The following is a 144,179-nucleotide window of genomic DNA, read 5'->3' as shown; positions in this document are numbered from 1 at the left end:
CCTTCTCATCGAGGCAAGACTGACTTACTGAAGGGACTCTTACCTCAGTGCCAATGAAGATTAAACTCAGCACACTGACGTCTAGAAATCGCTTCTTTCTGTTTATATCAGGATTAACTTGCTTAATATCCATAATACCCTAAAAAGATCAGTTCTCCTCTAAGCCACACAGCCCTTCAAATAACTTGAAATATCAAGTTAAAACTGAAGGAGCCATGTAATCATCTTCCACCACTGCACTCTTCACCTTTGTATATCACAAGTGAAGAAAGGACATCTCTTTTTTGGCAGTGTTTTTTGTTGGTGAGAGTCACAGTCTAGCTACCCATACCACATCTGTCACACATGGAAAACAAAGCAATTACACCTATAAAGATACCACCCATGCTTTGCAAACCATACAAACATATTCATCAGTCACGTCCATCAAGGAAATGACAAGCACTGGAAACACTTTAAGGTAGATGTGATCTGTGGAAAACTGACCAAACAGTGGTCTTTCCCCATTTACTGAGCTTTGCTTTACATACTTTGCATGCCTGAAAAGTGATGCTGGCTGCTTTTAAGATGGTGTTTACTCTCACTTTGGACCAAATTGCTCTTTACAACTCAAAGAGTAGGAGCAGCTGCAGGCACCATATTAAAATCTAGATTTCATAAACTGGAAATGTTGAGCACATTAATTATATTTTCTAGAAGTAATTGGATTCCATAAAATAACAGGTCCCGCTCACTTTAACGCAAATCAAGAGTAAGTCGTCTCAGGACAGCCCAGTTGTACTGATTAACAACTAGCATGAAGAGGTAATAGAAGGAAGCTATTTGATTTCATCATGTTTTAATTTTGTGTGTGCCCACGACAACATCATATATGTTCCAGTTCAGCACAGAGTAACAATGTGTCATCATTACACCTGTCACCTCCAGCTGGACACCAACAATCTTTTTGAACTACAGGCAGGTTCAATACTGAAAAGGTATTGCTAGGTATTGTGAGGGCATACACATTGAATCAGTGCTTCTTACCAAAGAAAATGGTGAAGGTAAAATGGTCAGAAATGCTATTCATTTAGGTATTTAAGAACAGATACAATGCTGACTAGGTTCTCGTATGTGCAAAAGGCAAAGAAAATAAGCCATGTTCACTTGAGAACTTGCATTAAGCTGCATATTTGTGAAGAGGAGCTGAATGAGGACTGAACAAAAGCATTTTCTGGTTTCCACGGTCCAAAATCTGTAATACATCACTGATTTCATTGAAGGCAGGTAGTTTGTGGAATAGGGAATTTTCTTTGAAATGTGTCTTTCTGAAAGTATTTTGTTAGCATACTGAATGCCCCTCTTTCCTAGTACATGTTGAAGACTGAGCTGGTAGAGTGGGATTAGAGAAGGGAAAGAAACAATGCTCAGTGTCATAATGAAGTTTAGAAGCTTGGAAGGCAGGAGACAGACCATTAAAGGATCAAACTGTAGAAAAATCCTTACCTGTTACTTGAAAGTATACAGAAAAGAAATTTAAGATGGTTACTCTTTACATGGTCATTTGTTCTGTGAATTAGCGTAACAGCTACAGGCTCAACTTACTCTCGTAAAGCAGACTAATATCCAAATTAAACTTTATAGGGTAAGAAATAACAAAACAGACAGGATAAATACCATCAGAAGAAAGATGTAGTTAGTGGTGTTTCTATTCTATTCACATGGGAATTTGGGCATGGGTGGAAGGTGTTGCTTGCTATTCGTTTTTACAGCTTTACCCCTCTACCCATTTCAAAAACTCCCCTAAGATTACAGTAGCAGCCTCAGTCATATCTCCACAGAGAAAGTTTTAAAACCTTTGTTAAAGATTTTCATAAGAGCTCTGTGCTATTTAGGTTTCCTTAACATGTTTATTAAGTTAGATAAATCCATTCTTCTGAATTAAACAAAATAGTGAAGTGCGCAGGAGTCTCAACTTTCACTACAACTTATTTCAAGCTTGTGATTCAGTGCCTGAGGTTAATTCTCCAGTGGGCCCTGGGACCTAAGAAAAGGAAATGAGCACATCTCAGAGAAGGGGTAAAACTCAGGGCCAAGGCAACTACTTCAGGTAACATTATACGGGGGCGGGGGGGGAAAAATCCTCTGGAAGGTAGTTAGCATATTCCTTGCACTTTTCCTTTACGGTAACACTTTACTGGCATCAGTTACAGCCAACTGAAGTTACTGTTTTAAAACAACAAAACAAACAAATAGAACAAAAAACCACAACAATTCATTAGGTTCTAGCCTTTCCTTGACACTTCAAATATAAATGTCGAGATATTTTATTTTGTTGGTGTTTTGAGACACTCAACTTTTCAAGACTGGGCACTTTTCCAAAAGCTACACTCCAGCTTTTGCCTTGAATAATTTTGTGAATTGCTAAGGCCCATTTTATTCATAGGGTCAGAGCAGATGATTATAGTCATCTCTTCTGGTCTTAAAAGCTAAACAACCCTATGCTAGCCAAGAAATCATAATGTTTCAAGTGGTAGAATATTTTTTTAATAAAACTTCTCAGTAGTCTGTAATTTTCTTAACATGTCAATGACATTTAAAACCTAATGGAAGTTCCCTCTGTCTCTTCTTAAAGAACACTCCCTCTAATAATGTATTTTGTATCAAGGCAGACGTGTTTTCCCTCAGGATGGAGAGTTTCTCGTTGGAGTGCCATGAGTCATATAGATTTTCTTTCTTTTGTATAAATTAATTATTTTAGGGGATTTTTTTCTTCTTATTTAACTGTATGAATTTTTGCCATTTTCATTTCCATCTTCAAGATGTAAGCAATCCCACTCAAAAATTCAAATCAATTCATTCTATCCATTGATTGTGATTTTTATGATTGAATGTTCTTTATTAGCCATTTTTCAACTTACCATGTAAAACAGCACCTCTTCGCATAAACTTCTCGTTGTTTCTTATCTATAGATCTTTACATCTAAAATAAAACCAATATTTCTGGAGTTGATATTTTAAACCATGCAGAATATAACAAACAGGAATTGTATATTAACTGGTCAAAACCGAACCTTCTGGAGTGATGAAATGTTGTATGTTGTAATGGAACATAACATACAACGAGATATATTTTTCATGTTATTTCATACTGGAGAATTAAAATTCTGGATTCTGAAATACCAACTACAAAATGCATTTTTACTTTTCTTCTCCTTAAAACATACCATGAAGGGGGGGGGGGGGGGAACAACATGTATATGCAGTAAAATAAAATAGAAAAAGGTTTAATTGTGTAATCTAAATCCTCATTCTGTGAATAATTTTTGCAGCTAAGGGTTTAATTAAAAAACAATTCCTCCATGACACATTCAAAATACATTTCCCCTTTCTTCAGGTGAAATGAGGTAATTTTCATTGGCTACAATATCGGTGGAACTAAAAAACCTTATAAATGTAGAATAAAAAGAAGGCTGCTTTCACCAAAAAAAATGGACATGTACACACACACACATATATATATAAACATTGCATGCAAGAAGAGTTGGGATTGTACAGAGAAGCCAAAAACAAGTACAAATCCTGCTTGATAATGGCTCAAATACAGCTGATTAAATTCCTGTATTCCTTTTCTAGGGAAAATTGCAACATCTTGAAATTGTCTTTTATTCAAAACCAGAACTGCACCACAAATTTCAAAACGTACTCAGTACAGAAACTAAAAAATCTATGCTAGGCAGCAACAATACACATTTTGAAATTAAAACAGTATAATTAACGTAAAAGAAAGTGGAACATGAGCATTTTGAGTCTACTGATGTCAAAAATCTGGATCACTTCTTGTATTTGCCAAAATCAGTACACTACAGTGAAATCTTGCTAGGTTGATACATAATTATTTAATACATATAGATGTAGCCATATATTTGCACATGTAATTGAAAGCTAGAAAGATTTTTAATGGATTTACTTGAAAGGTAATGTTTACAGATCACACATCAGATCTCATAAAAGAATAATCTTTTACTGGGGCAATGGCGCAACTAAAACTATAGTTCTAAATACTGTATGAATGTAGAAGAACCCAAGGACCTAGGGACCCAGGCTTTGGCAGTATATGCATACCCTCCACCATCCAGACCTTTGGTTTAGGGACTTTGGAGCAAATGGAGGTCTCTTCTTGCATTTTCTCCCTGGAGTAACTGGGAAGGATTCAAAAGAGGTGGAGAAGAGACAGACCCTAATCATAAAAAACCCATCAGCCACTCGCTAGAGCAAGGGAACTCCAAGCAACTGAGCTAGTGATAATGAGTTTTAATTTGCTACTAATGTACAGCTGCAATGGGAGAAGCAGAGAAGTCATGTCTGGACTGCTTTCTCTGAGCCACAATAGCACATTTCCTGGACTAGTAGTGTAGTTTACACACTGTCACTCCTGTAGCATTGTGCCTTAACATATAAGCTTTGTAAAGTGAAATTTCATTCTGCTACAGCAGCATATTGCTGTAAATTAGGAGGCCACCAGTGAGCAATCAGAGCCGATCTTTTAACAGCCTTTTGTAACATCATTTATGCAGAAGCCAGATTTCTACTCTTCTATGTAGAAGCTACTAGAAATAAATTCACAATGAAGAAAATACTTTCACAATTTCTGATAGCTTTTCTTCCAGGACAATACAGAATATTTCTTAATTTGTTCTGAGATATGTAAGAGAGACTCTGGGTCTCACAGGTCTGTTAGCTGTTACAGTTTCTTGCTGCAGGTTTCCCCAATGCACTGCGGAGTTCTCATTCTTAGAGCATACTTTAAAACTGTGCTTTATTTAGCATGGTAGGCTCAGTCAGTTGGACCAGACGATCATCTGTTGGCTGGTCAACAGATGTGTCTCATAGCATCCAAGAGCGGGAAAGAAAGAAAAGTCTTTAGCACAGGACTTCATCAAAAGCCTTTTAGAAATACAAGTATAGCAACTAGCTCACCCTCCCTCACTCATTAGCGACCTCTTCAAAGAACTCCAATACATTTGTAAGGCGTGGTTTATAATTCATCACTCAGTAATAGTATAAACAGTTTTCATTCAAAATTTCCTTTTAATTTTAGTCAACATAATGAGACAACTGTTAATGAATCACAACCAGCCTAACTGTAAGTGGAAACATCTCTGCTTATTTAATGGATTGTACCCATTTCTCTCAGGACAAGACTGGGCCATTGATGTGCCAGCTGCTTATGGGTTTCTGATGAATCTGATTTGCTCCCTAGGAATCTGCAGGTATGTCTATAGGAACCCCGAGAGCTAGAGCTTGCTATGAGAGAGTAGCTACCATTGAAAATGAAAGCTAGAGTGCTCAAAAATGCCTAAAGAGGGTTAGAAGCTCATCAGTAAGCCCTAAGACACTTAGGTTCCCTGGGCATCTCAACCAGATTAGTTATAGATAGGAAGTGCTAAGATGGGATCACACCCTGCGATGTGCAGGGCGGGGAAAATGCTGGATTTCCTACATCCATCGCATCCTTGTTTCTGTCAGAGGTCATATCCTGCTGCTCACAACAAACGCAGCAGCAAGGGCAAAAATTACTGAACAAACTGTATTTTGTTATTCTAGAACATTTATCACAGTCCTCTCTGTATGTTCAGTAAACATGCAGCCATGACAGGGAAGAAACAGTAATCTACAGGCAACATAGCTAAAAGAGCTTCTGATCACAATTGGGAATTCCTGTACATCCCCTTCCCTACTGCGAAGTAAATGCCAAAGAGAAAAAATAGATTTTCCAGCCCCCATCTCACTCCAGCCATGCAATGATCTGTGTGTTAATTTGTAATAACATGGAAGAAAATGGATGCAAAGGTTTAAGTAAAAGGAATAAAAGTAAAAACAGGAGAACAGAGCTTGCAGAACAGGAGCTTAGTGAACAGGAATGTGGTATGGGTAATGAACTATTCTGAGAACATGAACGTTAAATGGAAAAATGTGTATATATATATATATTTTTTTTTTAAAAACTAAAAATGTCAGAGGTTGTGCAGGTATCCATCATGCCCCCTGGTTGTGGAATACAGGTACAGGCTCAGAGCAGTAAACAGAGGCTTCCACTCTATTGCAAAGTTTACTGAGAGTATTTGTACACTCACAGTATCAGAAAGGAGAAAGATCTTTTGCTCTATATTTTTTTTCCTCCAATGTAAATACCTTTTATAAAATGTGGGGTTATCTCTGTCTTTCTGTTTTTTGGGGGGGGGGGGGGGGGGGGGGGGGGGATGAATTGCAGATTATGAAAAGGGACAAACAAAAAGTATGAAAGCGAATGCAGCTAAGTACCCTGATTGTCTAAAATTTGATTATTATCAGCAAATAACTCCCTTGTAAGAGTAGCCCTAATTGGCTATTAGCAGGAGTAGCTAACAATTTCAAGGCAATTAATAAGATTTTAAAATAATTAGTTGGCTAATATATTACATTAGAGCATACGGTAAGCAGAACTCTCACTAATTATATATATTATTCTCCCTACTTTGCTTAATGAAGGTGTCTGGCTTTTAGATTAATTCATTCTCCCTTTTTTTAATCAGTGTAAGTAATCCTCCCACATACTATTGTAACATTAAAGCTGAAAGATGTGGATGAAGCAGTGAAAGAAACACAAAAAAGAGCATTAAAATGAAGATTTAGTTTCAAGTTGCAGAAGCAGTTGCACAAAGAATTAAAATGTGGGGAATTTGAGAGAAAATGCAGAAGCCTGAGTCAACATTTATTTGAACACCTTCTGCCTAATGCTGAAGGCATAAATCGCCACACACAAAAGTAATAACACCTAGATCATCCCAATTTTCAGAACAAAGCAATTTTTCTGACAAAGATATTACCACTCCAGACCTTAAATGGCTGGGTTTTTTTGTTGTTTGTTTTTTGTTTGTTTTTTCCTGTTTTCTCCAAAAGCAAAGGAGAGGTGTCTGCTGCTGTGACTGCACAAGTGAGTTACCTCCACTGGCATCCAGAACAGACAAGTTTTCCTGTCCTGGGTACCAGAAATGTACCATAACTTGCATTTTTTCCCCTAGCTCAAGAAAAAATAATGCCAAACTCCCCGCGAAAATGATCCCTGGTTTGGAGAGGGGGGGGGTGGAGGAAGCACTTCCTTGACATTCCCCAACAAGAGCGAGAACTGTCCCATGTCCTAGGCTCGGTCCATGATGTCGCCCACCACACGCACGTACGCACCCTGGGTACGCAGCCCTGCAGACACAGCACAGGGGCTCTCAGAAATCCCTTCCCCACCTCCTCAGTGAAGCCTGGGCAGCACCAACCATCTGAAATGTAACAGCTTCATGAAGAGATGTGAGGTCGACCTATCCATTTAATTTACCCCACTACATCTCCTAACACTGTCCTGCAGGTGTAATCCTCTTCAGGTTCCAGGAGGAGCTGCTGGATGTTATGGAAACTGACTGCTCCTTCAACAGGATAAAATCACAAAAGGAACTGTTTCAGTGGTGAATGTCTCTCAAATAAATATCAGACCAGGGCCAGATTTGAGCTGTGAGTTTGCTGTTAACTTACGTACGCGTGGTATGGTAAGTTGTCTGCACTATGAAATATAAAATAAAGCCTTTACACCAGCAGTGCCTTATTATATCTGCATTTTGAGACAAAAAGAGCACAGTAAATGACCATGCTATTAAATGAGTATGTTCATTTGAAAACATTCAGAAGACATGCATGCTCGTCCCCAAACCAGCAAGCCCCCCAATTCAAGCACACAGCCGTGGGTACAGATTCCCAGAAAAGCAGTTCTGCACACAGCAATACACACCTACAGATTACCACTTGCACACACTTGCTGGCTTTTTGTCTTTGATCCTGCCAAGCATACACAGAGAAACTTCTTGTCCTCAGTTTGCACTGTGGTTATGAGGAAGCAGCCTGTTTCCAAGACCGAGACTTCTCAAAATACTGTTCTACCATTGTTTATCACATTTTAACCATGATAAAGTAGGATGGCTCTTGGTTCCCAAGAACCAGGCAAGGCCACATGAGGCACGTTAATAATAAATGAAGACATAAATGCATCCTGACTCCCTGAACATTACTTCCTTTTATTCTATCCATAGTAACCAGTGCATGCACAAACACAATGTACTGAGGTTCTCCCACCTTTGTGAAAAATCTTTACGCTCAAGTTTTGAGTTGCTCAATTATTTTTCTTGTAGTCCTATAGAGCAGGTGACCAATTCCTTTTCTCATCAGAACTCCAACTAGTAGTAAATAATATTGTAAAAGACATCTAAAAAGTAAAAGGCTCATAGTAAATTCCTTTAATACTGCTGTAATACTTTCTCTTGGGTATTAATTTGTGTAAGACTTTTTTCTTCTGATTTTCATTGAAATAACTGGATGGCACAAGACAGGGGATATTTAACACGTGGAGTCTCTTATCAAAAAATAAACACACTATCCATTTGTTGGAATACATTGTACTACATACCATGCAGCAGAGATAAAGACTAACAGACTACAGGACAGCTCAACAAACTGGTGGTTTGCACCTATCTATCCTTGGTACCCGCACATGGTCCCTCGGCTTTAAGCCAGCTTCCAAGCTTTTCAACCATTAATGAAAAAAGAGCAGTACAAACTTGAGGCAAGTACTCAACGATCATTTGAGTGAATGACAGCTCTCTTCAGTCAAAAACACCTTTAATATCCAGTCTAATTATTGTCCTTTAAGGGCTCAGGTGGCAACAGTGATAAAAGTACTTAAATATATCTATATTATCTATTTATGGATAAATTTATATTCAGACATTGGTATGGTCTGTCTGTATATCCTACTCACAGAATGGACAGAATCCAGTAAAGATGCTAAAAGAAGAAAAAAATACCCTTCCTGGTGATTCCCATCACGTGGCGAACACTCATTACTGAGACACTGTCCCCACACTGACCTCAGAGGCTGACATGGGGCAGCGATGCTGCCAGCTTCCCTTCAAGTAAAACCCCAGAGATGCATGTTATGCCCCTCTCCCCTGGGAAAAAGGCACCAGGGCAGGAATACAGACTTCCTTGCAGGCACCAAAGCCCCTTTTTGAAACGTGCAGAGGAAATGCCAGGTTTGGGTTTGCCAAGTACCTGATTTCAGGGTTCATTCTGATACCTCATATAAATTTCTCTGGTGTGTGTTTGGCACTACATGTTATCCTAGACTGATCATATGTTCACAGATTGCAGAGTGTGTGTGAAAGTCTTTTTTGCTGTAGTTACTGGGCAAAGTCACGTCTGTTACCTGGTACTCATGCAGAGAAATCTGTAATCTGAGAACAGATGGTCTGAGAGAGAGAGACGCTGTCTGGAAGACTGCAGAGTTTTTTACTCAGAGGAGATGAAAGAGGAATGAACAAACCCACCACAGCATGACAAAAACATGAAAATATAGAAGAATGTCAGTCCTGAAGGTCATTCCTTAAGAATTCACCAACTGTCTATGCACCATATGCGCACATCAATACACCAAAAAGAGCCCACCATCCTGTTGCACAGAGCAGGAGGTAGCTTAGCCAAAAATTATAGGATTGTAGACTTACCATTTACAAAAGTGACACACTCTACAGTCTAAGCACACAGCCTGAAAAGAATCTGAAATATGTATATATATATATATATATATATATATATATATATAGCAGCTTCTGCTCAGGATTTATTTTTTAATAAAATTTGATACCAATAAACTGGAACTAAAAAATTCACATCCTAGTCTTCAAGTCTTTGCAGGATATGTTTAGATCCAAGATTTTTTTTTTTAAATTTATTTATTTTTTAACAGCTTGAGATGCAGACCAAGCCTAACTTTGGAGTCCAGGTGCTCTTGGAACCAGTGGCATCTGCCATCGGGACAAGCCCATCCTCCAAAAACAGTAACATGAAATGGGCTGCTGTTATCAAAATGCAGCACTTCGTTACTCCAGAATAAATTGGATTGGATCTAACCAGTCATAAAATTCTTATTCAGCCTCCTTGACGCTGGAAGTTGTAGTAATCAGCAGACCGAAGTTAGGTGGTGCTGCCCTGCTCATGGAAGCACCCGCCTCGCTGGCCTCAGAGCCCCCAGCTCCAGGTGGGAGCTCTGACGGCGGAGGGTGCTGCAGGTCTCCCAGGGGCAGGAGCACACCCCAATATACACCTCAATGAATCTAGGCACAGGTCACATTGTAGCTGTAACAACACAGAAGTCCATGACGTGCAGAAAAAAAAAAAGGACTGAAGGTCTAACTTAGTGTCCTAAGGCAGCAGAATCCTAGTGGGCCCTGTGTGGCCTTGAGTACGGCCCTGTCATCACCCACGCCTGGCAGTCTGATGCGGCTCTGTTCAGTCCCCACAGCAGCCATCACATCATTGGCAGCAGAGACACACCCTGAAAAATAAACTTGCCTCTTGCATTCAAGTAAAAACTTGTGACCATCCCAAGCCCCATGTTCCCCCAGGCATCGTTCTGTAGTTCAGCCAGAGTAAAAGCAAGCAAAACGCTGTGTGGGGAAGGCAGCACCCACAGCAAGTGGTCTGGAGCAAGGCACTGCCCGACACAGCCATTGGCCCCAGCAAGGTGAGGTGGTGTGGAGGGACAAGCCAAGGGAGCAGCACTTGGTCAACATTTTGCTCCCAGTACCAAAATGCCCGTGTGTGACAGGTATTTAGGGAAAGCTGGACCTCGTCGGAAAACCCCTCCAGCCCTGTGAATTACACACTGCAGGTACTCTTAGCATGGGCCCCTCTAAAAGCTTCTCGGATAAAACCTGCCTGCAGGAGCAGGGAAGGGAGGAAAACTGAGACATTGCCCCAGTGCAAATCACTGGATAAAATTGACAGTATTACCCTCACGTAAAACTGATTTCAAATGATAATTAAGCCCTAATCAAAGAGGATGAATTCAGTATAAAGGTGAGGTGTTGCACTATCACCAAATTATCTGAATGGTGCTGAATTTTTAGCTTTTTCAGCCTACAGCTGAACATTCTACTTGTAACACATCAGATGAAGCCAATTTTAAGAACACTTCAGTTTTAGGCCAGCACAAGATTTCACATTTGGGTGCTATCCAGTACTTCAAGCAATTTTTCACAAGAAATCTACATTGTCAGAAATAGACAAGCAACGATGTGTTTTACTTTCTCATTCTTCCAGCAATGTGTCAGTCAAGTCACAGAGTTAATTTCCAAATGGGACCAAACGTTTGTTTGCTTCTCAATAGAACTAAGTGATTCCACCATTAAAAGGCAGAATTCCTCTTCCCTCCCCTCTTTCTGTCCCAGTGAGCAGCAGCAGAGCAGAGTAACAAGATCCAGGATCAAACATGCTGCCAATGGAGTGAAAGAAATCCATCCTTTGACAATAATAAATTGATCTATCATACCTCACGGCTAAGCTACTGAAGAAGACAACGTCCTTTTGGTCAGTCTCAGTTATAAAAAGCAATTGCTCAGAGCCAAAAGCTGGCTAAGACACTTTGGAAAGATATAAAGCATCTTACGGGAGAAATTGAATACAGTATCATTGTGTTATATAAAACAAAGACTTCAACTGCAGCTTTATACATTTGTCTAGTAAGTTACACAGATAGTAATCCTGCGAGCATGCAGAAAGGGCAAACATCAACTTAAAAGCCCTGAACAAGCAACCTTGCTCTGCCTCTCACTGGAGTAGTTTTACTCCTCTCTGGGGCAGAAAGGATTCAGGTAACATGGGCACTACACTGGCTGTGATGCCCTTCTTTTCCAGTCCCCATGGCTGCGGAACACAGAGGGCTCTGCCTGTAAGGAACAGGCTTCTCAGCCTGCAGATGTCTAGGTAGGATGCAGGGAAGCTTTTGTTACACACAGCCAAGTGGGATTGGACACAGAATAAGAAAGCAAGGTGTTTAAAACACCACGCACTATTACCAAGCACAGCACACAGTACAGAGAGTAAAAACTACCTCTGTCTTCTGACTGGGAGAACAAAGCTTCTGAAGCTTCATAATAGCTACAGCTTTCAGAAGTTGACTGAGAAAATGACTATGAATTTTCACCTTGAGGGTATTCACATACCTCTGTAATGGCTCCCACTACCCCCAGGCACTTTAAGCCCTTAATTCAGACAAGTCTGCGTGAGCTTCTCACCCTGGATGTTCACATTCTACCTGCAAGCAGTGGGTGTCAGCAAACAGAAACCAGTCAGATGACAGATCTGTACAGGGAAATAGTTGATTTAGAAAGTACTGCAATGTTCTTCATAATTTGCTGTTAACTAGGCAGTGGGATTACAGACACCCTAGTATTGCATGCTGCACAAAAATAAAACATCAAAGAGCTCTGCTTTTAAATGAAAAGAACAAGGAAGCAGATGAGACATGTTCAGCTAAAGCCGAAGAGTGAGCTTCAGCACCTGGTAAGAGATCAGCTGGTGATGGAGATCTTGGGAAAGACAGACACTGAAACAGAAATAAAGGACTCCAAATTAACTCTTGATACTCTTGATTACACAATAGGTAATAGAAGATCACCTTCCACTATCCAAAGCAAACAGATCGGAGATACTGTGTATTTCCATACATTCGTCATGCTCCGTGTCAGCAGGCTTCTGACCCTTGGAAAACTGCAAAGACAAGGTCTCACGCAGGACTGGGAATTTCACCACTCTCTGCTGGAAGATGTATTAAAACTAGGAGCAAAGAAACCCAGTTTCATTAAAAAAAAAAAAAGGAAGATGCAAAAGGTTTCTAAAAATCTGTGTCAAAGTTTTGTTTGAAAGTGAAAATGCTAATGAGAGCTATTACCCACAAACAGCACTACTAACAAGCTATATCAAAGCTACTTACCTATTAAACTGTACAATTTACATGTGAGACTAAAGGGACAGTAGCAGTTTGGTTTGTGTCACACCTTGCAACAGTCTCTTCTAGCACAAATGCAGTGGAAGTAAACCTGAGAGACACTGGAAGAGGAAGAAATCGGAGTGGATACTGTGCCTGCTCTAATATCTGTTTCTGCAATGAAGCACAGCTCTTCTTATGATTGTGCCCTTGACTGTTGGAGCCAGACAATGCATGATGCTGCTGAAGCCATTTGGGCTATACTCAGCTATACTGAGTATAATATTTTACTTTTATTCCCACCACCATTCAGTACACAAATGACTCCTGTGGAGATGCAGCAAAGCCTGAGGCTCTTAGAAAATCATAGTTCTCTTCACTCACGTTTTCTGATATGCAACTAAAAGGAATGTGATTCTTCTAAGGGTACACAGTAGTACTGCAAAGCATGGTAAGCCCAGAGAGGCCCCAGTACAATAGTCATTAGCTTCCTAATGCTTCCACTCCCCTTTAACTAAAATATGGAATTCCTGTACTCTCTTTTTTTTTTTTTAAATAGATCACACCTGTGTAACCTCTTAGGAGCTGTATGGTTCTGTCTGGCAGTGCAATTTTGGTAGCTACTACGATCAATATAACTGAGGTTAACAGCAGGATTTAAAGCTCCTCACCTCTGGTGCCAGCCAGGCACATACACTGCAAGAACGTACACACTTGTTGAGCTCCGTACTCATTGTTTATAGTAAGTTACTTGGCTCAGAGTATAATGCCAGCTCTTGGCAAGGTCTTGGTGAGCTTGGAATCTGTAGAGGTTTCGTTTATTGGTGCTGATGATACGGATGAGTTAAATTACAGAAACTGGAATTGCTTTTAACATTATTCAAGGGGAATGTTTCCAAAGAGCCGACTGTTGCGAAAGCCGACAGCAATGTCTCTTCCAAAATGTTTGCCAGTTCAGAGAACTCCAAGCTGCCAATGTCTAAAGCACAACAGTTTTATTACGAGAACAAAAAACTGTGTTCAGTATTGAGCAACCTCTGCAGGTCCTAAATATGCTCATCACCTAGCAGGGTCGAGCCCTAGGCAGTTTGCCCTGCTACATTTGGAAATGAACAGCAAGACCAAAGAACCAAACTTGTGTCCAAGATTCACTTAGAGTATGTTTGCATTTAAGCACACTCTAAACCCATCACAGCAACCTTTTTCTTTCCTGCACTCCTTTATTTGTGTGGTAGGAGCTCCTCAGAAGTCCACTCATGAAACAATTAATTTAGGTACTATGCAAACACAGAACACAGAGATGATCCCATCCCAAAAAGCTATTTTGTACACATCTCCACGTGGAGTCAAAACAAAGAATGCCATAAGCAAATAGATAATCACAGACTCTGTTTCTCAGTTCCTCATTCTAGCGATTTAATGGGAAAGTCTCGTGACTAGATAGTGGATTTCATGGAGTGCTTCAAGGTATTTCAAACCTTTTTGGAAAAAAGGCAAAGTCTTTACTTAAATCCATTCCAGCTTTAATTCTGTATATCACTGTGGAAAAACTTCAAGTACAAATACGTGTTTCAGTGACAGAAATCATCTCCAACTTAGCAAAAGCTGCCATTTGTAACAGTATGGGAGAATTAGCATTTTTTAAGACTTCCAGATTTTACATATTCCCAAGAGGTGCCCAGAAGAATCTGTTACTCACACAAAATCCATGACTCCACAGATTACAATTGTTCTTATCAAGAGCACATGGTAACTGTTTTCTGAAACATGCCACACTGACCACAGTATTTCATTTAATATGTAGGATCAAGGAGATACAACAACCATAAATCCTCATTTAATTTTGTAGAATGACATATCTACATCTAGAATGAGAATTAAGACTCAAGGTGAAATCTTTGATGGTAAAACAGAAAAACAAGACAAAAATAAAATTATGACAATATGGAAAAGAGTAATTAAAGCTAAATTATTCAATAGAGCAAGTGTGAATGTGTTCCTAACAGACAGGATAGTACACTTTTCTGAGCTCATGGATAATCATTAAGGGGCCACAGCGCTACTTGCAGCTGGCAGGAACATGCACTGGGAAGTCAGCTCTCACTACATCACTACTAATTTGCAGCACGTTCCTGTCCTCAACCTCTCCCCATACCCAGGACCTGCTTCAGTGTTTGCCATCATCAAGGCCTTCCCAGGGCTCAAGTGAGAAAGGCAAGGATGATATTTTGCTGTCTTGTCAACCATACATTTAAACTCAGTGCGCTAAGATGAGGGAGACAGCTTTCAGCTTTTATTATTATTAAATTTTTCTTTTTTTTCCTCTTTTTTTTTTCCTGAATACCACGAGACAAGTGGCACTTGTGTGTTCCTTTGTGTCTTTCAGGACTTTCTCCCTAAGTGGGAGCCAAGGAGAACATCAAGATGATTTCCTACCATTGCATCTTTCAGAGGCATTTGCTACCAACACGAGTGTGGTACGTGCTACTTCCCCAGACTTTTTGTAGAAGTGGCCCATTTAAATCACCAAAACTGCACTATGGACAATCAGGATTTTTGCATCAGTGGGAAAAGCTGGAGCTATTGCATGCAAAGGACAATCACAGAACAGGCCATACAAAGCAGATTTTGCTCAACTCCATATGCATATTGTGCATATAGAGTGCTGTACTTCTGACACTTTACCAAGGTTCTTACTATTGCAAAAAGCCAGTTTTGAAAGTCCCAAAGACCACTTTTCTCTGCAGACAGACATCTGTGATGGACTCCATAGCAGTGCTGCGACTCGTGCACTAAGCTTGGATGTAAGAAACAAGAGGTCAAGTCCCAGCTGTGCCAGTATACAGGAAAAAAACACCAACACCCCTCCCTTGCCTAGCAGGCCTGCATGTTCTCCAGCATGGGTGAAATAACATTACACATAATAACACTACGCGTTCACGCAGCTCCTAACAGGCTCTTGTCAAAGCAGCAGTGCTGATTAACCTAAGAAAGCAGCAGACATGCTAGAGAAGAAGAGAACCTTTACTACAAACAAGATTTCACTTGACTCTTCAAGAAAAAAAGTTTAGAATATCTTATTCTTTGGGGGAATTAAATCTTCTGAAATCAGGTGATTTTTCTTACCTGCTAAACTGTTCCCTCCAGTTCTTTTCCTATTGCAGGGGTATTGTGAAATTTCTTCTTTTACAGCCAGCATAGCTTACCACTCACCTTTGCTGAAAAGTATGTTTCAATCTTTAAAGTTACTCCCTACAATCTTTTATTACTGAGTAGTGCTAGTTTTTCCTGACTTAAGGTTAGGTGGTGTTTTTTCCTTTTATTTGTTGAGGTTTATTCCCATCCCCTTTCTGAAATCCCTCAAAGATGTGCATTATAGTATAGTGTGGGTGAATATATCTGCTTGTCCACCACTCAGGACACAGAGCAATGCCTGCTTAGCGCAGCCCAAAAGATCAGCTCATGCTCTGTTATCACCCTGGATAGCAGCAGGGAGCCATGCACAAGTGACTCCCAGTGGGGCTGATTTCAGCCTCTGAAAGTAATCATCCACATGGCAATGTTTGACAAGATCAGAGGCATACTGAAAAAGTTATTTAGAGTGCCATTAAGAACATCAGAATTATAGTCTTTTTTAGGAATATTCCCCTGACTTTATTTGTATTCAGAAAATTCTCTGAAGCATTTTTTATCTCAAAAAATCTCATCAGGCTGCTCAATCAGCTACCTAATTCCCCCCATTGCATTCTCATCTAAAGGCAGTAGGACTTCTCTCCAGCTCAGAGTGGAGCTTGCATAACAGACTGGGTAATTCACTCTCCAAGCACATACAGCCTGTGACATCTCTGCTGAGCATGCCAACAAGCGTAGTGGTTGTGAAAAGAGGTGTTTAACCCAAGTGATGTAACCTGCTACAGTTCACTCGGTGTCTTGCAGAGACTGTGGCTTCAATTCAAAGCATTACAATCTCCATCCCCAAACCGATTCAGCCCAATGAAAGAAAGAGTTGTTACAACAACCCAAATGGTGCCAGCATTGCACAGAAGGCTCCAGCACATCCTTTGTTATGACTATTTTTATTTCTATAGCTCAATATCCACTGCAGGAATACACGGGGACCCACTCTGATTTCATCTGAACTGCTTACAGCCAACAAAACAAACAGTGCAACGTAAACTGGAATAACTCTACTAACATAATAATCATTTTATACCCAGGTAGCACCTCAAAGCTCCAGCCAAGACTGGAACCCCGCTAGCTTGGCATTATATGAACACCACATGGGACAATCCTTGTCTAGGCATGCTTACAAACTAAACAGACAAGACAGGCTATGTGTAAGAGGAAAACAAAAACACAAAGGAATTAAATGTCTGGCCCAGGGTCACGCCAGCCAGTCAGTGGCAAATCCGAGCATAGGATTCAAGTTTCTTAATTCTCTTTGCCACATCTAGTAGGCTATGTGGCCCATCAAGATCCTGATTAGTCCACAGTCTCTGGCAAGACCTACTTTATGTCCTTCATTAATATTTATGGACATTATTTATACTCCACTGTATTTTGTCTTCTTTCACCTCAGAATGTTTTTTTTTTTTTTTTCCTGCAGAAGAAACTGGAGGGAGTTCCTTCTGTAAAGGGGCTGGCTACCTTCTCCTGTTCACATGAATGGGGGGATGATGAATGGTACAGGAATAAACAAATGAATAAGTAACTCCCCCAGATCAATAAAGAATAACTCAAGTACATGCAAAATATTCTCCTCTCCAGTGTTCATAAGCGTAACTGTCAGTTGTCAAAATCAGGATGGAAGCTATCATATCTTTTAATTGTGTACTTAAAACACTTAGAGATAAATGAATCTGATTACTTACAGCAATATGAAGAGCAGTAGTCCACAAACACGAGGTTTTATGTAAGTCAATATATGGTTTAAAATATAGGAGACCAGACTTAGGGCCAAATTTGTTTTTAGGTACTTCCCTGATTCCCAGGTGGCAGCATGGAGCGGTGAGGACCACTGATAATGAGCATAGATTTATCAGCTTGACTTTAGGCTCCTAGTTTTGAGACCCCTCACATCCATACTACTTGCATTAGGGTTATGTACGTGAGATTTTAAAAAGCAATCACCGTCCATCCAACTCAACCTCTCTTGCCATTAGCTGTCTGTAACTTGAGGTAGAACGAGACCAGAACTGGGCCCTTCAGCCCAGCCACCTGAACTGAGAACGTCAACTGACACAGAAGCAGTAAGAAAAATCTCTATACACACTACTTAAGGACATACCACATCTCACAGTATCATTTCCAAGTATAACGTGTTATGCTAATTACTATCTGAGAACTATTTCCTTTAATTTCTTGAATAAGCCCATGTGCATTATATGGGAATTGAAAAATCAACCCTTTTTCCCCTATATTCTCACTAAAAAGTGTTTGAAAAAACAAAACAAAACAAAAAACCTTCTACATCCTCTGGTTGCCAGTCATTTACGGTAAATGAGATTTGAATTCCAGACTTTGGAGGGCAGCCATTTAGGATACGCAGCTTTGCAAAGTATTTTCCAGAATGAAATCTCCAGTGATTTGAAGGTACCTCACATTAACCTGAAGCAACTTATTAGCGCAAAACCCTCTAAACTAATGAAATGTCCGGTTGAAGAAAAATATGACAAAGCTGGGATTACATCCATTGTACTGTGGAAAGAACTGGATTTTGGACAAGCAGGTACTTTTTGGATCAACCAACAGGGTTCTTTTACAGACAAAAAAAACGAAATTATGAATGCTTTTGATAGAAGTAGGTGCCAGCTCAAGCACAGCTTCTATTCAGTAGAAGGTTGATTTGGAGTAAAATAGTTGTGTGTGTACAATACAGCCTGCAAGCAACATCAGTGAGCTATCTGGAAAAAGCCTTAATAGAGAATGATTTGCAGAATGAGGCCCTTTTAACCAGAAGGCATCAGCATTATTTCTACAGCTATATATTTATAAACAAAAACATCCATAAAACAATATTGCATCCTACCTTTTGCAGAGAGGGGCCCAGAAATACAATTAGACAGTCTGTGAAACTTCAGACATCTGAGATTTGTGCAGCAAGCAGTTCCCTCCCACCCAAAACAAAAGCTTAAGCATGCTCAGATGATGCAAGGAATTCAAGTTAGTGCAAATTAGCTGAGCCATGGTAACTGTCTGGATGAATTCACAGGCCCACTGCAAGTTTAATTCAATTTAACTAGCCTTCTATTAAAGAGAGTTATCCAAAATGCATTGCATTGCATTTGCTGTGACTTAAAAGCATATAGAAATAAATATCACAACTTGGATGATGCATATTATCTTGTGAAGTTGCATTACTTAAATGCATTTGTCTCTTTATTTAGGTGTCATGTTGACAACAAGATAATGGAAACCTGTAGACAAAAATTCTTTGGAATTTTGTTTGAAATCCAAATCCAGAAACAAATACAGATTCTATTATAGCTTCAGCTCATGTCTGATGTTTAATGGATCTTATATTTCCCACAGAGCTGAAAACACATCCCTTATCACTTGAGGGAAAAAACATCTCCCTTTCTCATAAGCTATTTATTTTCTGTCACTATTTCCGACAGTGCTCCCTGTGCTGGCTAATGCATTCTGTGATGGTTCTTTGGAAACGACTTATTTTACTCCTGTTTTATGGGTTTCACTCACCAGGAACAATCCTGTTTTCAGACGAGACTGTTTTCATTTACCTATAAATACCTTTGCATCCATATCAAAAAAGGGTCCATTTAGGGCAGAACTCAAATCGCAGTACACCCGCTATGGGATACACCTACAGGGGATGTAGGAATTTACCAGCCTCAGTGTGTCTAGCACGTGCTATGCTATCAGAGGCCCAAAAGAAATCAGCAGATGAAAACTGAGCCTTAGTTGCTAGCAATTCTCAACACAGCAGGGTAGGAGGTTCATAGGGTTTGTTGTATTAATAGAGACCGTGGGCATACACACTTGAACTTTTATAGTATTTTCTGTATCTTCCATAAGTCAGAAGCCATGGAACAACTTTCTTCCTTTCTGGCAAATCTGTTTACACAGATCTCTGCCAACCCTCTCAAGCCTGCATTGGCTTATTCGACAGCTGAGTGCACTCTTTAAGGACCTCCCACTGAGGTGCAAGAAGGGTGAAGTCATTTTCAGAATACATTGTTCTCGCTTGTGCTGTCTGTTCTTAAGTACATTAAACCCTACTTGTTAGGACTTTTTTCACGTCTATCAGAGCCTGATTCTCCTTGCAACATGCAGGTGATATTAGGGGAAACATCACAGAAATCAATAACATAGCCAGATAAATGAGAGTCAAAACTAAATCTTGCTGTACAAGAATACATTCCTGCATATTAAGCATAAGATGAACAGCTGTTTGGGTGTGGAGACGCTACAACCCTACTGTGGTCCAGCTTCCATGTGTGGTCGGAGAGAGGAGGTGTGCCTTCTTACTTCTTGCTAGTAACAGTTGCCAGAGGACAGGCTAAATCCTGACCCCAATGTCAGAATCAACAACGCCAACAAACTTCCGGCCCCTGAATCAAAATATTAATTCCTAAGAGCTGAGGTGGAAAAGCCTCAAGCACAATCTGTGGCCATAAACCACAGAAATCAACCTTTGGTGTGAACAGAACATAAAGCAAAACACTGTATGTTCACGTATTTTTTGTATGCAACTAACTTAACCCTCTGTAGTGATCTTCCCAATGCTCAGCCAAACTCTGCAGTCCTTCAGTTCATGAAAACTCTTCTGATACCAACTGAGTTCTGTCACTGATTTGTTGTTGTTTAATACTCAATTACTTAGCCCTGGTGTTTGAGGACAAAAAGGGCAAGGTTTCCTCAGAACAGAAGACAGCCATAAGAAAATGGCAACAGAACCTCTGAGGAAGGATCTGTGTCTTTAGGATAGATGTTCAAAAACGCTAGATGATGTCACTTCACTTCACTAGGTTTGTCTTTTCTCATGTATCTGGAGACCATTATAAGGAGGGAACAAAATGATTATTACTCTTTGTATATCAAGCTTGCCCTGATAAGGCAAATATTTTATGGGATGTACTATTGTAGAGCTCAACTGTGCTAAAATTAGTGGCTGCAAAGAATCAATTCCTAAGCTGTCAGCACATCCATCTCTATCTTCCAAAGGGCTTTGTGAAATGACTTGGAAAATATGGACAAGTAGGAATTCTGAATAGGTTATTGCATCTCAAAGAGAAATATTCATTTGATAGGAATACCACAGTTCAGACCTTTGTGTTACTTAGCCTCAGCAGTTGCCAGTTAAAGTAGTTAAATACTAATTCTAAAAAAATCCTTGTTGCAAAATGTATTTTGGAAAACTACATTAGCAGTAGTATTTGCAAATATTATTTCAATCACCCCCCAAAGCAAAGCATTTCTTCAGTATTGAAAACTAAGTCGCTGGCTGGCTGATGTAAAACCAGAGTCCGGAAGCTCTGGACTCCTCCTGCACTCAGGCAGTGCAATGGCCATGGCAGAACTTGGGACCACTGAGCCAGGGCTGGGGCTCCCCTGCAGCCATAAGCCCAGCAGGTGAGCAGGCTGAAGGCAGGTGGGGTTCCAGAAACCCTCCGCCTTTTGTCCATTTAGATAAAAATGGACTATATTTGTGATGGTTCAAGTTTTGCAGGCTCAGCAAACAATGTGACTGAAAAGTTTTCTGACCAATCGTGCATTGTGTTTTTCTTAATGAGACAACTGCAGTTTATCAGATATAATCACACATCTCCAGACCCGGAAATAAGATGAATCCACATTCAAATTTCATAAAACCTCTACAAAGGGTGGAAACAAACTATCCGAACAACAATACCAATTAAATTCTTGGAAAGTGATTTTAGAATCAAACTAGTGATTTGGGCCAACTGTTAGCTATCATGCATCGCCCCCTCTGGATATTTATGTCTCTAGATCAAGTGAAATAGCTTTTTATATAGAGGCATGACTTGCGTGTAACCTATTATTTCACTTAACCCTCCTGCTGAAGCACATTAACACAGTCAAACTGAAGCTTACTATATATATACACACATGTATATTATGTACACAACACATAACATACACTATATTAATTACTTATATTATGTATTATATTTTATATATATAGAACATATAAGTAAATTACCATGGGAACAATGATGAGAATGGTCTGCGCTGTTGAAAGAAGCCATGGTAAAGGTGCAGGACTTTTGACTGAAGGATCATAATCCAACAGTAAATATCAGTATAGTTTTTCCCTGTCAGCATGCAAGAGCTTATTAGCTGTGATGCAAGCTAAATATAACTATCTATAATACCCTGTAACGTTCTCAGAAATATGAGCAAACATATTTCTTTTAATAATACTTACTTCACAACAACCCAAGCAAAATCAAATACCCGTATTTTCACAACTGAAATTTAGGATCTAACTCTTGCCTGACTTAGGCATCACACTGCCACTTTAACCTGGGCAATGTGGATGCAAAACTTTTCCATTTAGAAGATTTCTAATCTCCTTTCCCAAAGCAGGGATGGCTATGAAAATGTAAGAGCAGTGGTGACTCAGCTCTGCTAATCTACTCAATGTTCTACATTTAAAGCAAGGAGTACTACAATTCTACTGGCATACCTCATTGCAGTTTGATTCGTGCTGTCTATGGGAAGTTGAGCTGTACCACATTGAAGAGAGCAGAGAAGATGGAGGAAGCACAAATAGGCTTGGTCAGAAGATCACTACTTTCCTACGAAGTCCACTTCCAGTGAACATGTTAACACCACACATCCCAGTGTTCTTCCATCAGGCTGTACTATTTTACACATTACCAAAGGGAAATAATTTTGAAAGGTTTAAAGGAACCGTTCAGACCAGCAATGTTGCCCGACATACTCAAAAATGCAAGTTTCAGTTGCTGACCTCAATAAGAGTAATCTACAAGTAACATATTTTGAGTAAGCAGCACAGGCTCCAGATGTCATCCTGTTCTAAAAGCAAATATGAAGCACCTAAAGCAACTAACCAACAATAGCTGCAACACTTCCTTCCATTGACACTAGTACGAATTCTGCCATTGATTAAAATCTACAGTTCTGTTCAATTTTAGGCAGTGAATAATGCATAGTATTTTTCTAAGTCAAGGGCAAGGCTTTGGTCAGGGGGAGCAGAAATATCACAGCAAGGCCTGACTTCATCTCTGGCAAATGAGATCCTGGTATACTTTTCTGAGCATGGACATTTGCTTTAAACAGCTTGAATCAGATTTCACTGAAATCTACTAGGTCTTTAAGGAAAATCCCAGTATCACTGGGGTTTATACCTAAGAGAGAAGAAAAAGGAATAATATTGAGCTCACTGTCAACATTTCTACATCTTAATTCACTTTCAGTTTTAAAACATCATAAAAACAGTTAATAAACATTCAGGAGGTTACCTAAACTCTGTTAGAACAGAGTAAGACTAGTATGAATTGAATAGTTAAAATGGTTGATGGATGAAATTATTGCCCTATCAGCCAAGTTCATTTTTCACATATTTTATAGCTCAGTTAATGCTTTTTGACTATGGCATGAAAAGCAGAAAAGTGGATGTGGTAAAGTTTTATGGGTGGCTAGTGTTTGTGTCTTCAGTACTTTTAATTATTTTAGTGGGTGAGGTTACTGACATCTCATACTTTTTGAATAATAATTTCTTCTTTGCAATAAATCCTTTTGAAGATTTGCCTTTTTTTTAACTCAGAATTCTTACATAAAAATATCCAAATACCCAGTAGAAAGTGTTTATTATGATAACCGTATCAATCACAGAAAGATTAATTTGATCACTAAACTGCAATTTAAATGAAACTATGGATTATCAGTTCTCTCATTTCTTAGTTCATGAAAAATGCGTGAGTCAGAAAGGTTTTGAAAATGTCTTCAGAGCTCTTCCATCCTGTTCTGACCATCATTAACAACTACTACTAGATGATGTAAGCCACCATTACACATAATAAGGCCAGTCTGCACTGTCAAAACCATTACAAAAAATCAACAATATTTTCCCAGGGTCATAAAAATTAGTTTTCCCCACAATCATCTCAAGGTGATAGTGAGACATGCAGGCTGTTATACCAGATATGGATTGAATGGATTAGACAGGCCCATAAAGCTGATGGTAAATCTTTCTCAAAAATATGTTAACTGATTGATAGACCATTATTAGATTGAGTCATTATGACTGGGTAGCAAGTAAAGTAAATTTCTGGATTGTTTTAGGTTCCAGTATCCTTTTTTGTTGTTGTTTAAAAAAAAAAAAAGTCTTTCTCCAAGAAATATTGTGTTCCTAAGATGTATCACACCATGGTACCTGTAAAACACCACAGGCATATAGCCAGGACTGCCGATAAATGATGGAAAGCGGCTTGGCCAGCTCCTCCGCCAGTTCTCTCAGTACCCTCGCGTGGATCCCATCCGGCCCCATCGACTTGCGTACATCCAAGTGCTGTAGCAGGTCACCAACCATTTCCTCGTGGATAGTGAGGGCCACATCCTGCTCCCCATCCCCTTCCACCAGCTCAGGGTACTGGGTATCCAGAGAACAACTGGTTTTGCCACTAAAGACTGAGGCAAAGAAGGCATATGACACTGTACAGGCAAGTATGAGAAAACGGTCATGGCAGAGAAGGTTGTGGTTTAATTTAGTCATTAAACAGAGTACTGAAAGCATGTGATTTTGATGGAAGCAGGAAGAGATGCATTTTGTCAATAAAGCATCAAGAAACTAGTCTGAGTTTAGGACTGGCTCTGACTGCGTTTTCCTCTCAGGCCTTACTTTTTTATTCTTCTCACAGATAGCTGAACGCAACGGAAATAGGCTCTGATTCCCATAGCTCTATGACTGCAGTGGTTTGACCCAACACAAAGGTAACATGCACGTGGAATAGACACGGATGAGAGAGATGCACTGATAGCTCACACTTTTATATGCAAGCATTTATGCGTGGTTCTCTTATGGCAGGAAAGCAGAGTACTAGTGTGTTGTAGCCAAACCTTGAGGATTCTGCAGCATCTACAGTATGGTACTGTTGGTGCTAAATGGCCTGGAAAGGCAAATACTGGGTGCCTGTGATCACTGCACATATTCTTATGAGCTGGATTTCCAGTTTGGCTCAGTGTCTTGGAGGCCCAGTGAAAATGTGGCAAACAAAGTCAAGAGCATTCAACTTCAGACCAAAATCCCCAGCTACACACCATCAGAATCAGAGCTTTTTCCAAGCTTTTAAAGTTTACTCATTTACTGTGTTCAGGACTTGACAGTATTTTAGGGAACTTACAAGATGAAGTAAAGGGGGAAGAATAAAGGAAAGGAGAATAACACCTGTCTTTGCAGCTGGTCAACATGCAGATCTCTAATGTGCTGCCTGCTGGGAACCAGGGATAGTCTCACGTTACACTGGGCCTTCAGCAACAGAGGGAGTTTGCAGAACGGAATCCTGCAACTAGGAGATGTGAGGCTTGGGCTTCAGCCAAAAACAATAGAGACCAGCATTAAATGAAAAGTTCCATAAGTTCAAATGCATTCAATCACTGAACAACACACAGCTTTGTGGTTTGAAAGAATTTAAAAAGAATTTTAAATCATCATTGCAGAGCTACCAGTTGTTTCTAATTTTGAAGAACAATCACTATTTTACACTTAACTACCACCAAATGCTTCCCAGAGTGACCGTAGTCACCCATAAACACACAAAATATCTTCATTTAGGAACAACAGATCAAGTCTGATGATAAAAGCTGATATGCTGCTCTGAAAATTGCTTTAGTGCCTGAAGCAGAATTTCATCTTTCATAGACTAAATCCACCCTAGTAAGCGGGACCCATTCTGCTTTAAGTTACATCCTTAGAATCTCATTGACTACAATTGAAAAGTCATTGCAAAAGGGTAATACCAAAAGGTTAGCAGAGAAATATATGTAATGGTATTACAGTAGGCATTTAGAGAGTGTAACATTAAGAATAGCAAAGAAAGGTTGCCACAGAAAGCAACAAAATAAAATAAAGAAAAATAAAAGTTGAGGTGAAAATCCTGAAACAGAGGCAGAGCTAGGCAGGTTTCACTAAAACGACACAGTAGAACACCAAGGACATGTCTGTAGAATCTCTCAGAAAAAATGATCAAAGCACTACATTACCAGGGAATAGAATCACATATTAGAAAAGAAAATGCCATAGAATCACATATTAGAAAACAAAATGCCTTTTTTTTTTTGGGGGGGGGGGGGGGGGGGGGGAGGTCATAGTCTCAATAATACTGACTGCTAGAAGAAGTCAAGGGATGTAGAGGTTTATGATTCTCCATAAGGAGCATACAGGTAATAACCTGCATTTTCAGAAGTGAGCCCTAATGTTCATGACAAAAACAAACAAACAACAACAACAACAATGCTTATTTTGAGAACCTAATCATCTTAAACTCTCCTTGATTTTGGTAGGAATTCAGACCAAAGCAATCCTCCCTGATGAGGAAGTCTTCTCAAAGCTGAGTGGGGGACATGGCACTCTCAAAATTTGGTTGAGAAGCGAACTGGGGGAATGGTAATTTCAGTGTCTGGAACAGGACATCTTATAAAGGATTTAAGAAAGAGTTCTTTAAAGACCTGTGATATTTGCAAGGCAACGTATTGGAAGATGTAGTTTGATGTGCTAGAGTCTGAAGTATTAGTGGATATTCAAAGACAATATATAAACAGTTAATATTGGGCCATTCAGGTGAGGGACAGGGTTCACATTAACAAGGCTGTTTACTTTAGGGTGGCTTTTTTTTTGTTTTGTTTTGTTTTGTTTTTTTGAGACAATAATGATCTTTTGGAGAAAAAAGTCTATAAACTGTATTCCAGCTTTTTTTTTTTTAGGTTCATTACTAGAGATTTAATGACCTAATATTCCTTTAATCTCTATTTTTATGATTCTATTAAACAAATGATAAATAAAAAATTTCCTCTAGACACGCAGGGGGAAAAACATCACCAAAATATTGGAAAAGGTTCCAGGTTTTCAGTCAGTTGAAGCCTCCCTAATTGGCTGGCATGTTTTTCTGCACTTATTACAGTGAATGCTGCCATCTGTTTCTTACTTCAAAAGAAATAGTTGAAATGATAAGCAAGCTAACAGAGAAGGAAGTCTTAAATGCATACAGAATATTTAAAAATGCATAGTATCCACTAACTCCCTGTGGATAGAATATCTTCAGTCTTGACATGATAATTACCATTAGAAAAATTGTGACAGGCAGATATTCAACCAGCTTCCACTTCTGATAATGGGGCACATACAGATGAGATCATTTTGACTCCAGGTTTTCCATTACTTGCTTTGAGTTTTATGTTTTAAGTATCCCAGTAAGGGTGCTTCTTTGTAATGAGCCAGGCTGTGCACTGCCCATCCATTAGATCACAGGTTGTTGACTGAAGCATTGCATTAATACTGAAAAATCTGGTAACGTAAAACATTGTACTCAATAGCACAAAGGGAAGCTTAATAAACAACAAGAGAAAGAGAATGAAAGAAAATAAACATACAGTGTTAAAGAAAAAGATACATGACAGATAATATACATTCACTTCCAGCAGAGAGCTTATTTATCATTAACAATGCCATCATCATTTCTGATTTCACAATTAATCAAATATGCACTCTGGCTTTTTTTCCTAATTATTAATCATCATAATGAGGAACTGATATTCTAACACTTCAGTATTTAGTTGTACCAAATGCTGCTTTACCTAAGGATTGCAAAATTGATTCTTCGAAAAACAGTCATGTCAAAGACTACTAGTCCACAAGCTACATTGGACATTCACTTGTAAACTTAAGTGCTTCCAGACTATTCAGTGGAATACAGACTGTTATGGGTGTATGGTATAGGAAGACTCCTGTGCCAATCTGTATGGGAAAAGCTATAACCTGAAAAAAATCATGGAAAGTATAGAACACAGGATGTGCAATAAATCACATAAGTGACAATAGCATGAGTACAAAATACAGGAGGGGATTTCACTCACATGAAGCCTGCCATGCATCTTTTCACCCTAGCAGTGCAGGGAATAGTAGCAAGATTCACAGCTTCCCTTTGTCTCATTTTCTATCCATCTGACCACAGCAACCCAAATCTGGATTTGAATCAATTTGTATTATGAGACTACAAGAAATAAGAGCATTCTGCATCTCATGGCAGGAAACTACAGATACCATGGCTAAGGGGAACAAAAATCATTTGCAACAGAACTAGTTTTGTAGCATTCCAATTTTTTGTTGTGTTTCATCATAGACTTTATTAATTAACCTTTTTGCTTTCTTTTTATTTTATTTTTATTTACCCTCATATCAATGACAATAGTTTTTTGTTTGTTTGTTTGTTTTATAACTGCCTAAGTAACAGAAGCACTGAGATAGACTGGCCAGGGCTAAGACATACCAAAGAGTAATTCCTTTCACTTCTATCCAAAAACCACTGTACAGAAAGGCAATTATAGAAAGAACAGGAGGTGATCATATATTTTTACTACACGATGGTTAGCTAAGCTCCAGAGGTACCTGCTCAGGGCTGAATGCAAGCAAGTGGGAAGAAAAAGAACAGAAAAACAAGATGGTGGAAAACAACAATGGAAAAAAAAAAGAGGTGACTAACAGGTCATTCATGAACATTTATATCAGAGCCTGTGAACCACAAAAGGTAAAGAAGGAAGGATATAAGCCTCAGACTAGAAAAAGAATTGTATCTTGACAGTGTCGCAGCTCAGCTTACAAACAGGACTGATGACTACAGTTTGTGTTTTCCAACCATTTTCTCCAGGGGTGTGTGTTTGTGTGTGTGTATACACACACAGAGTGAGAGAAACGGGGAATGGCCACAAGCTCCTGGCTCTTGCTACTGTAAAAGGGAAAGCTGAGAAACTGCAAGAACAGCAGCACTTAGATTGCACAGGCAAAGGAGGTGTCTGTGCTATCGCACTGGAGTGCACTTGCTGTAGCCAAGGATTCAGCACAATTCTCAGGCAGACAGGTTTTTGGAAATGCAGATAAATTCAGAGGAGATATTTAAACCTATAAACAGGATATAAAAACCATGGAAAATCAATCATCTCCTGTATGAGTTTCAGTAACTACTACACAAGTTTGGTCTGTCATAGGGGAACTGTGCACTGGGATGTCTGAGTTCACAATTACCCATTTATAAAATGTGCTTCATAGGAAACGCTTCTTAAGCTAAATATAAATGAGTAACTATAGCTTGAATTAAGATATTTTTTGTTTGAATAAGTGTTACCATTCTCCTGATGACAGAATACTTAGCATCTCCTGTGATCAACCTTAAGTTACTTAGAGGAGCCTAACTCCACTTGTCGAAAATACATGTCTACTGTGACACGAGAACTGCATTTTGATAAAGCAATTGGAAAACAATCTATTTGTCTGGAATAATAAATTACAAGTGCTGTAGTGCATTTAACGTGCAATTGACATGCACCACAGAATGCTCTGCCCACAGTAAGAGATCCACTGAAGAAAGTAGTTGGACATATACACTAATCTCTAATGGAAGGGAAGAAATGTCGTTTACAACATATACAACATGTAACATGTACAACTGGTCAAATCAGTGCTGACAAATACATTTGCTGACAAACTCAGCCCTTTTTCCAATTACTAACTCTTTCCAAACAGACTACTGTTGTGTTTTTTTATTGTAATTGTGGAGCAGACAATTGAAGTGCCTGAGCCAAAGCCCCAGATTCTCATCAGCTTCACTGGACTATGGGAAAGGGCTGTAGACGAATAAACTATTTGAAGAATTTGTGAAATATTTACTTGGACTGTTTCACCCTTGTTATTTATGCTGTGTTACTGGTCATTCAAGCAATACACATTGTGTTGTTGTTTCCAGCCTAAATATATGAATTTTTTTAATCATGGTATTAACTCTACAACTTCCTGAGCAGGGGAAATGGAGAGGGAGGTGCCGGTCTCATCTCTCTGGTAACCAACAATAGGATGGGAGAGAAGGTTCAGGCTGGACATTAGGAAAATTTGTTTACCATAAGGGTGGTCAAACACCGGAAAGGGCTTCCTAGCAAGGTGGTTGATGCCCCATACCTGTCAGTGCTCAAGAAGCATTTGGATAATGCCCTCAATAACATGCTTAAACTTTTGGTCAGCCCTGGTCAGGCAGTTGGCTTTGATGATCTTCGTAGGTCCCTTCCAACTGACCTATTGCATATTAATAATTTATCAGCAAATATTTTTTACACAGTCATACTCACAGGGGAGTAAAACAATGTAAAGGACAGCCATTATCCAAAAGTTTATGGAAGCACAAATATCAATGAATGGTTGATACTAAAAGACTGTATTAAGTCTGCGACATTCAGAATTCAAAACAGTGTTTGCAAGTGCAGCTTCAGACCACTCAAGAAGTCACTGTATAGGTCATTAGTCTGATGCAGAAAAAGTCCCAGAAAAGACTACAGTGTAAGCTGATGCACTGTTGAAATCGCCAGTGCATCTGTCCTTCCCATGAACAGAGAGGAAATCAAACACTGCAACTAAACACGAGTGCTTCATTTTTCAGGATCTGGAATTGTATTATCTGCCTTTACAGGGGAAAGTACTTGTTTTTATAATTCAACCCTACTATAGTCTGTTATGGTTAACAATAGCAATAACATATCTTTTCCAAAGTCCTGTATGAAAAATCCTTCAGAGGATTTACCATTTAATAGTGAGATTATGATACACTTACCTCTGCAGAATAACATCGGCTTTTCCTAATCCAACTGCCTTCTAATAGATTTGTTTGAGGACTCATGGGACATGCCAGATACAGAATGATAACAATCTGATCCTTAGCTGCTTCTAAATGTCTTAAGCAGCATGGGTGCTGCTTGCCTCTTTCATATGAACATGCCAGAAAGTTTCCCCTTGATATTTGAGCATTTTTTAAGATATTATCCATCTTTCCTATTTATAGAGTATTTTTTCCTCCATCTTTGCTTTTGTCTACCAAAAGTGGGGCACTGTACAGAGCAATATAAACAACATTATGCATACTGCAGAATTACCACCTACCAAAGCTACATCATGTACGCAGATATTTTGGAGTACCTTTCTTTCTCCTTGAAATTCTCTCTCCTGAAATATATCTACCAGGTATTCAGATTATTTATATGCCATCTTGCATCAAAATCCCTTTTCAAGAAACATCCCCTGCAAAGTACTTTAATGGCCCAGAAATTCCTGAGTGATTGGTTGAGGCTCTGAATAACCACAAGACACCTTGTGGCACATTAAAATATGTTTTCCATCTCTTGATTCCTATGTTTGTTTTCCAAGTACAGAATTATAACCTTCACTACAAAGAGCATACAAACAGAATAAAAAACAGTCATTTTTAACATAATAAACTTGATCTATAGACATGTTACTGAAATTACATTAATTTGTTCATTCTTGACACTATCTCGGTAGCAGCAAGCAGTGAACGTGAAGAAAATAACATTGATTCCAGTGTTCAGTGTGGCACATATAAACATTTGTATAAACTACCCTGAAAACTCAAGGAAAATGGAACTGGCAAATAACTATGGGTATGATGAGCTGAGCCAAGAATGTGATTTTGGACCGTTTCCATTGTGGTTTTCACTTCAGAGTAATTTGTATGATTTGGAAAGCTAGCAATATAACTCTGTGTAGGGATGGGTTATTTAAGGTAACCTCTATGTTTAAAGGATGGGGTATTTTTATAGCTGTGGACCAAAAATGAGGTCACATGCTACAGCTACCTAGATCTTGGGAGACAGAGAATCCACTGTTCTTATTTTCTCACATTATCTTGTACAGTACAGAGACATGTATTTTACTGTTCTTAAAATACGTAGTTATTAATATGTTAATGGCACGGCAAGCAAAACAGCAAAGCCTAATAAAACATCCCTTCTAGCAGAAATACTAACTTTTCATATTCTTTAAGGCTAGTGTTCACACTGAACCTCTCAGGAAATGCAGTGAAGTAGAAGCACAGGAATGTAATATTTGGAACTTTTAAAATGCATCGGACTTTAATGTATTCCCAGTTCATGTGCCAGCCCAGCCTATGTAAAATCTAGCAGATTTTCCCTGTGATAAATCTAGAACTATTATCTAGATAATAACTAGAAGTCTTTAAGATGCTAAAAGTTTAAAGTTGTGGTTGGTACATGAAAACACAGCAACTCAGTCCTCTGAGCTCATCAGTTCGTTCCCCAGCTCCAGTATTTCAGATACATTGGGCTGAAAACAGTATGCATTAAAAGGACTACTATCCTTTAACATATTTGGATGTGAATAATATTTTCTCTAGTACACACCAGATAAAATATGAAAATGTCAAACTCTCCAAAGAATCCTGAAATTAGTAACTAAGGAATAAAGTTTTACAGTGGGATATTTTAAGGATTTAAATCCAGATCCCCATCTGTGATGAAGTTTCAGTGTAGCAGAAATACCTAATTTACATCAACAAAAAATTAAATCCAGAAAAATTATGTCAATATAAACATTAAATTCTCATTTCACTCCCCACTCCTTGAAAAGAGTAAAAGACTTCCAAGATTTCTATAGGACCAATCTCACATCAGTTTTGGAAATCATCCACACAAATTTAGAGAAATACTCAGAGGGTCAGCATCCTGAGACTTCTTGATGTCCCTGGCTAAAAGCCAGATGAAGAAAAAGCAAACAACAAAAAGTTAAAAATGATGTAAAGGATAATCAAAGGAATGATTAAACAATATGAACTAAATAAAGCCACTGGTACTTAATAAACAAGAAACACTATCGTTGATGAAAGAAAACCCTAATAATACCGGTCTTTGGCTCTTTCTTTATCCCTATTCCCCAGAAGAGCACACGTCATGGAAGCCATGGATGGGAGAAGCATGGCATGCTGGGGGCTGACGGGCCATCACGCTGTATCACCATGGTATGGGTATAGTGTTGTACCCATAGGACAGACCCAGCAGGCTGCTGTACTATAGAGCCCGTCCCTGTGACAACACGAGTAACTCCCACACACAGAGGGCAGGGTTAGAGCGTGCATGCACAAACATGGCGTGGAAGCACCTAGTCCTCTCTCTATGTCTCGTAATGGGATGCCAACCTTGAGCAATGCTTCTGGTCAACTACAGGCCTGAATCTTACCACAAGGTCCCATGTATGTGATACTGCTGCAGCATCAGGGTCTGCTTCAGCTACAGGTAGGTATCTTGCTGCACTGCATGGATTTCCTCTCCAGAGCATGTCTTTAAATCATTTCACTCCACAGCTAAGTTTTTAGATAATGCTGACCATCAGGGAATTTTCCCTTAAACCTCCTTTCATTTCTCATACATTTAGTATTTGTTAATGATTTTCTCATTTGAAACTCTCTTTATTAATGTAGTTTAAGTTTGGTAATTTCCTAGATACATTGTGTTTATGTTCTGCACAGATGCTCAGTTATCTTTCATAAGCTCTGTTAGATCTCCAGGACTGCCTCTTTTTATCATCCCCACCTGACAAGAACTGAGCAGGTTCTGGTCTTCATTAGGGCAAGCAGTTACAGTCAAAGTATGCTTTCACTACCAGATACTAACTAATGCATGTTAAACATATTATGGACAGAAGGTGGTCTGATTTTTCCATGGGGCAAGTTAAAATCTACCGGGGAGAAAAGGATTTATGATGTTCTAGGAAATGTTCATAGCATTTGTAATAGCCTTTTCTTGATGAAGATTTTACGACGTACTTGAACTGGATTGCTTAACTGGTACTTAAGACTGTAGGGTTTCCTCTGGAATACAACTTTAGTTTCATCTTGGATAAATTATTGAAATTGCTTTTTATAGCAAAAGAAAGAGTTCTGCTAATACAAAAACCAGCTGAGAAAAATTTTCTGCCAGTGTAGTGTTATCAAAGATACACAAAAGCAACACTACTAGACAGGCAGAGCAGAATGTGCTGTGCCAGGCACAGCAGCATCCTTTACCCCTCTTGCTGTGTGGCAATGCCACGTGATCAGACTCAACATAGAAGACAGCCCAAAGTCCTTGTAATCCTTCTAGAAGGCTCTTGATATCACCTGTGACAACGGAAAATGAGATTTGTGGATAATCTCAGCTCATCTTAGCTCCAAATGCCCACAAGGAAAACGTGACTGCAACCTGCACATCTCATGCACACAATAGGCCCCCTTGTCTTTTGTTCCTTTCTGGAATCACGTAGCTCAGGCAAAAGTAGAAACACAGAGATGGTATCTGGTCTACTAGACCTTTATTTCTGTTCTTGCACTTGTAAAAGCCATTTTTTTTCCTGACTCACCCACCAGTGGGCTGTGTAGATCTGTGCTAATAAATGGAAAAAACAAACAAACAAACAAACAAAATAGTTCTGTGATTAGAGTAGTTGTGATTAGAAATTTTCTGTATGTCAACATGGAGCAACATGTCTGCACCTTGGCTATTTGCCCTAGAGGTTTATACCAGTGGTTATCACAAGCCTTTCATTTCCAAACCTGGCACAGGACCGGCCATAAAATAAGCCAAACTGCCCAGAAACAGGCAGAATCTTACAACCTGTGAAGCAACACAACAGCAAGGGGATGTGGTGCTGCCTTCTCTTCTTCACCCCCCTCCTCTCCCCAAGTCAACAAACAACAAGAAAAAAAAGCACAGACTGTCAAACCTGAATGGAAGAGACGATTCAGTAGTTAAGCTCTGATCTCCATGTTCACTGAAAGTCCTCTGTGTTTTTGGTTTGTTTTGTTTTTTTAAAGGAACGTTTCCCTGTTCTTACATAACCTTTGACACTGCTGCAGGAGGCTAAGTGAGGGAACAAGATTAACAGATACAAGATATTTTTACTGCTTCACCCAAAGATTCACAGAATTTTCTGGGAATTTTAACACTTATACAAACCAATATGTGATTCTTCATGTTGCTATCAGTGCTATGAGAGAATCCTGCATAGCCTCCAAGTTGGACTGAACAATTTTACATAATTAGCATCCTTCAAACTAATAAATTTGCTAAATTGTTTTTGATAGAAACTAAAGCGCTATTATTAAGTATCTGCAAAATAATAAGGTTATCAAAGTGGAAGTCATTAAGCTGCCATTCCTACTGACTGTTGTGTGTTACCACCAACTTAGATATGCCAAATGGTTTCTAAGTTAACTTACAGGAAACGTATTTGCATGAATTAGCACAGTTTATGTGATCAAGGAAGAAGATCAGTGAACCATAACGAATATGTTCAATATCTGGCCCAAAATATGATATCTATTTATCTAAATGCAATATTTAGATTTCATTTTACTGCATCTCTTCCTGTTCCCCTCTTTTTAATAAGCATTTATTAAAAATCATGCTACTGTAAAAAGTGTATGTGTTATTTTTAAATGAACTCTGATTACAACACTGTTAATCACTGCTCCTCTAATACGATTTTCTTGCCTCACTACCATGAAGGATCCACCATCCAGCAAGTCTCCCAAACAATCACTCTGTCTTCAGCTCACAAGAAGTCCACCGCAGATGGGAAAATCAGTAGCATTTTCCCACACTACTACAGCTCCATTGGTGTAGAAGCTGAAGGTGTGATACCAGCCTCTCTACAGTCAGATGAAGCTTCAGCTGTAAAACACATGTCCCAGACCATGATAAAAATCCTTTTTCTTCTCTATAACGGCTGTAATAATGTCAGAGCTCCTCAGATATGGAAAACACTTTTTTTTTTTTCTCTAGTGGAAGGAAAACAGCAAAAAGCCCTGTAATGTAGAGTATCATGGGATACTAGAGTAAGCCTAGGATTCAACAGTGGAAACCACAGCATGAAATTTTTTGGGCCATTTATAAAAGTCAGCATTTCAAAGTCTTCTGCCATGCATTTGGCACCAAAATCAAATGTGATCCGCAGCCACATCTGCGTGATTTTGCTAATGGCACTGAAGCTCTGACACTCCCTGCTCAGTGCTGAAACCTCGTGCAGAGACTTGCACTCCACCCAGAACAGTTCTGCATGGGAATGCTTTCTGCAAATGAAAACAGTAACGCTCGTGTGGGTCCATCAGCAATGCTCTGCTATCCTGTGTCCAAGACCAGGATCCTTGGCTTTCATTGACCTTAAGAGTGTCACCAACACTCATACAGGCATCTGAATCTGCGGTAAGAAGAACAAGACCACCTTGACACTGGATAGGAAGAACCCTGCCTCAGAGAGAGGTCCCCTACTGTAAATCATAAAAACATGAAAGTTCCCAATTTCCTCAGTTTTCTGTTTCCAGACGAATTCTCAAAGTACATTGCTGTATATTTACTCTGTTGTTACTCATAATATTCAAAGGTGTTTTCCTTTGAGCACCCACTTCAAGATACAGGTCCGAGTTTTGAAGGGGGCATGCTCCGCACTTCACAGGACCTCACTGGGGGGAACTTTATTTAGACATAACACACATGAACATATCCCTAGCTACCAACCTGAAAATTTAAACCACAAAAAAAGGTGCCCACACATATAGATCTTAAAAACTCCTTATTACAAAAACTCCATGTTTCCAAATGTAGAAGATAACAGAGGATTAAGCAAATTTACCAATAAATCTGAGTGTAATCATTCCTGTGAAAGAGAAAAAAAAAGTCTACACTTTTGACCTACTTACACACATTATCAGATATTTGAGAGCAAATCAAGAATTTGTTATTAAGAAATGAGACATGCAATCTTTGGAGCCAAAGTGGTCACTGGTGAACAGTAAAAACCTAATAATTTCCATATTTATTCAATAATCTACTGCTATTTACTCCAGAAATCATTGCACACAAAAAGTGAAAACAACCTGAGAAATCCTGGTGTCTGCTGCTATCCGCATTTGTTATTCTAAAAGGAAAAAAAAATATAAACTAACAGAAATTGAAAAGATTAGCTTTTTTTACTTTGCTACTGGAATAATACAGAGAAAATTACTATAAGAAAAACACAATTCAGCTTCTGTTTATCCTTTTCTCTTTTTTCCCCTCTTACTGTCACTCTTTCCAGGATTTCTTGTTTTCAACAAAAAGAAGGAAAGGTTACTTTATAGAGGAAAGAGAAACAGGAAAGGAAGGATAAGAAATAACAACGAAAGGAAAGATTATACACATCTTTACCTGTTACCAGTCAAAATAAAAGTGTTTTTCATTTTTGTTTTGTTTTTCTATAGTACTTCATAATAGTCCCTATCTGGTCTGTTCTAGCCTCAACTTACACCCAATTTCTATTAGCATCATTACGTACATGTGCTTACGTCAAAAGAAGAATACACTTGACATCGTCAATTCTCAGAACCCGACAACAGACTTAACTGAAGAAAACTTGGAATGGCTTCTCTAAGCCCCATAAAAGTTTATAAAGGATAATAAACGAAAAAGAATAGCATACCTGAAAATATTTCTCTTCAGCAATAGAAGGCCTAAATAAATCATACCAATAAACAAAAGAGGACTAGAAAATCTCCGCAAGGTGCAAATAGTAAAACTGCATATAATATTAAGCTATTGCATTAAAAGGCAAGCAGCTAAAAGTAGCCCAGAGAGCTTTCGGATATTTACAGGATAACTTAGTCTTCTTATGAAAGATGGTGGGGAATTAAGATGTTGCAATTTTCATGCAGAACTAGTCAGAATTCCAACTCATGTCCTGCATAGTCTTTTCGAAGTTTGTTTGAAGTTTTACATTCTTTGTTTCTTAATTCTGTCTTCTGTGTTATAGAAGAAATTTTCTCACATTATCAACGTACATTAACATTTCCAAAATATATTCAAGTCCATGGAAAAATGAATAGAATACAGCTATTGATGAGCAGGAGACTACAATTAACCAGATGCATAGCATATCCCTATAGCACGTCTAAAGCATCTCACTGATACATGAAAAGCAAGCATCTCATTTGCTTATGAGGCCATCAGCCTCCATGGAGTTACAGCAAGTTAAACTAACTGAGGATCTGTTCTTCAGATTTTGAAGAGGTTATCACAGAGCCTTTCTTTAGAAGTCCAGGCTTACTTGATTTTTTTAGCTATTTTTAACTAATTCCCTGAACTCGTTTCAGAAGCAACAAATACTAACAAAACAGAGCATAGAGTTGAACTAATTGCTTTCAATTCTTTTACGTAAGCTAAGAACTTTACCTCAGAACTTTACCTTCAGAACTTTACCACAGCAGAACCTTTAACATTTCTAATACATAAAGACACCGTCAAAAAAATCTGTTTCTGAATATTAACTGGCAGGATGCTTTGAGATATTAACCACAGAAAAAGGCTGTAGAGTTGAATGAAAGATACTGATACATCTAACGTGGAGAGTTCTAGAAACATTTACAGTTTCATACTACTTTTGATTGAATAAAGTGCTTCCTCTGATTATATTTTCATAAAGATAAAGAATAGGAATGAGAAACAAAGTTCACACAAGCCAAGATTTTTTTTCCACAAAGATTTCCCTAAGTAAACCATGCCAAAGAGTTACAACATCAAACTTTAACTGAAACATCTTTGCCCTTCTTCCATTCCCTGCATAAACAGAATTATTTGAAATGCAGCAGTGGTTCAAAACACTATTTAGGGCTACAAATTACATTTTCACAATCACAAGCTGTACGCAAGACTAACACTATTCTAAGACAAAGTTTTTGCAAGAGGCCTATGCACACATTGCACCTTAATCTTTACCTGGAGACAGTGACTTTTAGGACTAAAAATTTAACAATGAGCCAAACTTAGGCCTCTCAAGTACTAAGTAGGTACCTACACCTTGTAGCAAGTCTAAAAACTCAGCTCAAATTTCAGAACCTAATATCTTCTACTCATCTATTACCTCATCGTGAAAGCACCTAACTTTCCTGCAAATGCTATTTTTTACTACTAATTGCTTTGATCCATGATCCAAGCCATGCAAGTTTTGACATGGCTATAGCTATGCTCTTTTCCTACTTACTAGATATATCAGCATTCAGAAATCTGGCCTTTTCCAGTCTATCACTACCTTCCACCTAGGAGTTTACCTAACGTGACTCATAGAGAAAACAGTTCTGCAAGCTAACTGAAACGCTCATCTTCCCCCTTCCTACAGACACATCAAGAGAAGTCTCTACTCACAGGACCCTCGGATATCCCAGGGTAGCGTGCTCTCAGGCCATCCTACTAAATCTAGGTTGCTTCCAATGTTCAATCTACCCTGCATGAGTTGTTAATTAGAAAATAAAGCTTGCTCTAAAGCATTTTTGCTGCAGCCCTCTCAGTATAAGCAAAGGACTGCAATCACAGAGAATTCAACTTGATTTCAGCAGTATGCAGATGATACTCCAAGGAAAAAATAGATAATAGCCTTCCAACAGCAAGTCATACTTCAATAAAATGACAATTTCTGGATAGAAAGTATAATTTTGTCAAAACTTCAGGGAGGAAGAATTCAAAGACATTATCACTATAAGTTGGTAACATTTCATTTCAGTTGTAAACTCCTGCATTTGTGCTACAAACAAAACTGATCAAATCTAACTGGAATATTAAAAAGTTTTTTTTTTTTTTTCTCATTTAGAATGAAACTAGATTTTGAAGACTCCAAATTTACAGCAGGTACAAAGTCACTGCCTTGACTTGCTCCTTATTACAGGATTGGCACACAGAGAAAGCAAACTATGGGCTTAAACAGGTTTCCAGTGAGATTCAATTTCTATAAGTTTTTCTCCTTACTCAAATACCTAATTTCCCTCTAATCTAAGTTAACAGAGGTAGCTGGTTACAAAAATCTAAGTGTACATTAATAGATTCCGTAAAGGTAGTGACATCTGTACCTGCAAAGGTCTACCTCTATCACTCACCACAATGTAGTTATTAGCTAAAGATACTTTCTCATGTCATTACCTCAGAGAAAAGCCATACTGTAACCAGAAGCTGCTAAAATTTGTTAAATTATTAAGAGCTCAGTAATAGAAGTTGTGACAGACAGAGACAGTCAAGCAAACTCATCATTATAACAGTGCTGTGTCCTCACATGCCATATAAGATTGGCACATTTTTTCAACACAAAATTGCAAACACAAGCAAATCTGTAAGAGCTCTCATGATTCTCAGTGCAGGAAAAATCAGAAAATAAACTCCATGCAACAGCCTGAACAGCATCAAAAACTCTTATTGGTATGGGTGCTCAGACAAAGCCTGCGTTGTATTATGTGTACATGGAGCAAGCAAGGGGTCATAATTAAAAATTACAGTACAAGCTAAGGAGGTGAAAGTGTTATGTATAGTGTGTTTCCTTACCAGTTGCAAACAGGAAAAAAAAAAAAAAATGTCCTCATGAAGTTTGTCACTGTCAGGACAGAAGCACAATGTAACTCAGATGACAGGTATTTGCCACAAGAACTCCCACATTCATCTTCAAATAAACATCTTCCATGTAACTGAGTAAAGCAGAAACCAGACATTTTGCACAGTTTGGAAGTTGACCCTTGCTAGGAAATGCCCAGGGTAATAAATTCAGTATGCTTTGAAAATTTCTGATATATCTGTCATCAATTTGTGTTAGTCATTCTAACACAATAGGAAACAAATCACTTTTGACTTGAGACTTCTGTAATTCATATGATGCAAAACTCAAAAGTAAAATTAAATTATTAAAAGTTACAAAAGAAACAGAGGAAATTGAAGTTTAGAAAAGAGAGTAAGAACAGTATCTTTCCACAAAATATTTCATTAAGTGTCTTCGTGCTGTCTGTTCTCTGGTATTGTGGTCTGTGTGTCAGTATTGATTAGGATTCCCATTTTTCTATGTTTAAATTCAGAATTAATTCATTTGGGGTGAGATTTACTCCAAGAGCACCCAGAGACCCTGTGCAGAAAAGCTACTTGAGGCACCAACCTTATCGTCACAGCCAAGCTCTCTGTACATCGCTTGTTTGGTCAGCTTGCAAGATATGAACAAGATGCAGACTGGCTCTGGACAAGTGGCACTGATGTTCTGATGCTGGTTCCAGCTCTTACATTGATTTCTGGCTTCAGTAAACAGGCAAAGGGCAGCAAACCTGCCCTAAGCTCATTTCATGGCACATGGATTTAATTTCCTCATCCTCTTCTTTACACCATTTAAAGAGGAGCACTGTCTCATTGTATTCTTTTCTTCCTACCATTAATATTGTCCTGGTTTAATTGCATAGAAACATCTTAACTGTTTTGATGGTACAAGTGCCACTTCTTTATGAATATAGACTTCCCTGCACATTGAGATAATTTACCCTTTATGCGTGCTTGGTTTGACTGTTTCTTCTTTAAATAATTAAAAATCACCTGAACAAATCCAATCAGTTGATTTGTTCTTCTAAGGCTAGTGAATTTAATGCCAATGAGTAGAATGTTTGTTGCATTGAAACCTCAGCCCAAAGGCACTTTAGCTCTTCATATTGGCAGAACGTATTTGCCATATACTGTAAATGTTTATACATTTATACTGTAGGAGAGGACTTTCACATGACAGGAACCTCAAGTTCTCTTACAAATTGCTAGGCCTAATATACTTCAATAGCCAAAATGAGCAAATGAATGGGTAAAATAATTAGAAGATATATCAGAATGAAACCTCAGCTCATGCAAGTCAGGATATGGACTTAAAGCATGGAGGATCTAAATTTGTTCCCTCCCATCTTTTGTTCTCTTGCATTTTCCCCACGGGCCTGGTTATTGTCATTTCAACATTACCTAAATATAATTCATCTTTACTCAAACTTAGTATTTTAATGCAGCTTTGTTTTTTCACTTCCTTGGAGAGTATTACTGAAAAAAAAAAAAGAAAAAAGAAAAAACACTATAGGATATACAAACTTGATTTATATCCTAGTAATCTAGTAATTGCTGAATAATATTGGGACAGAACAATAATGTAGCCTAAGCAGCATTGGCCCTTATATTCACTTTTCACTTAAAAATAAAACTTGCCCACTAAAAATTAAACAGAAGATATGAAAATCCCATTTGAGCATATGAATCTGTGCTCACATGTAGCTATATATCTTCCACAGAATGCATGTATATACCTAGAGGAATCTTGCAATTCCTCACCATGTCTGGGTTGTAGCAGTTAAGAAGCAGAGTGAAAAAAAAAGTAAAAAGAACACAAAGAAGACTAATTAAACATGGCATGAAAAGAGATCTACCAACAATATTCAAATCAACAGTGCAAGAACATTGCTCATAAGCAACTGATACACTGCAATATGCCCACAGAACACGTTTGTTGAATAAAGAACAAACTAAGCCTGCTTACAGATGAGTTACAAACAGAGAAACAGACCCAAATCCATGATATTGTTCACTGATGTATATTCCATTTTACCCCAGAGGAACTACCAGTAGAGTACTAAATAAGCAAAGGGGTGCTCTATACTCTTAATCTTCTAGTTATGGGTTAAATCATGCACATGATGCATTCTCCCAAGAGAAGGACTTAAGATCATAATTCAGAGCTGAAGACTATGCGTCATTGTGATGGGAAGTGCTGGCAGTGCTGCAGGTTCCCTAGAAAGCACCTGTGTCTCTGCACTGACAGAAGACGGGGTACCACGGCAGGAAGCCGAGCACTTTCCTATTGCCTAGCCCTGCAGAGTCAAGTTTGCATCTGAGCTTTACCTCTGAAGCTAGCAGACTTACACCTCAAGAAGACAACTTTATAGTCAAAACATCTCCTTACATGCACTCTTCTGTTTCCACTTTCTGTAGAAGGATCCCAGACCATCAGCTTTCAGGTCTTTAAAGGTAGCTGAGAGAAATTCCACTTTGATAACCTTCCGAAACCTTATTTGCAGCAGCACTGTGCATCACAGGTTCATGGCTCGTATCTATTTACTTCTTAGCATCACACTGCCCTCCATGCTGACTAGGATAAAACTTTAGACTCCTTACCCTTATTTAAGATCAAGTATATCATGAGCAGCTTGATTTAGGAAATGCTATTGCATAATACTGAGATTCATTTTTCATTGCCTGTGAACAGCAAGAATAGTTTTTATCGTATTGGATACCCAAACCTCGATAGACATAAATGTGGGGTTTTGTTGCTCATTTCTTCTTCAAAGTCCATACTCAGCTTGGAATTCTTTGGCTTAGTACACGCTAATGCTCAAAAAAGAATACAGAGGAAATTCAACGGAAAAAATAGCTTTTGAGACTTATTTTTCAGGTACATCTATTCAGATGCATTGTTTGAGAATAAAACTACTTTGAAAAAAGGGGAAAGAATGAGAAATAGAAGTCATTTGCAGAATTCTAATTCACCTATGAGGGTGATCCTATTAATCAGCTTTCATATTGTTCTTGTTGGCCTTTATCTGACAGTCACACTATTACTACCCTACTGCTCCTTTTAAATCTTCCTTGCTGCATCACTGAATAGGAAGAAAATAAGTTGGTTTAGAACAGGCCATGACCCCAAGTATATGAGAGACAAGTGCTGACTAATGTTGATTAATTTCCTCTGAGTCATGTTAATGTTGCTTTTCAGTCTGTCACTTCAGCTTGCAATGATGTGCACTGACTGCAATCCCAATCTGATAAAAATACTGAAGTGTAAAGTGAGGGCTTCTGTAATAACAGCCCGACTTAAAGAAAACACATCTTTCCAGGCTGAATCTTCCGTTAAGTATTCTTCACCTTCTATCAGCACTGTAAGGGCATTTTCTGGTAGTTGTGTCAACAAGGCTACAGATTATTTCTATGAATACAAACTTGAGAAAGTTCTGAAACAAAAAATCTGGCTAAGGAGGAGTTTATATACCATAAACAGTTTTAAATTAGTTATGTCTCACTGAAACATTTTGCTTCTGCTTGCCTCATTTGCATGACTTTCTATACGTGGATGAAGCTCCATGAAGAGAGTTTACGGAACAGGTGAGCTCAGAACAAATAAAAACTAGTACTTTTAAAAATACTTCTGACTCCATAAAGTGTTTGGAATTGCATTCATTACATTATTTCAGTCTTCAGAATAAGGCACCTACAATCTCTAAACTGCAAGAATTGAAGTGCCACAATGTAAGGTGACAAAAAATCTCATGCACCAACTAGGAGGACATAACTGCTCCTTGCAAGGTCTGATGCACATGACTCAACTATAAGAAAGCATTTCACTTCTATCATGATCCACAAATTGAAGCCTTGCCCTTGGGTGCCAACATCAGTTGTTTCAGAGAACTTGGAAGGAAACAACAGACTTATTTAAGCAGTCTTCTGCCACTGGAAGAAGCCATGCCTCTTTTATTCGGAATGAGAAATCCACATTTACTGCCTCACAGCAGAGTGCCCAGGCCAGCAGCTGAGGATGGACAGAGGCACGTGCACTGAGAGCCCATGCACTGAAAATGGATCACAGTAGACAAAGGAAATTCAAGATCCCTGAGCTGGACTGAAGCACTTCTAAGCAAGCAAAATGGAAAGTATCTGAAGAATATCTGAAGGAATGATCTTCTCTATTACTAAGAGATTTTGATGACCCCAGGATTACTGAACGCGTATTCCTCATAATCCCATCAATGCCATTAGACAGAAAAACCAAACATGCAAATTCCAAAGATATTCACTACACATTATCATTTACAAACGTTAATATTGTTGTTAAGGACCTGCATCTATGTTTAGGCACCATAGTAAAAGATCTGCAAAGTACAGTTAATCTGCCATTCCCATTACATTCACTGTGAACTGATGCTGCTGCTTACCTCTGAAAACCAGATTACTTGGTCAGACTTGTACCTTTTGAGTTAGCTGTGCAAATTTTAAAATGCAGTTCATCAGGTTCAGTCTTATTCCCACTGAGGTCCATGATAAATGGCTCAGAATCAATTACCTCTGTGATCCCAAACAACTGATGATATTTAAGATCTTTCTAATCCTGCTATTTGATACAGAATACCCTTAAAAAAACAAGGAACACTACCACATATTACAGAATGTGGCTATGTACTTCAGTTACTCCTTGATACTGAGTTTCTTAAACCTCAAAAGCCTTGAATCCGCTTCAGAAACACACACAAACCAATCACACGTTCACACAGGAATATGTAAGTGCAAAATTGTCTCACATTGGAACTGTTTCTCAAAAAGCTATCACTTTTATGCCTCATTCTGCATTCAATGCAAAATAATTGTACAGTTTGACAAAATGAGGAAGCCATTGAAAATCGAATATCTTGATCCCAGCGTCTTCCAGTCTGTATGAGAAATCTGTATCTTTATACAAAACAGTTCCTGGTTTAGAATTTATAAGATTTTCCCCTCAACACCTGAAAGTGAAATTTCCTTATTTCTTTTCTAGATCCACTTCTCCACAATCCCAAGAATGACATTCAAAAATTTGTGTTCATCAGCATGCATGTTTGTATCTATTTCTGAATATAAACGTGTATACAAATATATACACATATATGACCATGAACACATACGAACCATCAGATAATACCACTAGAACGAGCATAATTCTGACTACCCATTACGCCTGTAAGGATGCAGGGAAGCCCTTCTGGTAGCGGCCATAGTACGATGTATTTACATGCAACATCTTTCCAAAACCAAAGTGATGCTGTACCCGTGGTAACTTAATTACATAGCAGTCAGATCCAAAGAAATTAGAGCTATTTTAGAAGTCATGAAAAACAAGTATAACTCAAGCTAAAAAAAAGCTACCTTGAAGAAAAGAGTCACATAAAAATATGTGCTATAAAAGGTCTTTTCATTAAAAAAAAAAAAAGCGCATATAGACCAGAAGTAGTGTGTCTTTACTGCTCTGCCCTTAGTGGTCTGTGCTCTGCTCTGGAGATTTTGTAGCTGACTCAGAACTCTTGGGTCTCACTCAGAGCTGGAGACAGCCCCATTCCTGGCACAGGGAGGGGAAAAGAAATTGCTCCCATATCCTGTGGCTGGCAGCCTGGGTGTCCTGCCCATTAGCATGTGGCCAAGGGGGCCTGTGAACCCACTGCCTTGAATCTTCCCGATTTTATTTAAGATTATGATGGAGGAGACCCCAGAATCTCTAGCATATGATTCTTTCACCCCTTGGAAGGAAATAGGACTGAATATTCCCTGCCTGTGAGGAAGTTCACCACAGAAGGAACTACTAAATTTTATCATGGGACTCCCATTTTAAATTATCAATGATTAAGTTTCACCTTTATGAGGAAATACTCAACCTCATTGAAAAAATCACCAGTGGAAAGTGGTTGCAACTTTTAAATATCTGCTATTGCTAAAATATTAATACAAGTTAGGAGATGTCTGTAGAGACAGTAGCTCTCCTTGTGTTACTGCTCAGGCTGAGCTACTTCATCGATGGAGCTGGGTGTACAGTCCTGACAGAGACACCACACCACCAACAACGTGCCAGCACGCAGCAACTCCTCTCCATGGTGGGAGCCTGCTAGGCACTGTACAGCCACCACGCGCGCCAATGGGTTCACAGCTTTAGCCATGAACGTGAAATTCCTGCCCTGAAAAATCAAAATGTAATTACGATATACAAGTCCAATAAATGGCATGAGAGGACCTAATTCTTTGTGAAATGTTTACTTTTAGACCATGGCAAAAAAAAAGTTTAAATAATTTTGAAGCTTTTGTTTTTAGTCAGTCATTGATCAGCACATTGAACACAGGCTCATTTTATAACCTTGTATAGAAGGCAACATCTTACCACTAGCACAGAAGTATTTTCACCTTCAGTTAAAACTACACAAAAAGTTCTAATACCAGTTTTTGTTTTTAAGACTCTCTATATTCCTTTTTAAACCATCCAGCTGTGAAGAGGTAGTGAGTAAACACTTTCAGGATGGAAAAACATTTTCTTCAGGCTATATTATGTAAACAGATGTGTGTGCAAGTGTATGCCTCTATGTTTGCATATGACTGGATCTATGGTAAGTTAAACAGAAGAACCTGACCTCATCTAAATGATGATTTTTCATACACTTCCAAAAAAAACCCAAAACAACTCAGTTTCATTCTGCACATTCCTAGTAGTGGCAGGTACAAGATGACAGACATGGGGCGAAAGCTCAGTCAGACTTCCTGGCTCAAGTAATGAGGCAGTGCAAGCTGAATACTACAACCTGGTTTAGGTACGCACATCAGCCAGGTGCAACCAACATTGAGCTGACGCTAACATGTGCAAGCCTCAGTGAAGTTCCTGGTGTCTGTTGATTCACCCACTTGTTCTCTTCTCCACAATCTTGTTTCTTTGACTTGGGCAGTGGTATTCATATTGCTTAGGCCAGCAACATTGCAAGCTGTTGGGTGCACCTTGCCACATCCACATAGCCAGCTATAGGGCATAGTATCCTAACTGGTGGCAACTGAAAAGCTCCCATCAGCTAAACTGAAGCTGTATCTAACCCTCCATCTTCAAGGAAGAATCTGTGCAGCCACCATCAGATGGTGAGTTTCTCACCAGACGTCAACACCTGCTTTTGATATTGCTGGTAATTCAAATTCAACCCTTTTTTTTTTTTTTTTTTTTAATTTAAAAGACTTCTTAATGCAGTCCTCCAGCATTTTCTGTTTACTATAAGCTATGTGTATGCATGTCATGTGTCATGAATGTGAAAATATGCATATGATCACTTTGGCAAGGCTTACCAGATACAGATGAAATCCTAGAAAAAGAAAATTAGATACCTAAATCTATATTAGCATGAAGCTAAGTACTAGGATTCATGTGACAAAAGCCGGGCCAAGCAGCCTAGAGGCAGATATTATTTCTCCTGCTCAGCCCAAGGTGCTTCCGGGAGGAACTGTAAGCACTCTCAGCTGTGCAGGATCTGAGATGTCCAGATACTCCTCTAGTCTGGGAGCTAACCTGCTCAGTAACAGTCCCTGAATATATTTAATGTTCATATTTAATATTTAATGTTAAATACGATGTTAAAGTCATTCTTTTGCGGTTTTTGTTTGGTTATTTTTTTTTAAAGGGTATACAGCAAATCTGCCATGTACAAATGCAATTTTCATAGATACCAAAGTAAGTAAAGGATTAATCCAGAGAAACTAGTGTGATTATTTTGGCAAATAGTATACAACCAAAGAATAGTTTTTAAATACAAGATGAATTTAGAAAATTTTTAAACTATAAAAAGTTTCAAATAATCTTTCTTAAAAAAGTTTTAAAGGGGTAAAACAATATGAAGACAGAATGAAATACATAGTTTTGGGACAAATAAAATGTTTCAAGTCAACTCAAAGCACTTCCAGGGCCAAAACAAAACTATCCAGTATTCCCACAACACCCATGAATAACACTGAAATGTGCGTGGTTTATAAACAGAAATAAATTTGCAAAATGTGACATCTCACTATTCTGAATCCATCACCTTGATTTACAAATTGTAAAATTGCACTGGTGTTTTATCTAGAACTGTATTTGCCTTCAGTTTCAATGCAACTTTCAGTGGAAGAACTTGAAGACCTTATTATAACATAACACAAAATGGAAAAAAACAAGCCTGAGAGAGCTTCAGAAAGATATTTTTAGAGCAAAATAAGACTAATGTTTTACAAGGGCCTAAAAGCCAGTCCTGCCTCACTCTCTGACTGCCTGTTAGGGCTTTACTCTGGACTGCTAGTGAGAAACATTACTCTTAACAGCTACTCATGAAGCTGAGCACACCTAATATTTAGCCCCAGAAGCTCTCACTGCACCCACAAAAGCTGTAACCATGTAAGGGTATGGAACAGCATCAATCCACCAAAAGCCTACTGCCACTGCTGCTGTCCAATACAAGGAAGTGAAAAATCCTACGAGTCCTAGATGGAAAGCAATAAGGTGTCAGGACTGGTTGGAAGACCGTGGAACAAAACAGGGATTAACTGGAGGCACAGGGTAGAGCACAGACAACTGTGGGGTGTAAGTGTAGAAGGAGATGCATCTCCGTGTGCCTCTGAAAATGGACATTTTATTTCACAGCATTCTAAAAGCAAGTTCCTGCCAATACAAAGTACGAACAAAACATATAGATTGCTCATATTTCAGGAATACCTAGATAAACTACAGCTTGCATTTAAACAAGTGGTTCTAGAAAAGCCAGCCTCCATTCCCATAAAATGAAAGTATCAGTGGCAAAATAGAAGTTACTATAAAGATAGCATATGGTAAAAAGGAGGAGTTTAAAAGAAAATGCTGTTAGGAAACAAATGGATTGTCTGGGGAACAGCAGTCTGAACTCTGTTATAACATGTCGTGTTACACCACCAGTGTGAAGTTCATCAGAGAAGTCCAGACCCATGCACCACTATTAATTTAAAAAAAAAAAAAAGAAAAAAGAGAATGAAACTCTTCTAAATACAAAATCTATAAAGAAATACTTGTAGTTATGTTTCAAGGGTATCATACATTACAGGACAAAACGCAGATTTGAAAGACAGAAGTGTGAATAAAATTTCACTCAGCACTACTAGAAAATCACTCGGTGAAGGTGCAATCCTGCCTGTGTGCTCCCACATGCTCCACCCACTTGCCAAGTGGAGAAACTGAATCCTTTCCTCTGATTAGGCTGTAGGATTTCTGTATCTCCACTTTGTCCCTGTTGTGGAATAAAACAAGGAAGACTTCCACATCTGCAGTCTTTCTATCCAGAATACTTTCAAATCCACATCCTGCTAACCAAACCTACCCCAACATTCTCAGAATGAACTGCTCTGATACTTGGTTTTGCCAAGGGCTTCAGGAGGTAGAGGGTCTCATTTCATGTCTTCCCTAGCCATATCCAATGCAGTTGTACTGGTTCCACCTTGCTAGAAACCACAGCCATTGCAACTGAAAGCAAACATTATTCTAAACGCTAACACTGTCCTGTAAAACATCGTAACACACACCACCACCTCAGGTGCCATGGGGTGGTTGCTTTGGTAGGACTTGGATAAGAAACAGTGCCCTAATATACTAATCTTATTATTTCACCAGGGAACAACAGCTCATTAAAGATAAGAAAAGCAAAATTCAAATGGTTTGGTCTTGCTCTGAGAGAAGTTAATTCCATAAAAGTGCTGTCTGCCTGGGAGCAAAGAGACCAAGCAAAACAAATACCATAGGTAGCCTGGAAACTGGAGAGCCGCTGAGGTGGAGTGTCATCTGACAGGGCAGCGGGAGAACTCAGAGGCTGTAAACACGTACCAAAAAAGTTGGGAAACAATTGCACTGAATTCTGGGCACCCATGGAGTGCACGAAGTAATGGGAACCTCAGAAGGTTATCTAGCTAGGAATGGCAAACAGCAGCAAAACAGAGCTATGGCAACAGAGCCCCAGGGTGTGAGCTGGGGGCTCACCAGGAATGTCACACTGTAAGGACTCACACAGGCCAACTGGGAAACAGCTTTGTCCAAAATGAATTATTGCTAACAGAGGGCTAGAGTCACTCTGTAGATTCTGCCAGTGAGGTTCAGGCTTATAGTTTCACTCCTGTCTCTTAAGGCATGTCTACATTGCATATTTGGCCTGCAGCCTAGACTCAGGGGCTTTGGCCTGGCAAATCTCTTGACTGATTGCTGCTAGCATCCAAATTAGCACACAACCAGCACACTCCCTGTTGAGGGGAGGCAACTGAGAGCCGAGAGGTGGTAAGGAACAATTTCTTAACCCCTCTTTTCAGCTGGTTTTGAAGTGCAAGTATAGGAGTGCCCTTCATCAGCTTCAATGCGGAGTCATCACGGGTTAGCCTGAACCACTGCACCTGTGGTCGAGGCAGAGAAAAGTGCTTTCCCCTCCAATCAGGTACAGCTGAAAGGTAGTGAGGAGCTGGTTTGTACTGTCTCCCAGCTACTGCTTGCTGCTTTTAATGTAAATTTCTATGTTGACACGGCATTGAAGCATCTGCAAGCACCTCCAGGAAGGCTGGGTCTTTGCTTCTCAGAAGAGAAACCTCAGTGTCACTGACTAGGCTCAGGGCAATGACACTATTTACTCAACAGCGTGGATGGTTGGTAAATGGCGACATAAACATTGATTCAGGCCCAAGCCAAACACAGAATGCAAACTTGGCCCAAGTAGGGCCCAGTTTTCCAGTAATTTTGTTCTGCCAAGAAAACAGAAGCGCAATTAAAGAGGGATGAACTGACAGTGGAAAAGCACAGCCAAACAAAAGGACATGTCTGCAACCCACCATTACTGCCACAACAGAGGTAATACCAAGCAAACCTATAAATATGCCTCTAATCGTGAGGATGCTAGCTGGTCACAGATATTTAATTCATATCAGGATATAGCACAGCTGAATTAGCATGGACCGTGTCCATGAACTATTTAATTGGGTATGGTGCCCAGCAGTGCAACTGCACTCCTCACAGCTTTTCAAAAGAAACCTCTTCAGACTCCTGCTGCATTTTGATGTTCTACCAAACAAGTTAGTAGGCAAAAACATTTCCAATTAAAAAAGAATAATAATTAAACACTGGAAGAATGTAGACCCAAAATAAATGTCAGACTGGTGATTATAAGCATTTTTGGGGAAAAAAATAACCACTCCAAGAAATTAGTGTTACAAAAGAGAGTTGATAAATAATGCAACCATTTGCATCTGGTCAAAATGCATCCTATTTCAGGCTGTAAAGGGTTGTAGCAAACTGCGTGTTGGGTATTTACTGACCAAGAATAACTCAATGAATAACAGTGAAATAACATGCCAATTACTGAAAACCATGATGTTTGCACACCATTAATGAACTGAAAAGAGGCAAGAGTCAAAGAGTCACAGAATAAGGTGTGTTGTTTTTTCTTTTTTTTAAAAAAAGAAATTATTCACTCAGCTTTAGCCATGATCATTAATTACAAAATTAACAGGCATGTGACAGTAGACTGATTAGTTTAGAACGTGCCTACCCTGAAATACAATTAATTAAGGAAAGCAATTGTGATAACAAGTAGCTGATTTGTACAATGAAATTAGATCTTGTCTTTTAATTATAAGAAATTGCATCCTCAACAGTCTGTCCAACCACTATCCAGGCCAGCCACTACACTGCAAATGAAGCAGAGACAACACACTTGGGCTAAAAAGGGTACAGAAAATAGATTCTTTGCCAAGGAATACACACTGAATCTACAATAAATTATGTAACTCTTCTTTACTGGCCTTGGAGACTGTTAAATACAGATATTATGGATGGATAACAACATTTGAATAATAAGAAAAAAATGCTATACCTGAGACTAGCAATTATATTTCTACTTGCTATCCCCAGAGCAGAGCTGCAAGGAAGCATGGTAACGATGAGAAAGGTATTTGTCATAAATTAAACCTGCTGTTATTAGCTAATATACAGTATAACATACTTCAATCCTATTTAACTGAATAACATGATGCAAGTTACCATGATGACTTATTCTTACCAGAAGTAAATCCAGTCAACTACATTACTTCTATATGAGATGCTGGAAACTGCCACGGCTTTTCTTTAAGGCTGAGCATCCACTCAATGAAATCTGTCTCCATTGATGATGAAAACAGACAAATGAGAACAAGCAAGAAATGTCACAACAACTGAATTTGTAAAATTTTGTCTGCAACTTATTTCTGCAAACTCTTACAAAATATTTTTCAGTGTTTGGGACTCTTCAAAAATGTTTCTTCCCTATGGACACTAATGCCACTTAGCATGAACTCAGCTGTAGCCCTTTCCATTTCTCAAAAAACTTAAAGGACATAATTACAGGACCTCCTTTATGTGCACTGCTCTCATCTACTCCTCAAATTTTTGGGAGACTAACTTTTTTTTTCCTGGGTTCTCATCCCTGTGACACTGAAATTAACCATAAAGTACAATTGTGCAAAGCTTAGCTCCTAAGGAAACCAGACTACAAAGCAGCATTCAGATTTACCTGCTTTTGAAACTCACTCCATCCATGTTTGAAGCTTTTCTGTTCATACCTGCAAACCTAGGAGGCCTGAATATTCACCTAAAAATGAGGGGATTGGGGGGTCTGATCACATTATAAACTCAGAAGCTTCAGAGATTCATCAAACGCCAGTGAAAATACAGCACTGTGAAGCAAAGCAAACATTTTAAATGATAGCACTAAAAACTCCACTACCAAAATATTCCAATATAGTTTTGGATTGGTGCCATTCCTGTGCTGCAAAGTCACAACTATCTAGTTTTTTGCATTTGTTTTTCTTCAAGGCTATCAACTCAATAGTTTCTCTTGGGGACTTGCTCATTTTGACGCTGTTTTTTTCTTAAATATATCTGCCTTTATACAAATGTTGGATATCTCAGTTTTGCTTACACATCTAGTGCTCAGATGATTTGCTCTGATGGTGCTGGTAATCTGTGAAATTGAAATATGCAATAAAAAGCTCATGCAAAAGCAATTCAGAAATAAATCTGAGAACTGTAACCAAGGCGAGAGAGGATGACACGTCTATACCTGTTTCACAGAAACAGAAAATGTTAGTAGCCTTTACTAGTTCATCAGCACTCACACGTATAAAGTGTAGGGGATAATTTATAGTTAAATCTTACCCATTTGCTCCAGCAGCCTCTATAGATCAAAGAGAACCTAAACCTAGAAAAGTTAGGAAGGCTAAAGACCTTAGGAGGTTCTACAGTAGTACTGGAATATTTGGTGCAGATAGCTACTGCATATCAAACGGACATAGAAAACAAACACTTAGCCCCCTTTTCTGTGCTCATGGAGGAAGAAGAATGAGAAAAAAAATAAATCAAAGAAATGTCTATTAAGAAGAGAAAACATGCAAAAATATGAAACACTCGGAGACAGAAACCTGTCACGAGTTGGCTTTCTGGAAAGCTAAGATCTTCGAAATTGTCACACTTCTTGAATGAAAGCACCCTGGCATAATACCTGTGCATTTGTTTTCTGCAAGTGTAATTTTCAGTTCAACCATCATTAAAATGAGAAATGGGTCATTTAGACAGTGATCAATGGGTATGACACTAATAAAATAGCGTACCTCATTTCTCTTTTTCTTTATTTTGACATTAAGAGTCTTGTGAGAAACATCTAGAGAAAGACAGTGTGCACTTTATCAATATTATCTCATAATGATGCTCCTTTTTTGATGAATGCACAGAGAGATTTGGGTATTTCCACGGCAACTTTAAGTCTTTGTTTGTCTAGCAAAGAAAAGCATCATCAGGGATATCAATGGCAGATCAGCTTTCTTTACTTGCTTATAGGGAGAAAGAGGGCTGGAGAGAGAATGACAAATACGAGAAGCTGTCATACTTGATATATAGATTTTTTTAGCAGTATAAATTGGTTTCTAGCTACTGTAAGTACAGCTACACACTCTCTCATATGCAACTCCCATCTATTCTGTGACCACAAAGGTGAAAATTAGTGATGTGCAAATTATCTCCTTGTTTGTGACTTGCTTGTTTACACTCAGAGCCTCAAGAACCAAATTGCTGAGGGTTTATGAGAAAAAGGATCATGGTATCATGAACTCAACCACACTCCCTGAAAGCTCTACCACATCATGACCCCCAAAAATGCAGCAGCAAATACACAGATTACTGGCTTCATTGCACGCTGTGCTTAGACAAAAGTACGTAAGTGCTTTCTACAAAGGAAGGTCCAGGCTTTTTTGAGAGTCAGAATAAGTGAAATATTAATGATCAGGAAATAAGAAAGCATGCAGTCATTGTTCTAGCAAGGCCTTGGATTTTACTTAGAGCTACTGTTTAATAAATAAGCCAGTTACAATAGGCATGCAATGGTACAACGGGTCTGGCAGTAGAGTGAGTAGGACAGTGCATATTCACAGCCCATGTACTAACTGGATCATGCCCCACAGCACAAACTTTAATCTTGCCATGATTATAGCAACAGTCTTTGGCCGGCTGCAAAGGAATGCTTTGCCATAAGCAAAGTTATAATGTCTTTAGCAACTGAAATGCTCTAGCACTTATTCTTGACATGGTAATGTTCTGTACATATATATTTATTCCCTTCGGTGGGTTTTACCTGCAAAAAGGGTCCTAGCAAATTATTAATTTTCTGGTGCTGTATGCTGAGCATATTCAGATGATTCCATTAACACTGTCTCTGCATTAATAGATACCCACACCAGACATATTTCACTGCTGTTTTGAATGGTATTTTCTCACAACTGTTTACCTTATGACCAGTTGTAACTTGGAGTAAAATCTGATTCCTGCCAACTTTTCAGTCCTGCTTCCCATCTCATTTGTTTATAAGCCTGATTTATTATGGGTGGACTTCTCAAGGATATGCTCTGTGGCTCTTACTATTTTTTAATAAGAGTAATACATTTTTTTTGAGCACTTGAACAAGTTAAATGGGGCCAAGCTGTTCAATGGTTTACACTGGCATCATTCTGCCAGGCTTCAACAGAACGGTGATGATTTAAACCAGCCTCTGGTTTAGTTCATAAAAGAACTTTAACAGCAGGTAGCAGTATTAATTACTCATTATGAAAAATTAAAATAAAATACAACAGCTCAAATCCTTCCCTTTAAAACCAATAAAAATGGGAGCCTGCTTTAGATACATTTGATGAATAATGGCTTAGCAGACTAGGGTAGTACTTACACTATTGTGGATGATCACCAAAGCATATTATCCCTAGAAAAATAAATCAACAGACCATACTCTCTGTACGGTACAGGCTCTGGAGGGGAAAGGAGAACACTAGAGGAAGCAGTGTCTGGCTTGGCAGAGGAGGAATCCCTGGATTTCAGTCCATGGTTTAAAGGCTATTTTTGTATTCTGCACTACCCAGCAATAAAGATGCACAAACTGTTTCTGGAGCAAGGGGTCGAAGTCAGATCTCCCTCCTCCTGCATGAATACACAGGATATCTTGTGAAGAATAGGAGTCACTATTTCTCTCTGACTTACGGAAATATGAAGCAGAACAGATCTGGAAAGAGAGGAGGAGAGAGACTGTTTATCCTTGCCTCCCTTTAACAAAATAGCTTAGAGGCTGGTGGACAGGGTAGATGAGAGAACACGCTTTGAACATAAGCTCTGATTTCACAGATTGCAATGCAGGGCAAGAGCTCCATCCAGAACATAGAATCATTAAGGTTGGAAAAGACTTCCAAGGTCATCTGGTCCAACCGTCACCCTACTACCAATGTCACCCACCAAACCACGTCCCTAAGCACTACGTCCAATCTTTCCTTGAACACCCCCAGGGACGGTGACTCCACCACCTCCCTGGGCAACCCATTTCAAAGCCTGACTGCTCTTTATGAGAAGAAATGTCTCCTAATTTCCAACCCGAACCTCCCCTGGCACAACTTGAGGCCATTCCCTCTAGTCCTATCACTATGTACCTGCGAGAAGTGGCCGACCCTCAGCTCCCCACACCTTCCTTTCAGGTAGTTGCAGAGAACAATAAGGTCTGCCCCGAGCCTCTTCTTTTCCAGACTAAACAAACCCAGTTCCTTCAGCTGTCCCTCATAGGACTTGTTTTCCAGGCCCTTCACCAGCTTCGTAGCCCTTCACTTGTCACGTTCCAGGGCCTTGATGTCCTTGTAACGTACTGAGTGGCCCAAAGCTGAACACAGTACACCGATTTACAAGGAAAACTATACAGGTGGTAGCTCCTTTCTACACTACACTCTGCTGTCTTTCCCCACCTCCCTATCAAGCTTGCAATGGCTGCACAGCTCCTTTGCACCCAAATGTGTCACTAAGGCTGCATGCACCTGTCCCACTACAATTACAGAGAGAACTGATTGCAGGACAGGATTTGCATATTGCTGTGGTTTGTGCAGAGCCTTCAGAGTGCTGAGCTTCCAGCAGGCAGGTGAGCTGGGCTCTAACAGGTCATCAGGCATTTCAGTTCTGTCTGTCAAGGCACAGGCACCAGACAAATCTCTGGCTACCTGGCAGCAGCAGAGCTCAACATGATGTGGTAGAGAAAAGTAAACGTCAGGGGAGATTTCAAATGTCTATCAGAAAACTCAATTAGACACCTCTATGATGTGCTGGAAGTAGAGCAAGATTTTGAAAATTGAAGTTTGTGGTTTAGGAACCTAAGTTTGTGTTCAAAGGGATGCATACCCTTCAAGCCACTATCAGTGGAAGCTCAAGCTTTGTAAAGTAGTCCAAAACAAATCAGAATCAACCTCACCTTTTCAGTACGCTGTTCCACCTGAGCTGATTTACCTTGTTTATTCCAAAAAAATTCAAGCTCATCTATTGCTCCTGTCCATAATGCATTTTACCCCACTGGGCTGTAACTCTGTAGGTTGCATCTCTTCAGCCCTCTTTTTGAAGCTGTTGTGCAGGCACTTCCACCTACCCCTCAGCAGACCAAATTAGAAACACCATGCTCTGTGACAGGCAGAATGTCTTACTATGGACCCAAAGGCTTTGTCCAAAGCTTTGCTCAAGGTTTGCTCACCTGAAAGGCTGATTCCAGTTGCTTCAGCTGTTAATGAATACCTGGCTCTTCCAGATGGCCACACATCACTCCTTTGGATATTGTTAGCCCTCATGGGCCCCCTATTTCTAGGTAGGTCTTTAAACTATGGAAAATTCTACTGCCTTCTGCTCCTAAACCCCACACAGGTGGTTACAGACATTTTTTTAATCCTCTTGTGGACATTTGTCCTTAGGGAGCTACATTCTGCCTGAAACATCTGTACTGCAGAGCCTATTGCACAGTCAATTGAAAATACTGCCTGTTGTTCCAGTGAGTAACTTGGATTCAGACTTCATGGTCTACAATACTCAGGGGGATGAGCTGAGATAAGCAAAGAATAAAACGTTTTATCTGAAGTTGATGAAGTAAGCCTTGTTCACATATTTCTGTGTCTCTCAAGAATGGCAACATAACTGTATTCTTAAATTCTTTGTGAAACGAAGGCTGGGGGGCACTGGGAGCACGGAGTATCTTTGTACCATCACGCAGCTGATGCAGATACTGTTACCATAAAGGCTGTGAAAGTCAGGGCTCTATCTAGCAGAAAAATTCCATCAGCTCAATTAACTGCTGTTCAGTAGTCTCTGCAGATGGGATGATAATCAGCAGTTGTTGCCAGAGTCACAGGACAGCTCATGAACTTATAAATCTGTTAAAGCCAAACGCAAATAGTAGTCAAGAGCATCAAGCAGATTTCAGATTCTCCTTGGAGAATCAAGATGCTTCGAGATGCTATGCCGTGATGGCTACTTGCTTACAAAATAAACAAATGCACGCAGTATTGCTCATATTAAGCTGCAGAAACATGCCCTCATATTCTTCAGTCAGAGAAGTCCAGAAAATCATGTCTCAGCGTGAAAACCTCTTAGAAACACTGATGAAAATGACTTTCCATCATCCAAAAGGTATTCACACCTCAGCAAGAAGCTAAATAAGGACACTGTTCAGGGAGTGTCCCAGACACAGAAGTATTGTTTTTAATCCTCTTACTCAAATGCGCACAAGCACAGAAATCTCCTAAGGTGCTTAGCGTTGCATTTGACAGAAACAATCTACTGCTGTACAAAGTTAAGGGAGAAGGAATTAAGCAGACATGTCTGTATTTGCAAGCAGAGAAAGTTCATGGACTGGGTCAGCAGACAGTACAGAGAGGGCAGGTCAGCACCCACGGTAACGGGCATCCTGCCGGCTTTCTGGCAGTGTGTGGAGATGTCTCAGGAGGCTCACGCAGTCTGGATTTCAGATCTCATGAGGCACAGGAGCCTCAAGTGCAATGTTAAAACAGCCTTTCCTGGCAGATCTACTCAACATCCACAGCATGGAGGGACATCTTCCTATGAAGCAGATTCTAGACTAACAGCAAATTCTTATTTCTTTTGTATAGCTTTTTATTTCTGAAAAAGGTTGTCTGAATCCTGCAAAATTTCTGCTTGCTAACTCCGCTACACAAAAACAGCTGGATCCACCCAATATATCACTGTTTTCCAGAGCAATGTTAACAGCAGCACAAGCGAGGATAAAAGCACAGCTCTGTAAATCTGTTCCCTCATCTTCTCTCCCATTCTTTTTTTTTTCCTCCACTTTCATTCTCCTTCTAGATTTCGACTTTGTTCTTTACCCATTGTATTACTTTTTCTTCCTTTTTGCAATTTCACCTTCACTTCCATCTCTAGCACTTCTTCCCTACCTGTGCTCTACTTCAGGAACCGCTTATGCACGCTACAGAGCAATGCTAGTGCCCTGTATATTGGAGACCCAAATTTTCTGTTCCAACTCCTCTTCTAGGTGTTGGATTCTGCTTACGCTTGCACTAAAATAGCAGTCCATATTACTGAGATATACATATTACTGGAGGGAAAGGTGAGAACAAATCAAGGTGCAGCACTTCAAAGAGTAAATATGATTTGTTGTATATTGTCTACTGGCTTTTGCAATTATAAGTTATATTAGGAAAAGGAACTGAATACATACCTGTGAGCACTTACAGGGTCAGAAAGATGTAATTTTGGGAAAATAGGGTATGCAAGACAAACTAAAAATGCTTATAGAATCACTAAAAATACTGTAAAATCTTGTTTTTAACTTTTTCAGCTGGTTTTAATATCCTAATTTAGTTTTTCTACCTCTACAAATATATTTTCTAGGCCAAATTGTCATTGTGAACATCAAAACCAGCAAAAGTACATGCAACTAGGCATCATGAAGAATATTTATGCAACTTTGAAAAATGTCAGAAATCAACACAAAATAAGTTGTGTGATGAGACCTAGAAAATCCTTTTGTTCCTGGTAGCTTCTCTTTAGCAGCCATCAGCTCTTCTCTTAAACCAGACATCAAAGGTCTGAAATTCCACAATGACTTTTGATGTTGGCACAAGTTCAGTAGTTAAAGTTGAAGACTTGTCACATGAGGAGTTTATGCCAATTATAAAGCATAAAAAAAGAAAATCGCACACATGCAGGCATATGTTCATTATTATAGCAACACGTCCACCAGCGCTCCCTTCTTTCTTAATGTTTGGCTTATTTTTATGAGAAAATAAAGATGAAAAATAGCTCCGGTTTTCAAGGTAAAATGCTTGAAAGAAACAATCAAACATCAATAGTTGCTTTGCCTACGTGTATACTTTTTTTTATTTATTTCATCTTCCAGGATTTCATTTTCAGCTACACTGTGCTGGTACATTCTTCAGCTTAACCTCCCTTGCCGCTCCATCCCCAGACCCCCCTCCATTTTTCTGTACTGGATACTTCTTTGTTTTTAAGTACAAGATCCTAGTTTCCTACTTTTTATACCATTGACCCACGGTCCCTTCCCCATGACTCATAATGGCATAAAACAAGTTTACCTATGCATTGAAAAAAACTAGACGACAGTCTGAATTCTTATCTATGAGATATCTTTTAACTGCCCCTTAATATTACTAACACTTCACAAGGTTGTAATTATCCCCTAACGAATGAGTGAACAGATACCCAATGGGTGCAAGCTTTTCAAAAATAATCTGTATGTTTTCACACACAGAAGCTATAAAGGCCTGCAATTTATGGGTATTTAAGGGATGGAAGTGAGAATGAATCCCAGGCTTCAGGAGACAGATGAACTGCAAAGCAAAAATGCAAACTGAATCAAGCCCAAGTGCTGCACTTCCCAGTCAAGTAATGGGGCAGGGTGTGAAGGACTGAAATACATTTAATAATTATTAATGCGTTCATTAACATCTTAAAGGAAAATCTTCTAAAAGATCATAACAATTTGGTATCCAAAATCTCACTGCCTTTCCAATAGTTTTCTATATAGCTTTGTCCTGGGGAATATTAATAAATATCTCACCAAAATGATTTGACTTCTTCCCAGACAGATAGATTCCTCATGGAAACATTTCTCGTTTCCTTCCAGCTCACTTGATGCACTGCTGCAAACCCACATTCCCAGATTTGACATTGAACACTGACCTTGCCACGCTGGCTACCAAAGCATCAGGAACTTGCAAGTTCCCAAGGCAGCAGAAGAAAGCTTGGAAGCCCTCAAAGTCATAGCCGGCACATCCAGGGCTTCCAGATTTTCTTCCACAGTTTGAAGCCTGACAGCCATCGCAGCTTCAACCTGAGCAACCCTTCTAACTTCAGGGAGCTTCCCAAGCAGCTTCCAACAAGTCGGGAGCATCCCAGGGCACCCCAGGAAGCCATGGCAGAGCCAGGAGTCAGAAGTTATGACAGCTGTTGATTGTTTCATTTAGGGAAACTCAAAACACATTTTTTGATTTTCCTGAACTGAAAATTTTCCCATTTTCCTTTGAGTGGAAATTTTTGAAATGTCACTTTTTGTTCCAATTCAAAACAAAAACATATTGGAATTCATCTCTCCTCCAGCGCCTCTCCCAATCATAAAACTTCTGAGTCTCAGATGGTTCTTCTGTTTTCAATGCCCTCATGCCTTTGAAATCTCCCTCTGAGCTCTCTCTGATGAAACAGTAAAAGCAAGTGTGTGCAACTATTCAGTCAAATCCCAAATGTTTTAGTATAAATATTCTCATCATATTCAACACACAAATATCTATCAGAAAGTTTTGGTTTACAATATTATAGGAATGACTCTTCATACAAATGCCAATATTAAAATGCTAGAAAGATAATTCATGCATAAATAAGAGCATTCTTTATGGTTATTCATTGTTTGCTACTTGCCGTTCATTGTTCTTGTTGGAAAACAATTTTGTTTATCAAGCAAATAACAGCCCAGGATTTCTGTGCCCAGCCACACGCTACACACACCGAACAGTGACTGAAGCTTGCAGCCAATGTAAGTAACAAGTTGAAGATGTATTGCCCCAAATTGATCTGCAAAGACTTACAAACATTACTCACAAAAAGTTGAATGGATAGAAAAATAGCAAAATCTAGCTGCTAAACATGCTATTACCAGTTCTTTAACCCACATTAGTAGACAGAGCATGCAGCAGTAAGGAATTAGCTCTGCCACCTCTCCCTGCCACCAGGGCATGCCCCACCACCTCAGCTGAGGAGAGGCTTTTCCACAGCTGCCTCTGGCCTCCCACTGCTCCCCGGATCGTGGGAGCTGCAGGGCTGCTAAGGAACACACCATTTGTGCTGGAAAGCATCCTAACACTTTTGAAATCCCAGCTGCCACAGGCAGTGCTTGGGAAAACAGGATCCATACAATCTCAGTGCAAAATCGTGTCACCACAAAACAAAACAAAAGGTTTTTGTGCGGTGGTAATCGGATCCCATCTACAATCATTCATTTTAAGACAAATAGGAAGTGATGAATGAGACTCAAATTCTTTTTGGTATGCACCACCAGCCTGGATTTTGTTAAGACCAGAGACATCTATAAGGAATGCAGTGGCCATGCTTGCAGCCTCTTTCCCTCCAAGCTGTTTCGACTGGTTCTCCTAGTATTTCTTCAGCAATGAATGCAGATCTGCTGTGTTTCCTATGCAGTTGTGTTGTGTAGACTTTCAAAAAGATGGAGATAGAGGCCAAGTAGGGGGCTGTATTCTCTCTCTGAGCATCATCCAAGAGCATACTGCAGGTGATGTGACAGTGACATCTCTTTGCACTCTGCTCCCCTTTGTGATGACATCCTTTCCCAGGTCAGTTTCACATTCTTGATCTCCTCTTTCAACACCGATGAACAACCTGGAGAGCTTGCTGGCTTTATCAACAGATCAACAGTGCTCAGCAGTTCCCAGGATTATGCCCTACGTGTACAAGAACTGATGAACAATTAGCTAGCATTTGTTTGCTATCCAAGTCCCTTAAAAATATGTATTTTAACTCATATTCAGGAGGGGGAGACCAGAAGAATCATCTTGTGATGGGAAGGTGTAAAAGAGATGCAGTCAGCAGGAGGCAAAAAGAAGGCAATGAGACAGTGAGCTCATGAGCTTTTCTGCCTCAAATAATGCCTGAAAAGTCTTTGGTAGGAAGAAGAAGCAGAACTAGCATTTCTTTCGGTACATTTGCCTCTTGTTAGCATCATTATCTTTTGTGCTAAGATAAAGTTCATGTCTCAGATTCAAGGACCCCATATGAATGCTGGAAATGGTGTATCAATTCCAAAGTACCTGTTCTTTCATTTAGCTACCTGAAGTACTTCCACAACTCTGAAGTTTCAAAACCTGGCCCCAGCACATGTTGTGCAACAGAGTTTAGTATGGCCTTTAGCTCATATTAGCAGCCAAAGATGCTTTGACCCAAAAAATAAACTGCTTGAGACTGTAGAGGAGTGCCTGTCAAACCACGAGGGGAGCTGTAATGAAGTCTGCTTGCAATGCCACGTAGATGTGAAGTCAAAAGTTCAACTACTGGGTACTGCCTCTCAGCAGAAGCTCCCCAGGTGATCTGGTGACGTTCCCCCTACATATCGGCACAACCAGTGAAGTCAAGGTCAATACAGCAGAAGTAAGGCTGCAGCTGAATCTTACATTTCTCATAGGAAACAAGTAAGTTTTCTACTGTTTGTTTCCTACTGTTCTGGGAAATATGCATAGCCATCTGCACCAGAAAAGCCACAGAGGATTACTTATCACAAACCAACAAGCCTGTCCCAGAGCCACAGTCAGAACAACCTTGGGTTCAATCCCAGCTCTCCTGGAGCCATTTTTGGCAACAGATAAGCTCAAACACTTTCAAATTGTGTCAGCATCACATCAGAGAGGGTTTTTGTTGAGGGTGCATAGCAAAACTTTCATACAGACTTTCCTGAGAGTTATCAGTTCCCTAGTTTTGTCAATATTAGCTCTTAAACTGCTGTGCTTATGACGACCCCACAGGAAATACAGAAATAGGTTGTAGGAAACATTTCTGCTGCTTGGTATTTTACACACTTAAAACAGTGGTTCTAGTCCCTTGAGAATTTACACTTTACGCTTGGGATTGTCAATATTATCAAGTCAGACGTATTTGCAGCAACAAAAACAACCCAAACAATGTGAAACTGTAAACTCAAAATTCAGGTGGTAATTAGGCCTAGTGGAATATCAGAAAATCTAATTGTTAAACATTATTTGGCAGGTTTGACAGATCCAATAATTTCACTGTAATTATTATTTTATTGCTGAAAATACCACGTTGAAGCGTTATACAACTATTTCTGGATTATCATAATAATATAGCCTAGATCAAAACAATCATTATAAACCCTAATTATTCTAAGAACTGGAACACCACCGGTCACTAAGCCCAGCTGTTGGCAACTATACATATTCACCTCCTGCTTTCCAACAAGTGACTTTCACAAATGCATTAGAGGAGCTTTCATTTTCAGAAGTGTCCTGTTACGAGACCCATAGCATGCTCATGCTCTAGTGCTGTTAGGGGCAGCTTCCCAAAGAACATCAACACTTCCACTGTGGATGGAATACCCAAACTCTTTTTCCTAAAGGATCTTATGCTACTACTTGTTCACTTATACAGCAATGCTATCAATTCTGTGGTATTCTACCATGTTATTTAAGTGTTTTCTAAGGTGTTTCTAAGAGCAAAGAAGTTCCCACTTGGAGCATTTTTGTTAATTCCTCAGGAAGCCACTGAACTGGAGCACTTACTGTAGAAAATTAAACCCTATGGCTTATTTGTTTATGTTCTATCAGAATAAAGAAATGTACTACAGATAGTGAAATTCTTTTCATTAGCTTTTATTTATGGTCAGACTGCAGCTGTAACCTTTGGGCTAGCTGACATACTTGAAGTGTTTTCTAAAATAATAAATACATTGGCGAAAAACAGAGTTAGAATTTGGCTTCATATTGGTAAGGCAGTTACAACAAATGCTACCCTTTATTTACCTACTTAATTTCCTTCAAAGTCAATTTTAATTAAAAGCAGAATTCAGGTTGCTTACCTAAATTTTAACCGTATGCTGATAAAGCAAAACAGAACATAGTACCAAGTTGTTGAATATTGTATAGATTCCCACCAATGAACCCACATCATATAATACCACCTATCATGTCATGACGACTTAGCAGCACAGGTCCAATCCAGTCCAGTAGGAATTAACCTAACACAGGAGTCTCTGCAAAGTCTATAGCTAAGAGCACTTTGTTGCTGGAACGCAGCACGCTCCAGCTGTAGCAGGAACCACCCCACTAGCACTGCCCTCCCCTCCACTTCCAGGTTCATGCAGATGGAGTCAGCTCAGGCCCATTTCCAACATTTAATGTAGACTTGTCCTGAACTCTCAAAGGCGCAAGTTGCTTTTATGTTGTGCAACTGTAAAGCAGACAGTAGTCCTAGCAAATAGTGGCAGTTCAAAATACCACTTCAGAAGAAGTGCAGCCTAGTACTAAACTCACTTAATCACTGATTGCTACAGAAGAATGGACAAATCTGATTCACTACAGATGTTAGAAGTTTTACATTTGCAAAATCAAGCTATCAAAATGTAGAAAACATCTTAAATAAGGTTGTCCAGGAAGCAAGTTTATCAAAAAAAACAAACAAAAAAATGGAAACACTATAATGCAGTTCCAAACGTACAATGAGTGAATCACACGAGTACTTGGCTTAGGACAGAGAAAGCACAAACTGTAGCAGTAGTAGGTTGCCATCTTCTTTATTGGACAGCCCCTGAAGGGAAGATACCACACAAGTGCTTTGACAACGGATCTCAAAAGAAAAAAAAAGTTTCAGAAACATCAGTTTTCACCTTTGTAAAACATTACTTTCCTGTGACTACCCCTAATATCTTGTAACAGTTCCTTCCCTCTGCTGTCTTTAGTTAACCAGCATCCTCCCCAGGTTACTCAACTCCTTAGCTGGCCACAGTTATCCCTCATTTTGCAGTGTTCCTTGCCACATCCTTTCATGAAGTTAACCCCCTTACATTGCTTCCCACCTGCAGTCTCAACCTCACCTCAGAGGTGAGCTTGCCTCTTGATCCAATCTCAGCTTCCTCCTACCTTGCAGCCATCAACTCTGGTCTCCTCACCCTAATCATGCAGCTTCTACTCATTTATTTTCTCTATGCCAGAATCAAACTTATCTGATAAGTACTGTCCCACATCTTAAACCGGTACTGACAGCACAGAAGAGTTTCCTTCCATTTTGTTTCCACAACAGCCCAGCACAACAAGGAGAGGTGACCGCAAGGACAGCGAGCACAGCACCTAGCTGTCCTGGGGCAGAGATGCTCAGAGCAACCCTCAACCTTTGGAGAAGTCATCTGCTTCTACTGAGCAATGCAGCACTAAAAGGTTTTGACTTACATTATTTTTAAACTTGGTCAAATTCATACTAGGTTGCTGTCTTTAAAGGAACAGCAAAAGCTATCCCTGAACCTGCAGCCACTCCTCTGACAGGTTTGAAGCTCTAGCAACACAGCAGCCAATTGGAAGAAACAAAGAAGAGAAAACGTGCAAGTTCTTTTTTCACCTGAGTGGATGAACTTCAGGAAAGGGATTTCGACTGAAATACAGCATGGACACAAGAGGGGAAAAAGCTAACAAAAAAAAACACCCAAGAATTCATTTAGAATGGAAATAAGCAAGAAGTTTCTAACCATATAAGAATCAGGGGGTTAAGAACCCCTTTCGCAGCAGGTTCCCCCCACAACCACCACACAAACTCCCCAGATCCTGAGAGCAAAACTTATAGGGTCCACTTACCTGAATGACTTGGCAGAAAATGAGACTCAATGTCTCAAGAAATTCCACCTGTTGCAAACACCCAGCATGAAAATGTTTACCCTTAACAGATAATGTAAAAAGCAACTTGTAAGGGAGCATTGTGATGAAGAATGTTAAACTATAACTATCACTGATGCCATCAGGTCTGCCAAGAACGTGAGGAAGAGAAAGACAAATGCAAGAAAGAGGAGAAGCATAGCATGAAATCACAAACGTTTTTTGACAAGGTCCCTAACTGTCATTACCAGCCTCTGATGAAACCCAGTACTGCCAGGGACGCGATGATGCTGTGCTACAGTTCAAGTGAATCCTGGATGCCCAATACATAAAGATGTAGACATGCAAACCAAAAAGAAAACACACCTCTGCAGGGCCTCAGGTTCAGTAATACTTTATTGAGAAACCCAGTGTTAAGCAGTGGGTCATGCCAGCTCGCTGACTAGAAAGGGTCAGGTTCAAAAAGAAAACCAGTAGGTTTGTTCATTGCCGCCTTTGTTTGCCAAAGTCCTGAGCATTTTGTTAAGATGCAGATGATGTGCTTGAGGACCAGGTATTGTAAAATCTGGGGTACCTTGTAATAAGTAATGGAATGGAGAAAACCCTGTTGCATGACCACAAAAATTGAGAAGAAATCAGATATGCTTACATTAACGTAAGACTGATTTGAAACGATTAATTAATTTCAGATACAAAACACTCACAAATTTAGCTGAGACATAAGAAATCACAACAGGCTTGCTATGAGACCTAATCCCTCACTAGCAAAGAACAGGTTTAATAATCCTTATGTTTCTCAGACAAAACATGTGGGGACCAGATGTCATTTTCCCATCTGCAGCAGGAAAAATAACTAAATGCAATTAGACTGTTATGTTTGAAAAATTATTTTCTATTTAGAGTTTGTTTTGCTTGTTCTTAATAAAGCTATTCAATGCCTCTGGATTTGAAACTCCTAGTATCTACAGAGCGATGGTTTGTTCACATCTACTTAAACTCACTGCCTCCCTCCTCCATATCATAATTTGTGGGGGAAGCTTCTAAAATGGTCAGCTTGATTTTTAAAAAGCCTTGTTCCCTTTAGGCTTACCTCTCATTAGTGAAACAGAAGCCTACTTATGCTGGTGTAGACCATTTGGACAGAGAAGATAGTAATTTACAATTACATGTCTTGCAGTAAGGATTGGGCAGTATATAGTCCATATACTGCTGTGCATAGAAATCCTTTGCACATGCACGTGTGTCTAAAGTTAAAATCTTCATTTTCATTTCTCAAATATGGTCAAGTAGCAGGTATAACCAAGTTGTCAGCAAACACTATCCGAGTACCAGAGTACCATAAAGGACTATATCTTCCATATGGAAATATACTGTATTCTGACGAGGGAAGAGACGTGAAAGTAGCAGCAGTTCAGGCAGCAGCAAACAAGAGACCAGCCAGACCACTGACACAGACTTCATCTACCAAGCCTTCCCTGTGACCACTCTGGCCAAAACTACCTGTGTCCAAGCACTGGTCTCCAAGGAACTCCTGTTCTGCAGATTACCCAGGTGGGCCCTCAACCCCTGCATGCCCTTGTCTACCCTGGGTCCTTCTCACTTAGACTGGGGGTTCCGGGGAGAGCATCCCCTGCAGCCTGCGCAGGGCTCAGCGCGCTGCCTGGCCCCTTCCGCTTCAGATCCCTGTACTGCTCCCATTGCCACATATGGATGCAGAATAAAACAAGCATTGCTAACACTTGTGTGTATGTCAGTGATGATAGTGTGGCAGGAAACTTATCACATTCTGAATGTACTTGTGAAAATCCCAATCTCAATGTGCTGGCATTTAGATGTATAACATTTTTAAGGAAGCTGGTTTGATTACAAAGGAGAGGTCACAGCATTCTGGGTATGGAGGCTTCTCATCCACACAGAACTACAACACTTTTTTGACCTTTTTCACTTTGGCTGCTACAGAAATGCAATAGAGGCTGCTATCTCATCACTGCCACTGCCATCTGGAGCCCTTTACTTCCTTCCTTTCCTTTTACTCAGGAGATCCCTTGGTATTTTTAGGAATACCAATTTGTACTTCTCAGAAAAACATCCATGTTTGCCAGAGAAATGCTCTAACAAACCTGGCAGATACATTATGCAAAGACACCTTGCAGTCATTAAGTGAGGTGACTGCTCTCAAGCCCATCACTTCCCACTTCTCACATCATGATTTTTTGACCTTTCAGTCTGTGTGTTTTAACAAGGAATTAAAGACACTAACAGCACAATAGCTTCTGCCTGCAGCTTGCCTTAAACCTTTTCTAATTTCCCACTGTAGTTTTCATTTTATTCTTACTCCCACTTCTAATGGTTTCTTGGCATCCTGTTTCCTAACAACATACTATTAGCACTTCTCTATTGTAATCCCCTCTTTAGCTGCCTAACCCAACATTAGTATTAGCATCAGCACTATCGTGTTATCATGTAACATAGCTGCATGAAAAATTACAACAGTTGTGCAGCAGTTACAGTGTAATTACTTAGTGCCACTCAATCTGAAGAGCTGTGGTAATAGGTTGCATAACCAATTAAATTTCTGGATTCTGCTCACAGAAGCAGCTCTGAAACAGAGTCACCACAGAGGTTTCTCAATCCTGTCTGCAACTGATTTGCGGCAGTGATGTGTGAAAGGGAGCCAAAGCCTGAGGTCTGCCTGTTTCTACCACTTTCTCCAGCAGCAAGTAGAATGTACTACCTTGGTCTCACAAACTCCTGCACTTATTAAAACTGATGGTGTTGAGGAAAATCTGCTTGGCAAAAATTCCACTCTTAGATGACTGAATTTATATTCTGCATGGGATGTTCTTCAGCTTTAGACACAGAAATCAGAAAGCAAAGAGTAAGCTACTTTTTCCAGTAGACTTTCATAATCCAGTTATTGTTTATGAATTTAAATTGTATCCAAATGAGAAGTGAGTAAGCGTCTTGTTGGCTATTCCTTTGACATCGTTGACTTATACAGTGTCTAGACATCTGGAAAACTACTGTAGCAGGCTGTTTTCATACATGGGACAATTTTCTTTCTTGAATAACAATGTTCTCTGTTTTTCTGCCATATATTTGTTGATAAAAATTGTGGAAAAACTAAGACATTGCCTGAATTATAACAAATACAACAATAGCCTACATCTATATTTTTCCACTACTTCTTCAGTTAAAGTTTGATGACAAACATTAAGATGAAACTTAGAATATATATATACACACGTGTACAACCATATATACACACACAGAGAAGACTAGTACATTTGTCTTCTAGAAAGTATATACAAATCACAAAAAGCTTCAGTCCCTTCTTTCTTAATCTTGGATTCCCAGGTAGTAGCAGTAATATAAAAAAATCTGTGGAGATTTCTCCACCCATACCAACCAGAAATTTGTGATCGTTCCCCTTTAATTTAGCATTTGCCCAATGTAAGTTACAGCAGCTTTTCCTGGGTAACTTTCAAAGGCTATGCAATACATTAATCCACTGAAAATATGGTGTTGTTTGTATGAAGTTGATTTTTCGAACTTTGCTTAGATTGAAATATCTTTTCATTTGTTTTGTGGTGCAGAATAGTTTTTGGTCTTGAAAATTTTACAGTAGACTACATTAACAAGCTGATTTTCATCCCTAATTGGTGCAACACTATGTTCAAGACGGTAACATCAGCTTTTATTTTCAGACGAAGAAAAACTGTAGTCTCTGTAATGCAACATTATGAAAAGCTTTAGAAATGCTCACACACCTAAGCCAATCTCAAAGATTGAAGCATGGTTACCGTTACATTTATATGATAAGAATTTTGAGGTTGTTCTTTTAACTTCTGTCCTCTCCTTTCTCTTTGGGAACATGGATGCAGTAGAGGGAGAGAGATTAATGAAAATATGTGAGAGAAGTGGGAATCGTATTGTTCCCCAACTAAAAATGAAAAACTAAATCCTTAATATTGCCAAACATCAAATAAAACAACTTGGGGGGGGAGGGAAGGGGTTCCTCCCCCCATCAAAATAAATAAAAAGAGCAGCTGGAAAGGATTTTTTTTGTTTCTTTCATGGAATATCCCCTTTTTCACTAATAGTAAACATCTTTCAACAAAACTTCAGCATCGCTAGAACAAAAATCTCTCTTCTCCCTCCCTCCCATAATAAACAGCTTTGAATTATTTGCTGTACTGCTTATATTAATAGTGACACAGCATGAGGGAGTGCAGTGAATTAAGAGGGGCCACTTGTGAGAACTGCTGCATCATATAAGCTTGACAGAATCAGCCAGAAGAGTTTAATCAAAATTATATTGTTTTAGAAATCGTATTAAATATCTGCCAAAATCACAAAGCATCAGGAAGACTTAAGAAATCTTCTCTAACTGCTGCAATTGCCCTTTCTAATAAATTTCTTCAAGAGAAAGTTATCCTTCCATAAAAAGGAGATGCTGCTTCTTGAGGAAGGCTAAGGCCAGACAAATTTAGTGTCTGACCAAATAAAAGAACTTTTTTCCCCCTGAAAGTTTTTTAGCTGCAGAATGACAATAGGTCATAACAGAAGTATTACTTGCACATCCAATAAAATATGTCTAACGGCTATAGAGAATTACAGAATTTAAAAAGTGAGATTTAATACCTTTTTAAAGCAATTTGATATGAAGTTCAATCTCTGGGTTAACTGAGTAAAATAAAATCCCCATAAACAGACAAAATCAGTTTAGTCAGCAGGTTAGTTTGAGCAGAAAATTGTAACCTCTGTGCTTTAGAGTGATCATGCTACTCATTTCTCAAGACAACCCAGTGACCGCTCTGACCAGATCAGTAGATTGCATCTGAGAAGCCAAGCTCATCACTGTAATTTATAGAAAAAACTCTGCTTTGCTTACAGAAAGTAAAGATACAAAAATTAACTATATGGATTTTAACTACTGCATAGTTCAAAGAGTTTGCATATGTCTTTTCTAAGTGGTTCTTTCCTTCACTGTTTATTTCTAAAGAATTATATTCCTATGTGAGCTCTCTCCTCATTGTCCCCCTTCTTCAGCATCTGAGAAATCAGCATTTTCCCACTTTCCACACTAATCCTTAGTTTACTTGAACTCTGGTCTCTGTGTTTGCTTGAAAAGTCCAAAGTGTTACAGCTACCAAGCTAAAGGTCCTTCTAACACCACCTTGTCTTTTCAAGCATACTTATGCTCATCTATGTCTCTAACCAACACCCTCTAGTAAGTGCTTAGAGAATTTTCACATTCTCACATTAGTCCCAGAGGTAAGCGGCCTTTTCCATCATTCTTTATACTAAAGCAATCCGATATCTACTATCAGCCTTTGGAGATCTGTTGCGTTTGACAGCTACTGTGGGGGTACCATAACAAACAACTTCTGAAATAAAACATTATTTGTTTAGCACTTTATTGCCTTTTGTTATTTAGAAAGCATTTGCAGAAAATAATATAAAAAAAGCAGGACTTAAGGCAGTCCTTAGATTACATGCACACCTCATTTAACCCGTATCTAACTCCTTTCCACCTGGCAAAGATGGAATTTTTTGTCTCCTAAAACTCCTCTGGTAGTTGCAGCAACTGCCTGGTGTAATCCAGATAACTTGCTAGTTCTCAATGCCATCTCCTGCACCCCTTCTGCTCTGTCAAGGCAAGGCCTACAAGGTGATTATTATTTTATTGCAATTCAAAAGATGAAGGGACCAGTTATTCAGACATAAGTGGCATTTTGAGTTCCCAACTGCAGGATCCAACCTTCCCTCGAGAAATTCAATCATTTTGTCACTAAAGGTCTTTGGATGCATGAAGTTCCACTTTTTTGCATGCTCAGAACAGATGCTACCAGTACTGCTCTGCTTGGTGCATGGCTCTCAGTTAGGCCTACTCATATTCCTGCTAAGAGTTCTTCACCTAGTTCCAGGGGAACAGGATACAATAGGCAAGTGTGTCATGCTGACTCAAGACACACCTAGGAAAACTGGTTTGAAAACATGGAGACTGCTAGTCTATTTCAAGCACACAATGAGAAGAGGTAACAATTGTACACAAGCTGTTACAGTCATCATGCAAGACATGGTTCAGTACACAGCTCAGTTGGAAGAGAAAAATGGAGGGTCAGGTCCCGATCTATCACATCCCACAAGAATGCCTTCTACCACTTATCTACAGATGCACGCTGTCCTCGTGTTTGTAAGAGCTGTTGAAGCCACGCCATATTGCAATAGGAGTCAGTATTTATTGGCCTAAAGAAAAATATCAGTAGCGTGAACAAGAGAGCAATGTACAAAAAAAGAGTTCATCTGTATTTCGCTTACTTCTTGAAGGATCTCTCGTGCATTGTAGCCCACTGAAAAATTTGTGCAAAATAACTCATACCTGTCATGGAATAAGTATTCCAGTCTTCCATCCTTCCTTTTTCACTCCTGTCGTAATAAAAAATTGGCACCAAGAAAAATTCTTGTTTTTCAAATCAGTCCTGGTCTCTCCTAAAACTTGATCTCAGTGCCAACAAACTGCAAATTGAATACTGCCACACAGATAATAAATAAAAGATTAAGTTAGAGTAAAAAACAAAACCTTTTTCAATTCCCAGGACTTATAGATCTGTGCTCTATATGCCTCGATAACTCTTTTCACCTTTTGTGATTGTATAGAGTAGATCTGTATATGAGATGATCTTATGACATTCTATTAGAAACTATTTCAAAAGCTTTTAACGATTACAGATACTTGTTTTTTGCTGTATGACCAGCACAGTATCTCTAAATGGTTAAAAATAGGCCAACCTGAAAATTTCACAAAGTTACAAAAGATCCAGTACTTCATTTGAGATCAAGAAATTGTTTTCTTCAAGCAACCCTGAGCTAAAAGCTCAAGGTCACCTTCTGCACACAAAATCTTTAGCAAGCCCTAGAAGCCTGTAGAAGCTAGGTAAAGTGTTCTTCTGGTTAGTTCCTGCCTATACTTCTGACTAGTGTCAGAGTCTCGGTGTCAAAATCCTAAGCTAAAAGCTTCATTTAAAATATCTTACCCTTTAGGATCTGATTGTGTTATGCTGGCCTTATCTTAAAAATGAGGGACACCTTACATCTCCTGTTAGGCTTGATTTGCCGTTTCTTTCCCTTTACAGCTATTCATTGCTACAAAAAGTGATAGCATAAAGCTTTACTAAATCAAATTTTACATTTCTCAGACACATTTTTCAGCCTAAGGAGGCAGAAGAAGAAAAAAAAACAGCCCCATCAGTTTTGATGAGCACTAAGAACCTTTCTGTATTATTCCACAATCCAACATTCATCACTCATGTAGATAAAAGATATCACTGTGTTAATAGGGCAGATTCCTTGACTTATTTTGTGGCCTGAGTGTTCTGCTTCCTCTCTCCTTTGGTGCAAATGGGAAAATCATTTTAAAAACAAAAACAAGAAAAGCAGCTTTCTCTCACATTCAAATGTTCAACCAGAAGCTCCCCAGAGGCTTCTGTGATAGCTCATTCATAATATAATTCAACTAGAGTAGTTAAGTGACACTGTTGTACAGTTTAAGTGCCTTTACTAATTTTCCTGGCCCTGGGGGGCTTTGAATCATATATTTCATCTGAAATGATATACATTTCAGAGAGCAATCACAAACACTCCCGAAGGAGTACAGGGGGACATCTGGACAAAGAACTTCATTTTATAAATATACATCCTGCATCATTTTGTAGTCACTCTTACAGTAATCTGCACATGCAGTTTGCTCTGAACATATAAATTCAAGTCCCCATTTGGGATTCTGCTATGAACTTGAATGTTAACGCATATTACAGCTATATATACTTATACTATTAGCACACTTTCGTATATATGATCACAGACATGCATGAAAACGAAATTTTTCTTTTTCTTGGCAGAGCCCAGAATCAGACAACCTTCCTGACTCTGCGACCCCTGTGGCTGAAAGCTACACAGATAGCACCACTTCAGAGATAAAAGCATAAGAGAAGTTCCATGAGTAGTCTGAAGATTTCCTGAAGGATCCATAGTTTCACTAAAGGACAAAGGTGGGTTGGGCATGCAGTTCAGTCCCAGAACACAGCAACATTGATCTCAACAGTCCTGACTGCTTCATATCTTCCAACAGATTGTCTAGCAATCCACGAGTGTCTCCATGAACACCAAGTGGTCCACCAAGACCAATGGGATATTCAGCTGGAGTACAACAAGCTTCATATAAAAGATATTCTAGTTCAATCGAGTGTAGAAGAATTGGTGCAGGGTTAATTGAAGCTTATAGCCATGTTCTCTGTTGCTCATACAAGCGGCTGTAAAATCTACCATTCCATGAGAGAGCAGACATGGATTAGACCAGGAAATATCATAAACCATAAAGGCATGTCCATAGTATAATGCAATGAGAAGGAATCTCCACTTCCAATGATAACACCAAAGAACAAAAGAGTTTGTACATTGCTGTACTTTGTCATATGCTAGATACCTAGAAGGCTACGGTCCCGCTGCTCTTCAAAACAGTAATGAAACAGGCAGGAAAACCTTTTCTTTTGTTTATTAGCTTACACAGCTCAGTATTATTCATACCATCTAAAGTGAAATCTAACGCCACCCTATGCAAAGTGGCCATATACCCAAAGCTGGGACTCTAAGACAAGTATTTAAGGTATGGGAAGGCTTGAAGCATTAATGCTGCCTCTAAAAGAGAAAGGGCAAAAGGAGAAAGGCCCAAAGAAGTTTAAGTCTCACTGATGGAATGATTCATATGTTAAGCCTAAGCCACATCCAGCCAAGTATTGTGGCAAACTAACCAGTAACATTATTTAGATTGCTCTTATATATAAGCTTATCTATATTGCAACTGAACATAAGCAGATCCAAACAGAAGAAAACAAGATTGGAAAATTGGTTTGTCCATTGTTTAAAGCAACTCAGTAGGTCAGCAGTATCCAAATGAAATATTAATACACACAGATTTAGCGTCCTTCTCCTTTTTCCTTTTAAAGCCATGGGAAAACAGATGGACTGTCCTGTATGCCCTTTAAGTCAATAAATTTGTTGAACCAAACAATAAGCAAATGCCAACAAACATTCTCTAATAGCTTTCTACGCTTCTCCCCAGTCTGCTGTATTTTTACTTTCTCCCTTTAAAGATGCCATTTAGCAAGCCTGAAGTACCAAAATCTAAGTATAAAAATAACTGAGCTTTGGCAAACTCCTGGTAGCATATGAGAAATGGAGGTGAAAGCAATTACAGAACTAAAGGGAAGTCCTTACATATCAGGGAGCATATTGAAAGAGGATGGGATATTTTTCATACTCACAAGGGTTCCAAGCGGTACTGGCCTTCAAGATGAGCAAGAGCCAGCTTTTTTCCCCCTCAAGCAGCTGCAACATCTCTCTTCATCATCTCCATTTCCCCACAGATGCTATGGGGTCACACCAGCTGGGACCAGGAGTCTGAAGGCTGAGATACCATGAGAATTGCTGTTCCCGCAACAGTAGAAACTAAACGTATTCAGAAGTCACAAGAGATGTGACAGCAATGCAAAACATCCTTTTCAATTTAACAAGTCCGTTGCTTTTGGATGTAGCTTTTCCAAACTTCCAGGAACTTCTCTGAAGTAAATGTCTTAGTGCTATAAAAAGTGCACAGCATCAGCCAGTTTAAAGAAATTCTCTTGACTTTCTTCTTTTTAGAGTGTAACACTCTAATAATAACAACTTCTATAGAGATGGTAAAGTAATTATTTTGAAAAACAATGGGAATTTACAGTCTTAACCAAAGCTCACTGAAATAACTGGGGAAACCCCTGTGTACTTCAGTGAGCACTGACTGAGGCCTCCAACATCAAATTCTGTCATCCTTAAAGACTTGACCCTGCACCACTAAACATTACTGGGAATTATGCCATTGGCTTCAAAGGGAGTAGGAACAGGCCCTAAGTAAGCAAAACTCTTAGTTATTACTCCAACGGGAGTAATCCTGTCAGGCCACAGAATGTGCATATATAAGCCAAAAATTCAACAGTGCTTTCTAAATTATATCCATACACTTTGTATGAGCGCACTCTGTATTTACATATGCATGAACCATTCCAACACACGTATCAGGTAATTGTGCAGAAGGGCACAGGGGACTCCTAAGAGAGCTCGCCTATGAACCTTAGTCTGTGTGCCTGATAGGGTTCAGAGCACTTCCCTGATATTGTACCTCCAAAACAGGCAGTCTCCTCAGATGAAACTGCAACAGCATGTCACAGGAGCTTTAAAATTAAGCTCTCCCCATCTTCTATCCTTCCCTGATATGAAATAAATTGGAAAGAATTAACAGCATTATTTAACAACACTGACCAAGCTGATGCGCTGACAAGTGGTACAGACTGTGTTTGAACCCACTGCCTTAAGCAGAAAAAGGCAGAAGAACAAACCCCATGTTTAAGTACATGAATTGCCTTTGCAGGGTGGAACCTGATATCTTTGCATAGCACTCATTACCCACGCAGCCACACGTGGTATAACATTGTGAGAAGTATGGCAGAAAGCCATAAGATTCATATCTAGGGTCTATGACTGTGGGCATATGAAGATAGGACGTTAGCTCAAGCACTGAGAAAGCAGTTGTCAAGGTTTAAAACTAGAGAAGTTTCCAGTAAGCAGCTAAAGCTCGGGGTGCTCGAATCTGACCCCAACTCTAATAAGCGTAGTTTAAGAATTGCTACAACTCAGTTACTTTTTTTGGCCCACCGTTATTTACACCTCATTCTCCCAGACCAAAAGTCACCAAGATCAGAAAGTTTTATTGAACAGGTATCTAAATTTCACCTAAACAAAGTTTCCGAAATCTCTGATGCTTAAAAAATCTAGACCTAAAACACTTCTGAGGAGTGAGGAATTACATTTTGTTTTTTTCCAAATCAAGTTAACTATTTGCTCCGCTTTACCAACTTCCACAAGGCTCAAAACATCTCCAGAATTTTGAGCATTCAGTTTTCTTTTGGATTTCCCATTTCCCTACAAGCATACCCTATCCTGCACAGAAAAGGAATCAAGGATGGACATATGCCAGGCTAAACTTTCAAAATATCTTATTGTGGGTTTTTTCCTCCTCATTTCAAGATTCATGATTACATTTGAAAACCACAGATATGCAAAAAAAAAAAAGATGATTCTTGGTATGAAACAGCATATTCAGGTTCATTTTTAACCTAAAGGAGTTCAAACCCGGTGCTGAGATTTGGCATAACGGGATGTGATATGTAATATGCTGAAGTAGTAAAGAATTTCAGTAAGAGAGGAGACAGGTAGAGAAGCAGCTCATATGTTCCCTGAGATCATTAAATACCTCTCTTAGCAGAGGACAGAGTGTTTCACTGGGTACAGAAAGTAAACTCAAGTCTCGGATTCAGCAGCAGAGGAGTTAAACTTTAACTAAATAATGAGTTCCAACAGAGATGATGATAAAGGCCACTAAATCTAGAGACACCTACTGCACCAAAACTCAGTCCTTTGCCAAAGATTCCAGCTAGGTTATTGATTCAGTGAGAGTGCAATTTTTAAAGGAAATTAAATCCTCCTGGAGAAGGACAGTTCCAAAACTGGTAGATAAAGATTGTGAGGGGGAATTGAACGCTAGAAAAAGAGCACACATCCACCCTGAACAGAAGGGATAGCACATTGCTGCCTGAAAGATAAAGAAAGGAAAAAAAAAAAAGCAAGTGTTTTGTTTGATGTTAGCTGAGACACAATGAAATAAGTGTGCTTTCGTCTGCGAGTGTTCATAAACGGAGAACTTGAAGGACATGTGTATACATTACTCAGAAGAACACCTTTCCTCCCTCACCCTCAACAAAACCCTGAGCTCTCCACTCACATCAGTTTTATTAATCAAGATCTTGTTGGCTGACAAGAGGAATCCACCAGCTTGACCCCCTCCCCAGCCCTGGGCACAGCCCTAGGTACATTTGCTCTGCTGGTAAGACAGGATGAGGATTTCCCCCCAGTAACTCTCCAGCTGAACCAGCTAGAGGCCTCCCATGGCAGGAAGTCAATTTATAGACTTCTGACACACAGCAGCTGCTGTCGAAAGCTCCCCCACAGCTTTTGAAGCCACATTGACCAGCCTGCTTCTACTGGCTCCCTATTTTAACAGCATCTTGAAAAACAGAAATTTATGCCCAAGGGTTCAGAGACTTTCAGAGCTTTCTCTTTTCTACATCAGATTCCAGTGACAGTCTGCAAGCAGACAAACACCTCAGTGCATTTGTTTGGTTCTTGCACATCATACCACTCCCAATTGGCACCTACATCCAAGCTCTGTGCTCTGTTACAGAAGTTTAATACTTGTGCTAAAGGCAATGCTTCACAGTTAAATGTTATTTGGGGCAGTGGAACTGAGGGAGGAATGTAGAAAGCAAATAGTGGGAAATTTCTATATAGGCTTTTATAACTGTCACAAAACCAGAAAGGTTTGAACTGCTGCTTAAAGCCATTATTTTCGGAGCAGGCTGATAGCATGGAAGGAAGTTGGGATTTGGCCCATTCAATAGTTCTAAAACTAGCCTATGTTGTCTCCTACTTTGAAATAGACCCATTATCAGTAAGAGACTGCTTCCCATCCATATATTTTACTGCTGTTTTCAATTTGTTTTTTTTCCTCCTGTCTGGCATTTCCTCCAGTACCCATTGCATTACATTTTCAGTGGTATCCTGCCTACCACATTATTTCTTTTGGAACACAAGGATGCAAAAAAGAGGAACTTCAAGAAGTTCTGATGGCCTCTTTCAGTTCTGCAAAAGTCAGAAAGATTTTATCAGCTGGCATTTTTCATTATTCCCATCCCAAGAAACAGCTGTTTTCCCCCCTCTGCCAGCATCCTGCCAGAAGAACAAAGACACCTAGTTAACAGAACTGTCAATAATCCATAGGCTTCAACCTGATAAAGTCATCAGGGAGACTATTATTGAATTGGGTCCTAAGAATACTGATAAATAATTGTGATTGCTCTACCAGGTAAATGAAGAGGAAATCTCTGAAATAATTTATGTCAAATTTGCGGAACTGTGAACATCGACTGAGGCCTCCAACATCAAATTCTATCAGCCTTAAAGACTCAAGCCTGCACCGTGTGGAGCAGAAATTTTCCGTGCAGGCATTCTCCATTGGGGTTGCTAATCTCTGTGTCATGGTCAATGTGCAGATTAGATGAGAATATTCTTTCTCTAGCTCTTTAAATGCCACAGTTTTGCCTCAGTAACATACTAATTCTGGCCAACTTCTTTGGAAAGCACCTTTTCAGTAAAACTCTGGTGAGAAACAAAGAGGACACATCAACAAAACACATCAAGCAATTGGTTGCAGATTGACTTGAAATCTTCTCAATACATCTAAAAGTCCAGCATGGTGAGGCATGCATCATTACACTTTATCAGAGAAACAGACAGCTAAAATTTCCAGCACCTGAAGCTTTCAAAGGAATACCTACATATTTTGCGGGTACAAATCTCTAGGAAATACATCAGAGTAAGCCTAAATGTATAGTTGGATACTGCATGCTGGAAGCTTCTGGATGCCGGATGCTGTAGACACAATTTCTTGCTCTTCCAGAAAGACAGTAAAGTCCCTCCAAAACCTTCTGTGATCTTTTGTCTACAAACATCTCTATCTTATCCACACAGCCTCCATTTTTCTCTTTCCTAGACTTCTAAGTCAGCTAAACTTTCTCCATCATTGCCTTTGTTCCCTTCATCCTCCACTTCTTTTCAAACCAATTCTTACCTAGGACCAAGTGACTTTTCCTGGCTCTGGTAGTACTCAGCTGCTGTAAGAAAGAACATTTCTCTGTCACCTGCTTCTACTTCAGCCTACTCATCCATGAAACAAAGTACATGACTTGCCCACCAGTCACAGTCTCCAATGCTTTGGGATGCAATTTGTTCACAGTACTTATATTGGTATTTAGGGAGGATAGGATATAATAAATTACAACTTCCTCACTGCAAACTAAAGATCTCGTTTTCCTGGCATCTAGCAACCCAGCAGTATCTTTGTTGACAACCTGCCAAGATCTTTGCAGGTTCTCAGCAAATCTGTTAGTCTCTGCTGGGGCCAGCTGCTGTCTACAACCCTCACATATTCTGAGCTTCATTCGATTTGACACACCCCTCAACATATTACGTGCTTCTGACCTCAGGGGTAATCAGATGGAAAGATACTTCTTCTGACCATAGCAGAAGCCTTACCTCATGAGCCCTGAAATTCAATTTGTATAGTACCACAATGGGTGAGAAGAGATCAGGTCAGAAGAAGGAAGGGATTTTCATCCAAGCCTTCTCAAAGATTCAGGCTTGGCATCGTGTCCAGAGACATTTATCCCACCCTCCCAAAGAAACAGATGAAATCGCAGAAGCTGATAAAATTTGAACAGTTACCAATTTTCAAAAAACGCTTCAGATTTGTCAGCATTCCAGTTCTGATCCATCACAGACTGCGATGTGTTCACATGATTCAGCATTGTTTCGTGAGATGTTAAATATTATACACATCAAGAGTTTGGGTTTTGTTGTGTTGGTTTGGTTGTGGGTTTTTTTTGTTTGTTTGTTCTGTTTTTTTAAAACTGTGGAAAGGTCAAAATAGTTTTTCTTCATTGGACAGCTAGGCTGCTCTGTCATGAAGACACACACATAGCATGAAAGTGCATTAAAACTCCAGTCAGTCTGACAGAAAGAGGTGACCATGAGGCTGTGTGGTATTCACAAAGTATGCTACAAACATACCTACCGACTCAGGCTGTGGCATTGAAAGAGGGAAGAAAAAAAAACAAACACTCAAACCCCAGATCATTCAAACACATATAGCAGACTTCATTTGTGAGAATGCAAGTGGTAAGAAACAATACTTCCACAACTAGGTGAAAACTGAGCAGGACTTCAAGGGTCAGTATGGTGGATTTACACACCTAAGCTAACAGGGCAGCATCTAAGTTCTTTATTGGAACTAGCCCAAAAGACCACACTCTGCAGAAATCATAAATGTAAGAACAGGAATTTTGTGACCACTTACAAGCTCAAAAGAAAAAATTATTCCCAACAGGCTACGTTCTTTTTCCCTTAGAAGTAGTAGGGGAAAAGACACAACCACCGCTCACATGCAGAGGAAGAGAAACAGACACCCAACACGTAGAAATCAGGTGCACACATGCTCTCTAGCCATCACCAATGATACCCAGATACTCCAAACTTGCTATGGTTCCACAGGCTCAAGTTCATGGGAAATAGGTGTGTAGCTGGTGCTGGGATCCAGCTTTAAGATGGCCTATTTGTGGCCTTTGAGGTGGCACTTGGCTTCAAGGTATCACTTGCCTACTCTTTTAAACTAAACTAATTCGAGTACAAAGCCATACCCTGGAAGTTTTCCATTCCTTGCTTTCCAGGCCCAGATCAGACCCCTGCATGCCATCCTTTCTAGCAACCAGGTTTTGGCAGCTCTACCTTACTCTCTGGTTATTGTTGTATTGTGAGCATATGAAAAATGAAGGAAGCCGTAAGGATAGCAGCTGAAGGAAAGCAGAGAGGGCTGGGTTAGTGCCTGGGGGGATATTATGAAGGTGTTTGTTGTGAGATGGTCTTTGGATGTTCTGGTTTAACGGCTCTGTGTGCGTGGGTGCTACATGATGGTGAGGTTGCTATTACAACTGCTTGTTATTTATAGAAAAGCAACCACACGCTCCTGCCTAACTTGTCAGCACTTAAAGCTGCATACAGGCAGCACCTTCCTTCAGGCAAGGTCTTCCAGCTTAGGTTTAATTCAATTTTATTTTAAATTTTAAGCAAACATTCAGAATAGTAATAATGCTTCACCACAATCTTTTGGCATTCACACATTTTTCTGCTTCTCATCACTCAGACTTTTTCCTCCCTTCTCTCATGCCCTTTTCTCCCCAAAACCCAACCTAGGTATGAAGAGTAGTTATCCTCTAGTTTATTGAGCAGACAATTATCACATAAGAATCTCAGAAGAGACCATCACAAAAGCTATATTCAGATAATCTCTCTGGATCTTCTGCCTTATGTATTTAACACCTTTTTTCTAAAGCAGTATATTTAGTGATACAAAATACATTATTAGTGATACTACCAGTAATATCGTATAACCTTAATGCATGGCATAACAAACTACACATCAATACTTGGTTAGCATCAGCTCTTGAGCTGTGCCATCTAAGTGCACCCTGTAGGTCTGATGACATCATATGTGCTAAATACCAACTGAACTCCAAACCTCTGTTCAGATGACTGAACAACCCCATGACACACTATATGGGTACCAAAAGGCATGCTCAGTCAACCCACAAACCTTTACTAACATGATTTCCCCTTCAATACATAATAGCTCCAGATAGATAACATTTGTCTCATGAGAGAAATAGACAAGGCAGGGCAACTAAGAGGAAAAGACTGTACATTTCTTTAGTGCTGCCACATTGATATCACAACAGCAAATGCAGAAGAATTTTTAACCTGAAAAGTCAGGCGCGCAATGGTAGTATTACTTCTGCAAAGGAATGCACATTGTCACTAGAAAGTGTTTCAGCTGTAATAGTATATCTGGCATTAAGCATTCCACTTGATTATATTTTATAATTGTCTAAGAAATAGATTGTTTCTTCATAGTTATAATCCATTCCTAAGTGAAAAAGCTCTAAAGACCTCTCTAAGGCAAAACAAATATACCCAAAGAGTAACACGTTCATGCATGTTTTCATCGAGTTCTGAAGTTCTGCATCTTGAAGCATCAGGATGGAAGCTCTTAAAAGAATGCTGTTGAACAGGTCTAATAATTGTCTAAAATAAATTTTACAGTATGGAGAGAGAGTTAATCCAGAAGACTGATCCTTCCACTTCTTGACTAGATAAATACTAAGTCTGGTAACATCACTGAAGTCTAGACATATCAGCGTTCACATAGCTATTTAATAGGATATGCATATTCATTTTTACTCAAAATTTGTTTCCATTACTTTGGGATAATATCTTTAAAAAAATCAATGTGCTGTAAATACTGCTCTACAGCTAGAGGATAATTCAGATTTTCATAGTTCAGGAAGCCTTCATATACAGGAGCTCTTAATTTTTCTGGGCAGTTCTGCAGCTCTTAATCACATGTACATCACTTGCCACCCTGAAGGATGCACTGAGTCTTAGCACAGGTACACACACCAGAAGGGACATGACTATTCAGATTGTCTCATTTGTTGGATTGATGATTTGATTCCTAGCTACTGTTTTCCAATTCGTCTTTTACAATGCTCCCACTTCTCTACTGGCCAGATACAACAGACAGGTGCTTAGATTTCTATAGGCACTAAATTTATACAACATTTTATTAAGGGAGTCAAATTAGTAACTGAGATTAGGGAATAGAATAATATTCCATACAAGAGACTCCCAGCTCATGTAAACATATTACATGCTGTGTGGTGCTAGCAATATTTCCAAAGAAAATTCTTTTTTAGAGTTTAGCCCAGAGAAAAAAATTTTGTTTAGACCAGGAAAAGAATATATAAAAACACAATTAATATCAGATATGTGAAGATCCCTCTTCTGGGAAAGCATCAACCATAGCAACATTTTGTCCATGTCTCTAGCACGCATTTCTATCAAACATTTAAGCACATGTATTTTGTTACTTTACTCGTTGGGTGAAGTCCTGGACTCATTTTTGTCCATGAGATATGACAGTTTCTGTTGGACCGTAATTTCTCTATTTGATTCAGTGATGTTCATGCATGAAATTTACTCAATATGTTCAGATATACCTTGGATCAGGTTTTAGAACAGTCTATATGAATATCCTTGTGTATCCAGACACCCTGGGCTCTGATCCAATCAGAATGAAAATGCTCAAGTTTCAGATCAATTGTTCCAAAGATTTTTTTTAAGCGTATTAGGAGGATGTCAGTCACACTAATTTAAATCACACTGCTGTGCAAAAGTAATTGTTCAGAAAAGTCATGCTCTTTCTCAATCACTAAGTATTATAAAGTAATCTAGCGTAACAAATTCAGAAAATACCAAACCCATAACTATACAAAGTGAAATGTAGTGTTGATACGGTGTTTTAATTAGAATTTAAAGCTCATTTTGCAGTTACTCAGACATTTTCATCTTTAGCCACCAAGTATTGAAATTAAGAGATTTGCTGCATACATTAGTTAATAGGTCAAACAATGAAATTACAAATGTAGATATGAGGGAGAATACCCTACTCAATGAAAAAATCAAGCCTAGAATAAAAAACTACGGAATGGAACTGGCTGGAAAGCTTTCAACAAAATAGGGACTTCTCTGCCCTATTCTCCTGCCTCCCCCTCAACAAATTAGAACACTGGAGGCAAAACTTTTCAGAGGAAAAGATTACTTGGGAAAAAATAATTCCATTTGAAATGAAACAAATAATTATAACCTTTTCCCACTGAATATACTTAAAGGCAAATAGTAGGTACTATTATTTGTTCTAATAGATTAAAGTAAAAATGAAATGTTTTCACCAAGTTTCTTGAACTACTTGAAGTCCATTTCTTTAGGGTGAGTAAGAAAGGAGGAGTAAGATCTTTAGTTCAAGACAGCTTAAGATACTGGGTTTTACTCCATTTTAGTAAAAAAAATATGCCATTTTAAAGCTATCTTAGCCTTTAAATTATATTTTTTTAAATTGTATTTCTAGTGAATAAATTAAGACATCTTTAAAGTGTTGGGTAAGTTAATTCAGATTAAACTCAGACCAAAGCCAAATCAAACTTTGGTTTATTTTTTTCCTTCTTTCTTTTCCACTTCTTACTTCCAAGTTTTCAAAGGGCTCAAACCAAAACAACAAGAAAAAAAATCTTAAGTGGGTTTGAACTCACCCAACTCTAGATAATACAAGCAACCATATATGCCTACTCCTTCCAAACTTCCTTCCTGTGACCAAGAAAGTTTCAGAAAAGTTCAGGTCAATTTCAAACCATTACTTGAACTGAAATAAAAAAAATAATAATAATATAAAACTAGAATGCTATGAGGTAGAATTTAATTACAATGTCCATCCTCTTAAATGCATATCATTTACCAATGATATACACATTTATCTATTTGCGCATTTCAGAATCATGTGCAAGGTGAAATCATATTGAAATATTGTCTCGGAAAAAGAGCATAAACAGTCCAGCTAAGTGAAAAGAAAATTTTTCTTACTTTAATATTTTGTTTTGAATCTTAATATAACATTTGTAGTAGAATCCAAGTTTCACACTGTCAGAAACAAGAAATCAAAGCAATCATTGAAGAGCCTGCTGTGACTTGGAATGAGACTAGCATAGGAAATCTCATCTGGGGAAATATGATAGTTTGGTCTTGTAAAAACCAGTTGGAGAAACCCATATGACAAAGGTGAGAACATGCATGACATGAAAGAAAATTTCTTCACCTTCCTTTTTGCTCTGTCCTCCCAACTGTACAAATAAGAAGTAATTTAATAGGAAAATTATTTTCACTCTTCCCTATTTTGTTCCAAAAAATATGAAAAGCATTTTTCCCAACTGTTTCCTACTCCTTAGTTTGCTCCATACACCCTTCTTGCTTCCTGGTATGAAAAAGGATTGAAAATGAGAAAAGGAAAAGTGACTGGACATAGGAAAGACTTTCTTCCTTGATGGATAGCTGATGGCTTTCAGTTTAATAGGCTGCATAAATAGAAGGAAAAATTATTTCACAAAATACTATTTAGTAGGAAGGGAATCTTGCAACAATAAAAAGAATTTCGGATTGGTGTTTCAAAACAGTATACTTTCTACAAAAATATTCCATAAACAAAACATCAGCTTTTACACTGGCTGCAAAAGTTGGTTGGTTTTGACACTTTGCTGTCCCTGGGAAGTGCTAGTCACATGCGCAGTAAGTCAGTCCCTGCACCTGCCTCCCACCACAATTCCCAGCTGCTGCAGTGAACAGAACAAGAGAATTGCCAAATTCAGCCACTCAATGACCCTGTTTCTTGACATTCAAGGATAAAACGCATTCACCTTTTATGAGCTGGCACAAAGCCTGTGCACTATTAAAATCTCACTTCAGTCTGTTAGGATTTTTTAAAGTAGTCTTCTGGACCTTTCCTTAGATGCAATTTCTCTTCCCCAGAGTTCCTGTACCAAGTAGCTGTACAAACTAATAGGAAGATTTCATTTGGTTTGATTACATCAGAACATTACTGACCACTCTACAATCACTCCAGCTGTGCAACTGTTAAATATGGTAACAAAATACTGAAAACACCTTGGTCAGCATATCTTTGGGGCTTTGAGCACTGGCACGCATCTTTCTTTCCAATTTTCTTCCTTTTGCATCTTTAAATGCCAGTGAGGGATTTTTTGTCAGTATGTCAGTGGCAAAATCAGGGCACCAGCTTGTTAAATAAACAATCAGCCCCCAAGGCATTCCAGAAAAAGGAGAGATTTCTCATACATATATCTTTTGCGAGTTAAGGTTTATTTAGGTTTTGAATCCCTTAAGGCTAGCGTACAACATGTAAAGCAGAAGCCAGTAAGAGAAATATTTTACTCCTATTGCTTACTGAGAAAGAACAAGGCTTTTGAAACAGATCAAAATGCCACATTCATTATTAGACAAGGAAGGCTAATGTTGTTTAAACTTTCTTCTTTATTTAACTTTAGTTGCATTCATTTGTATCTATTTTTAAAAGGTAGCTTAACTTCCATATAAACAAGATATTTGGAGAGCAATGGCTTTTAAGGCTCACACTAACAGGAACATCCAAATGAAAGGGAATTTTTACACCACCCCGCTTTTTTTTTTTTCATTTAAGAATGCACAGGTGTTGCTCAAAAACAGCCTAAGCAGTATAGCTAAATGCAACCGTGCTGGGAGAGAAAAAGATGAACAGAGTAAATTTATTTTTGTTGGAAACATGTACAGTCACACATACTAGAAGTTTTACTTGATCATTCGTACCTAGATACATGCAAATGTATAAACAATTGATATTAATTTTTCATATGAATACACAGCCTTTCAGGAGGATGCAAAACAACCTAACACCAGAAACCTTTCCCTGTTTCAGATTTGGTTAAAAAAATAACACATTAATGGAATGGCTGGCTGAAGTTCACAAAGCTTGAAAACATCTCTGGACCTGTTTTCAAGAATTCATAGCTTTTCATTGCCATTAGAGATGGATCTGAAGTTGCCTGAAGTTGGAGGGTATTCAGAGCCAGGATGGAGAGATAAGAGAGACAAAGATAGGCTACGGTTCTAGAAATGAGCATTACTAAGTTGAAAAGCACCTGGATCCTGGTTGCATGTAATAGCTCCTCTCTAAATAAATGGAAGATTAGGACAGATTACTGAAACACCGGTCTACTTGAAATGCACACATCAGGTGATTTGGATTAATGCATTCTTTGACTATTCAGGTAAAATTCACTGGGGAAAAATTAAAGTCCCATTGTGACCTCCAGCAGAATAGCCACATCTCTTATCACGTTTATTGGAAGTTAATAGTGACCACCGCAAACAGGTGAGAAAGTTTACTATCCCATGATCAGGAAAACAATACTTTTTCCATTTTGCCGTGAATAAAGCAAGTTGATGCTTGTGCAAATTTGGTGTTATCAAAAAAAGAGTGCAGAACACAAACACTTCTTGTGTAGAAACTCAAGAAAGGAAAGAAAACTCATATCTATTTAATTTAATTTCCTTATTGAGGAACACCAAGCTTTTCCAGAAGTCTCCCCAGTTGCTCTTGCAATCACTGACTAGCTCTAGACTGCATTACCTTGTGAAAAACAGAAAGAAGCTTTTTATAAAGTTCACCACAATTTGTTACTGCTCAGCAGGAACCTAATCCGGACTTCTTGCAGTGCTGTAAACCAATTTAATTTCTCTGTCAGACTGCCTGATGGATGTGTTTATAGAGTTTTTAAAAGAGAGATAAAATTCTTTACTACTTAAAGCAGAAAGTACTTTTCATTTCATTTGCTATCCAGGGGTTCAGACATCACCTACTCAGCAGGACTTCACTAATTCAGTTCTCTATTTCTTGAGCCATGTGTCTAAGTTTTATTCATTTTAAATGAAAACAGAGAAATAAAACATATAAACAGAAGCCTTGCATAGGTGAGGCTCTGATTCACAAGCACAGGCACTCTGGAAATTGCAGCCTGTACTGTTCAGTGTTTTATCCCTTCATTTTAACTCCCAGTAATACTGACCCAAACACTAGCCAAACAGCTAGTATTTAGCCAGGCTGCACGATGTCTCTGCATGCGACATGAGCCAAGAGGCGCTGGGGAATTGACGCGTGCCACTTGCACAGGGGAGGGAGAACTTCAGGGCCCTCAGCCACAAGCAAACCAGAAACCCTGCAGAAGTCAATATAACCCTCAGGGAGAGCAGAAATAGCACCATCTTCTTTCAAAGGAAGTAAACAGTAAACCTGTGAGCCAAATCTCATGGATTAATGAGTACTTGTTCTAGAAGATTCCCTGAAAAGGCACACATACACTCCAAGTGTTCCAAATATACACCCCTATGTAAGGGTGCTATAAATACTTTGGCTCTCATTGCTGTCATTATTAAACTTGGAAAAGTGCAACCACACCTATAGCAAAATGGGAAATCCCCTCTGAAAATATATTAAGGCATTTTGATAACAATAGGGTTATGATTATTTTTCCATCTGTGTCAATATCTGTGTTTTCATAAGGTTAGATGCAAGTAACAACATACAGTGAAATGACATTGTGCTATTATTTAAAACTGAGCATTTCCAATTTGCATCATAAATCAACCTTTTAAAGTTATAAAACAAACTTAAGAATTGAACTTCTGAAAATTCGATAAATCAAGTAAATTTTGATGATGAATTTATCAGTGATGCCTTCAGCAACATTCCTCTTGAGTAACAGAATCTGACAGAGTCAGAGGGCAAAATAATCTGGATACGAACATTTTATATGTGAAGTATCATACGTTGATTTTTATCCACCACTAATTCCAAGGCACCCTGAGCAGAGGTGTATTCTCCAGAGAAGGCAAGAAAAAGAGTATCAATGTTGTGTAAGAGTCATTTTAGGGTAGTTGAAGTTTTAGAATACTTTTAGAGACCAGAGAAAGCAACTGCATTCACCAGATAGAAAAACAAACAGTCAGGGACACTGAAATAAGAGCAAATTTACCATCAATACATTGCTTAGTAAGAAGTTCCTAAACAATAACAAAGAGGACCCAAATGCAGAGGTAATGTGAGCAACAACAGCCTCCTGACAAGAGGGTTCTGCGCCACCTGCACATGCTATGAAATCTTGTTTGGGAGGGCAGCAAGTGAAGTTGTTGTAATCACACCCAGAAATTCATTAAACACATTATTCTAGCATTAATCCACTACTATCCCAGCACTACAGATCAAGAAGAGTAATGACAAAATACCAGCTGAACAAGTGTAATTATTTCTCAAAGCACATTACTAGAAGATATAATGCTTTCAGGATCGTCTGGTCACAACTATAAAGCAGAAGGTCAGATTGCAAATAATATAAAAGCATTTTCCTTCACCATTCTTACATGTATTTTTTAGTTCTTGAAGATTACCCAGCCCTTTAACTATTTTCTCTGAAGCCCTTCAAACACTATGTGACAGGATGTGAGATCCACATACATTTTACTTTTCTTTATCAAGTTATCTTCAGTACAAGTCCTATAATAAAAGTATAAATTGTCTGATGTGAGTTTACCTCAACATAGGAAATAAGAGGATGTTAGTAAAGACTGTACACTGTATGTAAAGGAAAGTCATATATGCAATTTAAAGCTAGCTGAGCTTCTGTTAGGCTAGATGGGTGCCCAGAAAGTTGTGTTTTGTTACAAGGAAAAGAAATGTGGAGGGACAAAAGACATCCACATGGAGCTAGTGGAAAGATACCACATAATAACATGAGAAACATCAGTCTTACATACTAAAACAGTGAACAACTGACACCACGTGATGTCTGTAGACATTATCTCCCCCTGCCAGCTTGACACATTGATTACAAGTCCATATCATGCCTAAATGCTCTATCAACCTTTCCTCAGTTTAAAAAAAAAAGACATGACGATTTTTAAAACCACTTCCAAAAATAAGTGGATTGCTTCATGAAATTAACCCTTTTCCCAAAGACTCAGATATTCACTTAATGCTAGAGCAAAGGAGATGAAGCCTTCAGCAGGAATTTAAAATCAAGGATAAAATCATAAATCAAAGTTCTGCTCCTTTCCTGTTCCCCTAATCCAGCACCAGTTTAATAGCAATACCAAAATTGAATGCACATCAAAGCCAGGGGACTTCTGTTGTTTTCTTTTTATCTGTGTGGATGCGAAACAAAAGTAAGCTTGCCTTTGTCAGATTTGAGCCTAGACTTCTAAATCTCAGAAATATAACCCATGGCTTTGTATGTTATTTTACTTAGTGGTACTCCTAATGGGTCAGTGAAAAGAATCCAGATGGCTTCACAGAGTGTCACATCAGATGATGCTATTCCACAGTTTTAGATCAACTAAAATATCTTTGTGAAAAGCATAAAGTAGGCAATGGATAATTCAAATAAATAAATAAATAAATCTATCAGACTTATTTCAAAAAACAAGGAATTGCCTTCTAGAATGGGAACTTTTTCAGAAGCCGAAGTTATAGGTACTGTATATAGAAGTCACGATTACATGATTAAAGTCCAAAAATAATCACATGTACATAGAAACACACATTAAAAAAATTAACATATTTACTTGGAAATCCTCTGAAAACATATGCTTAATGTGGAAAAGATCTTGAAAACTGTGTGGCAGATACTCTGGTTTTCATTCCAATGCCAGATCTTTCCACAAGTTGAGCTCTTGCTGTAAAAGCAAGTAGTATTCAGTCTTTATGGTGATATCTCAGTGTCTCCAACAGTATATCTGAACATATAAGGTGTTCCTCTTAGCTGTCAAAAAGGCTTCAATGCCCTTTAGATTTGCTTTTCATAAAGATATTGAAAATACAGAATCCAGCCTATTAACAGCTGGATAACCTTCCAAACTTCTCTTAGGAGACAGAAATGACACCAAAAAGATAGTTAGGTCATTAGATTCATTGCTTTAGAGATGATGTTGCAAAATTGGAAAGATCTTAATCAATTTAAGTAGCTCAATAAAGTTTGACCAGCAATCAAGACTGAAATAACTATGAGAAGACTGTAGTTGCAGAAAACAAACAGCACTGATTAAGGTATTAAAAGTGGAAGTTTCTTTTTTCTTCAATACCCAAGTGCAAAACACATTTAAAACTAAAGGCAAAAAGACACTAAGTGATAGCAATTTCTCAGTTCTCTAGAATAAACTTAATTAGGTATGCGTAACTTTTACTTCTGCTCATAACACTCATCATTCCCCCAACCTAGCACTCTGTGTATTGTTTTTATTTTTGTGATTTCTACAATACTTTGTTCTCCACACCTAATGAAGGTTCCCTCTCCAGTAAGCCAATTTTGCTGTTTCTCATCCTCTCAATCTCTCTCTAAAATGTAGATCTCCAAGCACATCACCTCAGTGTCAGCAGAAATTGCACTTTGATAATTCCCATCTTTATTACAGCTCTGTCCCAGTCCTGAATTAGTTTAGCTTTCCTCATTTAGGTAGATGGGACTCATTACAGTACAGGACGTGTGTCCTGCGTGAAGCAGGACTATGGAAACAGCTCTTCATTCAGAGATGGTGGTATTTCAGTACAAACTTGCATTTCATTTCTAGGTAGGAGTGACCAATAAAATATAATTTAACTAAAAAGAAATCTTGCTCATTAGAATACATTTAATCTGAAGTAAGAATGCCCACACACAGAACTGCATGAAGCGAATTAAAACCCATTTCATTACTTTAGTTCACTAAAATATTGACAAATGCTCACTTTAGAACACTACTGCGTACATTTACGATGTTATAAACACAGTCCTTGCCACCAAAAACATTATAAAAAGCCTGTAACTTTCTCAGAATTTAATTAAATTTTGCTATCAGATTTTCATAAGCATCTGCAAAGTTGCATTCAGTAAGAGATAAAGCAAAGTACGCTATTTTTTACACTTATTTCAGAAGCTAAGAATTTTAACCAATTATCATAATGTACTTATAGCCTAGGTGCAGTAACTATATTTAAGAAAAACATACTAATTCAGTAATAGGAGCGTACAGAAGCAAGTTTCTGAAAATAATGAACATACGTTAATTCAAAACCATCAACATGAACGTAATACTTCTAATCTTTTTCACATTACAAGCCCAATTTAGAAAATGTAGTAAGACTATACTTTTTGTGGCTGGTTATTCTACAGTTAATACCAAATCCATATTTTGCTTTCGCAATGCCAAGAGTTAACATAAGAAAAAGTTAGGTTACAAATTACTCTAACAGCAGGGTTTTACAATAGACGAACATGGGAGTCATTTATAATGCATTTTCTGCTATTAAAAAACAAATAAACATTTACAGTCTGTGCTAATTAACTTTACTGCTGAATTAGTAGTATTCCTGACTGTTCTTAAATAGAAGAAATATTGCAAGGATGGCAGTAAAGTTAAACACTGCAATGCAGAAAATGTCAATGCCTTTTAAAACCCCTCTTGTCCAAAAGCTCTGTATCCTCTGGAGGACTTCTTAAGACCTACATATCTGTGCTCAGCATCAAAATCCTCCACAACGTATGAACTTATGACAGAAGTTTATAAGAAGGACACTCTTATGTCAGGAAAAAAAAAGTGACCACAGTTTGAGCACAACAGCTTAGTAGCCCTACCTCACCAATGTACAGCATCCATTCTCCAGAGTTAGCAGGTTTTCTCCTGGTGCAAGGCTAAGTGAATGTAGCTAAATACAGGGCACGTTCTGACAGCTCATTTCTCCATGAAAATGGAAACTCACCTTGGACAGGACTACAGTCTTCATGAGTTGTCACAAAACTCATGAAGTATTTACATGCTGTTACCAATAAACATCTCACTAGTGGTTTTGTTTGTTTTATATTGTGTTTTTTTTTAAACACCTTGTCTTGCTGCTGTAGTGCTCCATGGCAAGCGTTAGAGTACAAAACATATCCAATTAGTTTTCATAAAAAAAGCTATAACAAATGTTTTGGTCCTACCTTTACTGAAGTCAATGGTACTTAAGGATCAAGCCTGTGTGAAAGCTGAAAAGCATGTGACAGCAAAATCTCTAAGAACCATCGGAAAGATCCTTTCCCTCATCTTGCTAGAAGAATTTAACAAGGTCTGGGCTGTGCTCAGCATATACAAAGAGTACCTGTCAAAAGGAAGAGAAAAACATATTGTTTACTGAATTTACAGTCTAGTAATATTTTCTAGATTGTAGTCTCTACCTCTTGACAGAAGTCCCAGTTCATTTAAAAAATTCTCAGCTACCTCTCAACTCTATCGTGTAATTGGAAATGTTATTAAATGCCTCATCAAATGACTCTTTCCCACTATGTAGACATAAGTCTGGCCAAAGAGTTAATTTAAAATAAGAAAGAAAACAGTTTATAATATAGCCATGACTGGTAACTTTATCTGGCAGGAATCCAACACCAAAATCTCTTCACCCTATTTTATATTTGTTTTTATTTTTATGTTTTAAAGACATCCAATCAACGTCCTCTCACACCTCCGTATTTTTGTTGTGCTACAAGTCAGAATTAGATGCTAATGCAGACAAACTGCACTGCTAAATGCCATACCATAGAAGCATTCCAGAACAGAACTCTGTGCATTTTCTTTACTCAGAAATTAATACAACAGTTCCTCTCCTTTAAAAGTTCTCTAATTTATTTTTTCAAATACATTTTTTCCAAAATGAGTGCCACAAAATATTTTAATTTTTTTTCTATAAATGAAAAACATTTTTCTGAGCGGATAATTCTGGAAGTACCATTTCATGAGTACTGAAGACAGCAAGAGATCTCATCACAGCTTCAGAGCTTTGGAGTCAACCTCTTGCTTGCCTCTTTTCTGCTCAGTTTCTTTCATGTTTCAGAGCAAAAGATGTTGTATTAAGCTCCAATATTAAAGTCTGTTCCCTTTAGATCCAAGATGATGTTTCCAGGCAGAAAACCACAAGTTTTGAGAGCTTAAGTGGGGCTTCAGGCCTTGTACCAGCCTTAAACACATGGATCAAGGGCTTCAGAACTGCAGCTATGCTCATACTGTATCTATCCTTGCAAACGTTAACAGAGGAGAAGTGTGCTTCTAACCAGATATGTTGCTATCACCAACACAAATACATTGCATTAAATACATACAAATGTGAGCCCATGGGAGCATATTTGTATAGGACCATCTCCAAATTACATATATTGAGCGTTTTAGTCATTTGACTGCAACATACACTGCCTGAAGAGGACACCTCCAATTAAAGAAGGAGGGACACAACCGACACTGTTAGATTGTACAGTGGAATACTAGGAGAAAATGAAATAGGGCATGTTACTATGATCTTATTTCTGAGCTCAGTATGGTTTTAAGTCAATGCAACTAAATCAGCATTTGCTGCATGTCCTGGTTTTGGCTAGGATAGAGTTAATTTTCCTCCTAGTAGCTGGTATGGTGCTGTGCTTTAGATTTAGGATGAGAATAATATTGATAACATGCTGATGTTTTAATTGTTGCAGAACAGTGCTTACACTAAGCCAAGGACTTTTCACAGCTTCTCACACTGCCCCACCAGTGAGGAGGCTGGGGGTGCACAAGGAGCTGAGAGGGGAACAGAACCAGGACAGCTGACCCAAGCTGGCCAAACGGATGTTCCATACCATATGGCAATATGTTGAGCAATTAATACGGGGTGGCTGGCTGGGGTGGGTGGGATCACTGCTTGGGGACAGGATGGGCATCAGTCAGTGGGTGGTGAGCAACTGCATTGTACATCACTTGTTTCATACGCATTATTACTATCATCATTATTCTTTCTTTTCTAGCCTATTCATGTCCATGTGCCTAGAAGACTGGTACACTGGAACACCCCACGTTAACATGAAGTTAGAGTTGCTTGTACCAGTCAGGTCAGGGTTGCAGTTCTACAGCTGTAGACCCTGACTTTGCTGCAAGGAAGCTAATCAACCTTTTAACTATGGTTAAACCAGAGGCAGATGGGTGACCATACAAGTGACAGAGATATTCAAAATGCCCACAAGAAGCTGGCACAGATTGTTCTTTCTAGGAGATGGTAATCAATGCAAATCTATGCATTAGTTATGAGGTGTTTTAATTCCAATAATAAACATTCTGTGATTGATGAATTTTTCACAGCTGTTGTCTATATAGCTGTTTAATTAGAGCATCCTGGCAGAGGCTGTTAATTCTTCATCAAGTTGCCAACTCCAGTGCATTCCTCTTTCTGCAAGGGAGGATGACAGTTGCCAGAGCGACTTGGGCGGCTGGTCAGGGGACCTGACACTTGGCATAAGATCAACGTGTTAGATGACAAGCCAAATTCCATCAGCTTCCTAAAAATACTAGCAGAGTGATAAACAGAAAGTGCTTTAATTGCTGGTGCTACTGTCTTTGCTTTTCTGTTACAGAAGGGCACTGGATCTAACTACACAGAATGCCTACTCCATGATACTATTATTCCCAGAGAAGGGGAGAGCCAGCCAACCCTAATCTACCAGGAAGGAAACAAGATCAGCTGCCCTGGGGGTGGGAGGCTGCCCAAGGTTCTGGCATTTAAGTATTCAACCTTCTAAATCCACATATTCATCCTTCCAAATCTCCCTCACTAGAATATTCCAGGAGGGAAAGGGAATCCCTATCTTAGGTAAGTATCATGTGATACATGCTCAGCTGGGGGTCTTAGACATGGAGATCCCCAAACAGATACAAAATAGGGGCAGCCAACACTATTCCCACATTGAGGCATCTAAGACCAGACTCAAAGAATTACATCCAGAGGTCAGCAGGATGATTTTCATTCACCCTGTGCCTGCATCAAAAGCCCCAACAGAAATGTCAGTTGTGGATACAGCTCCTGTGCCACAGGTCTCTCTTCATTTAAAGCTGGGACTTGCAGACTTATTCTACATACGCCACCACATAATTTTTAGATGCAGTCAAGTTCATCCATGTTCACACTGGTCACATATAGATGGAGCAACCAGACATCTAGAACATTGACCTAAAGTAGAAGACACCTTTTATGTTCAGAGCAGATAGTTGAAAAGTTTCCTGTCATTAACTTTGGTTTTGCTTTATAGGTGTTGATACAGACTCTAAGCTCTTTACAATAAAAAGAGGTTCAGATTTGAGTCACCAAACTGGGTCCCTGAAACCAGTCAAAATTCTTGCGACAAAAAATAAATTGAATCTGCAATTTCATTGAAACTGCAGGGAAAAGTTACATTTCCAGTAGCATGACCTTTGATACCAAAGGGCATGTTCACATTCATCCTTTCATAATTAATCACGTTGAAATGTTTGAAAAATTGAACTGCATCTGTTTAATACTGAACCATTTCTAGCTTTTAAATGGAGTGTTTAAATACCAATTCAATACTACAAAGTTTTTAATCTCAATTAGAGCTGCAAAAAGCATCTAAACTTTTTCCACTTAAATTTCTTGTCATACATAGAGGAAAATTGTTTAGCAAATTGATTTGTTGCTCATTGAGTCATGCCAACATACAGAGAAATACCTCTTCTAAAGAGCACTATTTTGGCACAAGAGAAAACTGTGAACATCTGAACTATTGAAAACATTTGAAACACCACCAGTTCAGTAAAAAACAGCTCTGAGGAGTAAAGGCACATACAAAAATTAAACAGTTAAAGCAAACCTAGGTAAAATAGTAGCGGACAGATGTAATTTGCTCTGAGCCTCCATAAGACATTCTGCATCCCTCACCAGCCTGATGTTCCAGCATGGAAAGTCTACAAAAGCCAGCCTGCTGTATTGAATATTTTTTCCTCCAGCATCATTTTCCTGATCAGGCAATAATCTGGTACTTCCAGAGGCAAGAATCCCTGTTCTACTCAATTGCTAAAGCCTTCCACCCCCCAACCAAAGTGAAGTTACCCTACAACTTTGTACCTTCCTTCACACAAAACAGCGCTACTGCCTCATGAATGGATAAATGCTGTGTAAATGGTCATCAGGATGTGCTTAGGTGTCTGCCTGTTGTCCCTCTCTCCCTCCAGACCTGAATCTATAATTAAGACAAAACCTTGCTTTTCATTTTCATTACTTTGAAAAAGAAGTTACAGCAGGTCTTTTAGTTTAGATGTTCAGTAACATAAAAGCAGCTAAAACAACTTTGCTCATTACCTTTTCATTTTTCGATTTGTTTCTAATCGTGTAGAAGACTAAGTTCATGTGATATGAAAAAAACAAACACCAAAGTTCCTGGCAAAACCTGTAAGAACTCATAGTGCCAAGTCTTACATTATAGCATTCAGCAGCTCTGCAGGTTGCTTTGCTTACAGCAATTCAAAATTTGCAAGCAGTGGCATGGAGTTCGACTTATCATTTGTCAATGCCTTCCTGAAAGGCAAAGGATGAGTTCACAGACTTGAGAGTGGGTTTCTGCAGCTGAAGCCTCTGGTAAATGCTTTACTGTGCTTCTTACCAGAAAGTTGACAACAAAGAGGCTTGAGAAAGATGAGACAATTTTATGATCAATTAAAAGATTGCAAATCTCCCCCTAGTTTTAGTAACATTCTTCAAAGTCATTTAGCATTTCATATCTGTACATAACTTACACGTATACATGAAATCAAAAAGCCTGACCAGTTCCCAACACCTACTCCAGGGCGTTTTTGCATACTTCATGCTTTTATTTTCTGAGTGGTTGAGGGGAGAGAAAGAGAAACAGGAGAGAAAAGCCATCTTTGTTGTAAAGAGAAAAGAAAAAACAAACACAAAAGAACAGAAAAGCAAAATTAAGGGGAACATTTATTTGCTAGTAACTGACCCATCGCACCCAGCAAAATAAGTTTCTTTGGTCACCAGGTATCTGTTACAATATAAACTGTAACAAGGGAAACCAGTAAGGGCACTGCTGTACATACCTCACAATTTTTCCATTAAAATCACAGACTACTTGGAGCTCATTCTTGTGATTACCACATTGCCCTACATATCATTTAATATGTACCAGGGTCTTCATATCACAGTTGTGTGGCATTCCTCTGCGTTCTTATGTAAGCCAGATTACATGCATTGCCTGGCTTTCTACAGAGTTCGTAGGCAGCAAACCATATTTAAATTGACTCTTGATATACAAGAAATCACCACTTAAATTCAAACGATCACAACACTTCATACTATCTCTGCTGTTTTTCACCTCCTCCATGCAAACCGTAGGAAATCTCCCACAACAAATTGGGCTATGGTCATTAAGCAGCAGACTTGGAAACATTAACCTCCCCTCTTTCCACTATTGACTTCCAAATCTACATATTGGTCACCAATTTTCTTTGCCAGAAAGCCAAGCTTTCTATCTGTTTATCTAATTTTATTAAAATGTTTAAGCTTTCCTACTAAACCTTGCTGTAAGCAGCTCTCTTGATAGTGCTCTCTCTCAAACAAGCAGCAGCCCCCTCCCAGAGGTGCATGTTGCCAGTGGGTGTCACCAGCCCCAGGAGAGCTTGGGACCAGCACCTGCCTGCACCCTTCCTCCCCTGACGGTCATCGCCCCTCACCTTCCCCAAGCTGGAGCTGGGAGCAGCAGCAGGATCTGCTTTCTCCAGGATAGGATTTCTCACACCACTTAGGGCCCTTTTGTCACCCTGCTCCATAGCATCAGCCAGAATCATGTAACTTGCTACATACTGTTCAAAAGTATTTCATTCCTTGTATCCTTGTAACTCCCCATTTATTTTATAGTTTCACTAATCATTAGCTGAAGCTAATGCTGATGAAAAGCAGGAGGAAAAAAAATGTCTGAGTATGCTATGTAATGTTACAGACTGCTTAAGTGTTATTAGTTTCCTTCATGGACAAGGAAGGGAATAATACATAGAGAAGACACTATTGGTACATTTCTTCTTAATATGTCTATCAAGATAAAGGGCATAGAGGTTTCATTTTTAGTGCAGTCAGTCCCTCTGTCTTCAGTCATTGACACATTAATTTTCTACTCAAAGTAGAAAATTATAATGTTATATAAAATACACAAAACCCCAGAAAAAAATGTTCTTGCACATCTCCCATAACACATCTGGACAGGAGGCAATTTGTTTATTTTTTGTTCTTTAAAGTCTTACTGTAGGCATCAGAAAGTAGAGCTGAAGCCAGGAGCATTGACCTGGACTTTTTTCCTCATTTCTACCAGAACTATCCAGCTTTCCATCCTCTCCCAGTATAATTCAGCGCATTTGCTAGGCAGGCTCAGATGACAAAGTGTTCATCCATCTCTCAGTCTGGGAAGCCATGTTTTCAGAGGAAACACCAAGGGACTACCAGTACAGCTGTTCCCTGAAGAAGTACCCTTCTGTTTTCGGTTTCCTTCCATCTTTCAGAGTCTGAAAGGGAAGATCCAATCATCATCTCAAATTCTCAGTTCCCACAGGAAGGTAAACCAACCTCTGAAGCAAATTTGTTAACAATCCAAGTTAAGAACCAGTGAATCCAGAAACACTAACAACTTCTGTGAGAAAATTTGACTCAATAACTTTAGAAGAGGTAAAACAAACAACAAAAAAACTTTAGAAAAGCAAAAACCTTCACTAAAGCAATTATTGTTTGCAAATATCAGACAGCCAAAATTCAAGCCAAAACCAAAAGTGTTGATGAGCTGATCCATTGCAATTAGTGAACAAAATGTTATGTGGAATCCCAATGCATATTTTTAATTACTGGAGACAGGCTAAGCTTTCATACTGGACAGAGAAGCTGAGAGAAATTCTTTTCAGCTGCGCTCATGGAAGACTCCATAGACTTCAAGTAGCTTACACATGCACAGCGCAGCACTTACTCCACAGTGGGCCAAGAGCCTACTCCAGTTGGTATCATATTATGCAACACTCCCTCCTCTATAATAATACTTCAGCGCTCTGATAAGCAATGCTTAAAAACACAGAAAATCAGTCTGGCTTTAGCTGCCTTCTTTTCACTTCTCCAAAGACAAAAACATCACCAACAAATTAGTGTAAAGACATACAACAGTGAATAGATTGCCAGCATCTGAATCTTGAGTAATTCCTTTTGATTCTATGAGGCTGCACTACAACAGTGCAAGTGAAAGTAATTTTTTCTTCTGGAATTCTTGGTTAACCAGAATTGGCCCAATTCCGTTATTCTATATATTTGGAATGACTCAGTACTTGTATTTCAGAAGCTTTTTATGCACAGAAAGTGTTCTTTACATAGCCTTTTTTTTTTTTTTAAAAAAAGAAGAAAAATCATAATACTGGTTTAACTGATTTTCAAATTCATGGCTTCTAACTTTACCTAAAATTGCTCAACATACAAGAGTCACTGAATTGTCTTGGTGGAACACCGAAGCATTCGACTGAAAATATAATGACCATCTAACCACATCATAGCAAAAAAGATAGGGGAAAAACAAGGGGAAGGATATAAGAATAAAAACCATCAAGGAAAAAAACCAGACAACAGCTATTTCTCATAATGCATTGTTGTAATGGCATCTCCTTTCTAACCACTACCAGCTGGGCATTATGCGCTGCACAAACTGGCAAAGTTGACATCCAAACATTCTCCATGTAAGAGGAAAATATTAATGGACTGACATTTCACACACATGTATTAAACATTTCCAAAAATAATGTTTTTTAGGAAGGAAATGAATAAGTTTCTATTTGCAGACTTTACTATATAGGTTTATTGATATACAAAGGAGAAATAAGCAATTAGGGCATTTACATGCTCATAGACCTAAATGCATTTATACAGATGACTTTTGTGAAGAAAAGTATCTTTCACTCTTCACCAGTCCCACCCCAGTGTCCTCTTTATATCTAGTCACAAGAGTTTTGTTTGAACTGTAGGCTTTCAGCCATGCCATATAAAATATAAAGGACACAAGCCAAATTCCACTCTCAGTTACACAGTTTCAACCTTTAACGTCAGACTTGCACCAGTGTAAACCAATAATAGATTCTGGCTGCCCTTATGGACCTGATTTTGGCAGGTGGATGGAACAGGATTTGAAAATTGTATTTATTTACCTCAGGAAACTAGAATTCACATCCAGCTTAGAAGAGATTTGAAAGAAGTTTTATGGTCCAAAAAGCTAATCTCAAATGGAATTCCTCACAGCATAAAATCACCATAAAGAAGAGTCTTGCACAATTCATTTTTATGCCCTTAATCCTTGCTTAGAACAGGTCCAGGAAAAAACAGGCAGGATATTGCAGCACAGAGCTAAGGTGTAATCGTAGCAAAGGCATGGGGGTAGGACCTAGAGCCAGCGCTACTTGTTGTCAGCCTGCCTGCTTGCAGAGGGTTGCCATTCCCCAGTGGCTTCTCAGAGCACTGAATTACAGCACAGATGCAACAGCAAGGAAAGGAAAGGGAGGTAAAAATAAAGTGCCCCTTGAGAGTTTTTAATAAGCCTTAAAGAAATCATGCAACTTGGGAAGATGTAAATCACCTCTCAGCTGAAAGGCTTGTTATTTATGCAATATATACAGCTATTTCAAAATTACCATTGAAGTCGTTAGAAATACGATTTTTAATCTCGTAACAAATGCCATATATAACAAAATAAAACATATAAGATTGGAGTGAAGACAATTTCAATGCCAACACGCCATTAAATTGCAAGAAACATTCCAGCTCTACATTATCATCAGTAGGTGGGCTGTTTCTCCAAATCCTTGCCAATGGGGGAAAAAAAATACATATTCTAAAAGGAAGCTGCTAACCAGTTCATCCTAAAGGGTTTAAGATCAACCAGTGCAACCAATGTAGGGACACCGCAGAGAGACAGAGTTACAGCACTACCAGAAACATAGCATTACTTCATCAAAACAGATATTTAATACTCGATAGCCAGGGCCCCTTATTATTTATTCTACTTAACGTATCCATTTTCATAAGACTACATTCTAGGATACCAGCAGCAGAGCAGAGGAAGATGACTGTAGGACAAGATAGAAAACATGCCTTCAGAGCTTTGCTCCAAGTTGCAACTGACAAGCATACTAAGCTCTCAAAAGTTTAGTTCTGAACTCATTTAAATAAGAAGGTAATTAGTAGTACTTGAATGGTGACTGTCACCCACTAAGCAGTGATGCATTGAGATTCAATGTTTACGTCAAGAGCTTCATGTGGATTCTGCAGACTCAATTCTATTCAGAAGGATGGCGTGAAGTTGTTTAAATGAGTTCCTGTAAGACACCTCCTTCACACTGCAGATAAGATCTGGAAGCAGGTTTGCTTGGCAGAGTTTTGCACCGAGTGAAAGTTGTTTAGCTTGTCAGCATCGGGGAACCTTAGTGCAATATGTCAGAGCTGTTTCAACAAGTGATCACAATAGAGCTTTTGAATTTATTTCCATATAGTAAGGAAGCGTCCGTAGCTTCAAGGCATATAACATGCTAGACCTGGTCAAACAACTTGACAGGAGAGCCAAGCTAAGGAGCTTAGTTGGGACCAACGAGCCATTAGAGCTGACTATACACATTCAAAAAAAAATTACATAAAGTGATATGTATCTAAGGTCACTGTGGGAGCCAGGAAGTAGTGCCAAAACATTCTTGCAGGCTTCTCCCTTCCTTGGCTTGCCCTCATTCACGGACAGGGAGCCCAGGCTGAGCCAGGGCTCAGTGCAAGCTTTCACTGGCTTACCCCTTTCTGACGACTGCACGGGTCATGTTGCAGAGTCATTTATATTTAGAAGAACAGGTGGGCAGCCCCATTCCAAATTTAGTCAAGTTAACACTTTATACTTCTTCATGGCTTTCATAATTTTGATTAGCTTAGTGTTGCAAACTAAGGGATGGGCTACTGCAGCCTGTTAAGTTACAAAGATCATTTCTCTACAAACAACTGAATTTTCTTCTTTCCAGGAAGTTTTTTTTTTTTAAAGTGCAATTTCAAATACACATGATTTTTCTTACTCCCAACATGGATGTTTATCAGTGAAGAATTCTCCAAACTCATGTTAAAATAGACCTTAGTACAGCAGTAGAGACAAGAGATAACATTTTCATATGCAGAGTTGTGTCCCCAGACTGAACACTGGCATTTTCCCACTTTCTACCAGAAATCCAAAAAGGAATTCGCTATCAACATCATTACTCAATTTCAGTCCCTACAAGTTTATGGACACCATGTCCTCCATCAGAGATCTTGCCAAAGCTAGGGAACCATCCCCAGGCTTCCAGCTCTTTCTGTCTGTAGATGTGCCCTGGGGATCATCCCCACAGCACACAAAGAATTACACCAGCATTCCTCAGCAACCATCAGGCCACCAGTCTGGCAGACACCAAGGACCTTCACACCCCTGGGCCGCCACCAAGACACCTTTCACTAGCAGAGCTCCCCAGACCCACAATTTTTTCTAAGAGGTCTGGAGTCAGACAGCACAACAGAGAGGTGACAGACGTGCTCATCTCACCTGAATGTCAGCTTAGTCCAGGTCTTGGTTTCTGGTAGCGCAGTCCAACATTAGAGGTAAATATTTACCTGATTGCTTTAATTATTGGTACAGATAAATGCAGACAAAAATGAAGCTAGAATAGCCTTTTCCTACTAGAACTCGCTAGCCAGACATCTTACAAAGATGGCCTCCCTGTGGTACACCAATATTTCTTTCTGTCCATATTTGAGCATCATCTCTATAGAAAGCAGAACTGGTGCTTACACCCAATGCTAACTTTCTAGACTCAGGGATCTTTTTAAGGACACCATCTCAAGTTCACTGTAAGTTGCTTACAAGGGTATCTAAGGCATATATGCCCTGCAGGAACTCCAAAGCCTAAATGAAAGCTGCTAGTATTTTCCCTCTTCATTTTTAAATGAGAGATGTGATAATCCTTAAGTGTTGATAGAAAACTGCAGGTGACAGTCTCCATTTTGCCTCATTAGATTCTGATCATTTAAAATAGCATATTGGTAGCATGTTCACAGAGCGACCTGATGAGGGGGCAGCACTTCCCACAGCCCTGATTTCAAGTAGGGTTAATGTCAGCAATGTAAAGAATAATTAATCTTATCTGTCAGTGCAGCTGCTTCACATAATTTTACCCTAATAGTGATATCACATATCTCTGCCAAGTTAAAGGAGTAGAAACAGAATACTCCATTCAGATGTACTTTGCCAGTGATCACTTCCACCCTCACTAGAGCAAATCTTCAAATTCATAGATTTAGAACTCTCTGGCTTAGGTATCTATAAAGTTTTATGTATATTATTTATATATGTATGCACACATGCATATATATAAAAAAGCAAACTCTTTACCAATAACTCTGTAAAGGTGGTACAAAAACAGTATAAAAACAGACTTCAATATAAGACACAGTTAAAACAGCAGTTTCTAGAACACAAAATCCAAGACAAGCTACCGCACAAAGTAGTAAAAAGTGATGTACAGCCCAGCCAATTCAAGGAGCTTTTTTTGTTCCTGTGGATTCCAAATAAAATTGGTAAATTCACACTCTGGTAGAGGGAGCCTCCTCTGGCCCTTCTAATAAAGGAAGTGGCCTTTGGAAACCAGGGTGGAGAACCTGTTTCCATCTGAAGTCTTTGCAGAAGATTTTTAAAGAAACACCCCCATGGTATCCAGCTTGTTCATACGCTCAGTGAGACAGGGCCTTTGGAAGCCTCCTACTCTTCTAGAGTACAGAGCTAGAAAATAATGTAGTCAGTGAAACAGATTTGCAGCATGAGAAAGAGCAAGCTCTAACTGCTCCCACCATTCCAAAGGAGTGAAAGTTGCTCCTCTACAAACAGCTCCATAAAATGTAAATGGCACTCATCTTCCCTTTTACCATACAGGCACTTACTGGTTAAGAGAAAGCTGTAACAAAAAATTAGAAGCTTCAAAAAGCCTTTGAGAGACAAAATTTATAGGCCATCCCTAGAGAAGCCTGAACCTGCAGGATCCCTGATGACTGCTGCTGTTGCTGTCATTTTTGCAGGAAGGCAGATACTGAAGAGCCCAATCCCATGTTCTCTGGGCCACCCGTGGAGCCAACTGCATTTCACTTGGCAGCACAGTTGTTTTCTGTTGTATAATTTTGCAAAATACTGTTGCTCAAGTGATAAAATTAACCCTCTAGGGATGCAGAGTACAAAGGAATAGCTTTGATGGATCCAGAGGTGAGAAAGAGAGGGGAGGAGAGGTTAATGAGTTAACCTGTGTAGCTGCACTACCTCTATACAGAACTAGAGAAGTAGAAGAGAAAGCAAGAAATGACCATCAAGGAGCCAGAAATAGAGCAGCATGGAAAATTCTATTACCTACTGGTTGGCCTGCATCCAAGTTCATGAAAAGCTGCAAACAACCAGGTTTTGACAGAGGCATTTAATGTTACTCGGCTAAGTGGCAGATTCATAAGCAAAACGAGCTTACTGAAAAAGTGACAAACTCAAACTTGGAAGATCTATTAAGAACAATTCTGAGAAACATTTTCAGGGAAGGTCATGTTCAAAGTTGCAGCACAACAGGGCATTGTTCCTGCAGGATTTTACCCTGAGCCCATGAAGAATGATGCTGACATCAACAATCTTTCTCATAGGTATACATAGGTGATGATGGATCCAGGTCCCTGTGCAAACCTGAATGATGTTCCCAACATGAGATTACTTCCACAGTTGAATATAAATACTGCCAAAATTCTTGACAGTTCTACCAAATTATTTTGCTGAAAATGACGTTTTCACAGCCAAAGAGAACAAGATTAGCTAATACCAAGAAGTAAAAAGGGCCCGAGTGCCTCCATAGTTTCAGAAGTTTAATATGCAAGACTGTTAAAAAAAAGAATGAAAAGACCACGTATGTGCAGTTATACGTCTGTTACTGAGAGTGGGAGGTAACACAAACAGGAAGTTTGAGCTGATGGGGAAAGCTGCCAGATATGCAAGAGAGACCAATTAAATGCTTGTAGTAATGCTACTGTGAAATGCCAGACTCAGGACAGGAAACTGAAAAAGTTGTTAAGGAAATACCTGGGCATGTCATTTGGCCTTTTAAAAGTAACTCACAACAGTAAAATCTTAAGTATATCCAAGGGTGCATTAAGATGACAGATTTTTTCCCCCTTGATTTCCAAGAACACTTTAAGAATTCTAGCTTAAGCTAGCAAGTATCTGGGGTGCAGCTAATACTCCTATGGTTATTTTCTGTGCTAGTTGAGGTCCAGCTATTGTCAAAGCTATCAGTTTTTACCATTAGGAACCCATTTTTTCCTCCTTAAACAGATGCCAATAGTTTTCACAATTTTCAGGTCCAAAAGGAATGGGATCTTTCTATACAAGAAAGACTGCATTCGTCTAAGACATCGACCCTCACCATTTCTATAAAAAAGTGAACAAGGTTTAAGAAGTCTTCTAGCAAAATGTCCTAGGTTGAAACCTCTAACATAGATTCACCTACTGGGATTTGTAGATGTTCTGAGCGCTGCACAGATGAATGACCTTGACTTTCACTCACCAGTTATCATAAAGGGCAAAGACCAACAGCCCCTTCATGAGATTGGAGACTTGATCTAATATAGGACTACACAAACAGACATGAGAGGTGCACAGATATGAATGATACAGGTTTCATTTGCCCAACTCTCGGTGTCTATGTAGGTGGACACGTTATGCCGTATACAGATCGGCCTGCAGAACTCTCAGGCCAGAAGACTTTCAGGAGTTATGAAAACCAGCTATTGAATACAGGAGCATAGTAGTCACTATCCCTTCAAATAAGATATCATTTTTCAAGGGCACAATTTTAGGAGGGGTGAAGATGCTTTATCTGCAGGCACATTATTCTGTGAGATTCAATGGATGCTTCTAAAAATCAGTCTCAACACTTCTGAGAAATACATAGCTGCTGTTTTGGGTTTTGCTAATATTGAGATGGCTCCCATCACAGCAGTATTATAGCACCTGGTAAATATTGATTACAGCACCTTTGTGCAGCTGTAAGCACATTACAATTAAGGAAATAAAGCACAGAAAGCCCTCAAACAGGAAATACACACAGGAGTAGCACACTGATACAGGGTACCCTAAATCTTCAGCTTGTTCCTAAACATTGGATTCTGTACCTCCTGAGCTCTTACATGAACTGAGAGATTTGATTCACATTTTTCAATGTCTTTTAAATTTCACTGTTAACTCCATAGACATCAAGAATATATTACAACCCTTTTGTATATACAGTAATAGATTTCCAGGCCAGATGTGCAAAGTAAAAATCATTTTTCTCAAAATGACAGATTGGGAATTCTCCCCAACAATACAAATATTGCATTGTTCATCTCCTAAAACACAACACCTAAGTGAAATAAACAAGAGCAAAGTTACATGATTATGAAAAAACACAAGTCAAATGGTTGTCAGAAGCCACCATGAGAACAAAAACATTATGAAAATTTTGTTGATCAAAATGATCTTGATAGAACATTTTTGCTTCTCAATATTATACCAACAGAATACTTGTGTCTGCCTTAGTAACTGGCAGCTTTTAGCTCATGCATCTAGGGCAGTAAAGAGATGACTTCCATTTGGAGTCATTACAAAAGGTAGCAATACTTCAAGCAGTTGAGATTTAGTATTGTCCACACTAGAAAACAGGAATATTACATATTACATATGTAATACATATACTATATAATATACATATACATAGATACAGTTCACAATGTAGTTTAAAAGAACAGGAGAGAGAAAGAAGGGAGTATGCAATATGACTGAGGAAACAAAGGCTGCACATGAAATAGAAAGCGATCTCACAAAGGAAATTCACTTGGCCAGACTTGCTGGAACAGAGAGTAACAAATTACTTGAAAACAGCATATGATCTACCAACGTCACCTTATTTGTGAAACAGAAGCCACAAAAATATGAGAATTGCAGATGAATCAAATGCAGTTATATTATAAACACTTCATTTTAACAGAGCCAGGCACAGATGTCTGGGGACACAACAGAAAAATGAATCTAGTAAACAGTAGAGACAAAAAATCCAAATATGTTACGTTCATCCTTTGTTAACAAGGATTCTAGACCCAACAAGACCTAATATTGCTAAAACAGCTCTAGATATCTGGAAAGATGTGTCATGGAGATTCATGGTGAACTATTTCAACTGTTCTCCAGTCGAACTAAATCTTTCGTCTGAAAAAGAGATCAACAATGAAGGGGGTTAAGAGATCTTCTGCCCTTTCTTTCATCTGTGACAAAGGAATAGGTAGCTTCTTTACTGAGCGTGTACACCAGGAAATATTGCTTTCCTACACAGGCAACAATGGAAAAAGTTTTCAGTTTCTTCTTTATTCTACCTACATAAGAAAACATTGTGAATACAGTTTTAATCTCACCTCCAAAACTTCAGTTCCAATCTAACTTGAATATTGTCAACCACAGACTACTTTCTTGTCTTTATGGTAGGTCATTAATCATCTTTAGTCTCACTACTCACTGAATAAAACTTTTTTTAAAAAAAAAGCTGAGACTGCTGCCTTTAGAGAACAGACTCTTCCCATTGTCTTGCTCAAAAGGTTGCCAGATCACCAGGTCCAGAGACCTCTTTGCTTCTTCTTTCAGAAGAATAATTCCCAGCACATGCCAGAAGTATTTTAATATTCTTGGAAGAACCCTAATTGACTAGGGTTTTATTGTTTTGTTTTTAAGCTAATAACATATCGGTGAATAATGAGATAAATGTCATACAAGATGTTGATAACTGAAATAGTACATAAACTTTGTAATGGGGCCTCAGGAGCTGCATACCAAACCTTACATATTCCTGAAAGTATTTACTTCATAATGTAAAAGTCACCTTAGCAGTACACTGCAAAGCAGATAGAAATGTGCTAATAAGTCTGTTTTGATATGCAGTGAATGACTATGGCCTTATATGAAAGTCATGCTTTTTTTGCTGCCCTTTTAATAAGATTAGACTTTAAACTCCTATGAAATGAATCGCTATTTGTCCACAGAATGAGCACAGTCCTCACAAGGTGCCTAAAAAGAGAAAAAGGACCATAGCATTTCAAAGGGTCTTTCTAGTGCCTAGGTAATGGTGCCCTCTGGGTGCCCACTGAACAATTACTGTGGTACTGGTGTCTAAGATGTTCCCAACAGGGACAGAAGTTACTCTACCAGTTCACATTACCTACCAAAGAGTCAACTTGCAGGAAGTAGTTGCATTATAACTGATGAAAGACTGGATATTCCCTTCAGAGATGTGTGAGATTTTTAATTCTGTATTAGGAAAACCAGCACCATGGGTAGAGCATAGATTTGCAGAATATAAAATTCTGGCTGCAGTTCAGAGCATCTCCCTTACTCAGCAAAACATTTATTCCTAAGGTCAACTTTCAGCATGCTCAACATGCTTCACTGAATACAGCAGAGCTCCTGCAGAAGTGACAGAAAAAATAAAAGCAAGCACGAAACAAAAGCAGCGTTACTACTACACAGATTATTTTTGAACTCCTAGCTTAGTCTAACATTTAAAATCAGAAATTTCTCTGGATAACGTTTCTAAAGCTATCCAGGCAAATTCTGAAGTTAGTTCATTGGAGAAAAGGTCTCAATGATACATGGGCATAGGATTCCCCATGTGTGCACACTCATTCACTTATACATGCTTAAATGCAGTCAGGCATTAGAAAAATGAGAAAATTCTTCATGAAAGCTAGCAGTTGTATTTCAGAGAAATTCAACAAACCTGGTGTATCAGAGCAGCGCTACAGAAATATTAGAGCTGACCACCTCGGTCCTCTTCACTGTAAGATTTTTTCACAGACATCTGGTAAGCTTTCTACTTCTTCTGTAATGTTGATAAATAGGTATATTTTCTAGTGGAATAAAATGCCAGACATTGAGGCTATGAAAGAAGTATAGTAGGTAGTAGACACTGTTTCAAGAATCCTGAAACAAAATATTGCTTAAAACCATTTATTGTGTACAGTAAAATATATGCAACTAACAGCATCTCCTTTTTCCTTAGCTCATAGGATATAAACACTGAAATTACAGTACTACAAGTTTTTCCCCACTTAGAACAACCTATTAGACCAGTAGTTACACTACCTCCCTTTAACTGCATTAATAATACCATCTGAGAGCCAGGCAATGCTAAAACTGATACTGAAGTATGCAAAAAGTGTGAGGAACTGCTACGCTCCATGGTCTGGATTAGAAGCCGCTAGCCACCTTTCAAAACACAATGGGAGCTCTTAAACAAAACCTTCAAATTGAAGCGCGGCCCCAAAACATCTAAAGACTTCTCCTGCAGCTCTTGCAAGGTAAAACTTTTCATAGTTCTAGATAGTTACAGACAGCATATTGGAAAGAAAAAAAATTGTCTTCCTGGGCTGCAAATTGGCCAGCAGTCACTCAGGTATGTTAGCCTAGTGCTGAACATCTGCTAAGATAACTTCCAGGATTTGTTAACTAGACACTCTGGTAAACTAACATACTTCTAGGCTTGTAACCTGATCAATTCAAGCCTGAATCTCCTTCCAAATGACCATGTACGTTTGCACTTTGTTGTAAGATGGAGTTCCACTGTATACAGATAGCAGGTTTGAGCTGTAAGGTACGGGATCCTAATGGCATTTTAATGTCAATTCTCCTCAGAGTTGTAAACGTCTTACTCAAAAGTCTACTTTAACTTACACAAATGGAAAACCTATGAAAAAGGTTTTCCTCAAAGGAAAACTAACACTTCTATTTCTGGTACAGTCAGAGTCAAAGAAGAGTTGTATTGTAGCTGCTTAGCAGTTCTTCATTTCAAGTGGCACAAACTTTTATTGACAAACCACTCAATATTCAACTCAGAACCAAATCTTGACCCAAAAATAGGTGGGAGCTACAGGGAAAGTCCTTCTCTTATGATCCAGTATTTTCCATCAAGTAAAACATGATTATAAACCTTTCAAATATGCCAGCAGAAACTCTAGAAATCATCCTGTGTAGTGACTGTTGAATGTTTGTCTTTTTTTTTTCTCAAATGGGTTGATGTTAGATTGCTTTTGTCCCTTTAGCTGAGTAGTCTTTAAAAGGTGTTATTTCCAAAACTGAAGTCTCACTTGCAACCAAACAATACATCTGATGCTGAAATTTGAACATCAAATTTTATAGCTTGCAGGCACTTGACAATCACTAACTTATAGGTTTGTCAGCCCAAAGAACATTTTTCCCCCCTTTAAAAACTGATGAGGATGCCCTAAAAAACGAGGCATTCCTATGTTTAGATAAAACCTATTTTTGATTCCTACATTCTTTGTTAGGATGCAGAATGTGATACTGGTGCTTTCTCATGTGCAGGAGTAGATCTAGGGCACACCTGACATTTCCACAGCTCACTCAATCTCAGGTACAGAAACTGAACTTAAGTAACTCAGGCTTTAATTCCTTCTAAGTGAATATAGACCAAAATATGCTTCACATGTTAAGCAGATGACTTCTAACAACAAGACTTGCTATTATAATCCATTAATTTCTCCACTAAGAAACAAACAGTCCTCAGTAAGCCACTAATTGAACGCCCTTTTTAAAGCAAAAGGACTCCCCACCTGCATCAGGTTGCTTTAAATCACTGTTCTGTTATGAAATACAGCACCTACTCCAGATGGAAGTTGAACAAGGAGCTAAAACTCAGACACCTCCTGCTAATCCATAAAAACCATTGTGATACTTCAAGGTTTATCTGGTTGCCTCTTCTACCTGTTCATCAGTTGTCCCTACCAGAGGGAATTACTGCCCACAAGCTGGTATTCTACTAGTGCTCTTAAACTCCATGGTGATCTCCTATAGATCAGGAGTGCCCAATTTTTCCTGCAGATTCCTGAAGAATCTGTACACTTGGATGCATTTAGAAAAGTCTATAACAGCTGTACAGTAACTAGTGCCTCAGTGAAGGTTTTCCATACCTGCCAATTTCCATTACCGTCTCTGATGTCCGTTCCCTAAAGCACCCAGAAATTAAACAGAGGACATTTCTATTGAGACTGAAGTACTGTGTCACAAAAGTAACAAAGATTTCAAGATTGAAGAAAAACTTTAGTGCAAGCTTAGCCTTGACTTAATTGCAGGACTACTTCATAGTTGCTACAATATTCACCATCTTTAAATAGGTAAAGCATGTCTCAGATGCAAAAGCCAGAGAAAAAGCTAGCAGAATTCACCCCATTCCCACAATACAGCTTCCTATCTATTACATGACTTTCATCTCCACCTGTACTACATGAATTCCTTTTAAGAACACTTTTTATATTAATGAAGATGCTCCTTGAGTGACATTTTTGTCATTGTGCACCTAAATTACCTCTAGTTCACACCTGAACAGCCCAGATAGTTTGTCAGCTACACTGATGTGGATGTTTATTTTGTGGATGAGATGGTTTCTTCTGCATCACTACTGTTATAGCTGTAGACTGTTGGATAGCCAGCAATAAAACAAAAATCAGCTACTGATTCAAGAATAATCTTAAGATTTATGCATTCACAGCAAACTGCCATTTTATTACATTTGAGTTGCAAAAGTTTGCTCTGCATGAAACAAACCTTTATATGCTAAAAATGCGAGAAATGCCATGCCTTTTTTATTTAAAACAGAGAAGGCCAAGATAAGTTTACAAAGTTTCACATTTGTAAAAGTTATCTTTCTGTCAGAGACAGGACTAACTGAGAAAGAATAATTTTTAATGCCAAATTTTCTATAGTAGTATAGATATCTGAGTTCCTAAAACAATGAAATATAACACTATACACTGTCCAACACTACTAAAAACAAGCCTGTGTATATTTTTAAATCCTATGCAAGTACAAAAAAGATAAAACTGTGCTTTGCTTACTTTAAGTAGTGCAGTGACATACATAAAACATCAACTATCACTTGCTCAGTCCAGAGGAATCTTTTTGATATGTAACATATAGGTAACTTTTTCAAGTCTAAGAATACCTCTAATTGATACAGAAGAAATAGAAGGCTGGTCAGCTCCACTTTGTCCAGAACTAATATTTTCAGCACAAGGCAATACTGACTAATTTGTTACATTATTCCCTGTGGACTGTATTTGGGCTTTGCAAGAAATGTTTAATGCACTTCAAGTTTTTTGTAATGTGTCTTCAAAATTAATTTACCATAAATAATGACACCTGCATCTGTTTCATTAATAAAGGTCCACCTTGAAAAATATAGCTGTTTCTTCAGTGCTCAGCATTTATGTTTGTATGATCCACTAGTATCAAGTGATATATATCTGTTTAACAAATATAACTGTACAATCCCAGAGGAAATTGGTATTTTTTCCCCCTCTCTCCTTGCTAGGGGACAACTCCATCAGAACCCATAGCTACTGTAATGCTCTAATGCAATATGTCCCTGTCTTCAGCAAAGCACTTAACTGCATGCTTAACTTCAACGGCAAGTTAGCTTTCTATGGAAAATGATTCCACAGAAAAAAAAAAATCAAAGTAAGATTTCCATTTACCTGTTGGAAAAAAAAAGGATTTGCAGCTGTAAAGTGCTCAGTCACTTCCGTGATACTGTATCATAGGAAAGTATTCCTACAGTTACAAATTATTTTGAAAGCTCTCATAGAAGCAAATTAAAAAGAAGCACCAGCAAGCACATAGAATTTCTTATGCAAAAAAACAGTCTGACATAACATAACCAAGACCAAAGGAACTATGCTGATTTATAGCAGCTGAGGATCTTCCCTAGTACCTGAAAGTCAACATCACCACTATGGCCAGTAGTCTACTATACTCAAAAACCAGTTACACCCATGATTGTTCCTCCACTGTGGAACACAAACGTTAGATGTTAGCCTCCAAGGGTGGAATCATATCATATTTGTTCTGTAAACTGACACAAATACCTATGACACTACATAATCTGTGGGGGAAAAGAACCTCATGAAGCCAAATGTTTGCACAAAGCAGTGAAGTAAAACCATTTTGGATGACTACATTTTTCACCTAGTAATAGTAATTAGTAAAAGAAATCACGCACATGAAGATTCAACTGTTCTGAGAAATTGCATCAAAACTGAATGCATTCCTTGTCCTTTCCTGGAAGCTTGTCACAAAAACAGAATATATTCATAAATTTCAGAAGAAACAAATGAAAAGCATCTCACATCTGTAAAAAAAGAAATGCTTCATGAGGAACTAAAGAGGGGATGTTTCCCCAGATGCTTGAAGTTTTTTCTAAGTACAATAGAATATACTTGAGACATTTCTTAAATAACATTCTTTTTTTTTCTGATTTACTCCAAGCCTTTATCTAAAAGAAAAAAAAATTGAACAAATAGCATACATCAAATAAACAATCAAAGCTAACGCTGTCAGCAAGAAGTTTGCAAGACCAACCTAAAGCTACTCCAACACTAGCCCAAAAGTTGTCTACAAGCAAGGTGGAATAACATGTCTCATACGATGGATCTAAGCTTAATACCTTTGTCATTCTGTCTGTAATGATTAAGCAGAGTAGGAGTAGAAATAGAATCAATGTAAAGTTTTATGTAACAACATATTTTTTTAAGCCAACTTTTTACTTAAGGAATTATTTACCTTTAATGTAAGGTAGAAAACAGTTTATCTTTTAACCCAGGGTACAGACTAGGTTCTGTGTAAATGTTTCCAAAAGCAGCTCCTCTAAAGCCACAGCATTCATTTTTCTTCTCCTCCAGTGCCTATATGCTGACAGATGGAATGACATGCTTTGGGTCAGGAGGTTTTCCCACCATGCAGAACAAGTCAATTTACATTCTCATCAAGATCTAGCAGCTTGTGTTTGAGTTTCCTTTATTATATTGGTAAAGTATCCCACTTGTGAAAATACAAAGTTACCCCGTTAAAGCAAACACATGAGCCTTCTCACAATGTTCTTCATAAGGCCCTATGCTAGGCTGTCCTAACCGGAAAACTCTTTGATTTGCTAAATCTGAAGTGCAGCTTGTTTGATGTTCCATAAATCCCCATCTAGACACTTAAAGTGAGCTCAAGTGCAACTCATCCACCTCAGGTGCCATAATCACCCTTCATTTATGCTTGTGTAATGCTACAGAGAAGGGAACTGTACAAGCACGAGGAAGGCAGTTTTCTGTAGGTACAGAAAATATTCAAACTATTAGAGTGGCTACGCAAATAAAGAATACCAAACAAAAAACAAGCAACAAATTTGTGTCATAAAAAACTACCACTGAATTTGTGCATTAAAGTACAAAACAGAACAAAATATTTCTTACTCAAAAAAGCGTGCTCATGAATACACACAAAATACTCCAATGAGGCAGTAAATAATGGAAGTTAGAAGGTGAACTTAGAAAAAGTTAATTAGAGCAGTAGCTGGTCATTATTTCAGAAAATCATCAAGTCATTAACAGGATTTCATGAGGGAAAAGGGGCATCCCAACATGCGGGGAGGTGTGAGTGTGCCAGGGCACAGAGGAAAAGAAATGGGATGTACTCAACAAGCAATACTATAAGCACAAAATTTGGTTCAAGATATGAACTGCTGAAGAGTTACAATACAGTTCTACACTTTCAACATATCTTTGTAATATCAAAGATGTTAATCCTGTAAGAACACTGATCAACTCAGAAAATTATCTAAAAAATGAAGAAGCTTGTTACATGGAAATTAGAAGGAAAATGTGAATTGGTAAATGGCTGCCAAAATCCAAGAAGCTACAGGTGGCACGGATTATTAACTTATTCTTGGTTTCTAACACAACATACAAATATTGTGTTCCTACAGAGAAACATACAGGTGTTCTCACACCAATAATGAAGACTTAATCTCCTGGTAACTTCATTACACAGCACAGAATTCAGAATAAATATCACACTACAATGATTTAAAAAAAATGATTTAAAACCACCTTAGTAGCAAAGTTAAACAGGTTCTTAGAAGTAAAAGAGATCTCTTTAAAAACTGAAATTCTGCCCACAGAATACAGAAAACAATCCACATCCCACAAACTACATGGAGGGCCGCAATGTTTTGAGGAACTACATACATTAAAGCATAAAACTAACAAGTTTGATATTTTTTTTTTGTCCCTCTGGTCCCCCCAAGCATGCATTATAAGCAGGAATTCTCCCCAAACACTTGTCAAGGTCATCAAATGATCATTGTGAAAAAAGAGTATTTAAGACATCAATGAAGCAGGAAAAATAATGCTGTGTATTGATGCACTGCAGAGGCCCTTGGGATATTTTCATGTGAGAAAAAAACTCTGCCTGACATCGCTGATACCACAGTAAGCCCAAAACAATCTGCTTAGAGCCACTGAATGAGTCAATACACTTTTTAATATTTATTAAAATATGACTGTAGCCTAAGGAAATATACCTGATATCATTAACTACGAGACATTGATAACTCCATGCTTTTATCATAGCATACCCCATGTTGGAAGGGACCCACAAGGTTGATCACCAAGTCAAATTCCCAGCTCCACACAGAAGCACCCAAAACTCCAGCAGGCTGGGTGCTGTGACCACGGCCCTGAGGAGCTTGTTCAATGCCCGACCACCTCTGGGTGCAGAACCTTTCCCTAACACCCAGCCTGACCCTCCCCTGTCCCAGCTCCATGCTGTTCCCTCAGGTCCTGTCTCTGTCCCCAGAGAGCAGAGCTCAGCGCCTGCCCCTCTGCTCCCCTCAATGAGGGAGCTGCAGGCCGCCATGAGGCCTCCCCTCAGCCTGCTCTGCTCTGGGCTGAACAAACCAAGGGACCTCAGCAGCTCCTCGTACATGTTGCCTTTCAGACCCTTCACCATGTTTGTTGCCCTACCATGTTGCTTGCTTTTATCATGTTGCTAAGCGCAAGTTGTGTAAGCCAACAGATACACTAAATCAAGCCTATTTTCAGTTTTCTTTTGCCACAAACACTTTTGTAGCTACCTAAATTTATTTCTGTATTAAAGACATTAAAAATCCTAGTTAAAAGTTGGATTACTAAAGCTTGGTCCTGTTTTACCAGTGGTATCAGTACAACACTTTGCTTTCACTTCAAGGCAACCAGACCACTCCCAGTGCTCTTCCACAGTAACAACTTTGAAGAGAACACTAAAGCCAAGAAAAATTAATGTAGAACTTGCAGATGAAATGGTCAATCAGGCTGACAAGGAAGGAAGTGAGCAATACAGCTTGAGAAACCAGATCTCAGACATAACAGGGGTCAGTTCTTCCAGTTAAGTCTTCATCAGAGCCATCCATGCATCCCATACAAAGAAGAGTGCACAAGTCCACCTGTCCTTTCCTGCACCATCCCCTCTCCCAAGCCACGCAGCTCCTGCAGGAGCCAGAGTCCTCACGGGCAGGGACACCACACCTGCAAAGTTCCCCAGGGCTTCTGAAGTGCAGTCATGTAGTAACTGCCCAGCAGGAAATACAAGTTCCGGTAAAGCAAAGAAACAGGGAAGATTCAACTACAGGCAAAAAGAAATGTGAGCACAGAGCACATACGAGAGTGCTCCTGTATAAGTCAGCCGAGATGATTTATGTTGCAGCCCAGAGCACTAGCACAAGACCCTCACTCCACAAAGCCAGAACCTGATGGCCATTGAACTGTCAGACTGCTCCCCATGAATCACAATTACAGAAACACCTGTGACAAACGGCTAAAACTCACAGTACTCAATAACCCTTAACTCCTTTCATTATTTTTTTCTTTTTAAATTTGTGTGTAAATGCATACACACTTGTTTGCAAGAAAACTTGCCTAAAGATAGTTGCTCAAAGTTTCTTTGCTTTCCCTGCAGGAAAAAAGTGACTTTCCTTTCATCTGTCAGCAGATGTTTATTTCCTTTTCACATTCTAATACATCACGTTATTTACTGTGGCAAGATTAGCTATGTAAAAAGACCCGTTCTCATTTACTAGACCTGCAGGCTCTATGGTTGAGTCATTGTCCTGGTTTCAGTTAGGACAGAGTTAATTTTCCTCCTAGTAGCTGGCAGGGTGCTATGTTTTGGATTAGGATGAGAAGAGCGCTGATAACATGCTGATGTTTTAATTGTTGCAGAGCAGTGCTTACACCAAGCCAAGGACTTTTCAGCCTCTCTCTGTCCTGCTAGCGAGCAGGCTAGGGATGCAGCAGGAGCTGGGAGGGGACAGACCCAGGACAGCTGACCCAAACTGGCCAAAGGGGTATTCCATACCATCTGATGTCATGCTGAACAATATATAGGGGTGGCTAGCCGGGGTGGGGGGGGCCGGCTGCTCGGGGATAGGCTGGGCATCGGTCAGCAGGTGGTGAGCAATTGCATTGTGCATCACTTGTTTCGTACACATTATTACTATTATTATTATTATTGTTATTATTATTTTTCCTGTCTTAATAAACTGTCTTTATCTCAACTCACAGGCTTCACTTTCCCATTTCTCTCCCCCATCCCAGAGAGGGAGGGGGGAGGGTGAGCAAACGGCTCTGTGGTGTTTGAGGGGCAAAGAGGGGAAAAACTACCATTCTTTCTTCACGTTGTCAATCTTACAGTTTAAAGACACTCTCGAGTTAGCAATGTATTCATCTCTTACCACCCCAGCCAAATTTCAGATGTTACATTGTTTTTACAGGGTTGCTAAGACAATGTCAATTCTACATGAGATAGAAAGCGGAGGCAAGAATTGGATGTGCTCTGTGGTAACTCAAGCAGTGCTACTGGATGACTAGCTGCATAGCAACGTTTTAGCAGTCCAGTTTGCTGTGCAGCCTCACGTTCCTCCTGAATCTAACGCAGAATGCTCATCAGCATTAACGCACCTAGACTACCTACCTTCAAGAACTTCCTGTTTAGGATAAAAGCTTTGATGGGACTGATGAAAACAGTGAAATAACAGAGGAAACAGCAAACGTACAAGTTCCACACCAGCCATAGATATGCCCATCCTCATTATTTCAGCTGACTCCATATGGCCCCACAATTCTGAGCAAAACCAAGATTTCATTTTCCTCTGCTCATAATTCTGTTTTCAGGAGAATGCAAGTCCAGAGACAAGACTCACCTGACACCACTATGTTTTCCCGTGGCACTCCGTCTGCCTCATGCACTGAGACAGATACAACGGGCAGTCAGTAATACCTGACTCATTGATTGTGCCTGTGCAGACAGTTGGCTGACCAAGCTGACTCACAGTACAAAACAAAGTTCATGAACTCCTGCAAATCTTTCATGAAACCTGGCTTTTATATCTCATGTCTGTAGCAAAATCAGACATGCAAATTCTGCACTTCCTTGTATCCACAAGAACTAGCACAGACTGATTATCTGTTCCCCAATTAACTGCACAACAGATTTGAGTATCAGGTTTTCAAATAAAAGTATTATTACCTAACATTCATCTAGAAAATTCCTGTAAGAGCCTTTTACTAAGTGACTGCACTGAAACAAGCTACAAATACTTAAAAGATGACACAAAAGCAACTGCTTTTACAGGCACATTTTTTTCCACAAGTGGTGTCATAGTAAAAAGCCCAAGATGACTTATGTTCTGCAATAGCCATGCCTCTACACCTCCTCAACCCTTCAGCTAAGCGTCTCACCCCTTCCCAGATGTCTTCTCCTCATCTCTTTTGATTCCTTTTAGCTTCAAGCTTTTTACACCACCTGGCTCTGGCTCCATCTTCCAAGGCACCAAGAGCATCATTTGCCTCATTTGGTACTCACTCAGTATAGCAACAGGAGTGGGTGCCTTGCACCGCTTACTGCCACGGTTCAACCAATGGCTAGGCTATGACTGATCTGTAAGCACATTTTTTAAAAACTTTATCTTTTAATAAATCTATTTTGAAGCATAAATTAATAATTTCTTTGACCTACTCGGTGCAAAGAAGTGAACCATCTACTGAGAGATCAGAACTTTCCTAGCAGCAGCATTTGTAACTCACTTGTTGCAACTCAGACTTTTACTAGGTTGAGTCTCTTACTGACAATTTTACATCATTGCTGAATTTGGGCAAGAAAGCGTTCTGCCTACCTGCCCAAAATAACATCTAGCCTGTAATTAAAGGTAGCAGTTCACAGTTCTAGCTGACTGCCAAATATATGCTGATCACTTACATGGAAGTTAGCTCCACCCCTTAAAAAATTAGATAGATCTAAGTTAAAAGCACAATACTATATTAGTAACTACGATATGTGAATTGTCATCCTGAATTACTTTGAAGGTCCATCAAGCACAGTATCAGCAGACACCAATATCAGACATTTAAGGAGGCAATCCCTATGGGGGCAATTATAGACTAATTTACCCATCAGGGAAATTCCTTTTTAAACTCCATCAATTATCCCCCTGAGGCACAGGGATTTATATATCTTATGCTTTTAATCCTTTCTAACATAACTCTAGATTATCTTACTACATTCATTTTTAACCCTTTTTAAATTCTCATCTCATTTCACTATTACAATTTTAAATTACACATCTGTCTCCAAATATGTGCAGATAAACAACAAAAATAAATTATAACTGGAAAACTATTAATGGGAATTGCATACAAAGTACATGTCATGGAAAATGCAACAAGACTTATCACTGAGAAAACTATGATGAACGTTCAACTTAATGTGTTCCAGAAAACTTCTGTGGGTCAGATAAAAGCTGCATCTAGAAAAAGCAAAATTAAGCATCAAACCTCACAAAGGCAGTCTTTGGTATTTTCTCAAATACCAGTAAGCCTATTTTTGAGAGTGTTTTTCCGTTATAGTACCCATTACATGATCCAGCTTCTCAGAGTCACAGAAGTTAGTCTGTCAGACCCACAATTCAGCGATTTCATGGAGAGTAAGAGAGGAGACTGCTATGAAATTCAGCAAGAGACCCCGCGTTCACATGGAAAGCAGAGAAACGTCTTTGGCATCCCCCTGCAGTGGCCCCTTGACAGGAAGGCTATACACAGCTGAAGTTTCCTGCTTGCTGCAGAGTTGCTGGGAGTGGATTGAGGTAAGGAGGCATGGGAATCAGTATTAACAGGCACTTTCCTGGTTAGCCTTAGGAGCTGAACAAGAAAGATTTATAAAAACAAGGCAGAGGTCCTGCCTGCTCTGTGCCTATAAGAGGACATAGGTCACATAATGGGATTTAGCAAGAAAAACTGCATGCTCAACAGGACTTAGCAGCTGACCAAACTTAGTTCTGGAAAACTCTTACATTCAGATCCCAAGAAGAACCTGAAATAGTGATTTAATCCAACACACACTTTAAAATACATATTTTCGTTGTTTTTTTTGTTTTTGTAGCTTTGAGACAGTACATCATCTTTCCAAAGACAGAAAAGGCTCTGAAATCACATTAAACAATTACCAACTTTTTATCCGGGTATATAAAGCTATCGGGGGCACAGAGAGAGTTCTGGCAACAGTATAAACACTCGAAGAAGAATGCTCAGCTCCCCTCTGACATCTGCGACTGCCAATTTTTTCAAGTGTTTCCTCCTACTTTCACCCAGGGAACTTGATGGATGCACTGCTACCATTCCTAGGGGCCATTCCCATCTTCCGATCTGCCAGCTCCATACAGGGCTGTTCTCTCCTCTCCTGTGCATTAACATAAAAGAAAAAAGCAGCCTCTCCCCCATCCCAACCTCAACCAACCTGTACAGGCATCTCTTGACAGGCAGGCACAGCAGATACAGGCCATGAAAAAGAGCTGCTTATCTCTCCTCTGTCTTCTGACTGTGAATCACTTGCTGTAAATAACTTATTCATAGCATCTGCCAGGGACAGAGATCAGGTAGACTCCCCACCCCCCTTCTTGTCCACAGTTCTTAGAGGCCAAACATAAAACCTCCCATAAAATGCCTACCTCTCTAACACAGCCCACAATAAAAATGTGTGTGAATAATCAATGTCACAGCTCAGCAGATGAAGAGCCAGAAGTATTTCACATCAGTCCCAAAAGCGAACTTACCCTAAGTTTTACGTAAGGTGAAAACATTTGTTTCAAGTCAAGAAAACCCTTTCTCTACAGCAACATTTTCTTTTGTTTGCTGAGTTTTGTTTGTATTTTTTCATTTGTTTTTGTGGGGAAGGTGGACAGGGGGTTCAGGGACACGTAGGGGATTTTATGTTTAATGCAAGATGAAGAACTAATTTCACCAAAGAGCGTTTGGTCAGTGGTTGGAATGACCACAGGGGTGACAAAATTCAAGTTCATGTTCCCATGCTCAGCCAGACAGAAGGAATCTGAGCCAGGGTCTCCTATATCACACCCCATATAACATCCAGGAGTCTACAAACTTTAAGAATGAGATGGAGGCACCTGCACACCTCACCCTAGCTCTGTGACAACATGCTTTTCTTCAACTGAAACCACTTCCTGGGATGAAATAACCTAAGGATAACTTCAGGTGAACCAATGCCGGATTTTTTGCTTAATAAAGTATTCATCAGAAAAAAAAAATTACCCCAGCATGAAACTAGAGCTGTAATTCTATAAACCTGATAAGCACAGCTCTGGAAACCCATTAGGGGAGTAACATAGAAACAATTTTCCATGGTTTAGAGCTTCTAGACCAGAACAGGCCATACCAACTGCGATGTTGGGACTGAGCAGGGGAGCATACTAGAAAGTTCCTCACACAGACCATCCCCCCTCTGTATGAGGTACAAAGCTTGCCCCTGCTCATCCATGCTTGATGAGCTATTCAGTGAACAGACAAAAGGACCAGGGCAGCGCTACCTCCATACCACCACCCCGCTCCCGAGCAGAAGCACCAGGAGCTGGGTGATGCACAACGGGTGCCAGCAGAAGCAAGATAATGGCTACCTGAAATGCCACAGGTAAATCCATACACAAATGATGTTTTGTTGATTATAAACACAATCTTATTCAGGTCAAAAAGCATTTTACATGCAGCAGACTTCAAATGTCTGACTACATTCTACTTATTTAAAACAGCTTCTGCCAGTCATGGAGGAATTAAAAGGAAGGCATCTGCTGGCACTCTGGTACTCATTCTCTCTGAAGCAGCAAGAATATTATTTTGGAGTTTTATCATTGGCAGCATTTCAAATCCATTCATTGCCAGATTTTTAAAAAATGCCACCAATTAAATATCTCCCTTCCACGGCCACCACATCAGACACAGAGGGGGAGCAGTGCAGCCAGATTTCAGTCCCTGAACAACGGGTCACTGGCAGGCACAGTTCACCAAACCTGCTTTTTGAAAAATCAGAATAAACCTAAACATTATTCCTTTTCTTACCTTTCAAAGTTCACTTCACAGTCTCTCCACTCGTCATCTGGTAATATTCAGACTCATTTATTGCAGGAGTATTAATGTTTGATCAATGCATGTCCCATAAGGTTTTAATTTTAATAGCATGATATGCACTGTATCTTAAGTTCTATCTTATAGCTCTTGTGGCTGTTATAAAAAGAATTTTGATCTCATTTGCTTTTGAAATGCAAAATACTTTTTCAGCTTCTTCCATAAAATTGTTTCAGTGCACTTGAAATTTTCATTATATTTTTGAAGGATTCCTCTAGTTAAATTTTAATTGAATTTTCATAGCGTATTCTTTACCTTATACTTTATTTATACATGCAACTTCAACAAACTTTTCCTCTTATAGTTCCTTGTTCATGTTTTTAATTCTCTCAAAGCCACTTACAGGTTTGCCAAAATTTAATACTAATTGGCAAATGAGATTATAAACTGGTTAATTTAGAACAGAAGTTCTAACAATTTCTGTGAGCAACCAAAAAGAAAGAGGGGCATTAGGTTTTGATTGTAAATCACTGTAGGAATGCTTTAAGAAGTTTGCAGTACTGCCCCTACTCCTATCATTTCACTACACTGTAAGCCACCTTAACTCCCCTGAGTCCCACTGAACTGAGCAGCAGGTGAGAGTCTCCACCACAGTAGAATTCGCTACAGTGGTTTAATCAAAATCCAAGAACAAACCATTACAAATCTGTGATTAGCTCTGAATAACAAATATTTTGGCCTGATAGTTTAAGGGAAGTCCATCAGATACATGCCTCTGACATACAGAAAGCATCAGATGGACCAAGGCAGATTATTGCTTTATTACTGGCAAGAAAGTAGAGGTGCAGAAACCATTACAAAAGCAAACTGATTTCTGTTCTGCTCTAAGTATGTCACAAAATGCAATGTTGTGGACTGATGACATGTTGGCAATAGTGTTAAACAAAGCCATCTGAAACATTAAAATGATGTTTAAGAATTACATTTATGACAGATTATTGTGCTTAAAAACACTGAATAGAATCAGGGCACTGCTGTGCCAGCCTGACATTGCCCAAAGATATCAGAAGAGAATTCATACACAGAACTGCACAAAACCTAAACAAGAGGCAGGGTTTCCCAAACAGAGAGCAGCAACTTACATGTAGTGAGGGCTGCACTGCAGCTGAGATGCCAGGCACCTATGCACTGAATTATGTAACTGTGTCTACATTCCTCAAGAAAAATTTTGTGCAAGTGCCATGAGTCCAAGACTTCTGTTTTAGTTCACAGGGTGGGTATGCAGCAAGCTGATTAAAATAAGCAGTGAGCAGCAGTGCTGATCTCCTCTCAGCCACAGCGATTTCCCATTCCATTGTCTGCTTCTGGAACAGCAAAGACAGAAAAACCTTCTTCATTTCCAATATGGCATAGCAGTTACAAGCAGGGTTCCCCCACAAATAGCTGACACAAAAGTCTACCTGTTTTGGACTAAGGCACAAATCAACGTAACTTATTGATCCCACACATTAGCGCATGTAGGGAATCAAACCAGGTGAGAACAGACCAATGTCAGAAGAGCCACATGCTTCCTCACACGTTGCACCTCAGGCTCCTGTCACAGTAGCTTTCCTTCCTTTTCCACACTTCTCACACCCGTCTCCACCAAGATCAGTGCAATCTGTCTTTATTCAAAGGAATGGATCCAGCTTAAAGTGGACTTATAAAGATGTTACAAAGATGGACAGATTGTATTAATATTTCCTACATAACCGGAAAGTCCTTTTAAAGCCTCTTTTAGATTCCTCCTTTCATGCAACTGAAAAGTCATTCTTAACAGAATGAGTTGAACATGCTAGTCATGCCCTGGACTGATGAGCATGATTTTTGATTCATTGCACGTATAACACCTGGGCAGAGACAAGCATTAGCAGCAACACCATCAAAAATCCGTATGCCAGTATTTCCCTTCCTCTTTAGGAAAGCTTCTGAGAGCATCAGGAAGAGTGAAGACTCCAAGTTACATGCTCCTACTCCAACTTCAAGGCTTAGCATAAGCATATGGCTAAGTGAATCAACTGTCTTTAATAGCCCAGAAACTTGAACAAAGCACTGCATTGATCTTACAAATAACTAAATATACTGTGAACCACTTAAGTGAAAACACACAAGCTTGAGAGTTCAAGCCATTGCAAAGGTGAATTCTTGATTTCCTGGAGAAAAAAAACATCTCAGCTACAAGACAGCTGGATGGCCTAATTACAGCTGCATAAGCACTCATTTCAGACAAGGCTTCCAGCTCTCACATGCTACTGTGAAACCATCAGCACTTCCGGGTGAAAAGCTGAAGCCCACTTGCCTCCAGTATGCCAGGTCATTCAAAATGAAATAAGCACAGCTGTCTTTCCATCAGTTTGCAGGAAGGTAGGTTCACAAATCTAATCTTTCCCTGCAGACCCATAGCAAAAGAAGTGTAACCACTTCTGTGATGGACAAATAGAAGAATTAATAAGATCATTAATAAGATTTAGCAGCCAGCCACAAAATGGCCAATGTGTTACAGTTGCCTCTCTCTGTCAAATTAAAAGACAAGACTTATATTCCAAATGTCATAGCTTGGTCAGAAAAAAATGGAAGTTAGTCAATAAGCACAATTCCAACATACTCGTACCTTTCCCACTTTTGTATCCTTAGCACACTAAGGTAGGCAAAATAAGATTCATCACAATAACAAAAAATTGCCCCACAGTAACTTAGGTAAAAAAAATTCAGAATAAAAATCAAAAGATAGCCCTCCCCTCTGCCTCATTTTCTAAATCCTAATGTGAAGCTAAAATGAGTCTGCAATGCCCATTTCCCTCCTCTATCCCTTCCTGTGAGAAGGGTCACCCAGGGAAGCCCCTGCTCCACTGACAGGCAGGTCTCCATTACAGTGTAAATCCCTGGTGACTTCACAGCAGATGCACCAGTGGAAAATTAATGCAAACAAAAGTAGGATCTCACCTCAGATTTCATTCCAACCTCCAATTTCACACAAACCAATAACATTGCTAGTATTAAAGACAGGGGAAAAAAGTTACTACAGACTCTTCGGCACATGAGATCAATACACCACAATTCGTGAGTAATAACAGCCTGTGTCTTTTCCCAGCCTCACCTTAATTAACAGAGGACAAAGGATGAGTGGCTAGAGAGGGTCAGATTTGGAACTTTTCCCAAAGAACAGCCTACCTCTGAATGCAATTACCTTCCTCCACAATCAGTTTGTAAGATGTTTTATTTCAAGTTGTTTTTGTGTGTGTTTCTTTTTTTCCCCATTTTTATTTTTTTTAAATTATGGGGCATATTTAAGTGCTAGTACCTCGATCAACAAACCGTACCATTTCCCCATAGACACATCAGGCTACCTATGAGGACACAAGTGACACAGACTTGTGCAAAGGACATCCTGGGAGTGAGGCACCTTGAAAATTCCACTGACGCCCAGCTCTCAAACATCAAAAGAGCTGCATGCAGTGCATATGGTGTCTGCACTAGAACAGGCTCCCCAGATAAGTGGCCACAGCACTGAACCTGCCAGAGTTAAGAAGCATTTGGACACTGCTCTCAGACATAGGGTCTGATTTTTGGGTGGTCCTGTGTCAAGCAAGCCAGGAGCTAGACTTGGTGACCCTTGTGGGTCCCTTCCAACTCAGGATATTCTATGGTTCTGCACAGGGCAAGTGCCACTCATGCTCACAGACATATGCTTGTGAAGGAACAGACTACAAGATAATATACTTAGTTTCCTTTTAAGCATATCTATGTCTGTGTAATTATACATAGGGTAGGCATGGTAGGTGTGGTCTTTTCATACTCAAATGAATATTTGGTACAATCTTCCCTATTCTATCTCTGAGTGCGTGTTTTGTGATTCTTTAATTTCTATTTTTTAATTGCAATTGCCTGAGCTTTTCCAGCAGTTGGACTGCATGCAAATCAAAACAGACTTTTTGTTTGTTTTTAAAGAAAGTCTAACACTCATGGCCAGAGAATTAGCAGTCTCCAGCCTCCAGCATACCATAAAGTCTCAAAGAACAAAAAACCCATCAAAACCTTCCTTTTTTTTTTTTTGGTAAGTCATATGATTTTAAATACAGTTTAAAACAGTTTACTTACACTGCTGGGCAACACAGAATGCTGTAGCAGAGTCAAAACTCTATTTTAAAAAAAATATATATCACCAGTCATGAATGTTTACAGAGAAACTGGCAATCCAAGCGCAGTCCTTTCCTATGAAAGTAGTAATTTAACAGGTCTGTGCACGTGTGTCAATTCACGTACTTGTTTTAAATCGGCATTGGTCATTCTTCTGTTAAAGCACCACAAAGACCAACTCCACAAAGTTATGACACCAAATATTGCTTTGGTCAATCGGAAATTGACTCCTGTTACCCAGTGCAAGAACATGGCCCCCACCTAAGTGAGAGCTATAGGAACCAGGGTAATGAAAATACCTTCTAAGGGGTGCCCCTTGGAGGTGTCCCACGTCAGGCAGTGCAGGCAGCACAAGCAGCCTCCAGATTCATTATCTGAAACCTTGAAGCACATGGAAAACGCCACATTCCCAACACAGCAACAGAGAGGCACCATCATTCCTGTTGCTTATCTGCAGGAATCTCCTGGGAGTGCTTCTTCCTGCATAAACTGTAATTACAGAGGCTGAATCAGAAAATTCCATGTTATATTTCATCCTGTTAAGTGTCTGTGTTACTTTCAATCCTTCCCTCTCACAAGAGATCTGAGAGAATATCTGGAAACAGAATAAGCACAGAAGTAAATACGGGCTCCCCTTTAAATGTAGTGGGCTTGTTTCCAAGGCCACACAGGGAAATAGAGGGACTTAATACTGTAAATGAGCTACAGCCTCAGTCACCTAATACATCTGCAACAACTGTTTTGACACCATGTAGTTGAGCCAACAAAGTTTTTATTTAACATCATTTGTATATATAACTTTTTTTAAATGACCTACATAGATGCTACTATGCTATAGTGGCTTAATGTGGACTGGGGAAAAGTTTCAGTTATAGAAGCTCTCTCTATAGATTTAAAATCTTTGTTAGTCTTCTGTCTGCCAGTCTAGTGAAGCAGCCAATTTGGAAAAGCACCCTGTATGAATACTGCAGCAGTCTGAGCACTGTTGGCATCTTCCAACATTTAACAATGCATAATATCTCCAACTGCATAGCCAGCCCATCCACAACAGTTTTATGCAATATTTTTTTGCATATATTCTGCGATACATTGAATTCCTGTGCAAAAGCGAGCTCAGCCATGTTTATCTCCTGCAGTTTGGAAGGCAATTCCTTCCAGCTCATAAAAGCAACAAAGTAGAAAGGAACGCTAATATTTATTTTGTTCCCTTACAGACACACGTCTTTCAGAGACACCCTCCCTTTGATCATCCAGAACACACAGGAAAGGAAGGGAAGAGGACAGGTGAGAATCTGACTGAAGATTTTTTAGTTTTTATACTTTTACTCAATAGCATATTTACTGCTAATTTAGCCCCAAACAATCAATTCAAAAAAATATCTAATTTCAAGGTGACAGCAGATACATATTTTGGACAGGTTTTGAAGATTTCCTCAGCAATTTTTTGGAAAAATCTGGCTATATTGCTAGTGATGCTGTTAGTCTCCTGTCTTCTTCATGGGGTTGCAACGTTAGTCAGAACCCTAAACCCACCTGTGGAGCCGCCTCTACTGCCTGACTAGATTTGAATCTACATCTTTCGGGTGAGTACTGCAATGTCTCTATATCCTCTGAAGCTGTACTACAAGTGTTTAAGTATTCATTTCACACTGCTAGCACTACAAAAAAAATCCTTCCCTTACCAGAATAAGGTATCTGTGAGCCCTTTATTGCTGTCCCATGCCTTTTCCCAAGCCTAAAGGAAATGAAATGAAGACAAGTCTCAACCAATCTCATAGCCACCTAAGGAGACAACCTGCCAACCTGAACTGCACCTGAAGAACAGCCCAAGCTCATTGTTAGAAATTTGTATTTAAAGTGTTTAGTTCACATTATGAATGGCAGGTTTGAGTTCACATGTACTCATCCTGAACTTTATGCTTGTGATATGGAAACAAACACCTTCAGATTTCATAATGCTTAAGACAGGAAGACTAATTCTGATGATATTCAAAATACTCAGTGTTGTGGTGTGCCATACAGGTCAGTCACTCACTGTTCTTCACCCAAATACTACTCATTTCCCTCCACCCTGGCCCACACTCCAATAGCCTTCATCTCACGGACTTCCCAGGTTAAGCCCACACAGCCAGCTGAGCTTCAGGAAGGGCGAATAGTCAAATATGCACAACATAGACATTGCAAAAATATATTCCATTTCACCAGATTTTGTATCCCAGTATTTGCTGTAACCCTTCTCTCCAGTACAAGCAGAAACTCATCAGGGGATATTATACAAACAAATGGCATCCAGCAGCAGAAAAATAATCCAGATCATCTCATCAAATCAGCAGTTTTGGAACTAATCAGCATATAGAAATACTCCTGGGGAACTTGGAGATTCTCAACAAATCCAGAATTTCCCAAGCTGAATTGCTCATAGGAAATATTTCTGGAGTGAGAAACTGAAATAGTTTCCAGAAAGCCTTGGATACTACCTGGTTATTTATATATCCACTGGTTAAACTTGTATGAACTAGTAACTGCAGCATACAACACAGACTATTCTTCTGCTGTTCTTAATTCTGCTTTTACATACTCATTCTGGAATTAAAAATGAAAAAATGAGATAAATATGGGACTCAAACCTTCCCTTATCAGATTTGCTAAATTATAAGAGGATTCTGAAGCACAGCAGCACAGCTTTAAGTGTGCAAGAGGATCTGCCCCGCTGACCGTATCACCATTGTCATTCAAATCAGCAATTGTTAGAGAACGAGTCATCAACAATTACATATGAGAGTCAAATTCCACACACAGACCTCAGCAGCTACAAGGTGGTTGATCAGAATTAAGTCCCATGAACTCAAAACAGAAGAAATTTTGCGCACACTAACTTTCATCAGAAGCACAGAACTGCTACCTGGCTATTGATTAGTGTTTTCTTCATATTAATTACATCTACATTCAGAATGGTAGGTATTGTCAAAAATAAAAATGGAGACAAGTCAGTGGGAAATGGTCTCAAACACACCAACAGAAGAGCACTGAACAAAGCAAAATCTTGCTGAGGAGTTCTTGACGTAGCTGTCCTCATGCAGAGGCTAACAATCATACTGCATACTATACATTACATACTATACATATAGACAGAGCACCAATAGAACGGCCCCAGTAACACACACAATTACTTTTGACACCAGCAATAGGTTTCCTGGATTTCTTCCATGATTTATAACCAGAAAAAAAGTGTCTCTCACATTCAGACATGGAAAAAGAAAGAATCAATTTGCTCAAGCTTATTTGAACTGTGCTTAGCCACAAGCTGTCCTTTCTCATTACATCATTCCAGCTACTACCAGGCAGAACTTCAGCTGCTTTCACGCAGCAACTATAAGCCTTTCATTTTTTCTACTATCATTTAAAATATTAATCATTTCCCTATTAAACAGCAAAGATAAAAGACTTTGGCCCTGTCTGTCAAGAAACTAAACCATACCCAGGAAAATTAAGTTGTGTTTGTGTTCCATTTAATTTTATTGCTTCCAAATGCTGCCGTTTGCCAATAGGATGTACTTGAACAGGAAGACAAAACCCAGCACACGTTCCTGAATGTATAGAATGCATACGAACATAATTAATTGATGAGAACTATAATTAATATGCAAATAAATCAAGTGTGAGCATCCCAAAAATGTATGAAGTAATACTAGACATGAATCAACTTCATACCCAGAGACATTTGTTCCATTTAAAGAAATGTTAGTCATGTGGTAGACTCGTGAGGGCCCAGAATGTCCCTGACAGTCCGGAGTGCAACGGCTTTCACAAGTAGCACGTGCAGGTGGGACTTATTTTACCACAGTAGCTTTATTATAAGTTGTTGAGAGTTCTGTGTCAAATCGGGAATGAATTCTCCTGCCAATGACAAAAGCAAGAGTCCCTATTTAGCTTCTGCTCAGTACCATGACCAGCATATGATTTGTATATGTCTATACTGTGGACTGCACACTGGTAAAAGGATGCCAGAGTTAGTGGTAAATAAAGCAGCAGAGTACCAGAAAGCCTCCAGCTGAAGCAACTCCACAGTTAGCTTTCACAGCTACACTGCCAGGGCGGCCTGACTGCTGCCAGTACTTCAGCAAGTTCTCACAAACCAGGGTACTACTGCTCCCCAGACGCTGCACTCTGCAATGGAAGCATCCTGACCGCATCCTTTGATCTGACTCCCCAGCGAACTGCAGCAAGCTGGAACAGAGGCATTATGAGACAGGAACAGAATATGGTAAAAAGAATGCCAATCCACCGCAGTGTAACTTGATGCAGCCAGATCTTACATACAATGTAGGGTTTTACACATGCACACACACACACTCAAAAAGGGTACAATAGCAGTGGAAAAGGCTCACATAGTATAATAGTTAAGGACTGGTAAATGAAACTTAAAAGTGGTATACTCTAAACACAGAGTTGAAAGGTGCCTCACACAGCTTGTAGTTAAATTACAGTACTTCGTGACACGGGATGTTGCAGGTATCAAAGTTCATGCAAGTTTAAGGGGAGACTGCACAAGGTAATGGAAGAGAAATCCCAAAAAGTTACCAAAACAAAGGACACATCTCTGCTTAGGAAGTCTGAGTTGCATGTTATCAATAGTGTCTGCAGGAAGTACTCTTACATACTTGCCCTGTTTGCAACAGTGACCAGAACTGGCTGCCTGCAGGAAAAATTGCCAATGACCAAGCTGTACCTTTAGTCCAAAGCTGTATAGCTGCTCTGATGTTCACATCCTTACAATGGTACGGTCATAGGGCAGACCATCATAATGTTAGTTTTATTCAGCGTAATTGACCAGAGCTGCAGAAATGCATCGGTATGAGCTTTAACAGAGTTCGTACCTACAGTAAATTAGTGAGTGTCCAAAAAGACAGGAAAATTAGCCAGTGCTAAACTTAGTCCTGCTGTGACCAGATGGTTTCTGGCATCTCAGGGAAAAAAAAAAAAGGTGAATTTCAGCCATAAATACGCGGAGTTTATTAAACATTGATCAGTAGGAAGCATTGTAAATATCCAGCTTTTATATAGTAAAAGCACAGCACCCCAACCCAGTATCGTTCATGAAGTGTATGCATGAAATCACTTAAAATAACACCTAACACCACAGAAAACAAAAGTAAACAAAAGTAAACGTTAAGACGTTAGGTGAGGGTTGTGGGTTTTTTTTCCTGTTTGGTTGTTTGTCTTTTTTTTTGAGGGGGGGCGTGCAGGGGGAGTTTATTTTTTGAGATTTAAAGTAGGGATTTAAGACATTCCCCATGCATAGTTTCTGGAAAGTACACGTTCAACATCTTGTTGACATTTCACAGCTATACCTGAGCAAATACTTCAGGCTGCTGGTGATTATTTACTGTAAAACATACAACTACTACAGAATATTTAATTTCAGTAAAAGAGTGTTCAGGTGAGGAGACCTGAACAGGGCCCGCACTACAAAACACTACAGGTAATTCAATATAGCACACACAGAAGCCTCCAAGCATTTAGAGCTAAAGGGCAACACTTGGGCCTTGATGACAGGTAGCAATCCATGGGACAAAGAACATTGCAGGCCATGCCTACAATTAACAGCCCCCAAACAAAATTTGGATCAAAAATTGGGGTACTAGTAAAGACCTTCACAAACATAGCCTTAAGGTTGAAAACACATTTGCAATCCCTTGCTGTCATCATTACACCTTGTTCTGGTATGACACCTCAAACAGATGTTTCTAAAAATGTGTATTTCAGAGTCTTCGCCTGAACTCTAAGAAGCAAAAGGCATCCATTAGCTGCTCTTCTACATGCAACCAACAAAAGCACTACACACTAAGTGCTTTACAACCTCAAATCTAAAACTCTTCCTCCTTGCTTTCTCCAGCTTTCCATATAAAGTGCTGATTAACAGGCCCACTTTAGGAAGGCAGCAGCCAAAAGGATTACCCTTTCTTTTAGGCATCGCTGGTATTTCAGTACCTAAAATCAATTAACAAGCTGTGTCTATTAAGAGACCCATGAACAGCTACAGAAAGCTGCTTGGACTTGCCTCTTATCAATTCTTAGCAAGAAGAAAAGAGTAGTGGGAAGCTCTCTTTAACAGGAGAATTTTCTATGTATTAAATTATTGTGTTTATGGCATGGAACCAACTCTGTTTTCCTACAAAAAAGAAATATTTTCGTTTTCTTACAGTAAATCATGCACGCACTATGCAACCTGGCCTTCTTTTCAGGGAGCTGACTGCATTTGCATAAACAACAACAGTCTAATGTTTATCAAGTCATTAATTCTTCATGAAAGCATACAGCTGTATAAAAAGGCTTCTTTTATGCTTCAAAAAATTCAAGTGTAAGTGTTATTAAAAAAAAGACGTAGCTGCATGATTGTAGATCTTGGAAATTAAAGATCATCAGGGCTAGCAAATAAAGCAATCAACATGCAGAAAATTTATGGAGAGTTTTTCACTGACTTGTTACTTGTTCCTTATTGTGAGGTGTATTTACATACAGATAAAATTCCAGATCATAAATAATACAACAGAAAGTTATTTTTTTTTTCCTAATTTGGCTAATTTCATAAAAGACTTGCAGTGACATTATAAAAGTATGCTCATCTACAGCTTCTATAACTGAATCAGACTGGGTAGAAAAAATTACCTCTACGTTTATTCTTCTTTGGTCTTCCCTTCATTGCATCCTCTATATTGTAAAAAAGAGTACCACTCTAAAAGTGTACAACAGTCTTTAAAAGTAATTAATACAAAGCCTTATAACTGGATACAGGTGCAAGTGACAGAACTTTACCACAAACTTTACTCTAAAAGATTTAGATTTCTCACACAACATTTTTATACACTGGAAGTTATTCGTTCAGTGAACTTTTGAAGGGGATGTAGTTAAGAGGTGAAAAAAATGAAAGCATGGTTCTGCCAACAATTGCCACTTTATTGCTGAAGTTTCCTGCTTCACTGAGTGCCTGGGAGGCACACACATACTCCAAACACTAACCTATATGATACTAGATGTCTGTAATGTCCAGAATGCCTCCTGACAATAATAAAGAGCCTCAACTTATTGGGAAATGGAAATGGGATAGAATTTGGCTCTTCCCAGGTGGAGACAGTCTGGTTATCACTCAATCACAGGGTGCCTCCAACATAAAAAGGCAGATAAAGAAACAGAAAAGGCAAAGACAGCAAATCCTTTTCTGCCATCACCTCAGGATTTAATGAGAAGTCAAGCAGTCCCCTCTTTCTCATATTTAAATAGAAAGACTTCAGGCCTGTGCTAGAGGCCATCAACTTCTCCATCTGCTTCAGTTTTTCCCCTTTATCATCATGCAATATATGTAGTCCAGCTTCTGACCTCCTTGCTCATATTGAATAGCACCCCAGCACATGCCAGCACAAACAATTCATGGTGGGATGGACCCCAAGGCAAACACACAGCTCCACTGGCTACTACACACCAAAGCGTCTGCCCACGAGTGCTCTGTTCTAGGACAAGTGCTGCAAACTTCCACTCTGATTTAGCCAGATTACTCTACAAAGGCTTCTTTTGAGTTCATCAGGGCTGCACACAGAAGGACACTTCAATGTCAAGATGGTTACAGCCAAACCAATACAATTAATACTTTGCAATCTAAGAAATCCATCTCAAAAAAAACACCTTAGTCTCCAGACAGCATGAAAAGTCATAAGATAAAGGAAAAAGACCACGTTTTCCACTTATTTTATAAAAGGCACTAAAGCTTTTTCTAATAGCAATGAGCAATTGCCATAAATCTAAATGAAGAAAGCCTGTTCACTGAGCAAAGACAAAACCAGTTACTGTATATCACAGCAGAAGAAGGATCTAAAGATCAAAGGGTAAATACCATTTCCTGCAATGTGTTTTTCCAGGATACAGCTTACTCAGCTCCTGAGTAGCTTTACAGTAGAGGAGGAAAAACTATGAAAGGAGGGAGTAGCATATGTTTAGGGTCTGGTAAATAAACACCCAGACACACACACAAAAAAAGCCGTGCTTATGTAGTGGAATCGATGTCTATGGCTATACAAAATGGCCCTCTTTTTTCCCATATTAGCTCTTAATCCAGGTCAAATGACAAGCTTCGCTATGGATTCAAACTCCTAACCACATGCTTTGTTTTGCTACGAAGAGCAATACTTACTTCATGGCTCCCAATGGCTGGCGGATAAAGGCCCCTTCACTACTCTATTCACAGCACGGCATGTAGCTCTCTCCCTAAATCTAAGAAATACAGTGCAACATTATGACTGTACAGAGTGAAAAACACTAGAAAAACAGCTACAAACACAAGCAAGCAAATTTTGTAAGAGCTTTTTGAAAGGTTTCAAAAGTCCCAGGTCTCAAAAATAAACTCTCTCCTCACTGGGTTATATCCTTTACCAGTATTGATTATTTCTTTGTATCACAATGCCTCTAGGTTTTCCTAAGAGCTTCTTACAGAGCACTAGGGACTGCGAGGGCTATGCATTCTAGGGAAAATGCAGTGAAAGGCAGAGCAACAGAAGTGATCTGGAGTCCTTCACATACAAGCTGAACCTCTCAACAAGACATCCAACACAGCAGCTCTCAGGGACAAAGACACTTCTCTGTCACAAAGGGAAAAGAGGGGGGTAGGAACAGACTTGCTGCTGCTGTGGGAGGGTTCGATACCAGCACTGACTTTCAGAACAAACACACAGTCAGGTGCTACAGCTTTTGGAGACTAGGAAGTTGTCCTGGTTTCAGTTAGGACAGAATTAATTTTCCTCCTAGTAGCTGGCAGGGTGCTATGTTTTGGATTAGGATGAGAAGAGCGCTGATAACATGCTGATGTTTTAATTGTTGCAGAGCAGTGCTTACACCAAGCCAAGGACTTTTCAGCCTCTCTCTGTCCTGCTAGCGAGCAGGCTAGGGATGCAGCAGGAGCTGGGAGGGGACAGACCCAGGACAGCTGACCCAAACTGGCCAAAGGGGTATTCCATACCATCTGACGTCATGCTGAACAATATATAGGGGTGGCTAGCCGGGGTGGAGGGGGGGGCCGGCTGCTTGGGGATAGGCTGGGCATCAGTCAGCAGGTGGTGAGCAATTGCATTGTGCATCACTTGTTTCGTACACATTATTACTATTATTATTATTGTTATTATTATTTTCCCTGTCTTAATAAACTGTCTTTATCTCAACTCACAGGCTTCACTTTCCCATTTCTCTCCCCCATCCCAGAGAGGGAGGGGGGAGGGTGAGCGAACGGCTGTGTGGTGTTTAGCTGCCAGCCTGGCTAAACCACAACAGAAGTGAGACCCTCAAGAACTTCCCACATCTCCTGTCCCATGGGAGAATCCCTGAGCAAGCAGCTGCAAAGGCTGAATGCCCAAGGGAACACTGATGGGCCAGGAGCTACAAGGCACAGCTCATGACTGGGACCCCTCACTGTTAGGGCCACACAAGCTGATCCCTTGGCCATACGACCGTAGTTCTGCAGTCAGAAAGAGGGTATCCCCCAAAATACTAGGCAATCAGCTATTACCACGTAGTAACTGTGGGTGAAGCCTAACTTCTTCAGACAGTGACTAGCGCAGCCAGCCCAGAACAAAGGGGGCTCATTTGTTTTTACCCCAAAACAAGGGCCTGACTTTTTTTTTTCCCCCTGACAGCTAGGGACTGCCCTCCTTTTTGTCCAGGAAGCCAAGGGCTAGTATGTTTTACATTCCCCTGACAACCAAGGCTCTAGAGCAGGTTCTCCTTACTCAAGGAGCAGATTAATGAAGAGTTGGCTTCAGGCAGGTCTGAGCGAGACTCCCACCAATTTCGGACAAGGCTTGAAGACAGGGACAGTATTTGTCCTTGTTTATCTTTGTTGGAGGACCTAGAAGCAGTAAAGACCTTTATTGACTCTTCTTCGCTTTATGAATTATCCACTTAGGCCTACAAGCAGCCTCCCCAGATGCTCCCCTGCAAGTCCTTGCAGGCAGCTAGTGCAGCAGGAAGAGGAGCTGCAGGGCTGCACCTCTGCTGTCCCTCTCCTGTGAGCAGGACCTGCACCCACAAAGAACAGCCAACCTCTCCACCACTCCTACTTCTGGCACTCCACAGGCTGAGGAGCCACATCTCTCTCTCAACATAAACACATGCCCTTGCCTCAAGAAGCACAAAATGCACCCCTCTGATCACTAACAGGAGTGAACTCTACAGAGATGGACTGAGTTCACAACAATCAGCCTTCCTTTATATGCGCTCCACAGTTACCTCATATCAGAACACCTCTCCTCCTCCTCTAAACATGTGATAAACAACAACCTGCTTGCTGCTAATCCAGGGGCGTTGTTTCTTACTCCCAAAAGCTCTGTCCTTCAAGCCTTTATTCATATCCTATCGTATCCCTTATTCTCACTCAGGAGAAGCAGGGTGGTTTCCACTAACATTGCCTGTTCTATTGCCAAAATGGAAACCACTTTGTCCTCACACTGAACTATATCAGTATATTTAAATATCTTCTATCATGCAGGAACCTATTCTTAGTTTTAGATAGCAGCTTCCAGCCAATGGCTTTCATCTGAAGTTATTTTAAAGGCTCCCCCATCCCAAAAAAAATCACAAAAACTGAGGAAGAATGGTGAAATTTCCACTATATTAAAATGCAATCAAGCAAATGCAAGTTATTAAAAGGTAAAAATGTCTCTAGAATATCACAAGTACAATCAGGTTTGGCACTGCTTCCTTGTCTAAATCTAAGGTTTCTCTTACATTATAAGCATCTTCAGATACTATTTTTAGTATCTTCTCTGAGCATTAAACAATTCAGTCAGCCACTTAACTCTAAGCATGTGAGTAGTCCCACTGAAATGCAAGCTAATTTCTTTCTGAATGCAAATTATCCGTAGTTCTCAAAAAGCCATTCAAATTGTATTTAAATGTAGAGGACCTTTCTACCTGCAAAAATCTGAATGTAAACAATTTCCTATCGAAGTTTATTGCAAGCACTTCAGGTAGGTAATAATGTTGACACTCATTGGCTTAGTTTTTTTATGGAGAAAATGTACAGAAAAACTCACGCCATTTACCAATCCTTTGGGAGATTTTCATTACTGGCCTTATATAACAGCAATTGAAGATAGAAACAAAATATTATTTAACAAGGTTTTATATGACAGCATAAAGAGTGACTGCTAGCTGAGTGTTGATTCAGACATATTTCTGCTAGGGTTACTTCCCTGCCAAAATATACTTCCAATAACCATACATAAATTTTATTTTTAATAAATAACCACTAAATGGTTGTATAAACAGAGTAAACTGTGGGTAACTGTAGTTTATAATGAATATCTGTTGTAGCAACATTAACAAATACCTCGCACAAACTGACTCCGAGTCAGTGCCACCATCACTAGCTTGTTGGTTGGTGGCAAACCAAATGATGTTGGAACACATCAGTGGTTTCCCCTAGTGAGAAATCTACATCCTCACTACATCAGCTTTCACACTCCTGAAGTATCCCTCGTGTTTCTACTTTTCAGGTGTTCAGCTTTGGAAAGCTTAAAATTTATAAAGGAATAGTCACTGACCCAGAAAGTCACTGTGGCAAGACTGTTCCTATACCCTGCCCAAAACATAAACACATAAAACACACTTATGTGGAGGCAGTGTGTTCTGAAGTTTGAAATAGGAGTCTAGGATTAAAAAAAAAATCAGCTACCAACTCCTTGTGTGACCTTGGGCAAGTCTTTCAACACACTTATCCTTCAGTTCCCAAACTGTGTAGCTAAAAAAAGTGATTGAAGGGGCCTTGTGAAGGTTATTGATTGATTGCTGCTTGCAAAGCCTGCTGAGATGCCACTGGGAAAAGAATTAAACTGTATGTGTTTAAAGAATCCATGTATATTATTAGATTATTACTGAAATCATGGTAAATATATTGTACCCAAAAAAAATGAAGAAAAAAGAAATAGAAAAATAGTTGCAGATCATTCTGCATAAGGTGAATTATATGCAGTACAGTATACCTGATCCTATAGCAGTAAAGTTACAGAAAGCAGGATGAGACCCTTTTGTAAGAAGGGGTCTGAGGCCCAGGGCAGTAAGCACTACCCAGAATTAGGCACCCTCACTCTTGAAGGGCTTAGCTGGGACTTGCGCATTTAAGTCTTCACAATGGCAACCATTCATGACATTTTCTTCAGGTAAATCACCCAATTCCTTCAAAAAGCTACCTTGTAATTTTCCTGTTACAATATCAGTTCTATTTTTATGCTTTCATCAACCACATGTATGTTTAGGTAAATTCTGATTTCCCAACTATGCAAATGTAAGAGGCATTTTACACTTCTCTTAAGTACTGACACATTTTATAACTGCAATTTCTCTAAAACGTCATTCAACCAAGATTGATTATTTGCTGCATAGTGAGCAGAGGAAAGAGAAAGAAAGGAGCTGTCAAGCATTCTTGCTTTTCTTTTTAGAAAGGAGGAAAAAAATAGGCTTATCTTTAGAAAGACAGACCTTTTAATAAAAGGATGAAGCGAGCATTGAGTAAATAGTATCAGCATATCTGGAATTCCTCATAATAATGGAAGAAATATTTAAGATGGCAGAGAAAACCTTATGGGTTTTCAAAGACTTCAAATGCATTTGATTGAGTGGGTCTTCTACTGATGAGACTACTTATTTCCTGCAACTTATGGGTGGATGTGGTCCATTTGCATGATGCATTTAGCCTATTGCCCCTCCGAAAAAAAACTAATCAGGCCACATTTTTCTTGACTTACTCTATTTCTCAGGCTGCTTGCATCTTAAAATAGTAGTCATTCCTATCTTCCTGTGGCCATTGTATTTTTCCACCACACATTACCAGTAAATTCTGTCCGCATTGTTATTGGTGTACTCAATTATTATATAATCAAGATTTGCAATAAGTTACATGGAAAGCAAAGGTGCCTTTCCTCAAGTATTTCTCTCTTAAAACCAAGTAACAAAGCCACCTTGATTCCCCATGACTTGAAAACTTGCAGTAACTACTTCTATAGAATAACAGGATTATTTTCACTTTTACTGTTATAATCCTTGTAAAACAATGGCCAAGGAACAGGCTGTACTTTACTGACGGAAAATAGCAATGAAATCTGAGAGTCATCCAATTGACTTTGACAACTTGCAGAGTAAGACTATTAAATTAACCAAGTCACATCTATGGCTCCTAAACAGAAACCCCAACATATGGTTTGACACCTTTCCCACTGCTGCTGGACAATGTATGTATTTACTTATTAAGCTTAGACAGTTAAATAGATTTATAGACTATTCTAACAATAATAATGAAAAATCGTCTCCAATCAATCAAGAAATGCTATATAGCATGTTTCTACAGACCCAGATATTATCCAGGATATGTGCATTTACAGCATAATTGTCCCACTAAGCCAATAACATCACCTTTAAATGGAGCTGACAGTTCTTCCCATCTGTGGTAAGAATTCAGTCTGCTTTACAGTAAAAGCTGTAGTATGAAGCTCACTCCCTCCACCTGTCTCATGCAGAAACAGCCAAAACATGCTGCACTTACAGTATTGTTAAATGAGGTCATGTCCACTGGGGACTGAACGGAAACTATTACACCTCTTTTGCATAGGAGCATATAGTTGATATGTGGCTTAACATAAAGCTATATAAACAAAAAAGAGCAGCCAGCTCTCAGTATTTGACCCTGATTTTATATAATGTATCCAAAGATAGATTCACTGAAACTTAACAAGGATTTTGTATTCATTTTGCCTTTTTCATGGATTGCTGTAGCAATGCACTCAATGGCTATTATGCTTAGCTAAGTTTAGAATATTACGTCTATTTCTGAAGTACACTGGCTCTTTCCAACTCTAAATAAACCACTGAAAGGCTTTAGGAAACTTTTCAGTATTAGCGCACACACAGCCAACTTGTAGCAACTGGAAAGGGGTTTTGCATTGTATGTTTGATGCAGACTATGGGCTTTGGACAAGGCCAGAATAGCGGCATTTATCTTTTTTTTTTAATCCTTTTGATGGTGTTTTTTCTTTATTTTTAATAGTAAGAATTTTTAAGATTGGGAGATCCTTTCTCACAAGCAATATTTGAAAATATCTTTAACAATCACCAGAAAAACAGCAAGGAAGATGAAGGCCAGTGCAATCGCTAAGAACTCTGAGCTGCCCAGGCCAAGAGGCAGCACCCCTCCTGGAGCCACATTGCACTTATTCCCTAGACCCCTACAAAGGAGGAAATAGGGAAATATAAGTCCTTCAGTGCAAAGATTTATCTCATGTTTACTGTAATGAGACAGCGGAAATACTACCATCTTATTACAGCATAGTAAAATTCCTGCACAGTTTTTACCACCTCTCTTCCACAGCAACTTTCACAGGACCACAAACACCCTCCTTCCACCTCCTCAGGTTGCAGCACACCCACCCATCCCTCACAGGTGCTTCCAAACTCCTGATTAAAAGCACAGGTGGACCTCAGTGCACTACAACATGATGAGTTTAAACATTACAACCTGTGTGGATACAAAACACCAACCCTGGTCCTAGAGAGGATTGTTTAAAGTACTCATGGCTGGTTAAGGCTCTTTAAGAAATGCAAAAGCACATTTATGTCTTCTTTTTACACTTCTATTTTTCACTTCTGTACATTGCTCAACTGAAACAACAACTTTAAAGTCTCAGCGTACAATAAACGTAAGAAAAATAGGAAGCAATGAGAGAGCATGGCTCTAACTGCTACAAGTTGATTTCATACTGAAGTCAGACAAAGCCCAGCAATTTCTAATGCACTTCAAAAGCACAGGGTTTATCACAGGTTGTGATTTGGCCCACTTGGCTGACATTTTAACATCAGCACGTCTCCATCCAAGCCTGAAACCTGGCAGACAACACAGCTTCCCTTTTCTCCTCAGCGATGGATCCGATTTTGAGCGTTCAAACAACTATGACTAAGATCACGTTTTGTATAAATTGATTTCACAAGACAAATTACAAGAAAATAATCCCCCCAAAACTTCTAAACTTAAAGTAGGCTATAAAGTCAGTGCTGAAGCTAAATCATCATTAACATTCTCCCCACAAACGGCAATTGGAGCCTTGAACTCACCTGCACGCAAGCAGCAGCGGGGGCTCTCCAGGGCCAGGCCTGGGCAGCTGCAGCACCCAGTGCCTCTGTTGGAACAGGACGGGCCAGGCCAGGATGCCTGCCTATGGACCCAAGGCTAGGAAGTGACTACAGTTGAGCTAGAAAACAGCCCCATTGCAATGCCACTCAAGAAAAGAGCAAATGCCCCTGGTGTTGGTTTAAATAGGGCTCCTGGGACCATGGCAGGTGTTTGAGAGGCCTCAGGTGAGGCCTCTCAGGACAGTTAAGGCCCTGCCATTAGTGGTCTGTCACAGGACCTCCCAAGAAGCTGGTGTGCAGGCCTGGGCAGAGTCTCACCTTCAGCTTCCAAACCTAGCAACCGTCTCCTCAGAGTTTCTAATGACTCCCAGTTTTAGAGCCTTTTTCCTTTTTTTTTTTTCCCCTCCAAATAACCTTGCAGTTAAGCTCAATTTTATAGGCGTTGTTTAAGCCTGATAACTAACTCATGAATTTGACATTGAACATGGAGTCACTTACGAGAAGTGAGGAGCCAGAAAATACCTCTTTGGTTATACAGTGTGTCACATACTAATGGAAAGTCATTCCCAAAACTTTTCTGCTCTTTGAAACCATTCAAACCATAAGGCTTTCACTATTTCTCCTGGGAGGTAACTCTACACTGTATGAGGAAATGTTTCCTAATAGTCGGCCTAAATTTTCTTTCGCTCAATTTCATGCTTTTATTCCTAATAATACACCCTTCAGCCATCCTAAAAATCCTCTCTCTTCTGAATGTTTGGACCCTTGCAGTATGCTAGACAGTTCACGTATCCTCTTTAGTCATTGTTTCCTCATTCAGATATTTCTTCTGGAAAATAAACTTGGCAGAGACCAGAAGACAGCTCTATTACTATCAAACCTCCTGTGAATGCAACTGGAAAAAGAAAAGGTCCTCAGTTAAGTACTTCAATGTGCAAA

At 39.2% G+C, this 144,179-nt stretch overlaps 2 long non-coding RNA genes across 3 annotated transcripts in view; both read right to left on the bottom strand.

The window, feature by feature from the left end:
- The window catches only part of LOC121074869, a 23,732-nt gene extending 4,845 nt beyond the window's left edge, over positions 1-18,887 (bottom strand). The window contains exons 1-2 of the long non-coding RNA XR_005822585.1: positions 18,855-18,887; positions 2,901-2,962 (exon numbers count right to left, since the gene is read on the bottom strand). This is a non-coding gene — a long non-coding RNA (uncharacterized LOC121074869). The remainder of the gene's footprint in view (positions 1-2,900; positions 2,963-18,854) is intronic.
- Positions 18,888-22,608: 3,721 nt separating this feature from the next.
- On the bottom strand, positions 22,609-143,388 carry LOC121074878. 2 transcript variants are annotated; one of them, XR_005822591.1, is made up of 5 exons: positions 143,223-143,388; positions 110,402-110,531; positions 109,848-110,088; positions 93,694-93,851; positions 22,609-22,674 (listed from the first exon to the last, which is right to left on the bottom strand). It is a non-coding gene; the product is annotated as an uncharacterized LOC121074878 (long non-coding RNA). The 2 variants fall into 2 exon arrangements; XR_005822590.1 differs by lacking the exon at positions 22,609-22,674 and adding an exon at positions 87,186-91,474.
- Between the last annotated feature and the right edge of the window lie 791 nt (positions 143,389-144,179).

Source organism: Cygnus olor, chromosome 9, assembly GCF_009769625.2.
Source record: "Cygnus olor isolate bCygOlo1 chromosome 9, bCygOlo1.pri.v2, whole genome shotgun sequence".
NCBI lineage: Eukaryota > Metazoa > Chordata > Aves > Anseriformes > Anatidae > Cygnus > Cygnus olor.
The sequence above is the reverse complement of the archived record's forward strand: the minus strand, read 5'-3'. Positions and strand labels throughout refer to the sequence as shown.